Below are 102934 nucleotides of genomic sequence, written 5' to 3' on the forward strand. Positions count from 1 at the left end.
TTTACCAATTCAAATCCAAGTCAGGATCAGAACCGATAGACCTACAAAATGAAGAAAAAATTAAATATTTTTTAAATATTAAAAGTGTTTCGAAATGAAACTTTTCAAAACTTACTATTACCGATCTAAGCTGATGGTAACTTAAAAAATAAAGAATATTTTTAAAAAAGGTTCGAAATGAAAGTTTTCAAAACTTACTGTTATCGATCCAAATCCAAGTTCAAAGATCGGTGCCAATAGTTCCTACAAAACAAAGAAAAAAAATTTAAATATTTTTTTAAATATTAAATAAAAGTAAAAAAGGTTCAAAACGAAAGTTTTCAAAACTTACCATTACCGATCCAAATCTAAGTCCAAAGATCAGAGTCGATGGACCTAAAACAAAGGAAATAAAATTAAATACAATATTTTTTTTCAAAAAAAATATTAAAAATTTCGAAAGCTAAGCTAAACTTTCAAAACTTACCGATCCCATATCGAAGTCTGGGATCGTTCCTAAAAAAAATTTGAAAATGGAACATTAGTAAAGTTCACTAATGTTCCTAATTTAAAAAAATTTCCCCCTCCCCTCTTTATTTACCTTCTGAGACGTTTCGTCAGTTCTGAAGCGTCTTGAGGATCCTACAATAAAAAAAAAATGGAACGTTAGTAAATGACACTAACGTCCATAATTTAAAAAAAATCCCCACTTCCCTTCTTTAATTACCTTCTGAGGCGTTCCGTTAGTTCTGTGTCTGGAAGGTTAATAAAAAAAATCATTTTTTTTTTTATTTTTTTTATAAAAAAAAAGATCATGTCTGATAATCTGTTATTCAGACTTATCAGATCATGTGATCTACAGTCAACTCCCTCTATAGTCACTCCCGTTATAGTCACATTCTACTATATAGTCACACCAGTTGAATGTTCAAAACACTTTATTATTAAAAACTATCCTATATAGTCACAATCTATCTATAGTCACTATCACACCTATCCTCAAAAATCTTATATTAAAAAGAACCGTTTATAATCACAGTTATATAAAGAATATATTAAATAACTTGGCATCTAATAATCGTACAAAGATGTATCATAGCTTGTTAGAATCGTCTCACTGAGATGAATCGAATGGTGGTAGTTTTATCCTTTTGCGATCACTGGCTGACGAGTTATTCAACAAAATGTTAAGCATCGGCATTATTATATTTCTTGATTTACGTTTACTGCGCCATTTAACATTTTGCTAAATTTCTCAGTACCTAGTGATTGTAAAAAGACGATTAATAGCTCGTTGGAATCGCCTCATCAAGACGAATCGAATGGTGGTAAGCTCATCTCTCTGTGATCAATATTGACGGAGTTACTACTTAAAAACCATTTAATATTTTTTAATTTCGGAAAATGATCTAGTGATTGGATTTCGATTTATTTTATACCATTAGATTCGTCGCTTTAAGACGAATCGAATGGTAGTAAGATTGTCTCTCTAGGATCAATATTGGCAGAGTTATTACACAAAAATCATTAATATTTTTTAATTTCGGAAATTAATCTAGTGATTGGATTTCGATGTATTTTATACCATTAGAACCGTCTCATCAAGACGAATCGAATGGCGGTAAGATCGTCTCTCTAGGATCAATATTGGCAGAGTTATTACACAAAAACCATTAATATTTTTTTAATTTCGGAAATTAATCTAGTGATTGGATTTCGATGTATTTTATACCATTAGAACCGTCTCATCAAGACGAATCGAATGGCGGTAAGATCATCTCTCTACGATAATATTGGCGGAGTTACGATACAATAAAGTTTTGAATATAATTTTGGCTAAAATTATATTAATTTTTGGCCGGAATTATGATATACTAATATAAGAAATTTTTTATATAGTCACATCTCTTTATAATCACCAAATATGGACTGTCCCAAATGTGTGACTATAAAGAGAGTTGACTGTATCTGATATGATAACATCAAGTGGAATAGTGTCAGAATGGCAGAATTGATTCTATAAAAAATTTTACTGTTATTTCTGTAAAAATGAATCTTTTACAGATCTATTCATGGAAAATATAAATAATTTGGTAAATTCCATGATATAAGGTAAAATCAAAAAATTGGAACAAACGTTCTGATAAATTTTTGCATAACAGATATGCAATTAAAGTTTTGAAGTCGAAACTTTGGGATTCTAGTATCCAAATCAGAACCGATTTCCCTAAAAAAAAAAGAAAAAAAACGTTATTTAAAGAACGTTTTTTTTTAAAAAAGTTTCAAGTTTTGAAGTTTCATAACGTTGGTAACGAAATTTCGAAACATTGGGATTCCGGTATTCAAATCGGAACCATTTCCCTACAAAAAAAAAAAAATGTTAAAATAACATTTTTTTTTAATAGTTTCGAAAAAATTATTCAAAACTAACCTATGGGATTCGGTATCCAAGTCGGAACCGATTCCCTACAAAAGAAATAAAAAAACATTAAAATAACATTTTTTTTAAAAAAACATTTCGAAGTTTCAAAGAAAGAGAAACTTTGAAACTTTGGGATTTTGGTTTCCAACTTCAGAACTGATTTCTAGTGCTCTGAATGATACGAGTTGACCCGGGTTAATTTGACCCGACTCAACTTTTAAATCAGGTCGATACTAACGATTTTTAATGACCTGTGACCCGCATGACCCGCATGACCCAACCCACCGGGTCGGGTTATAAATTTCCTTGACCCGGGTTTGACCCGAGTTTGATCCGGATCGACCCGGATGTTTTTAATTCTGGCAAAATTATAATTTTGGCTAAAATTAAGCCAAGTATTAGTTTTAACAAATATTAACATAGCTTAATCAGAAAAATAAAAAAATTAGCATTTGGCTTTTGAGAATAATATTTTTCTGATAGCTTTAGAATTCCAATTTATCTTTGATTTGAATATCTGCTAATTATTTTGCCTAACTCTTTGACTTTTATTATATTAAACCAGGTTCAAAATTCGTATTTTTAATTTTATTTTAGATAATTTAGTCTAGGAGAAAAATAAGAGCTAGTATTACATGTTTTGTATAACCATTCATGATACAAATTTCAGGTGGCTACTAGTGGTTAATCACTAAGTTGCCTTTTTTTCAAATAAAAGGAAATTAATTTTGTTATTATTAGAAGAAAATCTCACATAATATAAGTTAGTACCCATTTTACTTAAATGTTCGGGTCTAACCTGGGTTACATGAGTTAAATTATACTCGGTCGAGTCAAGGGTCGGGTTACAAAAATATGAGACCCGAATAAATACGAGTCTTATATTTTTTTATTCAGATCGGGTCGAATATTTCCTCAAAACCCGACCCGACTTGACCTGGTAGGAGCACTACTGATTTTCCTATAATAAAATAAAAAAAGAAAAGTTTCGAATTGAAACTTTCTTTTTGGGATCGGTTTCCAACTTCGGAACCGTTTCCCTACAATAAAATAAAAAAGAAAAACGTTTTTAACGTTTTTTTAATAGTTTCGAAAATTTTTTTTCAAAACTAACCTATGGGATTCGTTATAACTGATTCCCTATAATTAAAAAGGAGTTTCGAAATTTTTTTTTGAAACTTACCTATGGGATTCGCTATAACCGATTCCCTATAAATTGAATAATAAAAAAAATGTTAAAAACGTTTTTTTAATAGTTTCAAAAAATTATTTTTTAAAACTTACCTATGGGATTCGTTATAACCGATTCCCTATAATTGAATAATAAAAAAAAGGAGTTTTGAAATTTTTTTTTCGAAACTCACCTATGGGATTCGTTATAACCGATTCCCTATAATTTTAATAGTTTCGAAAAAATTTCTTCAGAACTGATTCTCTACAATAAAATTTTAAAAAAAAATGTCAAAAATCATTTTTTAATAGCTTCAAATAAATGATTTTTTCAGTTTAATAAAGTTTCGAAAGTAAAATGTTTAAAACTTTTGTGGAATTCCGGTATCCAAATCGGAACTAATTTTTTAAAAAAAAAAATTTTTTTAAAAGTTTCAAAAGTAAATGTTTGAAAAAAAATGTTAAAGATAGTATGAAATAGTTTAATTAAGTTTCAAAAGTAAATGTTCGAAAAAAATGTTAGTGTAAATTTCAATAATATAAAATAGTTTAATTTTAGTTAATGAAAAATAGTTTATCAATAGTCTAATTGAAACAATAGAAATCAATCGGTAAATTTAAACTGAACAATAGTTATCAATCGGGTATTACCCTGATTGATACCCAATTGAAGTGTACACCAATTTCTAACTATTGAATAAATCAGGTGACCGATCAAAAAAAAAGTTACCAATTGGGTAGGTACCCGATTGGTCAGCGTTTTACCTGTGAAAAATAAAAATGTATCATTTATATTTTATTTAATTTTTTATTAACTATTAATCCTAGAGATGCGATTTTACTATCATTAGATTCGTCTTGTTGAGACAATTCCAATGAGCTATATTTCATTCTTTTCTAATCACTGGATTAAAAGTTAGCAAACTGCCTGATTGGTGATGGTATTTAGCGAAAATGCCAATCAGTCACCAATCGGTCACCAATCAGATACCTGATTGGTGACTGATTGATGACTGATTGATGCCTGATTTTTCACTTTTCGACCTATGCAAACCATTTATATTATTAAAATGTTGATTAATATCAGTTTCATTTGCATTATTAATATCTAATGTAGGTTCAATAGATGGTGGATTATTATGAAGACATTGGCCATATGTAATTTCAGCTCTTAATTTACTCATTTGGAGAGCTTTAGATGACTATATATTAAAAAATTAATGTTAGAATATATATGTTTTTAACAAAATATGAATATAAATATACCATTAATCTATTACGCCAATTTGTTTGTAAAAACCCCATGCAGTTCCAAAGCCTTTTTATAGAAGCTGCATTTACGTATATACCAAAAATTCTATAAGCTACAAAACCCAATTCATTTGTAGAAACACTAATATAGTACTAATAATGCCAAATATCATTATTAAATTGTCTATAAGATTCAAGATCAAATGGATATTTAGCTAGCCAGAAATCATCAAACTCACGGAGTATACATTTTGGTTCTTTTCCAGACTATGCACGATAATAATACATTAGCCACTTTCCAAATGCTGAATAATTGACACTAGAAATTGTATTATTAAATTGATTCATTCGGTACTTAGAATGTAATAAATAAGATAGTAAAAGGAGGGGTTATTCCCAATCTTTCCAATGTTTTTCCAATCGTCCAATAATTCGTTTAGCAAGTGTATCATCTGAATAATTCAACTAAAATTGAACCAAATAATTCATACTATGTACTACCTGAAATAAACGCACCTTATCACATTGTAGTAAATTAAGCAATTTGCAATATGAATCAAGAATTTCATTAATAAGCGTAATTTGATCCCAAAATGTAGAAGAGTCAATAATCTCAAATATTTCACATGGTAAAGTTGGTGTTTCTCCTTGCTGACGACGTATTTTAACAATTGGTGGTTTGAAATTGATAGCTAGAATCTAATAAAAAAAATTAGAATTAAGTTTATATTTATTGCTAATTTTTAATAAATGATTAAATTATTTAAATATGCTTACTTGTAATTCTTGTTGAATTTTTAAAAGACTAACACATATATTATAAAGACTATTCTATCATGTCTCTCCTAGAACAGATATTGCAATATGTTTTTTATATGTTTCATATTACTAATTTCATAAATATCCAATAAAGAATTTATAATTTGAATTGTTAGAATAAATAGCAAGCCGGATACCACAATCAACAGTAATCTTAAATTCAGTAGATTCTTTGAAAATTTCGCTCACACAAAGGTTAATCTGATGGGCAAAACATGGTAAAAATATTATTAACCTATTTGAAATTCTCATCCGGTGTCTTATATAATATAATATAAAAGATATGTAAATCTTTAAATATTTAAATAAATTAAATCAAATAATAAAAAAATACAATACCGAGCTGCAGCATATGCAGATGCACTATCAGTAACTATAGCGCAAACAGTAATTTCTTTATTTTTTAACTCAGTAAGTATTGCTTCAGTTTTATTTATTACTGCAGTATTATTTTCGTGTTCAGATGTGATATCAACTATTTTCCAAACATAAGGCTTTCCTTCAGAAGATAATATAACTGTTCCTAACAATTGCTCATTCTTTACATTGGTCTATCCATCAAAAGTTAAAGTCACACCAACAGGATCTTCTTTAAGTGCGATTTCCATAGCTTTATCTGCATCAGCTACAACTTGTTTTAAAATATCACCCCAAAAATATAGCGATCAGGTAGTTTAAGAAAAGGATTTAAAAAATCGAACAACTCCTTAGCTTTAGGATTATTTACCTATGATAATGCCCATCCACAGGAAACTGTAAGTCGAAGTAGTAACATGTTAAACTTTTTTAAATCTTCTTTAGATAAGGATCGCACAATATAATTATCCATAGGCCCATAACATGATGAACGGTTAATCACTGCTACTTTATGAAAAGAACTTGATGCCAGAAAAGCTTGAGAGGATACGATGTAAAGTCTGGAATTAAAATAAATATTATTTAATAATGAATAATATACTATTAAATTTTTTAAAATATTTACATGTTCTCTTTTGAGGAATTATATTCGTAATAACATTATTGTTATTAATTTGTAATAATTCAAATATTTCTTTTCGTTGCTCTTTATTTGTTTGGGCAAAAAATTAGTACATTTCTTAAAATGTTGAATTATTCGATCTTTTTTATTTGAAACCCATATTTTTTGCCCTTCCTTCTCTTCCAACTCTTCTATATAAGGTTTACAAAAAGTTTTGAGATTGCTTTTGTTAACTTTAATATCAGTTCTAATAATATATGAAGCTAACAAAGAAGGAAGCGGTGGCATAATGAAAATTTTTTATGAAAATTTTTATTGTGGCTTAGATACGGACATCCTGAACTGGCCGGACATATAAAATTGTTCTGGACAATTTGGAAATATGCTTGGACACTGTCCATATAACAAGTGATGATTGGAACATTTTCTGGGATATGGATAACGGACACGGGACACAGACATTGTTGTCTTAAGTAAAATGCTGCAGCAGTATTCATATGCAATACTGCTATATAGTAAAATGCGATTATAATAGGAATGACTATAGAGGGGAGTTGACTGTATCTTCAGTCTTACTTGTTCTAGGCAATATGACTCTTCAAATTATTTTATATTCAAAAATCTCACAAAAATTAGAGATATGAAAATAAAGCTAAAAAAGTAAAATATAAAAATTAAATATCCCTGAAGGGTTTTTGTTATCAAGATAAAACTTGAAGTTTATATATATATAAGTGTATTTAATAAAAGAAAAAATAATAAAGAAATAAAAAAAAAAATATTTTCTTTTTGTTAATATAAATAAATGTTAGTGAAAGAATTCCTTCTATATATCTATTATCTAATTATAAATATAAGTAATTTAATTATTCTTATATATAATTACTATAATGCAATTATCTTGACTTCTAGTGATCTAATTTTAACAAACTTTTTTTTTAATTTATAGCTCTCATTTAGTTCTATAAATCTAGCTTTACAAAACAAAAAAAAGTTTGTTCAAATTAAATCACTAAAAGCTAAAATAATTGTATTTATATTATAATAATTATTATAATACAAATAACTTACCAGTCCATTATTTTTTATGTTATATGTAAGGATGCTTGCCAAAACTATTTTTTCAAAATTTTAGTTTAATCAAATTTCAATCTGAAACTATTTTTTATAAATAAACTTAACTGCTGAAACTATTTTTATGCTTTTCTGAAACTAATTATAATTTAGAAAAGTTTTGGATTTACCAATTTTTTCATTAAAAATAAAGTTTTTAAGTTTCAGATTTTTGAATTTTATTATTAAATGAGTTTCAGACAGCAATATTAGTTATATGTGTAAATCTTGTAGTATAGTAGGACTTTTTAAAGTAATAAGAAATGAAAATAATTTAAAATAATCAGATTATTTTCAATTTGTTTTACATATATATAATGCTATAATATAATAGATTTTTTAGCATTTTAAGTATATAAAAAGTGATTAAACACTAAAATGCAATATTTTATATACTAAGTAATAAAAACTGTTGTAATGTCTGAAGCACTTATTTAATGTACGTATCAAATCAAAATGTAATGTTTATATAATATATAACACTAATTCTATAATTTTTAGATAGTTTTTTTTTGCAAAAAATTTAACAATCTTTTTGAGGAAAAAAGCTTAATTTATTACTAAAATTTTAATAAAAAATATTAATTACATGTTAGATGTGTTACCAAAAATTTGATCATATGATAATAATCAATATATGATCATTATGATTGGTTATAAATCATATGTGCAGATAGATATATCTTGCATTACAATGTGTCTAATCAAATATGTCCTTAATTACACTTCAGACAAATCAATATTCATTGAATACAATTGGTCAATAAACAATGCATACATAAAGTATTTTTCAATATAATAAGTGGTTTATTAGTTATAATATTATACTTGTAATTTTTGTTATCTTGTAAACTTTTAATTTAATAAATTGGCATAAAAAAAAAAAGAACAAAAACATGTATTTTTTTAATAATTTTATTAAAGTATAATGTAAATCATGTTTCAATAAAATTCATTGAAGGTAAATATTATATATAAATAGTATTTATAAATTTGTAAATTATTTTATATTAATTTATCTGGTTTATATTTTAATATAATATATTAAAAAATAAATAGAATTTACTTATATTTTATTTTTTTTTTTAATGTATATATCTGCCAGTTAAATAGGTAATGAATCCTATAATAGGTTTTATAGAAATAAAATCTGATTAATAAAAGTTAATACAAATATATTAAATTAAATAAAAATAAATAAATATATTGTATATAATATTATATATGTATTTATTGCTATTGCCAAATTACAGTAATATATTTGTATTTACTAATTATATTTATGAAAACAAATATTAATATATTAATTTACAATAATCACGATATATTATATACAAATGCTTAAATTAAAATGCTTATTATTATAACTTTCAATCTTATCCTAACTACATTTAAATTTTCTTTTTTTTTTACAAATTTACAAAGTGAACTACTGTTTTTAATTAAGATATATATTTTTTTATGGTATAAAATCTATGAAATTATGTGCAAAGATCTAATTATAACTGGCTTTACAATAAAAATGGTACAGATACCAAGGAGTATTAAATGAATTAAGAAACACAAAATATTATTCAATAGCCCAATCTACAAAGAAGCAAAAGAAGAAATTAAAGATATTAAAACGAATAGATTACAAAAAAAGGGTTATAATGGAAAATAGTCAGAATAAAAAGTTCTTTCAAAGTAAAAAGGAAGAGATAGTAAATAACGCTTATATTAAATAATTTTGAAAAAGAATCTTTCAAAAAAAAGTCAAACAAAAAGAAATTATACAACCCAATATAAAAAGGATGAGTGAAAGGATTTAATTCGTAGTGACTACGTTGTCTGAAAGGTTAACAAGGAGTTGCGCTAAACAACGTTTGGTGACCACATCATCTTTCAAGACCTGCGAAAATGTAGCATCTCGTAGTGGTTCTGGCAACCATTGTCGAAGAGCTTCTCGTGCTCTAAAATCAAAAAATATATTATATATATATATAGCCCTAGATATTTGCTTGACTTAACAAAATTCAAACCTTGGATTATCAGAGAGGCGAAGATAGCACCTAACGACATGCTTCAGCAAACGAACCGCTTGTGTCTCAACAAGTTGGCTAACCATATTGCTCAAAACAGTTCCTACAGCATAAAAACGTTCATAAGTGGCACAGATATAGGCCAACCCCATTTCATCCAGCAAAATCTTCTGAACGATAAAAATAGCAACCTAAACAAAGAAATAAAGATTAATTTATTATTAAATACAATTAAAATAAATTTAAATCTTAATAAGAATACCGTCTTGGATAGTTCACTTCCGGTTTCCATTATACGTAAACATAGAGGTATAATTTCAGTTGACAACAAGAATGAGATTACTTCGGGATTATCGTTCTATAATATATAATGAAAGATAAATAAAATTTTTTGAGGCTAAATTATGAAAATCTAAATTTATGAACCTTTACAAGAGCACCTATGACACCTAGACTTGTTAATCTAAGATATTCAAATGGTCTCGTCTTGCTCGTTGTATTGAGAAAAGGGTACAAGAATAAAGGAATGTGAGCTGAAGGAAATTTTATTGTAAATTAGTAAAAAACTTTATAATAAAAGGGATAAAACTATCATAAATTTTAACAAACCATTTAAAAATAATCCTCGGGTTTCACTATGACTTGCTACACATTGTAATAATGCCAAAGCATTACAAACACGGTTGGATATCTGGCCTGTAAGTTGAGGAGGCACAAGAAGTGGATAAACTGATACAATTTCCTGTAACAATGCCGCCATAACACCTATGTTTATATATTAAATGATTTTAGATATAAGATAATTAATAATCCATATTTTGTATTTTGCAATAAATTCATCCATGACAAGATATAAAGAAAATCATACCAAAAGAATGCCATAATATCAACGCCAAATCATCATATTGTTCCCGCTTTTTACTCAACTCTACAAGAGCTTGTTCTCTGTTCGCAGGATTTGTTAGCTCAGTAATTAAAGAATAAATCTTTTCTTCTTCAAAATGCGGCATTTTATGTTGGTGTTGCATCGGCAAAGACAACGGAGTTCCTGCTCCGGCTCCCCAAGGATCGTTACCCATATGTAAACCATGGAGATTTGATACGGAAACGTGTAATTGCGAAGCTAGGTTATTAGCCCCTCCAACATTCAATGGATTCGGAGTTGCTAAAGCCGATGCTGAAGCAAAATAGGGATTAGTGTGATGTGGGGCGAGAGAATGCATTTTTTGGTTAGAGTTTTCTTGTTAAATCTCTTTATAATAACGAAGTGTATTTGAAGGTTTAGACTTTGACTTTTATAACAAATAGAAAAGAAAATTAGGCTGTTGATATTAATTTAGAGAGAGAGTTTTGGGATAATTTTTTTAATCACAAACAGGTTTTGGTCGAGAATTAAAATTATGTCACATGATCTTTGTATTTGTTTGTTACGTCATCATACCTGCACATGACTAAACAATTTATGAGGACTCCGGAGTCCGGACTCCGGATAATTAATTAAAAATCTAAATCTAAGGAAATATACATAGTTTAGTTATTTATATATGCTTAATATATATTACAAATATCCTTTTTTTAGCAAATAGATCCAAAACTTTATTTCATATTAAGTATTTAAATTTATATAGCATTATAAATTGACTTTATAGCAAAAAAAATTATATATTGTAAATATTACAAATAAAGGATTTTTTAGCAGTATTGTTAATTGTTAATTTTAACTAATAGAGAAAAAGTCCTGAAAGGAAAATTAAAGTAATAGAAAAGATACCAGATATTTAAAATATAATAAATATTAGGAAATGGAATTGTAAAAAGAATTCTATTTTTTTTTTATAATTGCAATGCATTTGAAAGTTTATTAAAATTAAGTTCTAACCTAAATATATATAAGTAATAATGTAATAAACTAGATAATAAATTCTAATATTATTAACTACCAAACCATTCATTATACTTAAAGGCTAAAGGCATCTTACATGTGTATTGTATGTTAGGTAGATAAGTTTTACTCAAAAGTAGAATTTATGTAAAATAGCCTATTCTTAATATATAATACCCTTCTTTACAAAGTATTTACAGAACCTACTACACCATAGCATTTTGTAATTATTTCTGTAAATCAAAAAGTTAAAAATCCATCTAGATCATCCTATCATTTTACTTGCTTTCCAATGCAATTAGTATTGTTCAAGCAAATACCTTAATCAGATAATAGGATTTAAGTTTAGCATATATAAAAAATAAGATCTAGACTGATTAGCTGCAAAAGTAGTTGCCTCTACTTTTTTCATTTCATAGATATATGAAAAAAAAGTGATTTTATTTATGATAAAGAAGTTGGATAGTACTAATAAATTCCATTTTATCCATTATCAGATATCCTTCTATATGCATTATTTCTTTTATATATCATATTTTTCTTCAAATTATATATCAGCTAATTGGAAAAATTGGGCCTTAGTTGTTTTCCTAAACTATTAATATTATGTAATCTGATTCTCTAAAAACTCAAAAAAAAATTTTTTTATATGTTTAAGCCCTTTTTTATTTATGTAGAATCATGTCTAACCCTTTTTTTATTATATATATTATTATGTAAATCACATCTAACTCATTGTCCTTCTTTCTAACTTATTGTTCCAAATACTATAATCTGTCAAAATATTTATTATTTATAACAGATGGAATACTTAACTATTGCTTTTTTGGTAAAAAGATAGTTGAAAGTAAAATAAGTTTTTAAAGTATTGATGCAAGTATATATATAATAAATGTAAAGTGATAAATATAAACACTGAAAGTATATTTAACTGGTATAGTTTAATTTATTGGCTGACAATTAATATGACAGTCCTTCTTACTGATCGCAAAAATATTTCTCAAAATTTTAAGAACTTCCTCTATTGGCCAATATGACATATATATTTAACTATATAATAATTACTTTATATTTTATATTATTATTTACTTATCAGAAAAAAAAACTATATATAAAAAATATCCAATTTTCCATAAAATTTTACTAATTCTGAAATTAAAAAAAATTGTTTATAAAAAATTTCACAAGTTCTGAATGGATCAGGTTAAGAGGCCCCAGAAAATGATTATATATGTAAAGTACCAAGATGCTTAATCAACATAGAAAAATTTTATGATGTAAGAATTTTATAATGCTTAATTTTGAGAAAATTTTATACTATATAAGATAATTAAATTGCATATTTTTGGTATTATTTTAAAATACTAAAAGTTTTTACTAATTGTTTATTTTTCATATTTATAGAACTTTTTAAAATATTATATATTGAATTTATAATTAATTTTTATTTTATTTTTACTAACAGTGAGTGTTAATTTTATACTATATTTTACAATTTTATATAAATGTATAAACAAAAATTTTTTTATGAAATTTCAGTTTTTTTTTTCAATGTTTTATTAATTATCTTTCAATAGTATTTTTTTAATTTTTATTAAACTCAGTATATTATTTTTAATATAAAATTACTATATTATATATATTTATTTGTTAAATAAAATTACTGTAAATATATTTTACTTTAAAATATAATTTCACTATTCACCACTTTGGTTATATCAAATTATCTTTTATGTTTAAGTAAGGTTGTTCAGCAAGTTAAATTTACTTGTATTTTAATTTTCATAAGGCTAAGTATAATATTTATATAGAAAAGCATATTTTTTATAACAGTAATAACTTTTAAATTTTTCACTTTTTTATTTACAACTTTAAAGTGTAATTACATCACTTTGGTCAAATGAAATCGACTTTCTAAATTAATTAAAAGTTTTTCAGCAAGGTCGAAACTACTTATACATTAATTTTCATAAATGTGAGTATAATACTTATGGAGAAAAGTGCATTTTTCATAATAGTACTAACTTCTGAATTTTTCATTTCTCTGTTTACAAATTCAGAGTGTAATTACATCCTTTTAGTCAAATGAAATTGACTTTCTAAATTAATTGAAAATTGTTCAGCAAGGTCGAAACTACCTACATATTAATTTTTATAGATGTAAGTATAATACTTATGGAGAAATTTACATTTATTGTAATAGTATTAATTAAAATTTTTTTTTTACTATTTATTAACTTTATTAATTGAATATTGTTAATCTACTTGTATATTATGTTTAGTTTAGCTTCACAATGTATTGATCATATTTAAAATTAGATTTAATAAAATATATTTAATTAATAAATATATTTTATAAATTATATGTGTTATAATAAAAATTTAATTAGGTTAGAAGATTAATAATTTGCTTATTTTTATATAATTTTTAAGGTTAGATTACTTAGATATTAACAATGCTTAGCAATTATAGTAAAAACCTATGCTTATAGCTACTAATAAAAAATATTTTTAGGACCTTACCTATATAAGTATTTTCTGGAATCCTAAAAAAGCGAAATAAAAAGATCTTTCTCTTAGTAGACAATGTACAGTTCATACTATTAGTAATTGGAGTTATTGATAAATATTACAATCCATTATTTGCCTCCCAATATTACAGTGCATCTGCAACCTGCTAATGCTGACATTATTAATTCATTCAAAGTTTGTATATTATTTATTATAAATTAGATTATAAAATTAATAGCACATATTCTAATAATTTATTAATCTTAGGTATAATATCGTAAAAGACTTATAAAAGATAGAATTAAGGCTTATGATAATGAATGGAGTTAAATATACTAGTTCCTAAATTGAAGATAAGTGACTCTATTTTACTTTGTACAAAAGCTTGAAAAGCTGTAACAAGTGAAACTATTTATAATTATTTGTCCAAAACTGGAATTTTGCCAATTTCGCCTTCACCCTCACCTTTACCTTCACTTTTACCTTCATCTTCTGATGAAGAACAAAATGATGATGGCCTAAATGAAATAGAAGAGATCCAAATTGTATCAATATAGTAATTTTATTTCTGGTGGATTAATAAGTGCTAAGAAATTTATCTTAATTGATAATGATAATAATTATGGGGGAGAAGAAATTACAGATGAAGAAATTGTAAATACAGTCAAACTTTGATATAGCGAACTCTTGATATAGTGAATTTTTCAGACAACTATAATAAATTTCCTCTTGCTATAACAAATTAACCAATCAAATCTCTTAAAATTTTCACTATAGCACTATCACAGGTCGAACAGATGTCATTGTCGCAAAATTTGCCTGGAATTTTTCTGGCAAATTGAGAATTATCCCGGTAAATTGAGGTAAATTGTGTTACAATTTTGGGATAATGGAGGTCTTACAATTTGGCAAATTTTGTCAAAATGGCGACAATCCTACACAATTCCTAATTCAAATGTTGAGAAATTTTTCAGAAATTTTAGTCAAATTTTTAGTAATTTTATGCAAACGTAATGAAAATTGTGGTGAATTTAGTTAAATTTTTAGTAATGTTATGTAAACGAAGTGCAAATTGTGGTGAATTTAATCAAATTTTTAGTAATGTTATGTAAATGAAGTGCAAATTGTGGTGAATTTAGTTAAATTTTTAGTAATGTTATGCAAACGTAATGCAAATTGTGGTAAATTATAGTGAATTTTTAGTAATTTTATGCAAAAGTAATGCAAATTGTGGTAAATTGTAGTGTATTTTTAGTAATGTTATATAAATTGTTGAAAATTTAGGTGAATTTTTCAGCAATGTTGTGCAAATGTAATACAAATTGTGGTAAATTTTGCATTTTTTCGGTAAATGTTAGCTAAACTTTTGATAATTTAGTGAAATTTAGGATAATTTCGGACAATTGAGTGAAAATGTTTTACTGATTTTGGACAATTGAGTGTAAACGGTATAAATGCAACATTTTCAGAGACAATTTAGTGAAATTTTGGACAATTGAGTGAAATTTAGTAATAATTTTAAACAATTTAGTGTAAACTCCACGACAATTTAAAACACTGTTTTAATAATTTCACATAATTTATTATAATTTTATTTATTAATAAATGTACAATTATTATTATTTAACGATAATCTATGGATAATCTGCACCTCTAATTCATTCATGTATCAAATGTTCAGTGCCAAAGTAGAAGCCGGTAAGTAAACCAAAAAAAAGAAAAAAATGAAGCGTTAATAAACGTTTCGTTGAAAAAAAATCAAAATAAAGAAACATTTCGAAGTATATACCTTCGAAATGTTAAATTCCATACGTCCAAGGACCGTTGAACCTAAAAAATAAAAAAAATGAAACGTTAATATACGTTTCGTTAAAAAAAATCAAATAAAAAAAATATTTCAAAGTATACCTTCGAAATATTGAATTCGGTTTGTCCAATGAGCCGCCAAACCTAAAAAATATAAAAAAAACGAAACATTAATATACGTTTCGTTGAAAAAAATCAAAATAAAAAACAAACATTTCGAAGTATACCTTCGAAATATTCCTTTCGTTTTCACTGTTCCCTTTCGTTTCCCCCATTCGTTTTCACCTTTCCCGTTCATTTTCACCTTCCCCTTTCGTTTTTCCTTTTCCCTTTTCGTTTTTTCCTTTTATTTTCGTTTCCTCTTCCCCTTGTGTTTACTCTTTCCTTTTCGTTTTACCCTTTTCCCCTTTCGTTTCATCCATTCCTTTACGTTTTACCCTTTCCTTTTCATTTTATCCTTTCCCTTAAAGTAAAATAGAAAAAGAAACAAAAATTTAATAAATTAGATAAACAAAAAAAACGAAAAATTCCCCTAATTCCCTTTCCTTATTACCTTTCACCAAAGTCCGGGTCGTAATTTCATCCGGCATTCCTACAAGAAGGAAGAAAAGAAACGTCAGTTAACGTTTCTTAAAAAAAATAATTAATTATTAAGTTTCGCAACACAATATTGCGAAACTCACCGGTTCGTTTCGAACTCCATCATCAAACGTCCGGCGTTCCTACAAAAAGTAAAAGAAACGTATGTTAGTATCGTTTCTTTAAAAAAAAAAATAATAATTAAAAAAATAAGATTCGCAATATTGCGAAACTCACCGGTTCGTTTCGATTTCCATTATCCAAACGTCCGGAACCTACAAAAAGAAAAAAAGAAACGTTAGTTAACATTTCTTACAATAAAAAAATAAAAAATTAAGTTTCGCAATGTAACATTACGCAAACTTACCGGTCGTTTCCATCATCCTAACGTCCGGAACCTACAAAAAGTAAAATAAAGAAACGTTAGTTAACGTTTCTTATAATAAAAAAATAAAAAAAAAATTAAGTTTCGCAATGTAACATTGCGAAACTTACCGGTCGTTTCCATCATCCTAACGTCTGGAACCTACAAAAAGTAAAATAAAGAAACGTTAGTTAACGTTTCATTTAATAAAAAAAAATAAAAATAAAGTTTCGCAACACAATGTTGCGAAACTCACCGGTTCGTTTCGAACTCATTATCCAAACGTCCGGCGTTCCTACAAAAGAAAAAAAGAAACGTTAGAAACGTTTCCTAAAAAAAAATAAAAAAAAATTTAATTTTTTAAAAAAAGGGTTCGAAGAATTTCGCAACTTACCCTTTAGTTTCCTCATTTCCCAAACTCAAACACCGCAAATCCTACAAAAAAAAGGAAACATCAGTAATGTTTCCTAAAAAAAAAGAATTTAGAAAAAGTTTTGAGGCGAACGCCTCGAAACTTACCATTTCGTTTTTCCAAGTTGAATACGCCGGAAAGACCTATAAAAAAAAATAAAGGATTGTTAAAAATGTTCCTTATAAAAAAAAAAAAATTTTTTTTAGTTTTTTTTTTTAGTTTTCGAAACGAAAAGCTACCTTTCAGTTCTTCGTTTCCCGAAATCAAACACCGGAAGCCTACACAAAAAAAACAAAAAAAGGAAGCGTTGAGAAACGTTTCCTAAAAGGAATTAAAAAAATTAAAAAAAGTTTCGAAGCGAAACGCTTTGAAACTTACCCATTTCCTGGCTTTCTAAAGACGAATACCGAAAGACCTAAAAAAAGAAAGTGTAGAAAGCGTTAGAAACGCTTCTAAAAAAAAAAAAAATTATTAAAAGTTTCGAAGCGAAACGCTTGAAACTTACTATTTCATTGGAAGATTCTGACGCTGATTACATAATTAATATGGTTATTGTTAATAATAGTAGGAAGGGAAAGGGGAAGGGGAGAGAAAGAGAGAAGGGGAAAGGGCGAAGGAGAATGGGAGGGAAGGTGAAGGTGAAGGTGAAAGAAAGAGGGAAGGGGAAGGTGAGAGAGAAAGGAAGGTAAAGGGCGAAAGAAAGGAGAAATAAAGGCATGAGAAAAAAAAATTAAGCTTTTTGCTAAAAAAAGCTTAATTTTTTTTCGTTATACCGCAGTTGAAGCTGCGGTAATTATTAAGTAATATCGCGTGACGCACGTGATATATAATTTTATATAAATAGGGGCATTTTCCCCGAAAAATTTTTTTTTTATTATAATTTTTTTGATAGATGTATATATATACTTATATATATACATATATATATATCTATCTAATAACTTTACGAAAAGCCCCTCCTCTGTAAACAGGTAGAGGCCATAAAGTACCTATAGGGGGAGAGCCGTTGCTGCTCCCTCCGCCTGTTTATAGTGACAAAAGAGGGAGTCTTCAGTAGTAAGGTTTCGTATAAATTAAACAACACATCGTGTTGATACATTGTTAAAATTAACAATGTGAATTTAATGTTAAATAATGCGTTAGAATATAAATATTATAAATTTAATAATGTCCGTAATTTTACAAATAAATAAAAATTATCCTAACAATTTTAATGTAATTAAGTGTAATGCTACATTATCCTGTGTAATTGTAGTATTTTTTTTGTGTTTTTTAGTGCAATTCCGCGTTTTTAGTGCAATTCTGCGTTTTTAGTGCAATTCTGCGTTTTTTAGTGCAATTCCACATTTTTTAGTGCAATTCCGCATTTTTTAGTGCAATTCCGCGTTTTTTAATGCAATTCCGCATTTTCTAGCATAATGTTACATAACACGAAATTTTCTAAAAATATGATAATTGTGGTACTTTTTAGTGTAATGCTACATTGTCTAGTGTAATTGTGGTATTTTTTAGTGCAATGCTGCATAATTTAGTATAGTGCTACATTTTTTAGTATAATTTAATGTAATGTGGAATTTTCCAAAAAATGTGATAATTGTGATGCTTTTTAGTGTAATTTGGTGAAATGCTACATTTTCCAGTGTAATGCCATATTATTGAGCATTTTCAAAAAAAAAATGTAACATTTTAACATTCTGACGAAAGTGAAACATTTGACCAAAAAAACATAAAATTTGCTAAAAATATGCAACATTTGACAAAAAATATAGAATTTTCATAAAAAAATGCACCATTTGCTAGGAAATCGGAATATTTGACAAAATTTGATTTTAATTGACAATGTTATAACAATTTTATGAAATGTTGTTACAATGATATCACATTGGAGATAAAATGTGGCATTTTCATAAAAATGCACCATTTGCAAGAAAATTGGAACATTTGACAAAAAAAAAGCAAAATTTGATTTTAATTAACAATGTTATAACAATTTTATTAAATGTTATTACATTTGAGGTAAAATGTGAAATTTTCATAAAAATGCACCATTTGCAAGAAAATTGGAACATTTGGCAAAAAAAAAGCAAAATTTGATTTTAATGACAATGTTATAACAATGTTACGAAATGTTACAAAAATGTTACATTTGAGATATAATGTAGCATTTTCCCAAAATTTCATAAGATTTGCTAAATCGGACAATGTTGTAACAATGCTATTCCAAAAAATTGCTCAGCGTAATGCAGCATTTTCCACAATTTCCCACAATTTTCCAGGAAAATGGGGAATTTGCATTTTTTGAATTTTGGACAATGGCGCCCCTTCGACCTGTGCTAGGGTTCGTTATAACAAGAATTGACTGTATAGTAAAACCAAATGAAACAGATCTTAAAGAAAAAGAATTAATTCTACAACCCAAAATATCCACTTCAGAAACATTAACATCTATTATTAAACAAAATATTATCTTTTCTTGATAATCCATCTGATACTTTTTTTATGAAGTTCAATAACAGAAATATATTATATAATAATCTTAAAAATAAATTATTTGTTTCAATAAAAATAGTAAAGTTCAATTGGTATTAAAAACATATGATGGATCGTATGTAACTTAATATTATAATAATTGATAATATAATTTTTTTTTTTGAACATTTATTAGTAATATAATATAAACATTTATATTTTATTAGTAATATAATTTTTTGAACATTTTTATATCAATGTATTTTTTTTTTATATAATAAAGTTCAAAAATCTTTATATCATAAATATTATATAAAAAATCATATGATTTTTGATATATTAAACTTTTTATTGTTTACTTATAGATAAAGCTTCTAATAGTTCAGGCTAAACTAAAGAACCAATCTGAAACTGGCTAAAAAAATCTTTCAGATCCAAAATTCAGTTCAGTTCGGTTCAGGTATTAGAACTGAAAAACTGGCAGTTTGATTCAGTTTAATCCCATTTTTTACAAAAATGTGAAAAATCAAATAGCTGTCTATCTAGTGATCATATAAAGTTGAACCATATATCATTGGATTCCTCTTAACGAGATGCGTCAAATGGTGGTAAGATCACATCTTTAGCATTGATAGATCACAAGTTAATCTATGCTAAATGATTTATAAATAATTGAAAATATCAAGCTATCTATTGGCGCTAGAGATAGGATCTTAGCACCATTTGATGCATCTCAGTGAGGCGAATCCAATGAATATTAATTCGTTCATATACGATTACTAGATGGCAAATAATATCAAGTTTCACATTTTTTTAAAATTTTTGAGCGTTGAAAATTAAAAATTCTGATATATGAATTTATTTCATCAGGAAATTTTGGGGGTGTTATTTTACTAATAAATATGTCGGTTAACACTAAACAGTTGTTCAATATATTGTTCAATGCTGTATACTGTAATGATCGACATAAAGTGTTGTTATATGCAATATAATTAATATAATTACACACATTTTTTATGTTATTTAATACGAGCGTAATTCAATATAATATATTGTGTAATTTAATGCTATCGTTCAATACAAACAACACTAAATGTTGTTTTACTAAAATTTAATATAAAAATACACTAGTTTTTATACCCATTTTCTAACAGTTTACGCATTTTTCATTACAAATTTAGGTTTAATGCTATCATTTAACACAAACAATACCAAATGTTGTTTTACCAAAATTTAGTATAGAAATACACTACCATTTTTTAACACTATTTATTATCACTAGATATAGTTTAATATATTACAGTATTGCTATACTAAATTAACATATATAAATACAGTATGTTATTATATATACAGCTAGTATTTTATATAGATACCTAAAATAAAAATACGTTGACAAAGTATTCATTTTGGCATTTTGTACGTTGAATTTTGATTCCACAGGTATAAAATTATATTCATTTATAAGTTTTAATAATGGACAATCGTACTTATACAAATGACGTTGATCATTATAACAAAAATCATACTATCTAACTAGCACAAGATCAAATGATGAATAATTTTTAATTACAATATTAACCAACATAAGTACCTAAAAAGAAATAAATAGTTAATTTATTTGGCTTAGATATTATATAATATATTCAATAATAAAACAAATAATACTTTTCCAAAACATGTTCCTTCATTGGTATTATAATCTTCAGCTTCTTCAACATTCATATTAATTGAAACATTACTAAATTCTGGTTCATTATAGTACTTGCTAACTGCTCGAACACAATCTCCACTAGCAGTCATATTTGTATAACTATACCAAGAAATAATTGTATTATTAATAATCATCTCCTCGGTTAAATTATCATCTAAATCAAAAAACTCATTTAAAACTATGAGAAATTGGCTTAACGCTAACAAAGCATCAGAAGCAAGACTATTTTTTTCCTTATAACTATCAAAAAATTCGTCAAAATTTTCTAATGCAAATTTTCCCAATAACCCCTTTAACGATGTGAATTTTTGAGATTTTTTTTGTTTAGTTTGATGTATCAAGTATTTTAACGTTGTTTTGTGTTGAACCTATAAAATAATTAATTTTTAAATGACATCAAGAATGAATTTAAAAAATACTATACTAACTGTATTAATAATTTGTCCCATTAGTTCTCGTTTGTTACTTGATCTGTATGGATTTTTGACGTAATCTTTGTGCAAAAACTCGTATGTTTCTGTTGTATAACCATTAATTGCACCAAACTCTTCAATTGAATTAATGATGTGATACACCCAATTGTGTAGTTTGGGCAATTTAAGTTCAGATCGGGAATAGTGTTGGAATAGTTTCACAAATGCTGTTATCCAATCTGTTATTAATTTCTATAATAAATAAAAATCAAATAGTTGAAACAAATGTTTAATTAAAATGATACTTTTTTTAAAAAATTACTTTAAATTCTACCAGTTCCGAATTCGTAAAATATTCTTTTCGGCTAAATAAATACATTTTATTCTACCGATAATAAACATTAACCAATGCATTATCTTGTTTTTTAGCGTTCTGTTCTTTGCTGTACTTTATTATTAACCCTTCAATTACGAAAAGAAATACTTTTATCATATTATAGTATTCATTTACCGTAAGGCGCTTAATATTTTCTAATCCATGTTTGAAAATTTTAAGCCCTAGAAATCTAGGAATAGTGGCTAAGCATTTGTCAAGTTCATCAACTGCCACTTGTCCACATAGATTTTTCAACATTTCTTGTGTATAAATTACTTGATATTTATACAATCCTAGATCGAGATGATGCATCCTATCTGGGTATGTTGCTAAATATATATCAAGTTGACTAAAGAATAATATATAAATAATATAAGGTGGCTAATTCAGTTTTTATTATTATTTAATTAATATATTGTATTAATTTTATCTGTTATAATAAAATTGACTTACGGATATTTCCAAAAAATATTATTCATGTCATATATCGAATATTGATAAGCGAGGCGTTGATTTACAATATTTTTCATGGTTGTTGGCGTTCTTAATTCTATTTCATCATTGCTTAATCTTAAATTATTCAAATCTTCTCTAGAAATTAAACATTTATGGTAAGGATATTTACTGTTAATCGAGTATGTTAACGTTTGTGTAGCATTTTCTGGAAGATCTTCCAACAAGGTAGATATATACGGAAAACACCATATGTCTCCATTATTTGTTTGTAAATCAATGCCCCTATCTTTGTATGACAATAGCGGATGCATCATGACATCAAATGCTTTATGAAACAAAGTCTTTTTTGTTAGCAAAAATCTCCTTGATTTTTTTTCCGAAATTGTTTTTGCTTTTAATATTAGAAGATAACAAAGAAGAACTTTAGCGTCAGGTTTATTATGATGCCAGTTTGGTATATTACCTAAAGTCAAATACACTGGATGCTCAGATAATTTTCCTATTTGGTCACAAGTTGTAGCATCAGAATAAAGAATTATTGATAAAATATTTGCCGCGTTAAGAAGCGTATTTTGTGTCTTTTCTCACCATTTTCCATTGAATTGTTCACTATAAATTCTTTGGCCTCAATTGTATAATGGTGTAAATTTAAAGATACAATGTTCAAAAATATCATTATTACTCAGCAATTCTTTTATAGCATCAAAAATCTGTCGATAGTGAAGGTAGTATGTTTCATTATTATATTTCATTATAGGCACCTTTTTGAAAGAGGTATGTGATTTTGCTAATTGATCCAAAAACTTTCGGCCTTGTTTCACTGAAGTAGGTAAAACTACATCATCACGAGCAATACTTTTTGAAAATTTAAGTATTTCATTACTACAAACATCTGATAGATCCCATTTAACAAGTAAGCTCATAAAATTTCCAAACTCCTTGGACAGAAAGTCTATTTTGTCACTCGTAGTAATATCAATATTTTGGCAACTGGCAGATATTCCACATCAATTAACTCAAATTCTACGTCCTCCTGTAGTAAACGGACAAAAAGCTTGTTAAAAGCTTATTTTATTGATTTTAAATTGTGTTAACTTAATACCTGAATTTTTTCATCTTCATTATCTTCCATTTCTCTTTCATCAACATCATCGTCTTCTAGTACTTCATCTTCTTATACGTCATCATCTACATCTTCTTTTATGTTCGTCACTTCCATGTTTATTTCTTTTCCTACATCTACTTCTACATACAGTCAACTCTTGTTATAATGAACCCTAGGTTCTAGACTTCAACTTCGCTATAAGGCTATAGTGAAGATTTTAAGAGATTTGATTGGTTAATTCGTTATAGCAAGAGGAAATTTGTTATAGTTGTCTAAAAAATTCACTATATCAAGGGTTCGCCATATCAAGGTTTGACTGTACTCTCTTTCTATATATGTTTTCACATTTGTTTCTCTGTCTATATCTATTTCATTATTGTACGCCATTTCTTCCTGTTACTCTTGTTGATTAAAACTTTCTTCTGCGTCTTTTAAACGGTACGTTTCACCATCATATTGCTCTTCATCATTATTTTCGTTTAAGATAATTGTATTATTTCTTTTATTTGCAATTTCTTGCAGATAGCTGTCTATTGTACTGCCGTGAATTTTTATATGATTTCTAAATGCCGTATGACAAGAAAAGTTTCTTGAACAATAAGAACACTTGAATATCATTTTTACGGTAATGTTTTCAAACGAATTTGATAATTCTTAAATTTATTAGTATATTTATGAAATTATTAACAAAGGTAAACAATTTATATACAATTAATTATTTAGAAGTAATTTCAACTTGTGATGACAAACTAAAATAATACAATGGTATTTTATTACTTCAAAGAGGAAATGGGTCTGTTATAATCAAGTGATTTTGAATTTATGATGACATAACGAATTAAGTAAGATATCAAGTGCTAATTTTCAAACTGAAGTGATGTTTGCTTATTTTATTTATTTGTACTAGTTACAAATACTTTTGCTAATATGCTAACAGTTTTTAGAACATGCTGACGGGTGTGGATTTGGAATTTTTAGAAAAATAAAAGAATGCCTATTTTTTTGGCTTTCTCTTTTTTATTAAAATCACCATTTCTTTTACCCTATTTTTTATTAATCAAACTATCATTTAGTAACAATCATGGTTAAAAGTCGACGTTCTAATAATTCTAAGAAAACTACAAAAAATGCTGAAGTTTCCTCTATGGATTTTATTCTACATCGTCCTAAACGAAAAGAAATACAGGTTCTTTATTATATTTGTTAACATTATCGTATTAATTTATTTTTTTCAAAATAATACTAATATAATATTTTTCGTTATTTTATTAGACCTTTGATGATGATCAAAGTATTTAATTTAAATTATTGCTATGTTTGTCTATACATTAATTTTATATTAACACATTTTATTTCCATTGAATTAGCTAACGAGGATGATAATGTAACTAAATCTCCTGCAGGCTCACCTTCATCATCATTGGAGTCTTCAAAACAAACAAAAAAGCTTTATCTTGATTTTGATGATGCAATTATGCCAGATTTAGTCCCACGAATTGTAATTGAAGATAATGAAAGGAATTCGTCTGCAGAAAAAACAATTCTTCATGAATCTGCTATTTCTCCAGAAGTAATTTCAAGATCAAGCGTTAGTAAATTGTGGTTTCATTCTAATTTGATTAATTCATTGAAATATTTTAACTATAATATTACGCAGGTTTACAGTCTCGTAAATTTTCAAAATATTTCAACTGTAATATTACGCAGATTTACAGTCTCGTAAATTTTCAAAATATTTCAACTGTAATATTATGCAGGTTTACAGTCTTGTAAATTTTCAAAATATTTTAACTGTAATATTACGCAGGTTTATAGTAGGACCCTGGAAAATGCTTATATATGTAAAAGTACCGAGTCTTGCCTAAACATAGTAAAGTTTTATGATGTAAGAATTTTATAATGCTTAATTTTAAGAAAATTTTATACTATGTAAGATAATTAAATTGCATATTTTTGGTATTATTTTAAAATACTAAAAATTTTTAGTTGCTTATTTTTCATATTTATATAACTTTTTAAAATATTATATATTGAATTTATAATTAATTTTTATTTTATTTTCACTAACGGTGAGTGTTAATTTTGTACTACATTTCACAATTTTATATAAATACATAAACAAAAATTTTTTTTTGATGAAATTTCATTTTTTTTTTTCAATGTTTTATTAATTATCTGTCAATAGTAGAGTTTCGAACCAGATTTATTTTTTAAATCTGAATTAGATACGAATAAATCCGGTTTCCTTTGGTTCAATCTGGATATAATAAATCCAGTTTCCTTCAGTTAATCTGGATATAATAAATCCGGTTTCCTTCAGTTAATCCGAATATAATAAATCTGGTTTAATTTCAGCCAGTATTATTTATTAAATTTTAAATAAAACAAATAATTTACGCAGGGGCATTGCAAAGCACTCCTATTACGTCATTTACATGGTAAGTTTTGATTAGTTATTTGTTTAATAATATTTCTTTTGCAACGTTTCTAACAAACTGAAACTTTTTTTTCTCACCATTAGACACGAATCCAGGCTGCTAAGTGGGGAAGGGAGGATTGGACACAAGCCCTTTAGACGCGAACCATGGGAAGGAGTTAGAGAAGGGAAATTTCTTACAGTCGTTTTTGTCAATAAATTTCATTTTTGACATAATTCAGTTTTTATATAATGTAACAGTTCTGTTCATATTGATTTTTACAATCGTAATGTTAGTAAATTTTACAATTTTTTTTTGTTAATAACATGCATTTTTCTTTATTTAATTAATAAACCTAAAACAAATACATAATAGCAACGTTCTAAGACATATATTTACTAACTAAATCATAGTTAAAACTGAATCCAACTAAGCTACTGATAATTGACTTGATTATTAATTCTATAATTAAAGAAAAACTTATTTCCCCTCTTTGTTTATGCTATAAAACCTTCCAAAAAAAGCTATAAAGAAGAAATAACTAAAACTATATTAAAAAAATTATTACAAGAAATAAATAAAATCAAAAAAAAAAATTAATAAAAATGAGAAGGGAGTAAAAAAAGATGGTAGTGAATGAAAGAAAGTAAAAATAAGCAAAGAAAATGCAAAGAACAAAAAAAAAGTAAAAAGGAGATAAAAAAAGTAATAGGTAATAAAAAAAAAGTAAAAATGGAGCATAAAAATGAAAAAAGTATAATAATAGGAAGACAAAAAGAGTGAATAAAATAATTAAAAACAAATAATAATTGACTGACACCACCCATTAAAATAAAGAGAAAAAGAAAAAAAACTGGTTAATATCTTTTAAATAAAGGAAAGCAATAGAAAACAAGAAAGACAGAGTAGCAGACATACCTTAAATAAAAATCTTACCTTAAATTGTTTTAAAAAATGTCAAGTTACAAAAAGCAAAAAATAAAAAAAGAAGCCTTACCATTTTTACCCAATCAATAAATGGAATAAATATCAAAAAATATCAAATTTGCAGGATAAGTAATTCGGGCAGAAGTTTCATACGCAGCCATACGCTGATACGTAATTGATCATCATAATTCTGGCCAAATTATAAATTTGACCAGAATTATAATTTCCATTTTAGGAAATTGATGTTACACAAATTCGAAAAAGGAAATTTTCATTTTTTAGAAAAATCAAAATTTGTAGAATGGCTATCGCCAAAAAAGGATATGATAGGCATAGCCGTAGTTATAATTCTGGCCAAAATTATAATTTGGCCGGAATTACTGCCGATCAATAATAAAACTGAATAAAACCGAATATAATAAATCTGAATGAAACGAATAAAACCAGATATAATAAATCTGGATGAAACCGAAGCAACCAAATCTCTCCGGGTTTAAATCTGAACCGGGTGAATCTGGATTTAAATCCGAATGTCGAAGGTCAGATCCAAACTCTAGTCAATAGTATCTTTTTAATTTTTATTAAACTCAGTGTATTATTTTTAATATAAAATTACTATATTATACATGTTTATTTTGTTAAATAATCTGAACGATATAAATGATCCTAACACGTGGACACAGTACAAACTCCAGGTCCCCATATATGCGTACATGGATGATACGATATTTCTAGAATTGTCAAAGTATAGGATGCAAAAGATAGTGGATATAGCGAATGAGTTTTACTTGATTAATGACATTAATATCAACGCCAAAAAGTCAGAGCTGATAATTATCACATATGTGCCAATTTTTGGAATTAGTCTAAATTAAGATTTTTATAAAAATTTATATTTTAGTAAGATTAACATTACACAAATCTAAATTAAATATGTGTTACATATTTACGTAACTCAGATTTAATAAAAAATAAAAAAAATTTTTTTAATAAATATTTAAAAATAACGGTAATAACCACTTCTTTTTCCCCATCACTCCCATCACTTTTCCATCATTTTTCTATTCACTTTTATTAAATATGACAAAAAAGTTTATAAGCAAATATAGCAGTTATTTTTAAGTGGTAAGTAAAAGAAAAAACTTAATATTTTATATACATAGATAAGACATATTTTTTTATAATTTTTAGCTTTAATTTATTGTTTTTTCTTTTGTAAAAAATACATGCAAATAAAAAATAATTATGATGTAAAATAGTTGTAAAATGAATAATAAGATATTTTTTTTTTTCAAAATAACTAATTATATATTTGTTTTTTATCTTTTAAAATTATTTTATTAGATTTATTCTACTAAAATCCTTAAATGGCAAATAAAATCTTTTAAATAAAGTAAAAGAATTTGGGATTCTCTTATGAAAGCATTTTTTGGTAAGAAAAAAAATTTTCAGATCGGACTTTATGCAGGTGACAAAATCGTGCATTATTATTCCTGGAGATATGCTAACGTCATCATTTTACATTCATTTGAAAGCTGAGAATTTGCTCTATCGTAAGAATCAAAGATCAGGAAAATTGGATCACTGGATGAGGCGTAATTAATGATCAAAGTCAAATCAAATTTAAAAATTAAAAATAAATATATTAGATGTAATTATTCACAATCCAGTGATTCAATTCATTCGATTTTAGGCTTATTAGATAGACCTCAATTTTCTCTTTCAAATGAATATAATTTCATTTGTGTAGCTTGCATCTACAGGTATTTAATAAATTTTTTTATATCAGATTTTATCAAACTTATAAAATTTTATATTAATAATATAATTGATGATTCCTAAACATCTACCGTATATCGCGGGCCATAGTACAACCCCTATGCATAGTACCCCCCTTGAAAAATTTCATAGAATTGTATAGTACCCGGGGGATATTTACAATTATCTCGTGATCTAGTGATCAGATTTGAGCCATCATTTTTTTGTTTGATAGCACTCATTGAGCTCTTCAAAATAAAAAAAAGATCGTTCAAATTGGACTGGTAGATCGTGAGATATTCGCAAAAAACAGAATTTTTAGGCTTTGTTTAGTACCCGGGGGTACAGGGTCAAACCCCGATTTTTGCAAGATACCCAGGGTACTGTGGCCCGCTATATACGGTACATATATTAAACGAATTATTTTAAATTTATTTTAAAGATAAAAGTTGGCATCACCTTAGGGAGCAAAGATCATTCAAATTGAATCACTACATGTGAAGTAATTAATGATCAAATTTAGATAAAATTCAATAAATATACTGAACGTGATTACTGAACAACTAGTGATTCAATTCACTTGATTTTAGATTCATTAGATAGATCTCGATTTTCTCTTTCAAATGAATGTAAATTTATTTGTATAGCTTATTTTTACGAAGAATTATCAATGATTTTGTCATGAGAGTTATATTTGATCTTTTAAATTTTAATGATATCTTATATTAAAAAAAAATTAAAAATTATATAATTAATTAGTTTTTTTTGCATTATCTAGTATAAATTTATTATTCTTATATAAATGATAATTTATATTTGCTTTAATAAAATTATTTTTATATAAAAAAATTAGATTCCAAGGATCGGCCCATATGAATCCGACAGTGGAAAAGCAAGAACAAAACATAGAACTGGGTAGGGACCGTTCAATAGTTCAAGCTACGAATAATGAAATAAGATATCTCGGTGTTTGGTTTTCTAACAAACCAAGCAGATGACGATGGATGCAACGTCTGTTCACGATAGTCAATGAATTTTGTAATACAGTCCGAAGGAAATTTGTTCTAGCGGGCCAATGTATATATTTAATTAATAGAGTGTTGATATCCAGATTAATATATATAGCTCAAATCATGATATTGACAGAACATGATTGGAACTAAGTATTCGCCCCGATAATGAAGTTAGTAAAAACTGGTTGAAACTACCTAAAAACACACCATCATCGTTATTATTTTATGAAGGGGGATTCGGTATGGACCATCCATGGAAACACTATTGCATTAACAATATAATAGATCTAACGATTAGATTAAATAGTGATTCACACGCGGCAACATCAACACAAATCAGACTTAAAGACACGCAGCTTAAATCACTCATTACTGATCCGATTTTTGACTGTGATCTTAATGTAATGCACTAGATAAAACCACAAACTCAGAAAAACATTTCATTTAACGCTTTGGTAATAACAAAAACTCTTGATATGTCAATGGCAGTAGATCCGATTGACAAATCAAATTGGAGCATTACAGGAGGGAAAGAGCCAATACTGAAATTTTTTAAACAGTTTTAGCTTACGAAATACATATATAGAATCAATCAAAGCGTACATTACCCAATATTTTACATTGATCAATTATTTATTAGGAGAACATATCTTATGACATGGAAATAATACCATAGATTAGCATTACTTCTGGTACAAGGAAGAACAGCTAGATGGTACCGTGATGTGGCTCATTTATGCACATCCAGAATAGATAATCTAATAGTATCAAACGAACTGGAGATTACCAAAGTTAACCATTGGCCCTTTTTACAAGATATCATACCAGATGCACGCCGAAAACAAGCTATTTTTATACAGGAATCATCAGCGGAATCAAATGTATGGACAATAGGTAAAGTTAATAAAATACGCCGCCATAAAAAAGGGATTTTAGTGAACTATCACCCAGGATACAATGATAATGGAATCATTAAATGGCAGAACATGGGAAGATCTATTACGGCTGAATGTTGCAAGGTGGTGATATTAGATAAAGTCCCTAATAAACAGGGATGGAATTTCCCTTATGAATAGATAAATTCGAACCAATTAGACGCATCAATACCCAACAATAACCTACCATCATCAGCACTAGATCCCATAATCATCCTATCATCGGTTCAAGACATATGGATTCATAGGTGGATAGAAGATGACAAACTGAAATCGCGATTAATGGATATTAGAAATATACTGGCAGAGAGATCATTGGTAGATTACTACACAGATGGATCACTCACACCAAGCACTCCCACAACAATGGGTAAATAAAATCCCAACTTAGTGTATACAAATATGGGTGCGACATTTTGTGTCAATAATGAACCACACCTATCAGCCCAAGCAAATTTATCGCTATGGCCTTCATCCACAAGATCGGAATTGGTGGCAATTTTTATGGCACTACTCACAGCCCCAATGAATGCAATAATCAATATCTACACAGATAGTCAAAATGCCATTTGCATGATCAATAATCATCATAATAAATCGGGCAGGAAATTATTGAAGCAGACAAATTCCTTAATCCTACTTAAAATTAACATTCTTTTACAAGAAAAAAAGATGGAACTGATATTAGAGAAAGTTAAGAGATATAGTGGAGATGCTATGAATGAAATGGCAGATGAATTAGCCAAGAGCACAGGCAATAGCAACCATTATTTCAACAACAGATTTAATTATAGTAATAGAACAGTTAGATTTTTCCCAATTTTCAAATAGATACCAATTGAATATAATTTAAGGAAGTTTATTAAGACCCTAATGAATCCGAGAGTGGAGCAGAATGGTCGATACTTAAAACAAATGAATATGAAACACCAATTGACTGGAACATAACTTGGAATTTAATTCATAGATACAAAGGATTCAACTGTATTTCAGTTAAAAAGCATTGGCATCTAATATTTATTACTAAATTATTTGCTAAACTTCTTCCTATAGGTACTATTCTACTCCAAAGAAAGCCAGATATATACAAGGATTTTGTTTGAGCAAGATGTAATGCTAACAAAGAAGAAAGCAGATATCATTTTATTGAATGTGATGCTAATAAGAAACTATGGCCTATAATTAAAAACAAAATGCAAAATGATTTAGTTCCTATAATTCAAAAATTAAATGATTCGCCAGAGAACACATCCAAGATTATAAGTGAAAAATTAAATCAAATACTAGGATCACAACATGATAACAATAAGTTTACTGACTTCTACTTACTGGCTTTAGAAGCTAAGATTAACACTAATTTTTCCAAAATTTCAAAACAGACATTTGGATTATCAGAATCAAAAACATTTTACTTCTGGCCTCCCTCTTAGACTCATTTATTATTCATTTTAAAGAATTAATTTGGCTACCAAAATGTAATGCTACTGTGGCATGGGAAAAGGCAAGAAATATTGGAAGAAAAGATAAACTAAATAGATCTGAAAATATGGATCGCTATTACAAATCCTCACATCAAAATTCTAAACATCTAAGACAGGATAAACAATACCTAAAAGAGAACAATTTAATAGATTCACAGGAAGATCAGATTGTAGTACTGGATGATATTCCAATTGAACAGAAGTCAGTGCAGTCAGAAACTTCATTAAATGAAAATCCCATTTTATCAAAGTTCCATAGGGTGGGGAAAAAAAGCACATGATCAAATGTGCTTGTTAATTAGTAACAATTGGTGGTACAGTTGGGCTTATAAGAAAACAAAAAAAATTATTAACAATGTTGTGATAGACTTAGAAACAATATGACTAAGCCTATTGGGAATTTATTGTGAATTTATTTTGGGATTATTTAATCAATTTTAAAGCATATTCTAAATTGTATTATTTAATTTTTAATATTTAATCTTTTATTCCTATTTTATTTTATTTTATTTTATTTTGTACTTTTAAATTTAGTTTTCTATATTTGTATATAATTTACTTTATATTTATTGTTATTTTACTTTTACTTTTATTTTTATTCTTTATTTTATTTTATTTTATTTTACTTATTTTGATAGCATTTTGATGATCGCATCCTACTGGGTGGATATAGCTCATGATAATTTGTTTGTATGGTATATAAACTTAATATCAATAAAGCATATATAGATCATTAAAAAAAAAAAAAAAATATTTTGTTAAATAGTAAAATTACTATAAATATGTTTTACTTTAAATATAATTTCAATACTCACCACTTTGGTTATATCAAATTATCTTTTATGCTTAAGTAAGTTTGTTCAGCAAGTTAAATCTACTTGTATTTTAATTTTCATAAGGCTAAGTATGATATTTATATAGAAAAGCATATTTTTTTTAACGGTAATAACTTTTAAATTTTTCACTTTTTCGTTTATAACTTCAGAGCGTAATTACACCACTTCAGTCAAATGAAATCGACTTTCTAAATTAATTGAAAGTTGTTCAGCAAGGTCGAAACTACTCATAAATTAATTTTCATGAGTGTGGGTATAATACTTATGGAGAAAAGTGCATTTTTCATAACGGTACTAACTTCCGAATTTTTCATTTCTCCGTTTACAACTTCAGAGCGTAATTACACCTCTTTGGTCAAATGAAATCGACTTTCTAAATTAATTGAGAATTGTTCAGCAAGGTCGAAACTACCTACATATTAATTTTTATGGGTGTAAGTATAATACTTATGGAGAAATTTACATTTTTTGTAATAGTATTAATTTCGAATTTTTCTTTTACTGTTTATTAACTTTATTAATTGAATATTGTTAATCTACTTGTATATTATGTTTAGTTTAGCTTCACAACATATTTAAAATTGGATTTAATAAAATATATTAATTAATAAATATATTTTATAAATTATATGTATTATAATAAAAATTTAATTAGGTTAGAAGATTGATTTGCTTATTTTTATATAATTTTTAAGGTTAGATATCAACAATGCTTAGCGATCATAGTAAAAACCTATGCTTAGAGCTACTAATAAAAAATATTTTCGGGACTTTACCTATATAAGTATTTTCCGGGGTCCTTTTACAGTCTTGTAAATTTTCAAAATATTTTAACCGTAATATTACATAGATTTACAGTCTTGTAAATTTGTAGAATATTTTGACCATAATATTGCGTAAATCTTACGATATTGAAAACTTGTGTAATATTTTAACCATAATATCACATAAATCTTACGAAATTGTAAATTTACGTAATATTTTGAAATTTTTCAAAATATTATGCCATAAACTTTCATAAACTTACAAAATCATAAACTTATGCAATTTTTCATGCTATAAAATTTTCTGATAATTTTTTTATAAAAATAAAAATAAAATATTAGTTTTGTAATGAAAATTTACGTTTTTAGTATTCAAAAAAAATAAATTTAAATGTTTTACCTTTAATATAGAAGTTCAGAATAAAGCTCCAAATGGACTAAATTATAGACGATTTGGATTAGAACTGAAATTCATAAGAACTGAACTGAAAAACTGGCAGTTCAGTTTGATTTAATTCAATTTTTATAAAAATGCGAAAAATCAAATAGCTGTCCATCTAGTAATTGTACAAAGTCAAGCCATATATTATTAGATTCCTCTCAATGAGACGTGTTGAATGATAGTAAGATTATATCTTTAGCATTGATAGATTGCAAAATAACTTACACTAAATGATTTATAAAAAATTGGAATTAGCAAACTATATATCAATATTAAAGAGATATGATCTTAGTATCATCGACGTGTCTCAGTGATATGAATCTAATGAATATTAATTCGTCTGTGTACAATCACTGAATGGCGAATAATATCAAGTTTTACATTTTTTTAAAAATTTTGAGCGTTAAAAATTAAAATTCTGATATATAAATTTATTCATCATCCAGTAGTTATACAAATATGAATTAGGACTCATTAGATTCGTCTTGATAAGATGAGTTGAATAGTAGTGAGATTATGTCTCTAGCGTTGAGCATTAGTAAGCTATCTATCGATGCTAGAGATGTGATCTCACCACCATTCAATTTGTCTCATTGAAACGAATCTAATGAGTCCTAATTTATATTTGTATGACAATTGAATGACAAATAAATTCATGTATCAGAATTTTAATTTTTAAATGCTCAAAAATTTTAAAAAAATGTGAAACTTGACATTATTTGCCATTCAGTGATTGTACATGAATGAATTAATATTCATTGGATTTGTTTTACTAAGACACGTCAAATGGTGCTAAGATTATTATGTCTCTAACATTGATAAATAGCTTACTAATTCCAATTTTTTATAAATCATTTAGTGTAGGTTAACTTGTAAATTGTGATCTATTGATATTAGAGATATGATTTTACCATTATTTGATGCGTCTTATTAAGGGGAATCCAATGATATATAGTTTAATTTTGTATGATTACTAAATGGACGACTATTTGATTTTTCGCATTATTATAAAGATCAGATTAAACTGAATTAGAGCCAGTTTCAGATCAGTTTTCTGATTTATCCTGATTCCTGAACCATTTGAAGCTTTAGTTCAGAACTTGTTTCAACTTTCTTTATCTAAAAAAAAGTAATATAAACATTAGTTAATATTTGTCAATAAAAATTAATAAAGAAAAAATTTTTTAAAGTTTTTACTTTTGAAGTAAAACCCAGAACTGTTTTCAGCAACTGAAACTTAAAAAATTAATAAAATAAACATTAATATTATTCATTAAATAAAAATTAAAATAAAAATTTGAAGGTTTTATCTTTAAAATAAAGTGTTCTGAATCTACAATTAAAAAAAAAATGAATTTTAGTTAACATTTATTAAATAAAAATAAAAAAAAAATTCACTTTTTTTTTAAGTATACTTTTAAAATTCTTTTATCCAAAAGTCAGAGAACTAAAACTCTACAAAAAAATAACTGAAATATTAGTAAATATTTTGTAAATTAAAAGTAACAAAAAATATATAAAGAATTTTAAAGTTTTACCACTGTTTTACTTTCAAAATTTCATATAGGTTTTTATCTAGTAGCTATAAATCTAAAAAAATAAAATAAAATAAAATGTTAGTTAATATTTCATTTAAATAAAAAAAATGAAATAATTTTGAAATTTTACTTTTGAAATTTTATTCTGAAAAGTTTTCAGAAATCATGAATCTATAAAAGAAAAAAATTGAAATGATGTTAATAAGAATATTTTATTAACAATAACAAAAAAAAATACAAGATAGTAAATACCTTTAAAATTTCATTTAGAAACCTATTTAGAAGGCCGTAAGTCTACAAAAAAGAAAAAATGAAAATGTTAGCAAACATTTTGTTTAAAAAGAAATAAAAAAATATTCAAAATTTACTTTTGAATTAGAATTTCAGTTAACTTTCTTTATTCAGAAGATTATTTGCAATCTAAAAAATAAAAGAAAAAATGGTTATTAGTAATAGGAACCCTGACATTATATATACAATTCAGAGAGTAACTTTTTAGCAAATTGGCCTAAATTTCAAAAAAAAATCACGTTTTTTGCGATTATTTTGGCATCTAGTAGTCCAATTTATGCAAACTTTTTTTGTTTTGTAGCCTTATTGAATGTTTGAATCCTTTAGTAACTATTTGTAATAATAAAATAAATAAATAAACTAAGATTTGTACTTATGAATTTTAGTTCCTTAGCTTATTATCCTTCAATTAATGCAAGCATTTATAAATAGGGATGGTAAAGTTCTAGGTCCTAGACCTAAAAACCTAGTCCTAGGATCTGGTCTGCAGATTTTTAAGTTCAAATTTTGGACTAGAAGCAGACCAGGTTCTAAAAAGTCCTAACTAATAAAGTATTATTATATATTAGATAAACATTAAATGTGTAGGTTATAAGAGATTTATATAAAATAATATTATGTTTAAATTATATATGTATAGTTTGCTGTAAATTGTAAATTTGATTTTAAGTAATAATAAATTATAAAAAATGCACTGCAATATTGCAATACAATTTTTATATTATTAAAATCATATTAAAAAATGAGTTGCAATATTGCGATTCACATTTTTATATTAAAATCATATAAAAAAGTGAATCGCGATACTGCAACTCACTTTTTTTATATAAAATCAATATAAAAAGTGAATCGCAATATCACAAATCACTTTTTTTATATTTAGTTATCACTAAATTCATAAAATCTATAAATAACTTAGTCAGGATCAGGTCTTGGGACCAGAACACTTATTATGATTGCTCAATATAAAAAAAATTAACATCCAAAATGATGAGAATGACCAGCCAAAAAAAAATATTTACCAATTCTATTGACGATTTTTCAGTTATACTTACATGTAATGTACAAGTTTTAATTATAAATGATTAGAAAATACAATTAGAGGGTGAATAAAGAAGGTACCAGCTTTGAATTTTAAAATTAAACTGGTAAAAGTTTCTAGAAAGAGTATATTTTATTTTTATTATATAAAAACACTTGTTAATATTTTTATTTGTTTTTTTTTTATAGGTATGGGGTTTATATTGAAATTAATCCAAGTAATAAAAATAAATTTTTTTGAATAATTTTTTTTTAAAAATAGTGCTTTAAAAAGTAGTGTGAGACAACTTAAAATAAAGAATAAATATATAATACATTATACTGTTAATAATAAAACAAAGAATATTAACAAATCATATGAAAAGAATTTTATTGAACAAATGCTTATTTTTAATTTCAGCTAGAGTTACGAACTAGAAAACTAATTCTGGCTACTATAATAAATATTATTTAACTGGTGAGATTTTTGCAAATCCTCTTCCCTTTTAGTAATTACATGATATGTATCACTTCCCTAAAGTTATTATAAAATAAAAAAAAAAAGTTCATTAAAACTGGACTACTGAATGCTAAGAAAATTGTATAACTTTAATTTTTATACTTTTTAAAAAATGGGCCAATTTGCTAAAAATATAACTTATAATTTATTTTAGAGATTTCTAGAATTTTTACTTTATAACAAATGTTATAATAAGATGCAATATATATTGTATTAAGTTTATCTTATTTATTAATCATTATTACATTTAATTTTAGACTAGTATTTTATTATATTATATGTATGAAAAAGTAATGTAATACTATAAGAGATAGTTACATCTGCAACTTTATTGGTTTGTCATATATATAATAGTTATAGTAGTTTAATGTTAGTGATTTTTGTTTATAAAAGTAACAAACAGAAGTCTTTATATAACTACTTAATATCATTCTCAATTAGTTAACATTTTATAAAATCCTATCATTTAATAAAACCTGACTGTCTTGAAAAATTAACAAATCTTGTATCTCTACCTATAAGACATCAAATATAGGATATGTAATCTTACAATTATTTTCAGGTTTTATTATTAATTATGTAAATTACATGCATGATAAAAGATTTTAACTACCAATTCTTTTTACATTGTTAAAAAAACTATTTATCACGTAACAAGTATTGAAAAAGTTGATAATTCGAAGATAATATAATTAAAAATATCAATTTAAAATTAAGAATCCTGAATATAGTAATAGGGGTTTCTAATTCAAGTAGAATTTAACCTTAGCTACTTTTTTCTATATAAAGTACGTTTTACAACTTTAACAATTACATCTGTATTTGGAAAAGATAAATTTTCTAAATTCTCCGCATATGGGGTGGGAATATCTAATAATAAAAGAAATGATTAGGCAAATTATAAATATAATATCAAAATTATTAATGTCAACTATTTCCTTATAATATAATAATTACCAGCACAGGTTATCCTTTCTACTGGAGCATCCAAATAGTCAAATGCTTCCGTTTCCATTGCTATAGCGCATATTTCACTACCAACTCCAAATTGGGGAAATCCTGCTTCAACTGCCACCAAATGATTAGTTTTCTTCACTGAATTTACAATTGCATTAACATCAAGCGGTCTAATTGAACGTAAATTAATAATTTCAGAGGATATCCCTTCTTCACTATGCAATTTTTCAGCCGCTTCTAGGCAATAATTTATTGATCTTGAATGTGATACAATAGTTACATCTTTTCCTTCACGTACTATTTTTGCTTTTCCAATTGGCAGAATAAAATCTTGTGACATTGCTTCTTGAGACATTGGAAAAGAAACTCCATATTGCAGTTCATTTTCTAACACAACTACAGGGTTAGGATCTCTTATTGCGGCCTTTTAAGTTCATAAGGGTGCTTCAATTAGTCAGTCATAAATAATTCGGAAAAAAAAAATTGTATACCTTCAATAAACCCTTAGCATCTTCACTATCCCATGGAGAAACTACCTTTAACCCAGGAATAGCACCATACCATGCTGAGTAATCTTGTGAATGTTGAGCGGCAACACCAGCAGCTGAACCGTTTGGTCCACGGAAAACTATTGGGCATGTTACAGTTCCACCAGACATATATAATATCTTTGCTGCAGAATTAACTACGTGATCAATTGCCTTTATGAATAAGAATGACATAAATTTAGTTGATAACAGAATAAATATAATGTGAAAATATTTATAATACAAACAAGAAAGAATAATTCGTGAATTTAACTAACTTGCATGGAAAAATTAAATGTCATAAATTCACAAATTGGCCTCAACCCCGATAATGCCGCACCAACAGCTAAACCTGCAAAACCTGCTTCTGTAATTGGCGTGTCAATCACTCTTTTTGGGCCAAATTTGTCGAGTAAGCCCTTTGATACCTAATATTAAAAATCAAAAATGTAAATTAAAAGAGTACAATAATTAATTTATTTTTTTAAATTGTCACTTTACCTTATAAGCACCATTATATTGAGCAACTTCTTCACCGATCAAAAAAACACGTTCATCACGAATAAATTCTTCTTCAAGCGCAATATTCAAAGCATCTCTTACGGGCATCTATAAATAATAATAACCATTAAAAAGTATCACTGTTGCACAAATAAATTAAATCAGAAATAAGAATAATGCTCCAGGACCAGGATAATTATAATAAGGGAAGATAATTGATAAGATCAGGTGAAAAAAAGTATGTATATAAAAAATTGGTATTCAGCCAAAATATAAGTGAAATATTGTGAACTCTATATATTTATCCAAGTTGTATGTTACTAGTCGCGTCCATACTAAGTAATTTTTTAAGTGAAAAAACACACGATATTATTAAGTATCCCGTATTTACTAAGTTGTGCTCATTCGTATACCGTAAATAACGACTAAATTTACTCATAATAAGAACTAAGGAAATACAAAAAAAAACAATTGCTTAAATAAAATGCTCTCACCGTAACTTCGTTTGAAGTCGCAAGATTTCGCCTTTGCAAGAGTAAAGAACTAAAGCATGGTATGATTCGTCCTTTTCCTGCCTGCTTAAAAGAGTTAATTACAGAGGTATTGACGAATTTTTGTAATATTGCGCTATTCATAATGAATACTTTACTATATTTTAATATATCAGATATTAGCCGAAGAAATTTATCCGATCGTCAAAAATTTGTCATACATACCATGATGATGAAATTATGTTAATTTATTTATTTATACTAAATTTAATAATTAATTTAATATATTAAAATGTTTATTACTTAAATAGTAAATTAATAATAATGCAAAAATTTAAATATTATTATATTTTTTGATTTGATTTACATTACATAAACATAATCGCGCGAAGAGCTTCCCCTTTAACCTCGGCTTTCGGATAAAACAATTACACGTGTATTATACTTCATAACTATTTAAAAGAAGTAATTGGATTATGGATATTGGCGCTATCTACCGACTCTTCTTCTACGACGAAAACAACAACAAATATGAAGAATTTTGTATCATTTCGGCAGAAACGGCTATTAAATTTAGGGATAAAGTGTTTTCGCCAAAATATTTACTGTATGAAACAATTTTATAGCTCGAAAGGTGTTAATGCATCCAATCCAAGTACGATTTATTTATTATTCTTTTTTTGTATAAAAAAAAAAAATTTTAATCGATTTTTGACTTGATTTGTTTCAATTAGATAGGGCAAAAGTTACGATAAATACAATACAAAAATTGTATAAAAGTAAAGAGCCAATCACTGTGCTTACTGCACATGATTATCCTACAGGATTATTTGTCGAAAAGGCCGGAATTGAAATTTGTCTTGTGGGCGATTCATTGGGAATGGTGGCATTAGGTTATCAAAATACTTCGCCAATAACTATGGAGGTATTAAATTTAATTTTAGTAGGTAAATTTTTTTTTTAATATTAACCATATTTTTACAAAAGGAGATGCTTCATCATTGTCGAGCTGTTACTAGAGGTGCAAAATCTTCTTTCTTGGTTGGAGATATGCCATTTGGGAGTTACGAAACGAGTCCCACAAATGCATTGAAAAACGCAATTCGTTTCGTTAAAGAAGGAAATATGGAGGTATTATGCATATTTGACGGATCGAGTTTATTTATGTTTTTACTTATATATGTGATTATTTTCCATTAGGGTGTCAAATTAGAAGGTGGATCAGAAATGTTAGAAACAATTCAAAAAATCACAAGAATAGGAATTCCTGTAATGGGTCACATAGGATTAACACCACAACGACAATCTTCTTTAGGTGGATACAAACTTCAGGGAAATACTGCCGATAAAGTAAGTGGCTTTAATTTTAATTGTACTGTTTCTTACCTATTACTTAATTCCTTGCCTATATTATAGGCAAAAAAACTTATCGAAGATGCAAAAAGTCTTCAAGAAGCAGGTTGTTTCGCTATAGTGCTTGAAGCAATACCTGAACCTATTGCTACCTGTGTCACGAAAATATTACGTATACCGACTATAGGCATCGGTGCGGGCGCTGGCACAAATGGCCAAGTTTTAGTTCAACAAGATATGTTGGGTATCTTTGATCGTTTTATGCCTCGGTAAGTCATAACGAGATACTTTCATACTTTGTGAATTGGTCACGTATTAAATATCATGCCATTAATTTTAAATTATATTAGCTTTTGCAAACATTATGCAAAACTTGATAAGATTGTTACTGATGCTATTAAAACTTATCGTGAAGAAGTAAAGACTGGAGTATTTCCTGCGAAAGAACATAGTTATCCGATGGAAAAAGAAGAATACGAAAAGTTTATACAATTTATTAACGAAAACGAAACAAGCTCATTAGACAAATAAAAATAGATATATTATTAATTTTTCTAAGATACAAGTTTATTTTTTTTTTTAATATAATATAAAATAATAGGTGCTTTTTTTAATAAATTTAAATGTTCTTACTATTAATTAAAAATTTTTCTCTTTCTCATATTATATAATTAAATAATTATAATTATTATATTTAATCATCTAATTCTTGTACTTTTTCCCATTCACTTTTCAAATTTTCTTGCCACAATGTTACTTTATTATCACCGGACGCCACAGCCAAGATTGTACCTGACAAGGACCAACTTACAGACCAAACCACGTCAAGAAATTTTTCAGGTTTAAGAAATTTTTTTACCCAAGGAGAATTAGGATTATTCTTTTTCCAGATTATGACGGTTTTGTCCTATTTTTAAAAAATCGATTGGTTTAATTTAACTATTTTTATAAAGAAACTGAATTCGACACTCTCGCACCTGAGAACAACTGGCCAAGTAGTTTTGTGGAAGCCCAAAATTTGGAGCCCATGCAACATCACGAACCCAGTCTGTATGACCTTCAAGTGTCCCCTCTTCTTTCCATTCTTTGGTATCTTCACTATAAAAGAAACCGATTTGTTTAATAAATAATATTAAATGAAAGCATACGCAGTGTAGTGCGTGATAATACCTATAAGCCCAAATTTTTACTAAATTATCGCATCCACATGAAGCGAATCTTTTGGAAACATTAACATTTGGTGCACCTCCAGTAACCTGAACAAGAGCACCTGGTATTGTAGCTGGCGCCCAAGACACACTATTTGCGCCAATACTATGTGCTTCAAGAACAACTGCGTCCCATGAACCATCATCTATTACGAAATATTAAGAATTCAGGAAGTATTAAGTGCGACGAAAAAACAATTAGTCTAAATACCTTTAAAAGTAAGGACAGAAACTTTTCCGTCCGAAGAAGCACAAGCTAAAATTGGACCAAGTTCATGAGGTCCCCACGCCACAGAATTTACTATAAGCAACGACAAAGTAAAGAAAGTGAAATATATGATACGAAAAAAATTAAGATAAAGATTGGCTTATTTAACATATACCAGATGCTGTGTGTAAAGTGTGTTCTTTAATTTTTTTCCATGAGCCAGCACCATGATCTTTCCAGATAAAAACTTTGCCATCATAAGAACATGATGCTAATATGACGCCAAATTTTGGATGAGCCCAATCTACTCGCCATACAGGACCTTCATGTCTAAAAAATAAGCAAATTGTGAAAATTGAACTACAAGCATTAACGAAGACAAAGAACTAACCCTTTCAGTGTTTCCACTTCTCGTCGCTCTTCACCATCAAGGTCAAATATCTTGATGGTGCGATCTGAAGAACAGGTAGCTAACTTTAGTCCATAGTAATCGAGTTGAGCATCATGCTAAGTCGTTTAATTAAAAAAATTATTCAATCAATACAAAGCTGTTTGTCAAATCTATTTATAAACACTTACCACCATATCTTCATGGTGTGTTTCAAGGCCTTGATGAACGAAGTTTTTTGATTTTTCGACAGACATTGTTCAAAATTGACAATTTTATTAAGACCAACTCTTTAACTCTTAAGACGCCAAAAAAAACACGTTCAAAAATTTACACGGTGCGAGTCTTGATTGGTTGAAAATTTTAGATTTGGGTCATCCAGATCTTCGAAAAAATTGAATTGTCAGTGTAAAAATACAATCACGTGATTTTTAACCAACCATAATTTGGTCAATTTGGTCGATCAATTATAAATTAGATATTGTCGAAATTAGTTTACAAATGTCGGAAGAAATTGGACCACAAATTCCAGCTCATTTACGTAATGAGGAGAGAGCATCTGTACCAGAAATTGGTCCGCAGTTATGTGACTCAATTGAGCGATCTTCTAAACACGATTCTGAGGTTTCCGAGGATACTCCTATTGATCCAATGTTACCTCAAGGAAGAGCGTTACCTAATTATAAAAAGCGTGTAATTGGCCCTGCAGTAATGCCTCCTCCGGGATATAGTCACCAAGAAGAGAAAGAAGAAGAAGACATAATAGGTCCAATACTTCCGAAGGGTTTTAAAGAAGGGAGCGATGACAGTAATTTACAAAAAACAATTCAAGAATTTGAGGAACGAGCAGAGAAAATGCGCAAAGCTCTTGAAGTCAGTTAAGCATTTCTTTGTCTAATTTATTCTATTTAGTAAATTCAACTACTTTTGATGTTATAGCCAAATGATCAAGGCGATAAACCTTTACAACGTGGAGAATGGATGTTGGTGCCACCGGAAACAAAATTTCTAGGAGGTAGTTCTAGACTTTATTAACAATATTAAATTTTCGCATTTTTGCTATAAACAAATTAAAATAAATAAATATTATTTATAGAAACTCCAACTAATATGCGATCACGTCAATTCAAGAAGAAAACACAAGATCCAAGTAACAGCGATAATTCACTTTGGACGGAGACTCCTGCTGAAAGGGAAGAAAGGCTGAAAAAACAGGTATTATCAAATTTATCTGAATTTTTATTCATTTTACTTATTCGCTGATTCCTTAAATTATTCTAGGCAACTTCTAATCAAAAAAGGAAACATGCCAAAGATGAAGATGATGAACCAATAAAATATACTCGCATTGACTTAGAAACGGCAGAAAAAGTGAAGGAATATAACGTATGTATCTGAATTATTTTTTCGTATAATTTTATTCTTTTATAATTAATTTTGTTCTTAATTCTTTTATCAGGAATTGTATCGGCCAAAATCTCTTTTGGAGACGCATTCTGAAAATTACGTTAAATCACGTAAATGGCAAGATGATGACGCAAGTAAACGATCTTTTGATCGTGAAAAAGATGTATTAGGTACACGTCGTATGGATTCGCGCAAGCGCAAAGAGTTCTTGGACAATGCGAAAGGATTAGGTTCAAAATTTGGGCACGGTAAACATGGATCGTTTTTGTAATCTATTTAGCAAGAAAAAATGCCTAATACTTATATTAGAACGATTGGTCACAAAATAGACTATAATATGTTATTCATTATTTCCAACTTGCCATTATTAGAAAGTAAATTAAAATTATAATTGGGTATTTATGACGCAAGTATATAATTACCGAAAAAGTCAAATAATCTTAAAGCTGAATGAATGTCCAGCCTGTTCTTTAACCCATTTTTTGTAATAATGATAATTCTTTTAAAATTATTATAGCTATTTATTAAAGCTTACTTCGTACTTCTACTATTAATTCGTAAACTATTGTTTTATTTTGTATAAAGCCTAACAATAAAAACATGATGGAATAAAAAAAAATATATTTTTTTCCTAATATAATTCATTGCCTTATGTCATTTTTTATCATATCTGACATGCATCACAAAATTAGTTATAATTTGCGTTTTACATTAACAATATGCCTAAGAAAAATGAGCACAATTATTGGTTAAAATATGCGATTGTTTCTACATCCTGAACGGTTTGCGTTCCCTAGTAAAATAACAGATAATGCAAAACATAGTATAAATACTAAATTAGTAAATTTTTCTGTCAAAATTTCACATATTTTTAATTTATAAATATACCTCACATAAAGTCCTAACAATTTAAGAACTGGAATAAATTATTATATTAATAAAATGTATACATAATATCTTCATAATAAACCCTAACTCTATCCTAATTCTAATAAAAATTTATTAATAATGTTAGATAATTTAATGCAATTTTCATTATAATATTATTTTTCTTTAAAGTACATGTTTTCTTTTTTTACAACTAAAATTATGAAAAAGATATCTAAATAATTCAATACTTTTGATATCTTTACATTAATATTTCAAGTGTTCATGTTAGATTAATTAATTATTTTAAATTGGTAATACTTGACGTGCAATCATACGTGATCCCACTTGTAATGTACCAACTCCTCCTGGTAAATATGAAATAGTGTACCTATACAAACAAATGTATCGTTATTCATTATGGTTTATAACAAAATTAATTATATAATCTTACCATATAAGTGCTATAACTTGTATAATACTAAATAGAAGAGTGAGAAGAGTGCTTTGTAACTTATAAAAAGAAGATTCTAATTAGTAAGAATGGAAATACAAAGGCATAACCACAAATTTACTTGCTTACCCCAATTGCAGAATATAACGTTCCTATCATTGATCCCAAATAGGCAACAGTGAAAGGAATACGTTCACGGGAAAAAATATGTTTAAGATGTGCAATTGGTCCATGCAACAAGGCGAAACTACAAAAATAAATTTACAGTTACTATATCAAAAAAAAGCAGTAAATAATAATAAAAATTCAGAAGACAGTAACCTCATTAGAACCAAAACACTCCCCATTGTATAAGTTACTGCGAATTTTCTTGGTTTTAATGCCAAAAGGGGCAAAGTTAAGAAAGCCTATAAAATTTAAATATAAAATTTTTTTAAAAAATTCAATTAGGCAATTAAATAAATTGTTTACTTACAATTAAAAAGCATAGAACTCCGGCGGCCATACAAACTCCAAAACCTACAAATCTCTAGAATAATATATGATTAATAAAATTCAAAAAGCCTTTATTAGAGCATAACTACTCACCTGCCACCTAGTCAATGTAAACCATTCCTCCTCTTCCTCGACGGTATTATTTGATAGAGGTACATATCCTCGTACTCTATTACCAACATTGCCAAAAAAATTTGAAGTATTCTCAGTTAATTGGGAGAATGTAGAAGTTTTGTTAGAGTTTATATCGTTGTTAGAGTTTGAAGCCCAACGAAAAGATCGTAAAGACTCGCGGAATTGCTGTTCACTGGACGACATTTTTTTAAAAAAAATTGTTCGGAGAATGTTTGAGCCTGATTTTCTTTAAGTGTAACAAACACGTGATCAATAAAATTTAAGTAAAGAACCGTTACACAGCTACATAGCCTCTAAATAAAAAATAAATTACTCTATTAACTTTTTACCAGCTCTATAGAACACGATGAAGGGTTTGTTCAAATGTCTTGCCCTATTGGGGCTTGCTGTTTGTTCCACGTTTGCATATGATGCTACAACGGAAGATGATGGTAGTCAGGCAATTCCGCTTCGAACCCATTCTATTTATATGCCTTATATTGGTAGGTAAACTATTTTATAAATTTTTAAAAATTTAGTTATTTTCAACGCGTCTTTTTTTTTGGTTTTTTTTTTAGATCAAGACTTTCAAAGTCGATGGTTTGATTTTGGTGCTGATACAGTGATCAATACTAACAAGCACGTTAGACTGACCTACGATCGACCATCCCAGACTGGCTGGTTATGGAGTCGTCTGGTAAGAATTTATTCTCATTATTAATTTTAATTGCAATCTTGTAATATGTATAATAAATCCAATTTGATTTAATTCATAAATTAGCCCATAACTTCTACAAATTGGCAAGTAGAATTCGAATTTAACATTGATGGACAACATCCGACTCTTCATGGCGATGGAATGGCTGTATGGTTTACATCGGAACGTGCCAAAGTTGGTCCTGTCTTCGGATTCATTGATAAGTTTGAAGGACTTGGTATCTTTTTTGATACATATGCCAACGCCAGACATCCCGTAAGTAGTTGGTCAAAGATGCGATTTATAAGTTCATTTTTATTTTTACTCGTCTATCTAATTTATATGATTCAATTTAACTAGCATTCATTCCCTTACGTCATGGCCATGGTTGGTGATGGTACAACTGAATATGATCACGATAATGATGGTAAAAAGAATGAAGTTGCGGGATGTGAGGCTGATATAAGAAGTAAACAAGTAGCAACCAAGGCACGAATAACTTATTATAAAAATACTTATCTTGAGGTCAAATTACAATATAAAGCATGGGATCAATGGGAACCATGTTTTACCATTCCTAATGTTACTATTCCCTCAGTTGCTTACCTTGGTTTCACTGCTTTAACAGGTGAAGTTAGTGATAACCATGATATTATTAGTGTTACAACAAATAACATCGTCTCTGTGCCACCAAGATCTTATAAGCCATCTATACGCCAACAAGATCCTTCGTCTTCAAGTTGGTTTGGTCTATTATTCATATTAAAACTTATTGCGACCTTCGCTTTTCTTAGTGTCTTGGTTCTTGTTTACAGAATGTACAAGAATCAATCAAATAAAAGGTTCTAAACTTCTAATTATTTTATTGAATATTTTGGTATATTATGAGTAAAAAAAAAATTAATAATAATTAATTCTAGATTAGATAAAAGTAATAAAAATAAAAATTGCTTTTTTATTAGTTTTTCTGTCGAATTTCTATAATCACTACTTAACTTTTTTAATTAAATAAAAAAATTTTACTTTCGCTTCCTTCAAACTTTTCTTACTAACATATAAATAAACAAAATCATCATTTACGTAAGTTTTAGATATAATGCACGAATGGCATTAGATGCACGTAAATATCGCATATAAATAACATAGATTATATGTCAAAGTTTGACTTGAAAATAATGTATTTAATGAATGTTAAAAAGTTGATAACAATAAAGGTATAAACGACAAAGATTGCCATCATCAATTAAAAATGGTAATAGGTTGGAGCAGGTCAGAATGAGAGAGTAAATGTGTTTATTCCATAATTGTACAAATGTTAATACAGTATTGTTCAGAATTGGGACATAATTTACAATAGTATTCTTACTCATAAAAATTAAATTTAAATGGATGAGATATTTGTCTTTTCCACAATAGTCCCAGTTGACAACAAACAAATTGAAAAAATAATGACGAAAAAAAAGTAATTGGAACATAATGCAGTCATTCTTGTCTAGAAGACAATTTTTTGACTTATGAGCCTTTTCGAGTTTAAAAACATTAAATTAAAAATTGATTCATCAACAATTAACGATTTTAATACTCGAAAAATAGTATCTCTTTCGTATAACAACAAACGTGATTGTGGGTTTTAAGTTGTTTATAATGCGGCGCTTCATATAGCATCAAATTCATATTTCAAAACATCAGCATCTTCAAATAAAAATCCGTCCTAGTTTCCTGTGAGTTCTTTATAGATAATTTTATTTATTTTAAAAAGTTCTTGAACCATGTCTTTAAGAACGGAAATAATCTCCATGTGGAAAGTCTGAAATCTTATTGTTGTGACATATCTTATTGATCAAAGGATCCAACCAAAACGGTAATTCTTGGATTTCATCGCCTAAAATAAATTGATAAAGAAATGTTCAGGTAATAATTGTAGACTTACCGACGCCGGAATACGTAACATCAGCTCCGAACACGATTGTCTGATTTATTTAACTTGGATAATTATCCAACAAATAAATCAACAATTCTGAGGCTGCTCTTCATGTTATTTCCCTGAAATTGATTTTTAGACAAAGCATTCCACAATATTGCTTGATTGTTTTTACCATTGTACACTTTATAATAGAATAATTTCAACTGTGGTTTAAAAATACAACGAAAAACATCGAGTAGGAATTCCACCACCGTATCCTCGATTCTCTTAATTTCGTCATATGACGAAGGATGACACTGAAGAATACATAAAATTGGAGGTATATGTGATTCTCATAAAAATTAAGCCCTATGTTAGTTTTCTAACAAATAAATATACAATTCCTTCTTAATTTGCCGAAAACTAGAGAAAATGACTACATACCGTGAATTCTATGTACCTTATTATACGTTATAAAATGTTATTGGAAGTCTTAAAGGCTCGCTCTTTTGCCTGGACAAAGTTTTCAGGTACCATATCAAGGAACAACTTTTGATTCATTTTCAGAATAATAATTCTAGTGAAAATTCACATCCTTATATTTAAAAAATAGAGTCGACATTACAGGATGGTAAGCCAATTAGGAGCAGGAGCAGGAGATACCTTAAACCCATTGTTTACAGTGCTCGTTTTGAACATAATTTGGTGAATTCATGCCATTTCGAATCTTATTAGAGCGCTATATTCAAAATTAGAAGTATCAAAAAAATACAAATTTTGCAATTACAAATTTGATCATATCGGCAGTTTGTTTGTCCTTGTAATTCTTTGGCCCTTCAAAGTTTACTAACTTTACTTGTGAATATAGCTCTAAATTATCTCTCTTCAAATCATCAACTTCAAGCCTTGATCCATTTTGCGCTACGATACATGATTAGGAAAAGATACCACAATTTGACGATTATATTGTTGAAAAATTGTTGCTCATGAATTAGGCGATCTATTCATTAAGTCAAATAACATGCCTCCAGAAAAGCGTGTTTCTCATACCGAAAATTCTGATAATTTCTTTGCTCTATAGAATTATCACCTCGATGGTTGGAACTTTGAATGACTTTTCAACCTTAAGACGGTCTTTATTTGTAAATCATACTTGCCGTGATAACATCTTGCAAGAACAGTAACAATATTGCCTAAAAGGCGTTTAAAATATTAATGGTCGACAACTTGAATGTCCTAATGAGTAACCCGATTTATAAAAAGCTATTGCGCTTGTAAAAATTGACAAAAATTGCCTAAGATAATAATCAATTAATAAAGCAAAGACATTACTGGTAAAAGAAACTTATTTACCTTGATCCGGTCGCAAAGATTGCCAATAGTATTGCCAAATTTCAGTCTCACCATGTTATTGAAGAAAGCACGGCGACCAACGGCAGTGAAAATTTATTTACTTGATTTGTTAAAACGTGATTGCTACATAAAATATGAAATTTCGGAAACCAAAATTGTACAAATATAGACTATAATTTCAATTACCGTGTTCGGTTTAGTTGACAAAACGAATACTTAAGATTCTTTTTACTTTTTTCAACTTAATAGTAAGTGACGTGAAGGCCTTTTGCTGTACTTTGAAACAGTTTCATAATCGGACAATGTAATCTGACGAGAGTAATTTTTAAATTAGTATTTAAGCAAATAGTTGCGTCACCAAATGAAAATTGCTTTGCAGAATATACGACCTGAAGAAGATTTTATCGATTAGGTAAAATATTAAGAGAAACCTAAGGTAGTCCAATTCCTCCAAATATATTTCCGTGTTCAGAATTTTCAAAATATTCAAATATTTTACGATTTAACGCTGAGATGTTTCAGGGGTATATCAACGACGTATTAATACGCATTCAAACGATAAGCAAAAATATATTGAACAAAGCGAATTTATACAAGGAATGCATTTCAAACTATAAAACTTCAAAAAAGTTTTTTTGGCTCGAATCACAGCTGCGTCAGGGTTTAATTGGCGCAGGATTAGATTTAACCCACGAGAGATTTATGCTATTTCAACTTTCAAAACGATCAAAAAGAAAATCTATTTCCTAATCCACTTTTTTTACCGTAATACAATAAATTATTCCTTTTCTGTAAACAATCGAAAAATTTGACGAACCGAGCTATTAACATAATTTCTGCGCTAGATTGGTGACGCAACTTTTTGTTTTCGTTAGAAAATTTTGCTTAGGGATTACTATTTTAGTTTGCTTATCACTTTTTCTTGTATATACAAAAAACTCTTTATGGACTACTCATCAACAACTTCAGCCTAGGTGTTTACCAGAGCTTAAGACCTTACTGTAATGGACAAGTCGTGAAATGGTTTCAGAAATTGTTTAGAATTGCCAGATTGACTTCGGCTTAGGTGGTTGATCTTGGAGTTAAGACACTATTTATATGATATTCTTCGATTTTGTAAAACGGAGATTATTTTATTTTCAAACTAATAATGATAATTGTAAAGGAAAAATTAATATAACCCTTTATATAATTTTGAAACTTATTAATATAAAATTGATAATTATGTTTAATTTTAACTTTAGTTCTTTTAACGAGAATTAAAACTGAACATATAGAAGATGCAATAAAATTGTTAAATATAATATTGGTCAGATTGTTTATTTATACATAATCTTAATTTAATAAAGATTGATTAATAAAACAAGTTTTAAAATGTAAGAAAAAGACAAAGAATTTATATAAAATATAGAGAAAACTATGCATTTTTTTTGCAAAAATGAAATTAATTACAAATTTAACCCTATCATTATTTTTTTTTTAAAAAAAAAATATCTGATATATAATTAGTAATGTCAACTGACCGATTAATAATTAGTTGAAATTTAAAGTTAAATCAGTGTTAAATCACTAAGATCTCGAAGACTGATTACTGATATCCTGGTAATTGGGAATACTTGGTGACCAATAGGAATTAACAAACATCTCTGATATCTCATTAACTTACAAATAATGTGTAATAAAATATTCTTCATGATAACTCGGTTAATATTGATTCTAGAAATGCGATTTTACTACCATCTCATCGAGATGTTATCTACCAAATCACTAGATAGTAGATATCAAAACAGGGATATGTAGGATAAGAATTTCAACTGTAGTACGTAATTTTGCAAACTACTTAATTTAAATTATTTAAATCTAGTGTTGTACTCATGTTATTTAGGCTGGACCAAGCCAAATAGTATGTTTAACATAATGGTTCTTTGAACAACGTAAATTTTATAATGATTCATTAATTATTATATAACAGATAATATATGCTAATTTCATGTAAAAGAAAATTATTCACACCATTTATTCTTTTTAACTTGTATATACAAGAGATTAGATAAAATTTGAATTTATTTTAAGAAAGTGTAATTTCTCATTATTATTTGAATTTTTCAAAGTTTATGAACTTAATACAACAAATTATTAGATACTGTATGAACATTTTATGGCAGAAATTAAAGGATAATTCTGGCTAAAATTATGTTTGTTCAATTCACTTATTATTGTTTAATATCCTTCTTTAGATTGTTTGAAACATATCATGTTAAACACACTTCTTAATTGGTCTGACCTTAATAATCACAGTGATATTTAATATTTAATATTAGTTATTAGGCTTGTTAAATTTAAAACAATATTTATTTGATTTATCCTCATTAAAGTTAATCTGAAATAGAATATAACACTAATTTATGATTTATTATATAATTTTAAACAAATGTTCTAATATTTCGGTTAAACAGATATGGTTCAATTTTTATTAATGGTACCAAATTCTCACTTTTCAGTATTCTTTTCTAATAACAAATTTTTTTCAACAAGTGATGATCTTTTTCTTTTCAAAAAAAAAAGACCTTTCATCAGAATTAAAAAATTTTAGATCTAGGAACAATGATTTAACACTTGCCTGACAACTAAACACCTATAAACCTACTTGACTAAGCGCTAACATCTAAAACTAGTAGTCATAGAAAAAAGGAGAAATCAATTTTCCTTATTTCCTTAATTAAAAAAGCGAAGAGGATTAACGTCATGTGTAAAGAAAAATAGGTAAGCTTTCTTAATAATATTTCATAGCGTGTGAAAAATAAAATGATTGATGAGATCCGAGGGAAATATCATAATTTACTTTTTTCATTAGTATACGCAGTATACTAGCTAATAATGTACACCTCGGGAATAAAGAGAATAATGAAAAATGCGTTAAAATAAACAAAAAAAAAAGCAAAAAAGAAGTAATCCAAATAGATAGAAATAGATATAAATACACCCTATTTTCTGTCATGCCAAGATAACCTAAATTTCAAAAAAAAAAAATACTCGAATAAGAATATTAATAATACACTCTATCTGAATTTGCTAGTTCGTTGGAATTCATTTGTTCAGCCGTTCTGGCTAAATATATGTAGCATTTTTTAACACTTAAATATAAAATATCGTAATATATTAAACTAAATAGGTGAATAAAATAAAGTTCTAATTTTATAAGAATTTAAAATTAAATTAGTATTGCGAATATAAATAAACTTATATAACTAGTTGTTAATTTAATATACATACCGTAATTAATTAAGATATGACCATTAATATCATATTTACAAAAGAAGCGTTAAACCACTAATTTTTGATCAAAATTTCCATCAATTGGCATTTTCAGTGCAGCAACGATTTCAGTCATTGGATCAACTACAGGATTTAATGTAGAAGATGGTAATTGCCGTTGTTGCTGCACTGGCGAAGAAATTGGTGTTAAAGTTGGTTTTCTCTGCAAAGAAAAGAAATTTTATTTGTCATATTCTCTTTTAGTTAATGCATTCATTAATTGAGGATTAATGAGGATTAATTTACCTTAACTTTAAATAGAGATTCATTTTGAAGAGAAATTGGTCTATTGTTATTATCGTTATTATTATTAATATTATTATTATTATCAGTAACAATTTGTTGTTCTGAGGAAATAGACGTAAGCGTGGGAGTTTCATGATTCTTGATATCATTATTATTGGTATTGGTATCATTAGCTGATGGAATTGTGGATCCTATATTCAAACCTTCTAAACTAAGAGCAGCTGCAACTTCAGCCATTTGATTTTTAATTTTTTCGGGCTAAAATTAACAAAACAAATTAGAAGAAAACAAAATTTTGATGAGGACTTTTAACTTTAATTGTGGATTACAACACTTACGTCAACTTTACCACTACGCAATTCGGTGATACCGATATGACCGGTATGTTGAAAATTAGAAGGAAGGCCGATAAGACCTTTATGAATTTTCTTTTTTTGTTTTTTAACAACTTTAGCTTTTTTAGCATTATTATTAGTAGGAGAACCATTTACATTATCATTTTCGTGAAAACGGTTGTTGACAGGTTTTTTATTTATTGTTTGTGAGTATGTTGCAGAACTAATACCAACATCTAGTTTTGCTTGCTTTTGTGAAGAAGAAGAAATACAACCACCCATAATGAATTTCTGATGAGAGAGAAAAGAAACCTTTTTTTTTTCGTTAAAAAAAGAAAACCGTTACAAAAAATATAAATAAATAAATTGTAAAAAAAATAGGTATAATCTATTTATATGAAAAAAAAAAAAAAAATTTTTTCACTAGAACTTAAAAGGCTTTAGTTCGTAAAAAAATTTTAAAACGATAATAGATAAGTTTCGTTTGTTTTTTTTTAATTTTTTTTTTTAAAAAAAAAAAAACTTGAAAAACACGCTTCCTATATTTATACTTTATTAAAAAAAAGCAAGTTTTCCGTATGGAGTAATTGGATAATCTAACACAAACTGATAAACTTGAATTAAACTTAAATTGGATAGAAATTTACAGGAGAAGTATAAACTATAAATACATTGCGCGCTATATTTTGGGTTATATAATAGTCCGTTGACTTCTAACTACGTCATTTAATGTAGTACCTTGTTTAAAATAATAATAGAAGGTAAAATAGGAACAGCCAATATTTATTTCTTTGTCCCTTATCAGCTCAGAGAATAAAGTAAATAAAATAAATTTCATAGTTCATAGATGTTTTCCCGTTCTCCATCGATTTGTATGTTGTTTAAAAATGTCATAAGATCATCAATGGGGTTTTAAGCTAAAAATATATCAATAAATGTGCGTTGGGATGATTACCAGTAATATTTCCTGTTGATTTTCTCAATAAATAATTTAAGTTATCAATATATAAATTTTGGGGCGTAAAATAAAACCTTAATTTTTTACGCCTTTTATGATGAAAAGGAAAAAAAAAAATTATAATAACTTGTTATAAATATACTGTATGTACATTTGACAGGAAATTTTTTATTGACACCCGTCAGCTTCGCTAAGGAAAGTAGCTAACTATATAATTAAAAAATGCAAGCACAAATAAAAATAAATGAACAATATTTTCAAACAATACCCATTGCAGATATAAACCAAATAGATTAATCTACCGTGAGAAGATCACATTCATCCTTTCAAATAATCGCTTAGTCTTTCCCCAGATATTTTTAACTTTAAAAAAAATTACTTTTACTTCTTTCCTTTTGCTTTATATCCTTAACGTAGATCACTTTTTATTTCGGAAAATTACTAGTTTAGTTTCAAGAATGAACAAAAAATATATGAAACTGATCACAAAACATCCCTTACATGTTGACTGACATTGCATACAATATGATTGGATGTCATCTTTACCTTTTTTTATTTTTGTTAAAAAAAAAAATTAACATATAAAGAGTAATATTTCTATTATAGTGTTTATTTTTTTGACTCGTCGAAAATCCGAAGATCTTTTACAAAAAAAATTTCCATATCATTCAAAATTTGATTGGAAATCCAAAAAAGTATAAATAGTATCGGAATAATGTTTTAAAAAATTTACTACTTTTTTTTTTTCAAAGAAAAAAACAAAAAATCTGGACCTGTATCTTACATTTTTGTTTGTGTTTATGACTCAGTATATGATGAAATTTGGAGTATTTAATTAAAGATTGTTTGTACAACATTCAATTTGTAAGAAGCATGTTTACAACCGGAATTCAGTCCGATACATAAATAACTAAAAAGGTAATAAATGAATAACAATAAATATTTTTCTACTTTTTTAAGTCCCGTTACTAAGGCCCCATTGGAAATCTTTCAATTCGACATTTTTAATAAAGTCATCAATTTTAACATCACCCTCTACATCTTTAATTAATTCATTATAAATTTGCAAACCAGAATTAAATTCATCTTGATTACCCATGGCATGATAAACAATTTTATCAATACCAGCTAAATGAGCAGCCGCAATTTGTAAACAAGACATAATAGTAATATTACCACCATAAGCACCACATCCCCAATTTCCTGTATGAATAATCACTCTCGGTTTTGGTACACTTTCTTCTTCGTTGATGTTTATTTTAGTATGTTCTTGATTCTCTTCATGATTTCTTTCAAGTATTCCTTTTTCTACCAAACTCTCAAATTTGGCAGCAAGAAATCCTGAATAGCCGGTAGCCAATATTCTTTTAATAGTATTAAAAGTATATTTTCCATGTCCATGTTTTGGTGCTTCAATAGCAATGATATTAGAATAATAAGGATTTCCTGTTTTTGGATCAATTCTTTTATCATATATTGTTGTCGCTAATTTAATGGCTTCAGGTGATGCATGTGCAAATTGGTTTCCATATAATCCAAATGGTCGTTTTTCATTTTTATTAACATCAGTTTTTACTTGTACTTTTCTTTCTACTCCTCTAACTAATATTGGTGTTGATATAAACGATGATGAGATTGAATCTTTAGTGAGAATTGGACGTGCTGTTGTAAAACAACTCTCTTGATCTCCTTTTACAAGATAATCTCGAAGTGAACATAATACTGGATGTTCTAAACATTGACTTTCATCTTGCGCGAATAAATTTCCTCCATAATATCCAAATACATGTTTATCCGCAAAATTAATATACCAATTTACCGTGTTATTGTCTTCAGGTGACGAATAATCAAATACATCATTCTTAACTTCAATCTTCATTTCTTTTCCCCCTTGAGGATTATCACTTTCACCTTTAAAAGATTTCGGTAAAGGAAATTCTTCCCATCTTGTATATTCCAATTTACCATGAAATGAATCTGCCCCTTCAGGGGTAGCCATTTCGTATATTAATTTCTTATTTTTACAATACCATTTTGGTGGATTTTGTTTTACCAATTCATTTGCTATAAATGATTCATGATGAGTTAAATGATTTTTTATTACTTTTATTATTTGACGTAATTCCATGATAAAATGAAATAAATGAGGAGAAAATATAGAAAAATGGTATCTTTTATATAAGTCATTGAACGGAACATTCGGTTCGGAATAGTAATTCCCAACTGTAAATAAATTAATTATTTTGGTATCACCTGAGGGGTTGAATAAATAAATAAAGGAATAAATAGGAGGCATGGCCTGATCAATTGTCACATTTAAAACTATCAAAAAAGTAAAGGATCAGCCGATAATCGAAGTATTTCACAAATGGTAAGTAGTGAAAGGGAAAAAACTATTTTAATACTTCTATACATATGAGATTTACATTTGTGTCTTTGTGTCAGGTTGTACTGTAAATGCACATATATGTTCGTCAGCTTTATTGTAGTACATAGACTTAATTTTACAAGTGATAATGCTTGTGGGCTATCTTTACATAAACCGTTTCATATGAATAAAATATTTCGTGCTTAGCCTGAAAAACAAATTATCTAATTAGTTCGTAAACTATGCACTTCGTATCTAAAAGAAACTAGTTCAAGAAGGAATAAGAGAAGTATGTCGGAAAAATATTCATACCGGTGTTTTGTTTGGGATTTTCGTCTCTAACCTTTCTCTGGCATTTCATACTGGAGTACGTCACGATCGTTTATATAAGACGTTGGACTATACTTTGAACGAATTATATATGATAAGTAAATTATCTATACCCACAAGATTATGAGTTAATTTCACTACAATGCCTTCAATCGCTGAGTTATGTTAAGGAACTTGACATTTAAATCATCACTTTCAAGATCATTTACAAACTCTTCATTTCCTATCTACCTGAACAAATTTGCAAAAACTACTGCAAAGCAGCTTTCGTATGTGTTTGTTGTGTTATTTTATAGACTGCCATATTAGATCTACGACACCTATCATTATATCGACGGGCCTTCTATATGCTTGATATATTAATAGATGCGATGAGAATCTTTCTCATCAAGATTGTTGAAAAGGGTATTCAGTCCCAAAGTTGATGTTCAAAATGATGTGTTCGTTTCTCGAAATTGTAAATGACTTTGTCATGTAAAAATAGATCTTCATATTGTTTGGAGAACAAGGGATGAGAAAATTAACATTAACCAGGATCACATCAAGAGAAACCGAGCAGGATTCTCTAATTCTTGGACGAAATTGGAAAGCAATCTACTTGCATTTCAAGATAGCCTTTGAGAGTGATGATCATATAACCTTCGAATATAATGTTTGTTAATGTTAGTCGATTAATTCACAAAATCTTCTGTAGTCTGTCAGAATTACAAGAATTATATCATCGTAGTGAAGTTTAAAAATGAAAAGGAAAATATTTTCTGATTAAGAGATACACTATCAATAAATGGAATTATTTCCTCAAGAAATGTGATCGAAGATGAAGAAGTAAATGAATTATAAAATTAGTTGATGGGCGAAATCTAAGGAATATTATATCGGGAATATGTTTAGATATTCATGAATTTTTTGAAAATAGGATTAAATGATTTAAATACTGTATATAAAATCTATATATACTTAATGTTTATAATATATGCTCATTGTGAACATCTGCTAGCCGGGTGGTGTGGTTCAGTTAGGAATGTTTTATGTTTAGTAGAGTCGTTGATATTATTTTTTAAACAAAGCACTGCTCCCTTAAGGGTAATTTTGTCAGTAAAAAAAAAAATAATTTATAATAAATTTGTCTTAATCGCTAAAAAACAATAATTGTTCAAGTCCATTTTTATTATTTTTCGATAATGATTAAAAATATCAGGGGTAATAGCGAAGCTATAAAGTGGCAATTGGTAAAATGGAAGCATTTCCAAGGAGGGAATTTAGCGGATCCAGGCGAGTTCCTGAAAAATATAATTTTTTTTTAAATTTATACTAATTTTGATCATTTAACGTGCCTCCAAGCACCAATTTTTATTATAAACAACTGTAAACAGCAACGCATTAATTCATGGCCCACCTGGTAATTATTTTACCATAATTCGTATATAAATCATATAATTTATTGTTAAGACACTTCATTTTATGTTTTTTTTTAAAAAAAAAATCATATACATAATACATTTAAACTTTCCATTTAATAATTATTTTATTAAAAATATAAAATTCAAAATAACTACTTTATATAAATCATTATTAATTATTGAATTATTAAAAAATCTATTGTATTTATATAAGATAAATGTAAAAAAAAGTATGATGAATAAATTCAGTATAATAACAACTAAAAATTAAAATATACTAAAATAAGATATTAAAATTGATATGATTTGTTACGTTTTTATTACTTAAAGTTACAGAATTAATGATTTAAAAGATATGAAAAATTAATCAATTCCAAATATTTCCATATTTTTTATATTTTTTCATATTTAACCTTAAAAATATCAACTAGTAGGAAAAAAAGAAAAGTTATAGGCTTTTGTAAATTATAGAAAATTAAAATAGTAACAGTATTAAATTACTTTTATTAAAAATAGACAAATTATTGGAAAATTTTAGAATGATAAAATAGTCAAGATTTTATCAAAAAAATTAATAAAAAGAAAATCTTAGTTTTTATTAATTATAAAAATTTTACATTAATAATAAGAGTACTAATATTAATAGTAAATAAAATATTAAAAAGAACTGTAATATATTATTTAATATAGAATTTCTGAAATATATAATAAAGAAAAATAGATAAATATATATTACAGTTATAATAAAAATTTAAGATTTTTTTAAAATAGCAAAACCTTTAAATAAATTATTAAAAAAAGAAACATTAATAATGGTTCTTTGGTTAATATGTTAAACATCTTTGTCAAATATGTGTAACTTACTTACAGGTATCTTTCCAAATATACTAGGCAAAAAACTCTTTATATTATTCCGATGCATATCACACACCATGCAAAAATTATAAATCCTATGTGGGCGGGTACAATTGAGCTCGCAGGCAACGGCGTTTTGTGGCGCAGAGAATTTCTTTGTTCTCAAAAAGATCATTATTACACAACATTAACGAAACTATTCAGTTTACAGAAAACAAATTTTATTATTTCTTTTTTTTAGCTGGTGACCCTGTAATTGGTGGAGAACAAAACAAAGCAGACATCTTCTTCCGTTTTACTCCGGTGCATAGTATTTTTGTTCTTTCGCTGTTCAGATTGATGAGCATCTTCTTGGTAGCGTCCAACTTTTGCAAAAATCCTAACATGGTGCAATAAGCGATTTTGGTGTTACATATGTCCCATCTTGATGATGGTATAGGTGCTTCGTAAGCAAGTATAAGATGGAACAAACCGCCAGCAGCTGTGAGTGCGTAAATGCGAATTGTGCGGGCTAATCAAACACGATATAATTAGTAAGAAAATAAATATGTCAGGCTGAAACTTATCACTTACCAACAACAGTAAAGCCCCACACGACTAAAGCACTGGCATCAACTCCATTTAACTGATCTTGGGTCAAGACCCACACATCACGCAATTCCCACCCGAGCTTAAGGGTATCCATCCACTCTTTAGCAGAAGTGCACCTCGGAAGTCCACCTGATACCTCTCCACATCCAAGGTCAGGACTCCAATGAAGGCCATTAAATTTGATAAGCACATCTACTCTATATCCCATTCGTGCACGCTCTGTGGGGTCTCCACCCGAGTTACGACGTATTGCCGTGGCGCGAAGTGTACTTTCAAAACTAATGGATTATATATGAAGAATTAGCTTCTTTTATATGTAATAACTTATCAAGAGCCAACTCACTATTGTATAACGTAATCAGGCACATCTCTGATTGATGCGTCAATGAATGGGATCACATTGCGCATGGTATGTTCATATTCTGAGATGACGTCTTTGTTTGGGCAATTTATCGCATCATTGCTAAAAGAAAAAATAATGATGGTAAAATAATAATGGTAAAATAATTAGATGTCATCATCTTTAATAAAACTGATAAAACTTTTTATGTCAACTCACATCCTATAAACCAATTTCTTGACAGTTCGTTGTTCAGGCGTACTCGCGCGAATATCTTGTAGATCCTCTGCCTATATTATTATATCTTAGCAAATGTCTTCACAATTAAAGACCTCAAGGAGATGCAATGTTATAATTACAGCAAATAGTTCATCAAAAAATTTATCCTGGCCATCTGAAAGACTTGGTAAATCAAAGCTCACGTTAGGCAGTGACCGGCGCATCGATGACATATATCGATTAAGCAATTTTGTGGTTGGTCCGTGTTGACCTGAATGGTCAACAATGTGGTAAAAAAGTGGACTAGAAAATGTCAATTTAAGTTTTGATAGTATTGAACAATAAAAATGAACTTACTTGTATAAACACCTCGTCTTCGGTATTTTTAATCGATAACTCTCCACTAACGCATGTACTTCCGCCCATTCATCTGAAGTTAATTCTTTTCCAGTTTCAGCTTTCATCACATGTGGCTCACGTAGGTCGGTAACATCCACGTCACCTTCATATTCTTTATCTTTCCCTCCGTTAGAAAAGTCATCATTGTTATCATTGGAAAGATAATCATTATCGTCATTATTGAAAAGGTTGTCGTCATTGGAAGGGCCGTTATCATTGGAAAGGTCTTTATCATTGGAAAATTCGGAAAGGACGTCATCATTAGAAGAAGATACACGGTGTTGTTGGCTTAAGCCCTCGGTTTCAGAGGTCACTAGGCCACTAATAGCATCGTGCTCCCGATAAACGTTAATTATAAGTGTCTTATTATGTTTTTCCTAGATTACAGAGTGAAGTATTAAATAGTTTTTTCTATCTAATGGACGGTATGAAAACTATTTCGGTTTCGATTACCAGCCTTAGAGAATTTTACTTTTTCTTCTAATTGTCCTAACTCAAGTTTCCGCCAAAAATCCTCGGCAAGCTTGGATTTAAACATATTCTATATGATATAAAGATGCAACATGAGCATAATAGTAGGCAATAAAGACCAATACCTATATTATTAGTGCCTTACGTCTAGATTATTAGCCAGGTACGATTTCGCAATATTTGCTTCTTTGGCTTTACCAGTGTGACTGATAATTTCTAAACATTTTCTAAGATCTTCCTGGGCGGCATTGCGAGAGCTATGCAAGTAACTGTATTTTTTGAAAAAAGTGATTATACTAAACTTTGCTAAGTTTTCTTGCACGAATTTCACCTTTGCCGAGTCGGGCATTTTTCAGATATTCCTGGGACGCGCTTTTATGAATCCCTATGAGGAAATGAGGAAATGAGGAGACGTGTATACATCAGGTGATCATTAGCCAATCATCAAAAGTATCAATAATTTATCAAGATCGTCAATCAAAATTATACGCGAACCATCCGTTCTCTCCATATTGGCATATCTAGAGCCTGTTAGTCCTTTAGTTGATCAATTGCTAAAGGCTTGGATCCTGGAATGGTTGTGCGACGTGTTTCAAAAACATGAAAAATAGTGAGAGGAGTGTTGTTACCACGCCGTGGGACTTCCCCCTTGCTATCGCGTAACGACTTCAGGGCCTATGCTCAAAGTTTCAGTCTTAACTGATGTGTCTAGAACCTATTAGCCCTTTAGTCGATTACTTGCTAAAGGCTTGGATTCCGGAATAGTTATGCGACGTGTTTCAAAAACATGAAAAAATAGTGAGAGGAGTATTGTTACCACGCCTTGGGACTTCCCTTTTGCTATCGCATAATGACTTTGAAATAAGCTCTGCAGTTTCAATTGGAGATGATAAGTGACAGCGTCTTACGAATCTGGGGACTTTCTTATAGTAAAAGTTGTTCCAATTTTACAACTCTGGTCTTGAACTCAGCATTTTCTTCCATAGCTACCACTTTTTTCTAAGTTCCAAGAATCTAAGCATTTCTTTTATACAAGATCGGGTAATCTCAATTAAGAGCAGTTCTCTTAATGAATTAACGATTGCGTTTGACATTGTTATTGAAAGATGTGGATTTATTCAAAACTTCGAATTAGCGCGCGATATGGGCGATTTTTCACAGAAGTGGAAAAATGCTAGAGAAGTAAATGAAATGTGTGATGTTATCGAAGAGGAGAGAGTACGCGACCCTCTACATTTTCCTTTATTTTTCAACTAGAGTAATATTATCTTCGGGTGATTTGGTGTATAGTGCTTGCGTCCTATGTAAAGTTTCTTTGTTTGGTTGATGCCTACACTTGAATCTTAGGCCATTTAATGCGAGTCCCAGCATCATGTTATTCCTTTTATTTCTTTGCTCTTTCACATTTCCGGTAAATTTCTACGTCTTTTTGTCTATTGGTCTCTTAGGAATGAAACTAGAAATGCCTCGGTATATGGAACTTTATTTTCGTATTTTCTTTTTTTTTATGACCGCTTTTTTAAGGAAGTGGAACTAGAAACGTCTTGATAGGTGCTTTTACTACCTTTTCTTTTTTTAGAATTGCTTTTTTTATCAGTCAATGGATTGATTTTTTTCTTTTATTTCTTTTAACCGGTAGTTCTTTCTTCTTTCTTTTTTTTAGGGCCACTCTTTTTTTAGGAAGTAAGAATAGGACTAGAAAGGCTAGAATCTAACGCATTGATTGCAAAAATCATTATTTAAATTTGCAGTAATAGCATTAATGATTTTAAAAGATAATAAATTACAGTATTTTATAATTATTTTTTATTCGCTTTTTTAACATCATATTTGGCATCTGTTATACGTGATCAGCTCACTTTTTTGTTTGGAAAGAAGTTTTTTTCCCATTGTCAAAAAAATTTTTATAGACATCATTATAAGCTAATCTAAAAAAAGCATAACCTAAATTACATAAAAATGTTATGCATCATACTAGCATTTTCAACGAGCTTGATAACAGGTTTAAATAATATCTCTATTATAGGAATGGCTTACATGAGTTATATAATCATGTAATGAAAAAAAGATATATGAATATAAGCAAGTAAAACGGAGATTGTCCACAAATCGGATTTATTTAAAGAATTAGGTTGTCGATAATCCGTATCTAATGGATAACTAATGGAGTTTATTAAGAGCTATTTAACTTTAAAATCTATTTTAATAACTTTGATTGTCGTTAAGAGAGAGAACAGCTTTTAGAGATTAAGATCGAAGATCGTCGTCTCTATTTAGATCATTTTTGTACTTATAAAAAAACCTAAACTTTAACTCGGAAAAATTAATAATATATTGTGACATGTTACATTTGATCGCTTGATAAGTTATGAAGTTACTGTAAAAATGATAGGAAAGAGTGTTCAGAAATGACAGAGTAAAAATAAGATAACCTTGCTTAATTAATTATATTTACGACTTGATTCATTCAAATATATGAATATTTACTACGTACGCTCAACTATAAGTAAATAATAATTATTCTGTAAAAAATAAGCTATTTAGGAATTATTTCATGAGGATTGAAGGATTTTATACCAGATGATCCCGAATGGTATTTCTTTATTTCTTATGTAATGTAATACATTACCAATTGCTTAAATACTTAAGCAATGCACCTAAATACTGCACTAATTACGTTATAAGTTTATCGTAAGGTCCTTTATGTGGAATTTTTTTAAATTTTTTTAACTCTAATTTCATAATATTTAATTATAATTTTTCGTTATCTTTTTTTTTTATAGCAATATTTACAATATTTACTAAAATTGAAATGATGATTGTGTCCAAGACACATAAACCCTTAATTAATCTATACGAATTTCTTGAAGTAAGCTGATATAAAGAAGAAATCAATGTAACTTAATTGGGTCTGGCTCATTTCACCGACAATCATTTCACCGAAATCCTACCCTAACCTAATCACAACCCTAATTTTCTTACCTAACCCTAACTTTAATCCTAAATTCCCTTGTCGGTGAGATGACCCTGTGAAACGTCTGTCGGTGAGATAATCGTCGGTGAAAGTGAAGTGAATGCGACCTCTTTTTGGGGTGAAAAAGTTTTTATGAAGGGAGAAGAAACGGTTATGTATCTTCCTTCATAATAGATAAAAATTCAGATAATCCTAGATATTTTGAAGGTGCAATTCAAGATACAAGACTGGAACAAAACTTTCCATTTGTGCACGTAAATTAAAAGAAGACCAATGGGTAATTATAATTAATAATGGTTGATATATTCAATCATGGATAATAGCTACGCGCACGTTCATTTCAATACTCATAAAAGTGTAAGTGAATTTATGATAGAATGAAGGGAAAGTAACTTGAAGGTCCGAAGGGTATTATTAGGTTCAAAAGAACACATTAAAGAATCAAAATTAATTACCTTAAGGATTAAGGTAAGTTTTTTTTCATTGTATTTTCCGCTTTTGACCTTATGTTATAATTTAACCACTTTTTTACTTTATCAAATGAAGAACAGGATTAACAAAATCAAAATCTCCAACCTATCGAGCTTCCCGAACCAACAGGAGAACAGACGCAACAAAACCAAAATCTCCAGTCAATTGTACCCTCTCCAAATCTACCGAAGAACAGGTGCAAAATCTCCAACCTATTGCAAACCCCAAACCTACCGAAGAATCATCTGAATATGATTTACGAATTCAATTTATCGAACCAAATTCAAAACTTAAAAGATTTTGTCAATAATGAGGTATAAACTATGTATTACTTGATTTCATAGTACTTTTGGTTAAAAAAATCAATCAATATTACAAACCTTGCACTTTGGGTAAGATCTTGATAATTATATTTTTTATTTTAGCCAATTTTTTTTTTTTATAATAGAATGAATTAGTCCAAAATTTATGACGTTACCCTAGAAAATAATATCACAAAAAATTGAATGTGAAAATCCAATTCCTTCAATTGGAAAATAACACTTAAGCGAAAAGTAGAAGAACTTGAAGTAGATCTACATATTCAAAAATCAAAATCAAAGAAGAGGACAACATAAATCACATATATATAATGAAATATTAACGTATTTTGCGGGCCACAATGTACAGTACCCTATATGAATTTATTTTTTGGTTTTTTAAAGTATCCGGATATTTTGCAGGGAGATATTCGATTTTTAACCTTCAAAATTTGTAAAATACCCAGGGTATAATACTAGGAAATAAATTACGCAATATAAATTCCTGTACCCCCTAAGCGCTTCATGTAATATACCCCGGATATAACCTCCTAAAGTATGTACCATACCCCGGCCCGGGTACTATGGCTCGCAAAATACGGTAAACGTTAAATTCGAATTCAATTACACAATTTTTTATTATTCAGTATAAGGAGTATTGAAGGGACAACTATTTTCCATAAAGCAGTACTTTATTTGACGTGTATATATTCGATTATAAAGTCGACTGGAATGATGATCAAATCCCGTGTAACCAGGAAATTGTAGTAAAATTTTATAATTTCCTGAAAGAAATCAAATTTCGAAAAAAAAAACTTTGAAATTGTTATTTTTTCATCAGGTTTCATAAGATTTTTTCTTTCTTTTTTTTTTCATTTATTAAAAGGAATCAACTAAATTAATTTTTAATATTTTTAAAATTCGGAAGTTTCCAATTACCATTTTTATTTTTATTGTCGGTATTGTGAATTTGTGATCTTTGAAGGATTTCTATTTTGGGCTTTATTATAAATTCTACAATACAATTAAAAAAAGTAAACAATTCTTTTTTTTTAAAAGAAAAAAGAAAGAAAAAATAAGGAAAAATATTAGTAAAAAAATCTATTTGAAGGATCTAGGTATTCAATCCCCTAAAAAAAAAATTTATTTTTAGATGAACTGAGCAGCGAAATTGAATATACGGTAAATTTACCTTTAAAGTATTATATTTTAAAGCATTATATTTCTGTTTAAATCCTAATTTTAACAGATAATCGTAAAGGTTCATAATTTTAATTAGTAAATAATGGCTACTGCTGCGGCTGCGGTTTGTGGTACAGTATTTTTTTATCAAAATCTATTTATAATATTTATCATATGTCATAGCATTTCCCGATCCGAATTGTAACAAAGAAAAAATGTCACTTCACGTCAATGCATCACTTTATAAAGATATATATATATCTACCATAATTCAATGCACATAACAATAGTAATTAGATACATTACAGTTATTTGAATACATTGTGTTTACGTAAAATAAATTCTAAAAGGATGATTAAAGAAATATAATAAATTTAGTTTTGGAAACAATCTTATTTAAAAAAATTTTTTTTTCTTGTGTTGTTTTTTTGTTCTTTGTTTCAATACACGTGTAATTAATGATACTATAGCGCGTCAATCAAAGTAATTTACATTTAAGAATGATTAAACGTAGTCTAACAAATTTGACACAATAGAAGTTTTTATAAATTATTGGGCAAATTCCTTTCATTTTCTTCAGCCTCTTCAGCCTCTAGTAAGTAATACATTCACCATTGGCGTACACATTGATTGATACATTCAGTTGTAAAATAAAATGGCAATAATTCAATAATTATAACAATAGGCTTATTGACATTATAAAATCGTAAGCATTGTTCATTATTTTAAATTGCTTAGTTCCTTTTAAGTGATTATTATGTTCAACTAATTATTACAACACTAGGCTCACGTGTTGAAATTTAATCAGTTACGTTAATTACAAAAATGCATAAATACCACAAATATTACACCTAAATTGTCATCTCAAAACATTTTTTTTTTTCGATATGAACATACAACGGTTTAAATATCATGTACTCGCAAATTTTAATAGAATCATTCGACATCGTAATGTACAAACACTCGCGGATCTATCATGGGGTAGAAGATTAACCGGAAAAGATTTAGTAAATCAATGTGTAATCCGGGAAGCTCATAGATTGCAAATTTATGATCGGAATATAATTGATTTAACAACGAATTTTATTTGGAATGATTTATCACCTTCGCGAAGGAATCATTTCAATGGAATTGCAAATAATGCAAATAATATAAACCGGAATCGTATGTTAAGAATTAATTCGATAGATAACACTGACTCTCTTAATCGAATCGCTCAAATCACTTATCAACAAATTACAAGTAATTATCTAGAACAAAATTTTTACAACGGAACGAATTTTAACGATAATAATAGTTTCGAATCCTCAATTTTACCGTCTGGATTTCAATAAGATTGAAAAATATTTTTTTTTTTTCGTTACTCATCGTACCCTACAGCAATATTCTCGTTTCTTTCCTTATTTTAAATTACATAGATTATATATACACTTTTTCATTTTTTTCGTTTTTTGATTATAACATTTTTCTCATTCGTTATTAGCATATATATAACGCGTAGTTAGTTCCGTTATTACACTTAACATACGATACTTTCCATTTTATGTTTGTACATTTTCTCATTCGTTATGATTTCTACACTATACATTTGCACATTATGTTACACATTCATTTATAATTACATCTTTTAAGATCATTCCCCATTTATAGATATTATACATACATACAATAAGTCAATTATGCTATACATATTACATTCTATACGTATCTTTTATTATTGTTTTACAAAATTTTTTAGAATAGTTTAATATTTTATAAGGTCAAACAGTGTTCGACAAACACTAGATATTTTATTTATTACGAACGCATATTCACGTTATTACACATACATACAATAAGTCAATAGGTCAATTATGCACATATTCATTTGTATTATTTTACATAATTTTTTAGAATATTATTTTTTAAGGTCAAACATGCTCGTTCCACTTATTATATCTCGTTTGGAGAACAGGGAGAGGGGAAGTTTTTTTTAATAATCGAATTATGTTATCCTCACTTTCAGTGTTAGTTGAGGACCAAAAGGATTTATTGATAAGATAGAAAATTAATTAAGCACTTCATATGTATAAATAACACAGAAATTGCAATTTTCATCATTAAGAACATTAAGGTATACTTAATAAAGAGAAAAAGAAAAAGATCTTTTATTTTTAATTTTATGAAGTGGAAGTGTATTAAAGCTTTTAAACCAATGATAAAAATTTATTGTAAATTATTTTTAATCGTGTAAATTCGTTGAAATGTGTTCTTTAATGATTGAAAGCTTTGAAATTATTTTTAAAGGAAATCGAAGCGAAGAAAACAAAATTAATTTGTTTACGTAACATTTATTTATTTATTTTATGTTATATAAATTTCGTGATAATATCGTATATCGTATATCATGGGGCCATAGTACGTTAGTACCCCAACTACCCCATGTATAGTAAGTATCCTCTCAAAAAAGATTTTCCTAAATTTTGATATCCGATTGATATGTAAAATATATGTGCTTGTATTCCCCCATGTATAGTATCCACCCATGTAATATAGCCCCGGGTACAAGTTCAAAACCTCCGAAATTTGTAAGATACCCGGGTACTATAGCTCGTGATATACGATAGTTTTAGTAAATTCATTGTTATCGCATTATGCACATCTATGATGGATTTGATCGAGATTTTTTTTTTGTGATTTTTTTTTTATTATTGCGAAGATATCCGAGCCGCACAGTTGTACAGTAGATAAACGCCTATAGGCTTATTGTATCATACTCTCGATAAGCAAGATGGTATGTTAATATTTGAAAATTTTTTCACACCTACGGCTAATAGTATATTAAAAAGACATGTAACAGGCAAAAAATAAAAAAATTTAGATTGTAATTCTATCAGAATACTATTCGTAATATTTCAATATTATTGCAAAAAAGAGTATTCTGAAAGAGGAGTTATGAAACTTTTATATTTTTTACTATTAATTATGAGCCCATGGCGGAATTCTACCTTTTTTTTTTAACGGTCATAAATTCATTTCGTATTTATTTAAAAAAAAAAAGATTTTTTAGAAAAGTTAAAAATTATTCAAACGATATCCATCCTTTGAGTTAATATTTTAAACATCTCTACCTTTTTTTTACGGTCATAAATTCATTTCGTATTAATTAAAAAAAAAAAGATTTTTAAAGAAAGTTAAAAATTGTTCAAGCAATATCCATCCCTTAATAAGTTATAATAGAGATTAGGTAATTAGTATAATATCAATTCATCTAAATAATGTATTTTGAATTTACATATAAGGTATATAACATTATATTGTATTTAATTAATGAAATTTTATTAGTAAACTTTTGTAAATTTTGATTTAAACTTGTGTAATAAAATTATTAAGTAAAGTTCATCCTTATTATGTAGATGATTATATTGGATTGGGGGTCTTCACAAAAAACGTGATTGAGATTGAGATTGAAATTTAGAAAATTCTATATGAAATCTCAATCTCAATCTCAATCACGTTTTTTGTGAAGACCCCCATTATTGGATTACTCATCTCCTCCTGCTATCCTGATCACTTATAAAATCACTATTTTGAGAAGTGAATGAAAGGGAGCTTCTCTTCGATGGGGAAAATAAAATTTATAATGATTCCATTTCATTTTGTTAATAAATAACTCTTGCTAAATAAATAAATCTTTTTAAATAAATAAATATCTTTTGAACCTTTCTTGGTGCTCGATTTTTGATGTAATTTGGTAATTCAAGCATCTATTAAAATTTTTTTTTTTTTAAAAAAAAAGAATTTATTAAAAAACATATACATTAATTATATATATTTAATTCTTTTTTTTTTTAAAGAAAAAAAAAAAAAATCTTTCCTATAAACATGTAATAAAATTCATAATATGAGAATTATAGATAAAATAATCACTAAAATATGTGGACTTCATATAATATACTAAAAATCAATCAAAACGCTCACAAATTCCTTTGCATCCACCTTATTCACACTATCACATTAATAAAATAATATATGAGACGTTATAATAGGACATTGATAATAGGTAAGGTTGGCAAATTAAAAGAATGAAAGAAAGAAATAAAAAAAATTTATGAAGAAAAAAAAATAATTGGATTTTTACAGTAAATATAATTTGTAAAAAATAAAGGAAAAGACCGTTATATTACAACATAAATCAAAAAAATGATGACTATACACGAAAATAAAAAAAAAAGGAATGAAATTTACAAAAAAGAAAAAAAATAGATCATATTTACTGTAAGATCAATTAATATAAACAAAATGGAATGAGTGATCAAAATTTCTTGGTTAAATTAAACCAAGTGAATTAATAATCTATTAATCTATAAAAAAATCCCATCTTAAAAAAGAATTTTTCCATGATTTGTTGTTAAAAGAAAAAAAAAATTGTTCCGAAAAAATGTTTCTATATATAAAAAACCCCGAGATCATGTATAACATTCTGATATTGAAAAAGGAAAAAAAAAACAAAATATTATTAAAACGTACGTTCCGTTCCTTTTTCCTTTTTTTTTTAATAACATATAATAGCATTTCTAAAAACGATTGAAATTACCTGACATCTCAAATAATATTAAGAATCTAGGTAAAGTTGCCTAAATAACAACAAGATGAAAAATTTCTGAAAATCAATATTATCAAGAAAAAAAAAATCAACAATATACGCTTACCTTTTCTTTATTTACAATTAAAATTCCTTTCGGGGCCTTTTTTATAACATCAACCACAAACATAGTCTTTACTGATTTTACTACCACGCCATTACAATAATAAAGTGACGTACACGGATCGTTTGCAAACCACATTCCTAAATTATGAGTATTATATAAAAAAAAATTTTTTTAGCATCACTAATATAAATAATATATATATATAGTATTTAAATATGGTCGTTACTATACAGTGACAAATAATTATTTATCACCGTAGTTGTTTTGCCATTAAATAATAATCCTAACCCTAATCCTAACTCTAACCCTAACCCTAATCTAACCCTAATACTAATCTAAGTATCACCATAAAGATACTTACTATTTTTCTTAAATAAACTTTTAGTTTTTGTGTATTTAGTTTTGTTTCCTTGTTGTACAATTCCACATAAGCCACAATCTTTTTCACAAAATTTTCTTTCAACATGAAACCTTTCTTTTATCTCTTCCTCCTCATTTTCTTGACTATAACTTAATTCTTCAACAAATCTTTCAGGTGTACAATATGAAGTAGTACCATGAAACATCCTGTGAGTAATCTCTTCGATACTTTTTCCGGTCCTTTTACTTAAATTTTTTTTATAAGCTTCATGCCGTTTTTCAAGTTTTGTTGGCATACGTAATTCAAATATCCCAAGAATTTTTGATTGTGAAAGTGGTCGACCTTTAAATGATGATTTTACTGAAATATAATTTGGATCATTCTGATTTAATAATATCATTTCTGTTTTTTGAATCTTTATAGGTTTTTGTGAAGGACTAGATGATTTATTATTTGAAGAAGAATTTTTTGTCGAGTCACGTCGGATTAAATACGTTAAACGGGACGAAAAGGATTTTTTTATGGCGGATGGTGATGAAGGAGAAGACGGGGAAGAAGAATTATTTTGAATGATTGAAGTTTCATTTATTTCACAATTTTGACCCATGATTACAACAAATAATCAAAAAAAAAATCCTTTTTATATATAAAAATGTTAAATTTTTTTTTTTTTAGAAAATCTACGAAAGAAATTGACTCTATATATAAGATCATAAAAAAAAAGATGGGATTAATTTAAAGTTAAAGGGATTTTCGTATCAAAACAGATAGTCAGCTAGTCAGCTAATATTATATAGAAACCCCCTTTGAAGATCTTACTAATTTTATACTTTTGTTGTACAAATAAAAGAAGCTTTATTGTAAGTGTATCAGTATCACGAATCAAAACAAAAAAAAAAAATTTGCATCATTTGAAATGTTCAATATGGAAAGATTCTTTTTTTTTTTCGTGAAGCTAAATAATCAAGACTCCATGTGCACAAAGAAAAGAAAAAAATTCGAGAAAATGATCGGAATGGTCGGAATATTCGGAACATTTGGTCAACGTCGCACGAGTTACTGAATTCCGTAAACAGGGGCGGGCAAATTCGGAAACAACTAAATATAACAACCTTGAATAAGGAAAAAGTCTTTTTGTGGAAAATGAGAATAAATCAAGTCCGGAAATTGGTATCATTATTTAAATATATATAAGATTAATGAGATAAAATTAGAAAAATTTTTTATCAAAAAAAAAATAAAAAAATAAAAAATTTCACTAATCAATGCGCAGTAAAACAATACAATTGTGAAATCACTTTGTGTTCTTAAATACGATTTGTTGAAAAAAAAACTTATCATACATATTTTACGCATGTAATATGAAGTCAAATGGCGTTAAATAAACTATAAATAGTTTTACCTGCTGATACATAGTATTTAAAATCATACGCCATTAATCAAATCATTATGTGACAAATTTGATAGTAAAAAAAAAATTTCTTTCATAGAACAATGGGTAAGAAGAAAACAAAAGAAAGAGGAAATACCATGAGTAACAAAAAAATGTTGTACTTTAACATTAAACTTCTGCTTACGGTTACATAAGAAGCAAATATACTGTATATACATAAATTATAAGTGTCGATATTTTTTAACATACCATAAAACGAACACAACGGCGCAAAAATTAGATCGACGCCTATTTTCTACGGTACAAGCTTTTCACGCAGTTATTAGAGAAAAGACATATGTTTGCCTCGTTCTATGAAGATATCAAGGATACCTTATTGATAAACGATATAATTTTTTTTCGGGTAGTCAGCCATAAAGATGTCAAGGAGATTGATGAGTTGAAAAAGTCTCCTTGAACGATATTATAGATACGAGCCTTGTGTTTGGATATCACCTAGCCAGGTTGGGGCCCAATATTCCAATCAAAATGTGCACAATTAATGTGCGAACGAAACAAAGGATGCCACCTTGCCGGAATTGCGAAACTTGTCGGATTACATTTGTGAACATCTAGATAAAAACAATCACGAAGGAGAGCACGAGGTAGATAATTTATTAATGATTTTTAATGTTATATTTAATATTAAATAATTTAAAAATTTTTTTTTTTTTATCAGGAAAAAGGAAGGAGAAATGGTGGTTAAATGAGAAATTAAAAAAGAAAACATTAAGGGTATGCAGATAACAACAAAAATATAATAATTAAAGGGACTACCGCTTCAACATCAAAATCATTGGCACAAAAACGTAAAATTGAATGTATTGAAGAATTCTCAAAAAAAAGATGAAAGTGATGACGGCTAGAAAACTTGGATATTTCCATGTGCTACATGTAGTTCAAGATCAACTAAACAAAAACATCATTCCCAGAAGATAGGAAGGACATGATGAAAGTGAGAGCTCAATAGTGATTTCTGTTAAGATGAATCAGTTTGGTAGATGCAGAATCGGTTCCGAAATATTTGGATCAAATATGTCATCTCGTCACATTAAAAGCTCATATATTTTGGCCAAATTCATAACACGAGATAATGACGTCGATTGTTATCCCGGCTCATTCAGACCGCGACGCTCAAAACATTTTTAGGCACCTTAAAAGAATGATTTTTCAGATAGAATCTGATAGGATTTAAAGATCTTAAGAAAGATGTCAATACAAAATTTGATAAGAAATTTGAAAATGAAGACATTAAAAGTGGTTTCTTCTCCGAGGACTTTGAAGGAATATAATATAATACGTGATAAATCAATAGTATATTACAAATAGTAGAAATAGCTATATTACTATATTGATCATGTTTTAATTTATGGTAATAATATCGATTATAAATAAATTTATAATAATTAATTATTTAAAGTAACATGTTTTTAATAACAATTTACTGACTTAAATAATTATAGTGTCAAATTTTACCTATTAGGCAAAAAATACAAATGATAAAAAATTTTATGAAATACAGTAACTGAAATCCATAACGATAAAAAAATATACAATCAATCTTTTTTGAAATTATATAAACACATCGGATTTTTTTTAAAAAGAATAGAACATATTTGACAAATGACAAAATTCTACTTTTTATAATAAAATTTAAATATTCAAATTTCTGATTTTTTTTTTTTGAAAAAAACAGTTCATTTGACAAACGATAGTGTTACATAAACATCACTATAAAATATATTCTAATTCTGATTCTAATTTTGTTCCATTTTACTTATAATTCAAAATCAAAATTGGTATTAATAAAGTTTCATCCTGTATAATAATACCATTTACAACTATGTATGGAAAATTAAATAATCTAGCTGTTAGGAGAAATAGGTTTCCCAAGAACAGAAGATAATTTCGGGAAACGGATTCGTATTGATCAATTTTTTAATCTTAGAACATCCGATACATACGTTAAAAGAAATCTTAAAGATTTAAGGAATAGATACATTGCTTTATATAGGCAAACTTGTAACATAGAATTTATTTACGTCAATATCAATATTGGAAATTTTAACTCCGAAGAAAATTTTTTCTTCCAGAGTCTAGAATAATATATTATGTTTTATATGTATCTAGGGTTTTTAAATTGCAATAAGTTGGATCTAAATTTATATTTATACAGGTATACTTAATTTAACAGTTATGTAAATGATATTCGCTACATCTGACGGACTACTACGAATATTTATTGATTTCTTAATAAATTTGCAACTACACTATTTTCGTTTTAAAACCATAAACACGACCTATTGATTTTGATGATTACTAAGTTATAAGTAATATTACAAAGAAAAGTATTTCAATTAAAAATTTATTAGATACAACAGGTGTTTTGGAAAAAGTAAAGCAAAATATATATATGATGCTTAAATGGGTATTGAACCAACTCGTACTATTAATGATTCATATTGCCATTTTAAACTTTTACCATAAATAAATATGATAACGAAATTGATGATTACTCATTTAAAAATAGCAAGTTTGTAATTAAACCTTTATTTTCAGATAAAGTTTTATTATTATTCATCAAATAAACTTTATTCAAAATATGAAAATAAGTCGTGTATTAAATCATTCTAAACTGATTCATTATATATGAAAGTTGAGATATATTATTGGTAATAGGTATAGAAATTATAGATAATGATCGAATTGAAAATGTCCAAAAATATTTTTTCCGTTTATACTGATATTTAATATTGATTTATTACAATCGTAACAATTATACTACGTCATAAATCATAATCTGTCACATATGATTATATATATATCATTAACAAACGGTCGATTTTTTTTTAAAAAAAAATGGCTTTAATTTCTCATTCTGGTCTTTCAAAAGACCTTTCCTTAGTATTAAATAATGCCGATGATTTTGATGATGATTTTGATGTTACTATTCAAGTTGGTGAAAACGAAAATATGAAGGAATTTAAAGCACATTCGGTTATTTTACGCGCTCGTTCTCATTATTTTAAAAGTGCTTTCAAAGCTAAATGGACTACAAAGAAGGATAATATTATTAAGTTTTGTAAACCAAATATAACTCCAACTGTTTTTGATATGATTTTAAAGTAAGCATAATTTACTTATTATTATATACCTAATTATATTATACTATTCAAATAATTTAATTTTATATTATATGTTATTTTTTTTTATATAAATAAGATATATTTACACTGGTGAACTTAATTTAACGGAAAAATCGGGAGAGGATATTTTTGAATTATTAATTGCATCTGATGAATTACTTATTGAAGAATTATTTAATTATGTTCAAGATTATTTAGTAGAAAAACGATCAAACTGGATTCAAAAAAATATCGGTCTTGTTCTTAGTTTCGCTTTCAAAATTGGGCAATCTAATAAATTACAAGATAATTGTCTTGAATTTATCTTTAAAGATTCAGAATCATTCATCAATTCAGAATCCTTTCTTTCATTAGATAAGGATACTCTTCATATCTTACTTCAAAGAGATGAATTACAAATTGATGAAATTAATCTTTGGGATCGTTTAATTAAATGGGGTATTGAACAAACTCCTGGTCTTGGAAGTGAGAATACTGATAAATCTGAATGGAACGATGAAAATTATAAAGCATTAACGAAAACTTTGGATCAATTTTTCCCACTTATTAGATTTATGGAAATTTCTCGTACTGATTTTTTTGATAAAGTTCGTCCTTATAAAACTATTATTCCTATTCATATTTATAATGAAATTGAAGAATTTTATTATAAAGATACTTTACCAAAAAATTTATCATCATCTGTTAGAATTAAATTTTTAGAAAAAATTGATTCAAAAATTATTGATCCAAAACTTGCAAATATAATTTCTAATTGGATTGATAAAAAAAATCCCTCTATTATTAGAACTGAAAATGATTCATTATATAAATTTAAACTTATTTATCGTGGTAGTCATGATGGTATTAATAATGAATCATTTAAAAGAAATTGTAAAGGTCGAGTAGCAAGTTTGGTTTTAATTAAAGTTAAAAATACAGATAAGATTTTTGGTGGTTATAGTTCTATTGGGTTTAATTCATTAGGGAGTAGGAATGATTATCTTCTTAATATTAATGGGGTTCGATTTTATAATTCTTTAGATAATTTTATTTTCTCATTTGAAAATAGTAAAGATATTAAAAATATGAAATCAAGTCATATATTGATTCATAAAAATGCAATAATAACAAATTGTACGAATGTTGCTTTTTGTTTTGGTCAAAATTCATTATATATGAAGGATAATGAATTATATGCAAATAATAAGTCTGGTGATTATGAAAATAATTTAAATACTAATACAATTTATAATATTGAAGAAATTGAAACTTTTGTTGTAATTAAATATCGTAAATTTTGGAGAAAGTTAAACTTACAAAAATTTATTAAATTTTAAGTACCGTAGTATAATTTTACAAAGGTTTATATAATAATAAAGTTACCGTATATCAATTTGTTGATGGATTCTTTGTTAATGATTGTTACTCTCATTTTTTTATTTCTCTCATGAATTATATATAATACATTTTATAAACTTACTTTGCGAGATTTAAAATCAATAATTACTATTAAGATCCATTTTATCCTTTTAATCCATAAATCATAATATTTAATATTTAATTTTCTTTGAAAAATTTGAAAATTTATATTAATAAAGATCCGTTTATGAATAGGTTAATTATTCGAATTTTTAAATATTCTAATATTTAAAATATTTAAGAAACTGAATATCAAAATCCAATTGATTTGTTTTTTTTTTTTGAAAAAAAAAAATTGAGAAAAAACTTAAAAAATTTTATTTAATTCTGTTTTTAAAAGTTTATATCGTAATAAATTTTTATATTGTAATAAATTTAAATATGTGAGTTTATTTATTATAATTTTGTTTCTTTTAGCAAATTAATTTTTAAAGATGATAAATGTTTGTATCGGTAAAGTATTCTATCATTCTATAATTTTATCGTAGAATATTATGAATTGTTAAGAAATTTCGTTATAAAAATTTGCAATTTCATAAAATTTGCTGAACAAAGGTACGTTATACAGTACGACAGTTCCCATAAATTTTGTTGGTTCAATAATTATCCAAATTCAGTTAGTTACATTATAAATTAACGCCATTATACATACATATATATATATTTAACCATTATACATAGATACAAACGTAGAATTCTTTTTTTTCACAAATTTGAAATAATATAAAATATAAAATATAAAAATGAGTTCTAATAATGAAACCCAAGTAGTATCTGATTTTAATGAATTAAATGTCTCTGAAAATTCTATTTCGGTAAAAACTAATCATAAGAATTGTTACGACCCATATAATGATAAATTTTGGTGTAAAGAATGTGTTCCTCGTTGTATAATTGAAGGTTGGACCAGTGGAAATGATGATATTGATAATCTTATCAAGGATTCGATTTATGATACATGTCGTGGGGAATATATTGGTAATGGTAAATATTCCCCATCATTTCTTAAATGGGTTCCATTTGATAGATTTGAAGATATGAAACAAATAGGTGAAGGTGGATTTGCAAAAGTGTATTCTGCAACTTGGATTGATGGTGATGCAAAATACATTAAACAAGATGATGGAAATTGGATAAAAGAAGAACCTAAATCCATGAAAGTTGCCTTGAAAAGGCTTAATGGATCACAAAATATGTCAGCTGATTATTTAAATGAGGTATATTTTCATTTATATTTTATCTTTTTTAATTTTTTTAAAAATATTGTTTATTTATTTGATTTAATCTAATTAATAGCTTAAAACGCATTGGAAATTAAATTGCGCACAATTAGATTCTTTAAAATTTTATGGGATGACCAAAGATCCAAAAACTGAAGAATTTATAATGATTATGCAATTTGCAAGTAGAGGAAATTTGAAAAATATTCTTTCAAGTAATTTTAAAAATATTTTATGGGATGAGAAAGTTATGTATTTAACTGGTGCAGCAGAGGAACTTAAAAATTTACATTCATTAGGATATTTTCATAAAGATTTTCATAGTGGAAATATGTTATCAGATAGTGATATTTCTTTTTTTATTTCAGATTTTGGATTATCTAGGTCATCAAATGAACAGAAATCAGATAATAAAATAGTTGGTGTGTTACCATATATTGCTCCAGAAGTTTTAAATGGAGAACCATATACGTTATCTTCAGATATTTATAGTTTCGGTGTAATTATGGCTGAAGTATCATCTGGAAAACCTCCTTTTTATAAAAGAAAACATGATAATAACTTAGCATTGGAAATATGTAATGGACTCAGACCAAAATTTGGAAAAGGAACTCCCGAAATTTATAAGAAATTAGCTCATAGATGTATGAATGCTGATCCAAATCAAAGACCAACAGCCAATGAATTAAGTGAAATATTATGTTGTTGGTATTATTATGAGGATAATGAAAAATATGGGTATAAAGTAGAAGAAGTTAAGGCTGTATTTGGAAAAGCTGATAAGGAAATACAAAATATTTCAACTTTATGTGAAAAAGATCCTGATGCTATTTATACCAGTAGAGCATTTACATTTAAAAATTTGTCAAAGCCCATTAATTCATCTTTTATTGCTACTACATATCTTGATAATAAAGGTACTGTGTTTTATATTATTTTTGAATTATATAAAATAATTAAAACAAATAATTTTATTTATTTTAATAGATTGTCAAGATTCTCAATTAATTGACTTAGAAGTTCCTAGTACGTCAAAATTAGAGGGTAAATATATTTACTATGTACTGTATTTATAATATTTATTTTTTTGATGTAAATTAATTAACGCTTTATTTTAATTGTTATAATAGATGGTGATAGCGATAACTAAATACTAAAAATTTTGTAACTATATATATGTTAATTTTTTTTATTTATTTACGATAAAATTAAAGAAATAAGAATAGTTTTTTTACTAGAATCACCTTATGAATATATCAAGTTTATTATTTAATTAAATACTAGTTATATTGTATTGAAGATATTTGTAAAAGGGGTAATTTGTCTTGTAATAAACACTACAAAAGAATATTAAAAACTTATCCGGATTTCTACTATAATTTGATTGAAATTAAAAAATAAAAATAAAAAATGCTATTGACCTTTTGACTAATTTTGCTAATTGTAAGTTATGGTGATCAAGATTTTCTTACTTATTTGAATTTTATTATATAATGTCAAGTGATATGATTTGAATTATTTTTTTTTTGTCTAAATTTTTGATTTAAAATAGTACGCTCTAACAAATTTTAAGAAAACTGTTTTTAATCTATGAAATTTAGAAAACATATTGAAGTGCGATAATTTATTGATAGTAACTACCGCGCAGAGTATATTTATCTCAGCGACTTATTTTTTTTTTTTTTTTGAGCGGTCAGATGTAGTGCTTCGATCTGGATTGATCCGTTGATTAGCATCACAACATTTTTCTATTATTTTTGTCAAACTATAATTTTTGTCAGATTTAAAAAAATTATTGGCCAAACTTATAGCTCCAACTCAAATAAACTGTTGCCAAACCGTAGTAAACCGCGGATTGATCCGTTAAAATCCCATCCGGATCGAAGCACTAGTCAGATGCCTATTTGCCACTTTCGTAATGAAAAAACTGCGCTCATAGCATGCTACGAATACTTTTATCCTAAAAGATATTAGATTATGAATAAATATTGAGTAATAATAATAATAATAATAAAGTTTTAATTAAAGATGCAAAAAATAGAATATGTAAAAACGTTTCCTTTGAATTGTACTAAGTAAGAAAATATTGAAAATAAACGGAATTAGACTGAATTACTGAACTTCTACTAGGTAAGTAAGGTGAATTAGCAAAACGATTTTTATTGATATTATTTCACGAAACGCGCGCTTAGCGAAGGACATTTTGTTGTTATGTACAGTACTAGATGATTTTGATCTGTGACCCATGTAATTTTCCCGTCATAACTTTTGAATTAGTATTATTTTTTGTAATACTTGTTTTTTATTTGTAGCATATGATTTATAATTACTGTATTTACATGAGCGGGTGGACCCATTTACCTAGTATATAACTAATTTGAGTGAAGTCTGAAAATTTCATAATTTTGTAATGCTGTTTATCTTTTACGATTTTAATTTCGAGTAATATATATATTTATTTAAAAAAAAATTCAGGAAATTTGATTTACGCTCTAATACTGCTCTAATGTTATCATGGCACAAACATTTTGATGAAGCTATTTAAGCTTTTTTATAGCGAATAATTACTTTATAAAGATTCGCAAAATTATTATAAACCGAAGAATATACTTTAAGCCAATTTGTTTGATGTTTGTTCGTGTTTTTGCTAATGCTAAACGTTGTAACTTTACATATAAGGCTCCACTTATTATACACAAAGTACACTAATTTTACGCTTAAATAGTTAGATATAGAACATTATGAAGAAAATATTACCTAAATTTTTAAGTATTTATTTATTTAATATTATATAGAAATAGATTAATTTAACATCAACTGCAAAATTTTAATATTAAAGAAACTAGTAAATATCAAATTCAGTTGAAACTACAATTTTACTTAATACTATTTATTAAGATTTTGTTTCGTTCAGCTACTAAATTATTTTTTATATATGGAAATGTATATATGGGTAAGTATTCTACTATTCTACAAATTTTATCATAGAATATTAGTATGAATTGTTAAGAAATTTCGTTATAAAAATTTCATAATAAAATTTTTATTCCAAAGTCTCACAAAATTTGCTGATCAAAGGCACGTTGTACATTTTAATACGTAGATTTGTTGGTTAAGTTTGAAAAATAACTATCCAAATTCAGTTAGTTACATTATAATTTAACGCCAATATACATATATATACAAACGTAAAATTCTTTTTCACAAATTTGAAAATAATCTTTCTTCTACATACAAAATATAAAAATGAGTTTTAATAATGAAACTCAAGTAGTATCTGAATTTAATATTTCCGATGAAGATTCTAGTTCCGTAAAAATTAGTCATGATAATTGTTATGACCCAGATAATGGTAAATTTTGGTGTAAAGAATGTGTTCCTCGTTGCATAATTGAAGGGTGGACTAGCAGTGGAAATGATGATATTGATAATCTTATCAAGGATTCGATTTATAACGCAAGAAAAAAGTATTTTTATTATCCAAATTATCCATTATTTCTTGAATGGGTTCCATTTGATAGATTTAAAGATATGAAACAAATAGGTGAAGGTGGATTCGCAAAAGTGTATTCTGCAACTTGGATTGATGGTGATGCAAAATACATTAAACAAGATGATGGAAATTGGATAAAAAGAGAACCTAAATCTATGGAAGTTGCCTTGAAAAGGCTGAATGGATCACAGAATATGTCAGCTGATTATTTAAATGAGGTTTATTTTCATTCATATTTTTTATTTTTTAAATTTTTATAAAAGTATTAAGTTTATTTTATTTTATTTAATTTAATTAATAGCTTAAAGCACATTGGAAATTAAATTACATACAAACAGATTCTTTAAAATTTTATGGGATGACCAAAGATCCAGAAACTGAAGAATTTATAATGATTATGCAATTTTCAAGTAGAGGAAATTTGAGAAATATTCTTTCAAGTGATTTTGAAAATATTTTATGGAGTGAGAAAATTGAGTATTTATATTGTGCAGCAACGGATCTTAAAAATTTACATGAATTAGGATATTTTCATAAAGATTTTCATAGTGGAAATATGTTATCAAGTAATGATGGTTTTTATATTTCAGATTTTGGATTATCTAGACCATCAAATGAACAGAAATCGTCAGATAATAAAATAGTTGGTGTTTTGCCATATATTGCTCCAGAAGTTTTAAATGGAGAACCATATACATTATCTTCAGATATTTATAGTTTCGGTGTAGTTATGGCTGAAGTATCATCTGGAAAACCTCCTTTTTATAAAAGAAATCATGATAATAGCTTAGCATTAAAAATATGTAATGGACTCAGACCAAAATTTGGAAAAGGAACCCCTGAAATTTATAAGAAATTAGCACATAGATGTATGAATGCTAATCCTAATCAAAGACCAACAGTCAATGAATTATATGAAATATTAAATTGTTGGCATTGGTATGATGATAATGAAAAATATGGATATAAAGGAAAAGAAGTTAGAAATGCATTTGAGGAAGCTGATAAAGAAATACCAAATATTTCAACCTTATGTGAAAAAGATCCTGATGCTATTTATACTAGTAGAGCATTTACATTTAAAGATTTATCAAAACCCATTAATTCATCTTTCATTGTCACTAAATATCTTAATGAAGAATATAATAAAGGTATTGTATTTTATATTATTTTTTAAATTGTAGAAAATAATTAAAATGACAAAGAATTCTATTTATTTTAATAGATTGTCAAGATTCTCAATTAATTGACTTAGAAGTTCCTAGCACATCGAAATTAGAGGGTAAATATATTTACTATGTACTGTAGTATTTATAATATTTATTTTTTTGATGTAAAATAACTAACGCTTTATTTTAATTTTTTATAATAGGTGGTTATAGTGTTAACTAAATAAAAATTTTGTAACTATATATATGTTAATTTTTTATTTATTTACGATAAAATTAAATAAATAAGAATAGCTTTTTTACTAGAATCACCTTATGAATATATCAAGTTTATTATTTAATTAAATACTAGTTATATTGTATTGAAGATATTTGTAAAAGGGTAATTCGTCTTGTAATAAATACTACAAAAGAATATTAAAAAATTATTCGGATTTTTATTATAATTTGGTTGAAATTTAAAAAATAAAAATAAAAAATGATATTGACCTTGCATTGAGCGATTGACTAATTTTTGCTAATTGTAAGTTATGGTGATCAAGATTTTCTTTCTTATTTGAATTTTACATAAACAAATTATATAATGTCAAGTGATATGATATTATTTTTTTTTTGTCTAAATTTTTGATTTAAAATACGCTCTAACAAATTTTAAGAAAACTATGAAATTTAGAAAACATATTGAAGTGCGAAAATTTATTGATAATAACTACCGCGCGGAGTATATTTATCTCAGCGACTAATTTTTTTTTTTTTAGCGGCCAGGCGCGCCTATTTGCCACTCTCGTGATTAGTGTTGCGATTCGTTGATCCGTCAATCCGCCAATCCGCGGATTTACCCGATTCGAAATCATCCGGATTGGATCCGGATGAAGATACGAATGATTCACATCTGCTATTTCTGTATTATAAATATGATTAGTACTGTTTTATAGTAACGGATCCATTCGGATGATTATCCGGATCATCCGTTATTTACATCCGGATTTTATATTGAAATTCATTCGGATGGTCATCCGGATCATCCATTTATTTACGGACCGGATTAAACGGATGACGAATTCTAACACTACTCGTGATGAAAAAACTGCGCTCATAGCATGTTCCGAATATTTTTATCCTAAAAGATATTAGATCATGAATAATAATAATAAAATTTTAATAAAGATGCAAAAAATAGAATATGTAAAAACGTTTCCTTTGAATTGTAAGTAAGAAAATATTGAAAATAAACGGAATTAGACTGAATTACTGAACAAAACGATTTTTATTGATATTATTTCACGAAACGTGCGCGTGTAGCGAAGGACATTTTATTGTTATGTACAGTACTAGATGATTTTGATCTGTGACCCATGTAATTTTCCGTCATAACTTTTTGAATTATTATTTTTTTTGTAATACTTGTTTTTTATTTGTAGCATATGATTTATAATTACTGTATTTACATCAGCGGGCGGACCCATTTACCTAGTATATAGCTAATTTGAGTGAAGTCTGGAAATTTCATAATTTTGTAATGCTGTTTATCTTTTACGTTTTTAATTTCGAGTAATATGTATATATATTTATTTTTTAAAAAAATTCAAGATCAATAATAGGAAATTTGATTTACGCTCTAATACTGCTCTAATGTTATGGCACAAACATTTTGATGAAGCTATTTAAGCTTTTTTATAGCGAATTACTTTATAAAGATTCGCAAAATTATTATAAACCGAAGAATATACTTTAAGCCAATTTGTTTGATGTTTGTTCGTGTTGCTAAACGTTGTAACTTACATATAAGGCTCCACTTATTACACATAAAGTACACTAATTTACGCTTAGTTAGTTAGATATAGAACGTTATAAAAGGAAAATAATACCTAAATTTTTAAGTATTTGTTTATTTAATATTATATAGAAATAGATTAATTTAACATCAACTGTAAAATTTTAATATTAAAGAAACTAAATATCAAAATTCACTTAAAACTACAATTTTAATTAATCCTAATATTTATTATTGAAAAGTAATAGACTGAAATAATTTATTAAGATTTTGTTTCGTTTAGCCAAATTATTTTTTATAGATGATAAATGTTTGTATCGGTAAGTAATAAGTATTCTATTATTCTACAATTTTTGATCGTAGAATATTATGAATTGTTAAGAAATTTCGTTATAAAAATTTGCAATTATTAAAGTTTCACAAAATTTGCTGATCAAAGGTACGTTATACAGTACGACAGTTATAAATTTTGTTGGTTCAATAATTATTCCAAATTCAGTTAGTTACATAGTAAATTAACGCCATCATTAGGAGCAGTAATCCCGCACCCGTGGTGTAACCGGACTTTACAATTTTTAGTAACAGAAACCCGTCCAATGTGTGACAATAAGGTGTGACAAATAGAGATCAGACTGCAAAAAAATTTCTAAGTCGCTGAGATAAATATAAACAACGCGTTCCTCACGGTCACGTGACATGTGACAATAAACATCACCTCGGTTACACCACGGGTGCGGGATTATAGATCCGCCAGAGCCATTATACATATACAAACGTAAAATTCTTTTTCACAAATTTGAAATAATATAAAATATAAAATACAAAAATGAGTTCTAAAAGTAGTATCTGATTTTAATGAATTAAATATCTCTGATAAAAACTCTATTTCTGCAAATATTAATCATGATAATTGTTACGACCCAGCTAATAATAAAATTTGGTGTAAAGAATGTGTTCCTCGTTGCATAATTGAAGGGTGGACCAGCAGTGGAAATGATGATATTGATAATCTTATCAAGGATTCGATTTATAATGCAATTAGACATCGTTATCCTGGTTGTCCATCATTTCTTGAATGGGTTCCATTTGATAGATTTAAAGATATGAAACAAATAGGTGAAGGTGGATTTGCAAAAGTGTATTCTGCAACTTGGATTGATGGTGATGCAAAATACATTAAACAAGGTGATGGAAATTGGATAAAAAGAGAACCTGAATCCATACAAGTTGCTTTGAAAAAGCTAAATGGATCACAAAATATGTCAGCTGATTATTTAAATGAGGTATATTTTCATTTATATTTTATATTTTTTAATTTTTTTGAAAATATTAATTTGATTTAATTTAATTAATAGCTTAAAACGCATTGGAAATTAAATAACAAACAATTAGATTCTTTAAGATTTTATGGGATGACCAAAGATCCAGAAACTGAAGAATTTATGATAATTTTGCAATGTGCAAGTAAAGGAAATTTTAGAAATATTCTTTCAAGTAATTTTAAAAATATTTTATGGGGTGAGAAAGTTCGTTATTTATATGGCGCAGCATGGGAACTTAAAGATTTACATGAATTAGGATATTTTCATAAAGACTTTCATAGTGGAAATATATTATCAAATAGTAATACTAGTATTTATATTTCAGATTTTGGATTATCGCGACCAACAAATGAACAGAAATCAGATAATAAAATAGTTGGTGTGGTACCATATATTGCTCCAGAAGTTTTAAATGGAGAACCATATACATTATCTTCAGATATTTATAGTTTCGGTATAGTTATGGCTGAAGTATCATCTGGAAAACCTCCTTTCTATAAAAGAAAACATGATAATAACTTAGCATTGGAAATATGTAATGGACTCAGACCAAAATTTGGAAAAGGAACCCCTGAAATTTATAAGAAATTAGCTCATAGATGTATGAATGCTGATCCAAATCAAAGACCAACAGCCAATGAATTAGGTGAAATATTAGTTTGTTGGAATAATTATGCGAATGGTTACTATGATTATGGTAATGAAAATGAAAAATATGGTTATAAAAGAAAGGAAGTTAAAGCTGTATTTGATAAAGCTGATGAAGAGATACCAAATATTTCAGCCTTGCATGAAAAAGATCCTGATGCTATTTACACTAGTAGAGCATTTACATTTAAAAATTTGTCAAAGCCCATTAATTCATCTTTTATTGCTACTACATATCTTGATAATAAAGGTACTGTGTTTTATATTATTTTTTGAATTATATAAAATAATTAAATGACAAATAATTTTATTTATTTTAATAGATTGTCAAGATTCTCAATTAATTGACTTAGAAGTTCCTAGTACGTCAAAATTAGAGGGTAAATATATTTACTATGTACTGTATTTATAATATTTATTTTTTTGATGTAAAATAATTAACGCTTTATTTTAATTTTTATAATAGATGGTGATAGCGATAACTAAATAAAAATTTCGTAACTATATAGATGTTAATTTTTTTATTTATTTACGATAAAATTAAAGAAATAATCACCTTTATGAATATATCAAGTTTATTATTTAATTAAATACTAGTTATATTGTATTGAAGATATTTGTAAAAGGGGTAATTCGTCTTGTAATAAACACTACAAAAGAATGTTAAAAACTTATCTGGATTTTTACTATAATTTGATTGAAATTAAAAAATAAAATAAAAAAATGATATTGACCTTGCATTGAGCGATTGACTAATTTTTGCTAATTGTAAGTTATGGTGATTTGGTTAAGCAAATTATATAATATGATTTGATTTGATTTTTTTTTTTTTTGACTAAATTTTTGATTAAAATCCGCTCTAACGAATTTTAAGAAACTAGTATTTTTAATCTATGAAATATAGAATACATATTGAAGTGCGAAAATTTATTGTTAATAACTACCGTGCAGAGTATATTTATCTCAGCGACTTATTTTTTTTTTTAGCGGTCAGATGTCTATTTGTTACTTTCGTGATGAAAAAACTGCGATCACAGAACGGGGATGCATGCTCCGAATACTTTTATCCTAAAAGATATTAGATTATGAATAAATATTGAGTATTAACTGAAAAAAATAATAATAATAAAAAGTTTTAATTAATGATACAAAAAATAAAATATGTAAAAACGTTTCCTTTGAATTGTAAGTAAGAAAATATTGAAAATAAACGGAATTAGACTGAATTAAGTAAATTAAGGTGAATTAACAGAGCGATTTTTATTATAATATTATTACCCAAAGCGTAGCGAAGGACTTTTTACTGTTATACACAGTACTAGACGACTTTGATCTGTAACCGTGCAATTTCCCTCTTTCCTTCCTTCTTACGTCATAACTTTTTGAATTATTATTTTTTTGTAATACTTGTTTTTTATTTGTATCATATGATTTTATTTACATCAGCGGGCGGACCCATTTACCTAGTATATCATAGCTAATTTGACGGTAAGTATTCTATCATTCTACAACTTTGATCGTAGTATATCAATTATTAAAGTTTCACAAAATTTGCTGATCAAAGGTACGTTATACAGTACGACAGTTCCCATAAATTTTTGTTGGTTCAATAATTATCCAAATTCAGTTAGTTACATTATAAATTAACGCCATTATACATATCAGATATACAAACTACATATATATATTATACATATACAAACGTAAAATTCTTTTTTCACAAGTTTGAAATAATATAAAATATAAAATATAAAAATGAGTTTAAATAATGAAACCCAAGTAGTATCTGATTTTAATGAACTAAATATCTTTGATAAAAGTTCTACTTCGGCAAAAATTAATCATGAAAATTGTTACAATCCAAAGAAAAAAAAATTTTGGTGTAAAGAATGTGTTCCTCGTTGCATAATTGAAGGTTGGATCAGTGGAAATGATGATATTGATAATTTTATCAAGGATTCGATTTATAACGGGTGTTATCCATCATTTCTTGAATGGGTTCCATTTGATAGATTTGAAGATATGAAACAAATAGGTGAAGGTGGATTTGCAAAAGTGTATTCTGCAACTTGGATTGATGGTGATGCAAATTACATTAAACAAGATGATGGAAATTGGATAAAAAGAGAACCTAAATCCATGGAAGTTGCCTTGAAAAGGCTGAATGGATCACAGAATATGTCAGCTGATCATTTAAATGAAGTATATTTTCATTTATATTTTATATTTTTTAATTTTTTTAAAAATATTAAGTTTATTTATTTGATTTAATTTAATTAATAGCTTAAAACACATTGGAAATTAAATTGCATACAATTAGATTCTTTAAAATTTTATGGGATGACCAAAGATCCAAAAACTGAAGAATTTATGATGATTATGCAATTTGCAAGTAGAGGAGATTTGAGAAATATTCTTTCAAGTAATTTTAAAAATATTTTATGGAATGAGAAAATTGATTATTTATATCTTATGGCAAAGGATCTTAAAAATTTACATGAATTAGGCTATTTTCATAAAGATTTTCATAGTGGAAATATGTTATCATGTGATGATGATAGTTTTTATATTTCAGATTTTGGATTATCTGGACCATCAAATGAACAGAAATTATCAGATAGTAGTAATAAAATAGTTGGTGTGTTACCATATATATATTGCTCCAGAAGTTTTAAATGGAGAACCATATACATTATCTTCAGATATTTATAGTTTCGGTGTAGTTATGGCTGAAGTATCATCTGGAAAACCTTCTTTTTATAAAAGAAAACATGATAATAACTTAGCATTGGAAATATGTAATGGACTCAGACCAAAATTTGGAAAAGGAACCCCTGAAATTTATAAGAAATTAGCTCATAGATGTATGAATGCTAATCCAAATCAAAGACCAACAGTCAATGAATTATATGAAATATTAAATTGTTGGCATTGGTATGATGATAATGAAAAATATGGATATAAAGGAAAAGAAGTTAGAAATGCATTTGAGGAAGCTGATAAAGAAATACCAAATATTTCAACCTTATGTGAAAAAGATCCTGATGCTATTTATACTAGTAGAGCATTTACATTTAAAATTTTGTCAAAGCCCATTAATTCATCTTTTATTGCTACTACATATCTTAATGAAGAAGATAATAAAGGTATTGTATTTTATATTATTTTTTAAATTATATAAAATAATTAAAAATGACAAATAATTTTATTTATTTTAATAGATTGTCAAGATTCTCAATTAATTGACTTAGAGATTCCTAGCACGTCAAAATTAGAAGGTAAATATATTTAAACTATGTACTGTAATTATAATACATATTTATTTTTGTTTTAAATCTTTATTTTAATTTTTATAATAGATGGTGATAGTGATAACTAAATAAATCGTATCAAAAATTTTGTAACTATATACAGTCAGCTCTCAATATAACGAACCCTCCGGTTCACCTCAAATTCGCTACAAGATTATAGTGAAGAATTCAAAGAATTTAATTATTGGCTTTTGGCTGATTCGTTATAACGAGGGATATTTGACGTATTTGATTATTTTTTTAAATATACTTTTTAACCGAACGAAAAAAAAAGTATTAATATTGAATGGTAATAATCATATCGATATGAGGTTAGATGTCACGTGTTGGAAAAATTTCGTTATAAAGCGAGTTCGTTATATCGAGAGTTGACTGTATACTATGTTAATTTTTTTTATTTATTTACGATAAAATTAAAGAATTAAGAATAATTTTTTTACCACAATCACTTTATGAATATATCATGTTTATTATTTAATTAAATAGTTCATAGTTGTATTTAAGATATTTGTAAAAGCGGTAATTCGTCTTGTAATAAATACTATAAAAAGAATAAATGCTATTTTGACTTTGTATTGAGAGATTGATTAATTTTTGTTAATTGTAAGTTTTGTTGATCGAGACCGAGAAATTTTCTTTCTTTATTTCTTATTTGAATTTTACATTAAGCAAATTATAAGGATTTCAAATGATATGATCTAAAATACTTTCTAACAAATTTAACTATTTTTAATCTATGAAATATAGCAAAAGATACGAAGTCATATTGAAAAATTAAGAGTTTAATGAAGCCGATCAGAAAAGATTAGAATTAATTGGATTAAAAAAACTTGGACCTGAATATACCGAAAAACCTCATTTCTGATAAGTCTATATCATTAACCGAATTAACGAAACAAGATACTAGGCAAGCAAGGTATAAATTATAAAATATAAGATTTAAATAATTAATTTAATATTGATTTTTGATTTCAATTTTTTAAGATACATTACAAGAACAAACGAGTTTGACATACAAACTTTATTATTTTTTTTGGCTATTATATATAGTATTGATGAGATATATAATACACACTTTAAGCTTCCGAGCTAATAATTTCAAAAATTTGTTAAATAAAGAAATGGTTCATGCGAGACAACAAATCTAATCAATTTACATCATCATTTTATTTTGCTTAATTAACATTGCGATAATTATATATGTGTAGAATACTTTGAATTTAAATTAAACATTTACTAGTATTAACTAAAGATGGCAACGGTTATGGTCAGTTATCGGTCGGTCATAACCGGTCAAGAACCTTTGACCGACCGACTATTTGACCGTTTTGGTTAAGTCAAACGGTCGGTCACGGTTATGACCGCCATCACTATAAATAAGTATCAGAAGATTTAGCGTATTCCGTCCTCTTAAAACTTCGGGTGCAATATAAGGTAACACACCTTATATACTGTTTTTTGTATTTTCTTACTCGCTCTATATACTTTGCCAAATCCGACTTTTGCGATATATTTAACATCATACTACTGTAAAATCTATCATATTCATTCAAATGCTTTATGATACTTATCTGTTGTTAGCTGGGTTCTTTTTAGCAAATTTTGCGTGAAAAATTAAATCTAACGATAGAGAACGTCTGTATGAGGAAATAAAATCAAAGCAGGGTTACTATATAATCCACATTCTTGAAAGTTTCACTGTACCATTTAGTAATTAATTTATGCTGTTTTATTGCCACAAATAATTCTGCAAGGGGGATCAATTTATTCAGCTAAAAATCAATTTCCGGTATTTTAATGTTAATTTTTAAAATTTATTAGTAATATAATTTGAATTTTAATATAGATAAGAAATAGAGAACAAATTATGTTTGAATCAAAATAAAATAAATTAAATTAACATTATGAACAGTAAGTGATACCGGTGGATAACCAGGCGCTAATATAAAATATAAATATATATTGCACAGTGTACACATTGCTCTTCGACCCCAGCTTTTGATGTACTGTATATGGACAAGCTGTCAAATGTTTCTCTGCAAGTTTATTATAACTTTCGTTGTATTAAAAATTTAAAATATTACTTTTATCATAAGTATTACGATAATTTATCGTTTTTCTCTTCCACACCATATAAGAAAGAATGATTTCCCTGTTTTAATAACGATTTAGTCTTCTCACTATTTTAGAATACGTTTCTTTAAAAGAACGGATTATTATATTACTGTATTAATTTCCAAACATTTATTCAGTAAACCATGAATTTCAACAAGCCCTCAATTTTTGGGCTTATTCATGGTTAATTGTTGCCCGAATAATGAAGTTTAAAGATTTAGATTATTTCTTGATACTGTATGTTTTCTTTTCATTACAAGAATATTGCAAATTTTAATGTTTTAAACTGAAGCAGATGAACTGTTTTTTAGTATGATTTACTATGTAATATTTTATTAATTTGTTAGTTCTTTCAGTGCTAAGACAAATATTTCATTTGAATATTTAATTTAATTTTATTATTTAGTATAAAAATGTCATTTAGAAAATTTTTCGTTAAATCAACAAATAAATAATGAATTAAAAAGAAGGATTTAATTCATCATATAGAAATAAATTTGTGAAACCTCCTTTTTAATGTTCAGAATGAAGAAATCTGGCCTACTAACAAGGTCGAAATTACGATAATGTTATTTAAAAAGTAAATTTTTGCACTGATTTATAATTTACTGCGCCTGCGGTAAATCATAAGAATGTGTTTCTTTCAGAAATTTTTTTTTTATTTTTTTCCAAATTTGTCTCATTGTCGACTATAGTCTTAGCCTCAAAGTATCACAAATTCCAAATTATTTTCATTAAATAATAATAAAAAATCAATCTTAAATTATTTTATATTTTGTTGTTTTAACCAATGATTTATGATTTATCTATTGAATAAAGATTCATCAATCAAAAACTTTTTCTTTTTTGTCCGGAGCGAAGCGAAGGACAATATATGTCTGCGTCTCTACGCACTATGAAAAAAAAACCGATCACGTGAATTTCTCTGTCCGCCACGTGATCGTCACCCAATGAATCGCAAATTTTGGTTTTTCGCTCCGGACTTACAACGGTTCCCGTTTCCTAGTAATAACCTAAAAAAATCAGCGATAAATACCATCTGGGGAAATAAGTCTTAATTTACAAAAATGGACGAATCATTTAAGAAATTACATTCGTTACGTCATTATCCAAACATTTATTTTGTGATTATTTTATTTTTTTTTTACAACATGCGTAAACGCATTTCTTTATTAAGTAAAGTGTGAAAGAGAACAAATTACATATTAAATAATAGAAATACTTTGAAATTGATGGCGTCAAGCATCATCAATCTCTCCATACCAAGCGCTTCGGCCTACCACACGACGCCCTTGAACTACTACACAACTATCTACTACCCTAATAATACAGTGAAACTGTGCCTCCTCTACCTCTTCTATGACTTCCGAATTTACCTCCCCTTTTTTGTTAATACTTACTGTCCACCCTTCTTCGTCACTCTCTTCCTCTTCCGCTTTACTCCTATCCCCTTGCTTTCCTATAACACGCTTTTTACCTTCTTTTATGTCTTCTTCATCAGAAGAAGATTCAACTGCGAATGGGTTAGTTCCTGTCCTTTTATATTTTGGTATTTTTCCCCAGGCGGCAGTCTTTTTGAGCAAGAAGCGTTAACCGTTTCATATTCGTGCAGCTCGATTGGAGTCACTGGGTTTGTACTTTTTGTTGTCTCCGCAGCATCTGCTTCTTTTGCTTTCTTTTCGTCGATTTCTTTCTTCTTAGCTCGTACGTCCTTGACTAAGTCGGAAAATCCTTTTCTAGCTCTATCTATCCATTCCTCATCCTCTTTCTGCTTTATTGAGTCGATATCTGGTTGGCCTTGTCGGTCATCTTTTCTCAAATCAATACTATGTCTACTACCGTTTCAGGCGAAGTATAATCTTTTATTGAAGTTGACACCCTTTGTTGTGGACATTCATCCAACAAGTCGGGTTTACTACAAAATCTCGACAACCATAAAATCGACAGTCTACAATCCCGACACCAAGATCCCGACAACCCAAATCCCGTTGAAATAAAATCCCGATAGTCTTCAAATTTCGACAGTTAAAAATCTTAACAATCAAAATCCCAAAGTTTTTTTTTTTAAATATAATGTTAAAAATGCAATGACGCAGTAATGGCTTGATTTATTGTAAATTTTATTAATACCAATGTAAATTGTTTATTAATATTACTGTAATGCAAATTAACTAACGTTACTATGTTATTAATGAAATTAAAAGAAAAAATTTTATCTTAGTTAAAAGGATTATGTACAGTATATTACAAGATTACTAAACTATTCCTTATCTTCTAAAATTAGAAACAATTGCATTAAAAAAATTAACTAATCTCAAATTCATCTGATCGAATCTCAGCCAGGATTTTGACTGTACAGATTTTAGATCATCGGGATTCTGTGAATGCCAGGATTTGATACAATCGGGATTTGCATTTATCGGGATTTTGGTGTCGTGATTATAGACTGTCGATATTATAGGTGTCAGGATTTTTGGGTGATCCCAACAAAGTCCGCCCTGAACTTGTTTACCGTGTCTACTACTTCGTCTGTACTTACAGTCTCTATAATTGTTGTTGTTACCGTACGTCGTTTGTTTTTGTTGATGAACAGAATTCCCCTCGTTATCATTATTTTGTGATTATTAGCAATATATAGTCAAATTATTGAACGCGATTTATTAAAATAGCATTCGTAATGATTTTTCTTAACGTTTAACGCATGATTCCATCAACATCTTTCTTGTACAAATCACAATAAAATCCAACCGTTTCTTAACAGTTGTTTCATTTTTAATTACGATTTTTTTCTTTGTAAAACACAAAATGGAGATATGAAAGAATCAAAAAAGTTTAGGACGGAATATATAGTAAAGTATTACAGCATGATATAATATAAGACGAATAGTTGTGGGTTCCGGTAGAGGTGTTGAGTGGAGTACAGTGCTAAAAAAAGTGTTGAATACGGTACACTAATAATACAATGTACACAATAGCAATACGTATGTAAACCTTTTAATTATTTAGCTTGTTAAATTAAAATAAAAAAAATTTTTAATTAAAAAAGAGTTGTATGCAATTACAATCCAATTATAATTTTAATTTTTTTTATTATGTTATATTTCCTATACAAAATATTCTATTCATACATCTTCGCAAATTAGTATTCGCCATAGATGTTCAAAAACGCGAAGATTATTATTTTTTTTTTGTTAGTAACACGCATAACTTTATTAGGATTTAAATTTAAATTATACAAATGTACAATTCAAATACTCCTTACATAAGAACTTCCGAATTCTTTAGAATGACTTTCCCCCGAGATTTATTTACCTTTTTGATGTAATATCAAACTTATTGAATGTCAACAAATTTGAACTCGGCGAAAAATCAGATTTTTAATGCCAAAAATAAAAATAAAAATAAAAATAAAATTATTAATCAGATCAAATTTATATACATTTTATATAGAATAAGCTAAAAATAAAAATATATATAATCGAATATATCCCAAAAACTCACTACATTATATTAGATAAATAACAACCTAATTCTAATTTACTAACTGAATAATTTGACATTTGATTTGTTAATTTTATTTATTCTACAAAGTTAAATAGATACAAAATATTGCAATTTTATTATAATTCAAATCTCTATCAGTATTGAAATTTTAACTCCGAATAAAAAAAGATATAAATGACTTTTTTAATTATTTTAATAAAAAACGTTGCGAAAACGTTTTTCATTAAGTAATTTAATAAAAAAACGTTTCACACCGTTTTTTATAATTGTTTTAACAAAAAAAGTTGCGAAAACGTTTTTTATTAATAATTTCGTTAAAAAAAAAAAAAAAAGTTTTTGCACGTTTTTTTAATAAAAACTGAACGTTGCAAAAACGTTGGTAATTAATAATACCGAACCGAATCTAATTATACTGTATAGGCGGATTTAATTAATTAACTCCATTTAGTTCGTTAGTGGGACAATGATTGCCTGATTTGTGAGACAAGAAATACCTTCGGGAATCCAGTATTCCAGTGTTATACAAAAATCATAATCTTGTGTACACTAAAATAATTACTATTGTGTTATTAGATTAGATTTTATAATAGATTTTAATAATGGTTTCCTTAATGACTTTATTGTCTTGTAAATAAATTTCAACTGTGTGGCTTAAAATGTTTTGATCAACATTGCATGATGGCGTCAATATCGGAATTTACGATAGTTAAAAAGGAAATAAATCAACAAAAGATCCGCCACCAATATAACAAACAATATAAAATCATTTGCAAAAGTTTTTACCAAAAAAAGAAAATTTTTTTTTAAGGTTAGATCAAATAAGTAATAGATCCGAAATTGTTTCTTCTATTTTTAAATCGGTTTGTACTCTGGAACATAATACAATTAATGCATGTAAGATTAAGGGGTAATCGCTTTATTTGGAATTTATTATAATCGAAAATACAAATACAACTTGAATTGATTTTATTACTTATATATCAAGCACCTAGAACCAAAAAAATCATTCTACAGGAAATAATAAAAATATCAAAAAGAAATAATAGTAAATTTTTCGTTCGTCAGTAAATTTAAAGTCTACAATATGGATGGTTCTGATCACTTTACTGATTCTAGATTATTTAAGGTTCTTGGTGGTTATATTGGCTTGGCCGGTATAGCGATAGCCATGATTTTCGTGGCCTTTATAATTCTCATATTTATTGTTCGAATCATTCAATATCCTCATCTTCGCCAACAAGTTATTGATCATATGACTGGTAAAAGTACTCGAAGCATTCACACAAGAATACTTAAAACGATCGTTTTCTTCCTCTTTACTGCCGGCTTATTTGGACTCACCTTCTACAGTATCTATAAAATGATATATGATCCCCCCAACGTACTACCAGCAATATTTGAATCAAACACAATTTCACCATCCATACTTTTTTGCCCAAGCATAGATAGTGAACTTATATTTATTGCAGCAGATTATCATGATAGTTTTAATGGATTTAATGATATTGAACTTTTTATGCAACGTAAGAAATCCTATAATTTAAACGATGGATTTAGTATTATTACAGGAAATAATGGACGATGTCATTTTTTTGATGGTAGATTGACTTCAAAGCCAAATGATTCTATTGGAGGATATTATCACATACAATTTCAGAGCATTAATTCTACCAGTATTGTTATTTTCATTGGTGACACCCACGATAAGATGGACTGGACGCTCCTCATTCCTGAAGGAAACGTATTTAATGATGTAGGAGTTGAAATATTAAATGATGGTGGGATTCTCCAATATACAGAGGGCCGTCGACAAGTTTTAGATGGAAGTTACACGTATCGAAGCTTCCTAACTTCCATTATAAAAAATGCTTTTGAAGTTATCAAAGTTGATGAGCAGATAATATCGATTGGAATAATAGCACCGAAAAGGGTCATAAAAGAGGTTGAAACACCATCCTTCAAACTAGCAGACCTTTTCAGTAACATAGGTGGATACCTTTCAATTTGGGTAATTTTTGCCTTTCTCTTTGGTGGTAGAAGAGCAAATCCATTCGGATTTGTAACACGATTTGTATTCATAAAGCAAGATAGGGAAAAACTTTTAAAGGAATTGGAAAAAATGAAAAATGATAGAAAATCGAAGATAAGTACTTTGGAAAGAGAGGTTGATAATGCTACTGAAACGAATAAACCCAGCAATCAAGATGAATTAAGGAACCTGCTTGCAAGATACTATGTTGACATGGATTTCTACGAACATGCTATAAAGTCATTTGACGTGTAATTAAATATATTAAATATTAGGTTAATAGAAATATATAAAGAGTTAAAGACACAGAGAGTAGAGAGTGTATAATTTTTGTCGTTTTTTTGACACTCCTTCCTTGTAATATAAATTTATAAATAGTGTAAAATGTATATCATAAAGTAATTATATCGTTAAAAATATATAATATACGACTATTAATCATTTTTATTTAAAAGACTTTAATTTTTAGATATTATCCTAAAACCCCTGTATAAATAAATTTCTAAATTATTGTTAATAATTGATAAAAAGTTTCTGTAAAGTTTTGTAAATGTGGAATTATTGACAAAATAATAGGAGAGTAAAATAAAATCCATCTTTTTTTATTGAGCGAAGTATTTTTACATACTACGCAATGTTCGTCTGCTGTTAACTACGAGACTTTATTATATGTGATCAGATACATTGCGTATATAATTAGGATTTGTTGTTTAAAACTTTATTAAACTTTGATTATAATATATTTAGTAAATTAATTGTTTTTGAAATGATTTCACACACAATTCAAAATTATATTTCAGTACTTGATTTTATAATGATATTAAATTACACTACTTACCTTATCTCTCCGTTACCTAAGTAAATAATGATAATTTTGCACAATTTATTTATTTAAAGTAATATTTTTTATATTATTATTATTTTCTTCTTTTTTATTACTCTACAAGTTTCATAGTTTATAATTTAAATAATTTATAGCTTACCCAATTATTATTTATTTTTAGTATTAGTAAAATGGTCATTTAAAAAAAATAAAATAAAATAAAATCATTAATTATAATAATTATTATGGAAATGTATATTTATAAATTTCTAGAACAGATTTTTAATGTAGTTACAGCAATTAGTAATAAATTCAAGTTCAGAACCAGAAAATGAATTGTTATTAAACTCTGTGTCCAAATGTTGTTGACATTTTTACTTAACATCTTTATCGATAGAAAAAACTGCACCGCATATTACTGCGCTCTTGTGACATATACCCTTTTTTTTATGAACCATTAATGACCTGATACAGTAAAAGCCAGCACCATTAATATCCTGATGGGTAAATTGAACCATTAATGCGTGAAATGGTAAAATTCTATCATGCAGAACAGTTGATTAAAATATTGAATATTGTTAATGGTAAACCTGCTAGAATTGAAGAATTTCTCAAATATACCCATCTGGTCACTCCAGTTTCAAAGGATCTCACTTACAGTCATGGTGTTACTAACATCACTACTTATTGATATAGTATATGTAAACGTGCTTTGTATTAATAATATAGTAAACTTAGTATGTTTTATTATGTAGAAAAAATACTTGAAATATTATTGATAGCGATACTGGTTTCATTTGTGTCGGGAGTGGAGTTTTTTTTTGGAAAATGATGAGATAGCAACTTATGTTGGGTCTATTATTAATAATAACTGGTTACTTTGTTAGAGTTGTTGAAGGAAATAGTTGCTAAAATTACAAAGACAATAACGTTAGTAGTATATTCTTTATCAGTACCCATTATAATAATATTGTTATGATAAAAAAGCACTTATTAAAAGTTTAGTTATGTTTATAACTACTTTAATTTGTTGTCTAGTTGAAATATTCTGGCATGGAGATGGAAATACTATGAAAAATATTGAATAATAAGTGAAGACCAAATTTTTTAAAGAATTTGTTATTAAAAAATGAAATAATTTAAATACTAGATACTTACCTCATATCGTGAAAAAAGTCGTTAGTAAGCTGCATAACTTTAATATTAATTGGACAATAAAAATTTTATTGAATGGTTAATGTATTTTCGCTAATTTAAACGTCAACATAAAATGGAGCGAGCAGTTATTTTATCACGTGATCAATAGTTGCTAAATTATATGAAGTATTCCAATAAGATCAAGACTAAAAAAATAGATTGTAAATAAGGATGCATGCATGACTTTGAATTAATACACTTTAAAACTTGTTCTCATGTAAGTTTTATTTTATTTTTATTTTTATTTTTTTTATTTTTTTGCCCAATATTGATATTGAACATCTCCATTTCGTAATCAAATAACCATAATTTAATTAACAAAAGGTGCAATAACAAAAACAAGTAATTTTTTTTATTTACGCTAAATTTCTTAATTTAAGCTAATATGATGGCTTGTATCATTAATTGCTCTAAAGTTCTACTTTAAATATTCATTTTATGATTTCTAATTTGTTATCAAATGATGAACCAGAATGTTTTCGTTATGACCTGCTGTACTATATCGAACGATTTTGTGGCGGCCTCCAGAACGTCTTTGAGGATTAGAAAATAATTAATATTTGATCAAATATTAAGTATTCCAAGTCGTATATTTATCATTTCCCAGATATCCCAAAATTTTGGATTATTTTTACCTATTCGGTCTAATAATAATAAAAATACTATTTGCTAAAATCCTTCTTGAGTTTTTACGTTATACATTAATTAAGATCACACCTACAAAAGAGTCATATATGAAAGATTGCCAAACTTTAAAAGAAAATTGAAGTTAAAAAGATGAATAATCATTTATATTGAAACGAACGATTAAACATACTAGGAAAACGGAAGACGTTAAGTCCGTCGCTAATATGTAAAAATCGTTATACACAGTAATATTAAAAATTTTCTTTTCTTTTTTTTTTTAGAAAAATATCTTCGATGAAGAGTTATACTGTAGCAAAGGTAGAATCATGTGTTTAGCGGGATGAGATCATTATCTAAAAAAGGAAAGTTACATGGGCGGAAGGAAGAAAATAATTCAGGGATACACAAATTTATGTACGACCGTACAAAAGAGATAGTTCTACGCCTCACTCTGACTAGAATAATCAGGCTACTTACATTATATTCCTCGCAAAATTACAAAGCAATAATGGAAATTATTAAAACAAGTTCCATTAAAGTTCAATTAATAAATTATAACATACTAAAGAAATCACTAAAGAAAGGGAAATATTTTAATGAGACGGTTTACTTCGACTTCGAAATACCTTCCTTCTTTATTCTAGAAACGAAGCCAGTGTTCCTCGTCTTGAAATATTCTTTAAAAAAAGTTGTATAAAACATTGTTTTTAATTATTCATCATCCACTTTATTTGTCAATTTGAAAAAATTTTTTTGTGAATAATATTAACGTAATAATTGCCTTAGTTGGTCGTTAAAAAAAATTGATGTAGGAAATTACTTATTTGCCAAGCATATGCTAAAACTGCAACCTGATTATTTTGGTTAGTATGACATCTGATCATCTCTAGGCTTAATAATTAAATAATTAATAAGTATACTAACAAGGTTTAGCGCTAATACAATTATTTAAATAATAAAAAAAAAAATTTTGACACATTATCATAAGAAACTTCATGTACAATCTGTAGGAATGTATAATTTGTAGGGTACAAATTTTAACCGGGATTAGACGAAGGCGGGTCTATCGAATGATTTTTATTTCGTCATTGAAAATCACTTGCATCAATAATGGAATTTGGGCTATATCTAAAACTTAAATAATGATTGACACATAAACGCCCAAATCATGAACAAATTAAAAAGCTTCGACATTTCATGTTAATTTAAAAA

General features: G+C 27.2%; 24 protein-coding genes across 24 annotated transcripts; 13 read left to right on the top strand and 11 right to left on the bottom strand.

Moving 5' to 3' along the window:
* Positions 1 to 4554: 4554 nt before the first annotated feature.
* On the bottom strand, positions 4555 to 6908 carry OCT59_012249 (uncharacterized protein; the record flags this gene model as incomplete). The annotated part of the gene is made up of 6 exons (XM_066134335.1): positions 4555 to 4773; positions 5339 to 5521; positions 5600 to 5627; positions 5981 to 6140; positions 6219 to 6272; positions 6734 to 6908. The coding sequence occupies 6 exons, from the start codon at positions 6906 to 6908 to the stop codon at positions 4555 to 4557; spliced, it is 819 nt and encodes a 272-aa protein (XP_065989610.1).
* A 2235-nt stretch (positions 6909 to 9143) lies between these two features.
* On the bottom strand, positions 9144 to 11111 carry OCT59_012250 (Cell differentiation protein rcd1). Its single transcript, XM_025312872.2, has 6 exons — positions 10623 to 11111; positions 10364 to 10519; positions 10181 to 10287; positions 10017 to 10112; positions 9755 to 9945; positions 9144 to 9685 (listed from the first exon to the last, which is right to left on the bottom strand). Exons 1-6 carry the CDS (start codon positions 10975 to 10977, stop codon positions 9541 to 9543), a joined length of 1050 nt encoding a protein of 349 aa, XP_025188520.1. The 5' UTR covers positions 10978 to 11111; the 3' UTR covers positions 9144 to 9540.
* Positions 11112 to 19548: 8437 nt separating this feature from the next.
* Positions 19549 to 19785, top strand: OCT59_012251 (uncharacterized protein; the record flags this gene model as incomplete). The annotated part of the gene is made up of 1 exon (XM_066134337.1): positions 19549 to 19785. The coding sequence occupies one exon, from the start codon at positions 19549 to 19551 to the stop codon at positions 19783 to 19785; it is 237 nt and encodes a 78-aa protein (XP_065989611.1).
* A 1618-nt stretch (positions 19786 to 21403) lies between these two features.
* On the bottom strand, positions 21404 to 23955 carry OCT59_012252 (uncharacterized protein; the record flags this gene model as incomplete). Its single annotated transcript, XM_066134338.1, has 3 exons — positions 21404 to 21859; positions 21920 to 22156; positions 23917 to 23955. The coding sequence occupies 3 exons, from the start codon at positions 23953 to 23955 to the stop codon at positions 21404 to 21406; spliced, it is 732 nt and encodes a 243-aa protein (XP_065989612.1).
* A 967-nt stretch (positions 23956 to 24922) lies between these two features.
* OCT59_012253 (uncharacterized protein) lies at positions 24923 to 25514 on the top strand (the record flags this gene model as incomplete). Its single annotated transcript, XM_066134339.1, has 4 exons — positions 24923 to 25027; positions 25114 to 25132; positions 25209 to 25433; positions 25507 to 25514. The coding sequence occupies 4 exons, from the start codon at positions 24923 to 24925 to the stop codon at positions 25512 to 25514; spliced, it is 357 nt and encodes a 118-aa protein (XP_065989613.1).
* Positions 25515 to 38314: 12800 nt separating this feature from the next.
* OCT59_012254 (pyruvate dehydrogenase E1 beta subunit) lies at positions 38315 to 40423 on the bottom strand. Its single transcript, XM_025312873.2, has 6 exons — positions 40263 to 40423; positions 39769 to 39876; positions 39546 to 39695; positions 39232 to 39441; positions 38741 to 39164; positions 38315 to 38653 (listed from the first exon to the last, which is right to left on the bottom strand). The coding sequence occupies exons 1-6, from the start codon at positions 40401 to 40403 to the stop codon at positions 38553 to 38555; spliced, it is 1134 nt and encodes a 377-aa protein (XP_025188522.2). The 5' UTR covers positions 40404 to 40423; the 3' UTR covers positions 38315 to 38552.
* A 367-nt stretch (positions 40424 to 40790) lies between these two features.
* OCT59_012255 (uncharacterized protein) lies at positions 40791 to 42143 on the top strand (the record flags this gene model as incomplete). The annotated part of the gene is made up of 6 exons (XM_025312874.2): positions 40791 to 40914; positions 40994 to 41184; positions 41247 to 41390; positions 41460 to 41609; positions 41676 to 41881; positions 41963 to 42143. 6 exons carry the CDS (start codon positions 40791 to 40793, stop codon positions 42141 to 42143), a joined length of 996 nt encoding a protein of 331 aa, XP_025188523.1.
* Positions 42128 to 43740, bottom strand: OCT59_012256 (uncharacterized protein). Its single transcript, XM_025312875.2, has 7 exons — positions 43608 to 43740; positions 43420 to 43535; positions 43204 to 43358; positions 43032 to 43121; positions 42783 to 42966; positions 42590 to 42710; positions 42128 to 42519 (listed from the first exon to the last, which is right to left on the bottom strand). Exons 1-7 carry the CDS (start codon positions 43671 to 43673, stop codon positions 42307 to 42309), a joined length of 945 nt encoding a protein of 314 aa, XP_025188524.1. The 5' UTR covers positions 43674 to 43740; the 3' UTR covers positions 42128 to 42306.
* Positions 43741 to 43888: 148 nt separating this feature from the next.
* On the top strand, positions 43889 to 45446 carry OCT59_012257 (uncharacterized protein). The gene is made up of 5 exons (XM_025309867.2): positions 43889 to 44289; positions 44356 to 44431; positions 44513 to 44631; positions 44698 to 44802; positions 44876 to 45446. Exons 1-5 carry the CDS (start codon positions 43918 to 43920, stop codon positions 45092 to 45094), a joined length of 891 nt encoding a protein of 296 aa, XP_025188525.1. The 5' UTR covers positions 43889 to 43917; the 3' UTR covers positions 45095 to 45446.
* A 357-nt stretch (positions 45447 to 45803) lies between these two features.
* On the bottom strand, positions 45804 to 46961 carry OCT59_012258 (uncharacterized protein). The gene is made up of 6 exons (XM_025308973.2): positions 46733 to 46961; positions 46620 to 46673; positions 46466 to 46551; positions 46274 to 46391; positions 46145 to 46203; positions 45804 to 46081 (listed from the first exon to the last, which is right to left on the bottom strand). Exons 1-6 carry the CDS (start codon positions 46955 to 46957, stop codon positions 45997 to 45999), a joined length of 627 nt encoding a protein of 208 aa, XP_025188526.1. The 5' UTR covers positions 46958 to 46961; the 3' UTR covers positions 45804 to 45996.
* Positions 46962 to 47069: 108 nt separating this feature from the next.
* On the top strand, positions 47070 to 48488 carry OCT59_012259 (uncharacterized protein). The gene is made up of 4 exons (XM_025312876.2): positions 47070 to 47256; positions 47332 to 47450; positions 47535 to 47726; positions 47811 to 48488. The coding sequence occupies exons 1-4, from the start codon at positions 47121 to 47123 to the stop codon at positions 48297 to 48299; spliced, it is 936 nt and encodes a 311-aa protein (XP_025188527.1). The 5' UTR covers positions 47070 to 47120; the 3' UTR covers positions 48300 to 48488.
* A 4544-nt stretch (positions 48489 to 53032) lies between these two features.
* On the bottom strand, positions 53033 to 54961 carry OCT59_012260 (uncharacterized protein). Its single transcript, XM_025323974.2, has 4 exons — positions 54606 to 54961; positions 54268 to 54525; positions 53980 to 54184; positions 53033 to 53895 (listed from the first exon to the last, which is right to left on the bottom strand). The coding sequence occupies exons 1-3, from the start codon at positions 54882 to 54884 to the stop codon at positions 54029 to 54031; spliced, it is 693 nt and encodes a 230-aa protein (XP_025188528.1). The 5' UTR covers positions 54885 to 54961; the 3' UTR covers positions 53033 to 53895; positions 53980 to 54028.
* Positions 54962 to 56091: 1130 nt separating this feature from the next.
* Positions 56092 to 57705, bottom strand: OCT59_012261 (uncharacterized protein). The gene has a single exon (XM_025312877.2). The coding sequence runs from the start codon at positions 57686 to 57688 to the stop codon at positions 56516 to 56518; it is 1173 nt and encodes a 390-aa protein (XP_025188529.2). The 5' UTR covers positions 57689 to 57705; the 3' UTR covers positions 56092 to 56515.
* A 3032-nt stretch (positions 57706 to 60737) lies between these two features.
* On the bottom strand, positions 60738 to 62882 carry OCT59_012262 (uncharacterized protein; the record flags this gene model as incomplete). Its single annotated transcript, XM_025312878.2, has 8 exons — positions 60738 to 61024; positions 61087 to 61382; positions 61448 to 61567; positions 61664 to 61734; positions 61804 to 61966; positions 62021 to 62439; positions 62520 to 62603; positions 62679 to 62882. 8 exons carry the CDS (start codon positions 62880 to 62882, stop codon positions 60738 to 60740), a joined length of 1644 nt encoding a protein of 547 aa, XP_025188530.1.
* A 3002-nt stretch (positions 62883 to 65884) lies between these two features.
* Positions 65885 to 66288, top strand: OCT59_012263 (uncharacterized protein; the record flags this gene model as incomplete). The annotated part of the gene is made up of 2 exons (XM_066134341.1): positions 65885 to 65895; positions 66054 to 66288. 2 exons carry the CDS (start codon positions 65885 to 65887, stop codon positions 66286 to 66288), a joined length of 246 nt encoding a protein of 81 aa, XP_065989614.1.
* Positions 66289 to 68346: 2058 nt separating this feature from the next.
* On the top strand, positions 68347 to 68793 carry OCT59_012264 (uncharacterized protein; the record flags this gene model as incomplete). Its single annotated transcript, XM_025323975.1, has 1 exon — positions 68347 to 68793. One exon carries the CDS (start codon positions 68347 to 68349, stop codon positions 68791 to 68793), a length of 447 nt encoding a protein of 148 aa, XP_025188532.1.
* Positions 68794 to 72015: 3222 nt separating this feature from the next.
* Positions 72016 to 73465, bottom strand: OCT59_012265 (uncharacterized protein; the record flags this gene model as incomplete). The annotated part of the gene is made up of 3 exons (XM_025312880.2): positions 72512 to 73465; positions 72151 to 72287; positions 72016 to 72075 (listed from the first exon to the last, which is right to left on the bottom strand). The coding sequence occupies exons 1-3, from the start codon at positions 73116 to 73118 to the stop codon at positions 72016 to 72018; spliced, it is 804 nt and encodes a 267-aa protein (XP_025188533.1). The 5' UTR covers positions 73119 to 73465.
* A 3337-nt stretch (positions 73466 to 76802) lies between these two features.
* Positions 76803 to 79041, top strand: OCT59_012266 (uncharacterized protein; the record flags this gene model as incomplete). The annotated part of the gene is made up of 2 exons (XM_025323976.2): positions 76803 to 77068; positions 77166 to 79041. 2 exons carry the CDS (start codon positions 76803 to 76805, stop codon positions 78406 to 78408), a joined length of 1509 nt encoding a protein of 502 aa, XP_025188534.1. The 3' UTR covers positions 78409 to 79041.
* Positions 79042 to 79181: 140 nt separating this feature from the next.
* OCT59_012267 (uncharacterized protein) lies at positions 79182 to 80860 on the top strand (the record flags this gene model as incomplete). The annotated part of the gene is made up of 4 exons (XM_066134342.1): positions 79182 to 79707; positions 79787 to 80627; positions 80698 to 80754; positions 80841 to 80860. Exons 1-4 carry the CDS (start codon positions 79234 to 79236, stop codon positions 80858 to 80860), a joined length of 1392 nt encoding a protein of 463 aa, XP_065989615.1. The 5' UTR covers positions 79182 to 79233.
* A 2096-nt stretch (positions 80861 to 82956) lies between these two features.
* Positions 82957 to 84595, top strand: OCT59_012268 (uncharacterized protein; the record flags this gene model as incomplete). The annotated part of the gene is made up of 4 exons (XM_025312881.2): positions 82957 to 83421; positions 83505 to 84354; positions 84429 to 84485; positions 84576 to 84595. 4 exons carry the CDS (start codon positions 82957 to 82959, stop codon positions 84593 to 84595), a joined length of 1392 nt encoding a protein of 463 aa, XP_025188536.1.
* Positions 84596 to 86972: 2377 nt separating this feature from the next.
* Positions 86973 to 88789, top strand: OCT59_012269 (uncharacterized protein; the record flags this gene model as incomplete). Its single annotated transcript, XM_066134343.1, has 5 exons — positions 86973 to 86985; positions 87095 to 87429; positions 87502 to 88366; positions 88440 to 88496; positions 88583 to 88789. The coding sequence occupies 5 exons, from the start codon at positions 86973 to 86975 to the stop codon at positions 88600 to 88602; spliced, it is 1290 nt and encodes a 429-aa protein (XP_065989616.1). The 3' UTR covers positions 88603 to 88789.
* A 1082-nt stretch (positions 88790 to 89871) lies between these two features.
* On the top strand, positions 89872 to 91495 carry OCT59_012270 (uncharacterized protein; the record flags this gene model as incomplete). Its single annotated transcript, XM_066134345.1, has 5 exons — positions 89872 to 90318; positions 90400 to 90754; positions 90903 to 91262; positions 91338 to 91394; positions 91476 to 91495. The coding sequence occupies 5 exons, from the start codon at positions 89872 to 89874 to the stop codon at positions 91493 to 91495; spliced, it is 1239 nt and encodes a 412-aa protein (XP_065989617.1).
* A 3285-nt stretch (positions 91496 to 94780) lies between these two features.
* Positions 94781 to 95478, bottom strand: OCT59_012271 (uncharacterized protein; the record flags this gene model as incomplete). Its single annotated transcript, XM_025323977.1, has 3 exons — positions 94781 to 95113; positions 95170 to 95377; positions 95459 to 95478. 3 exons carry the CDS (start codon positions 95476 to 95478, stop codon positions 94781 to 94783), a joined length of 561 nt encoding a protein of 186 aa, XP_025188539.1.
* Positions 95479 to 98130: 2652 nt separating this feature from the next.
* OCT59_012272 (uncharacterized protein) lies at positions 98131 to 99330 on the top strand (the record flags this gene model as incomplete). Its single annotated transcript, XM_066134346.1, has 2 exons — positions 98131 to 98305; positions 98924 to 99330. The coding sequence occupies 2 exons, from the start codon at positions 98131 to 98133 to the stop codon at positions 99328 to 99330; spliced, it is 582 nt and encodes a 193-aa protein (XP_065989618.1).
* Between the last annotated feature and the right edge of the window lie 3604 nt (positions 99331 to 102934).

This window comes from Rhizophagus irregularis, chromosome 2 (genome assembly GCF_026210795.1).
Source record: "Rhizophagus irregularis chromosome 2, complete sequence".
Taxonomy (NCBI): Eukaryota; Fungi; Glomeromycota; class Glomeromycetes; order Glomerales; family Glomeraceae; genus Rhizophagus; species Rhizophagus irregularis.

What these genes read in the sequence shown, in the direction of transcription:
- OCT59_012250 (XM_025312872.2), bottom strand. Translation starts at nt 10,977, where the DNA reads ATGCATTCTCTCGCCCCACATCACACTAATCCCTATTTTGCTTCAGCA. An exon ending in CCGAGGATTATTTTTAAATG is followed by an intron (nt 10,288 to 10,363) that starts GTTTGTTAAAAT and finishes AATTTCCTTCAG; the next exon opens with CTCACATTCCTTTATTCTTG. An exon ending in TCATAGGTGCTCTTGTAAAG is followed by an intron (nt 10,113 to 10,180) that starts GTTCATAAATTT and finishes TATATATTATAG; the next exon opens with AACGATAATCCCGAAGTAAT.
- OCT59_012254 (XM_025312873.2), bottom strand. Translation starts at nt 40,403, where the DNA reads ATGAATAGCGCAATATTACAAAAATTCGTCAATACCTCTGTAATTAAC. An exon ending in CGACTTCAAACGAAGTTACG is followed by an intron (nt 39,877 to 40,262) that starts GTGAGAGCATTT and finishes TATTATTTATAG; the next exon opens with ATGCCCGTAAGAGATGCTTT. An exon ending in AGAAAGGATAACCTGTGCTG is followed by an intron (nt 38,654 to 38,740) that starts GTAATTATTATA and finishes TTTTATTATTAG; the next exon opens with ATATTCCCACCCCATATGCG.
- OCT59_012256 (XM_025312875.2), bottom strand. Translation starts at nt 43,673, where the DNA reads ATGTCTGTCGAAAAATCAAAAAACTTCGTTCATCAAGGCCTTGAAACA. An exon ending in TTCTGTCCTTACTTTTAAAG is followed by an intron (nt 42,967 to 43,031) that starts GTATTTAGACTA and finishes ATTTCGTAATAG; the next exon opens with ATGATGGTTCATGGGACGCA. An exon ending in GTAAAAATTTGGGCTTATAG is followed by an intron (nt 42,711 to 42,782) that starts GTATTATCACGC and finishes TTTCTTTTATAG; the next exon opens with TGAAGATACCAAAGAATGGA.
- OCT59_012257 (XM_025309867.2), top strand. Translation starts at nt 43,918, where the DNA reads ATGTCGGAAGAAATTGGACCACAAATTCCAGCTCATTTACGTAATGAG. An exon ending in AAATGCGCAAAGCTCTTGAA is followed by an intron (nt 44,290 to 44,355) that starts GTCAGTTAAGCA and finishes TTGATGTTATAG; the next exon opens with CCAAATGATCAAGGCGATAA. An exon ending in AAGAAAGGCTGAAAAAACAG is followed by an intron (nt 44,632 to 44,697) that starts GTATTATCAAAT and finishes AAATTATTCTAG; the next exon opens with GCAACTTCTAATCAAAAAAG.
- OCT59_012258 (XM_025308973.2), bottom strand. Translation starts at nt 46,957, where the DNA reads ATGTCGTCCAGTGAACAGCAATTCCGCGAGTCTTTACGATCTTTTCGT. An exon ending in TTACATTGACTAGGTGGCAG is followed by an intron (nt 46,674 to 46,732) that starts GTGAGTAGTTAT and finishes ATATTATTCTAG; the next exon opens with AGATTTGTAGGTTTTGGAGT. An exon ending in GAGTTCTATGCTTTTTAATT is followed by an intron (nt 46,552 to 46,619) that starts GTAAGTAAACAA and finishes TAAATTTTATAG; the next exon opens with GCTTTCTTAACTTTGCCCCT.
- OCT59_012259 (XM_025312876.2), top strand. Translation starts at nt 47,121, where the DNA reads ATGAAGGGTTTGTTCAAATGTCTTGCCCTATTGGGGCTTGCTGTTTGT. An exon ending in TATTTATATGCCTTATATTG is followed by an intron (nt 47,257 to 47,331) that starts GTAGGTAAACTA and finishes TTTTTTTTTTAG; the next exon opens with ATCAAGACTTTCAAAGTCGA. An exon ending in GCTGGTTATGGAGTCGTCTG is followed by an intron (nt 47,451 to 47,534) that starts GTAAGAATTTAT and finishes TTCATAAATTAG; the next exon opens with CCCATAACTTCTACAAATTG.
- OCT59_012260 (XM_025323974.2), bottom strand. Translation starts at nt 54,884, where the DNA reads ATGGGTGGTTGTATTTCTTCTTCTTCACAAAAGCAAGCAAAACTAGAT. An exon ending in TGCGTAGTGGTAAAGTTGAC is followed by an intron (nt 54,526 to 54,605) that starts GTAAGTGTTGTA and finishes TGTTAATTTTAG; the next exon opens with CCCGAAAAAATTAAAAATCA. An exon ending in AATCTCTATTTAAAGTTAAG is followed by an intron (nt 54,185 to 54,267) that starts GTAAATTAATCC and finishes TTTTCTTTGCAG; the next exon opens with AGAAAACCAACTTTAACACC.
- OCT59_012261 (XM_025312877.2), bottom strand. Translation starts at nt 57,688, where the DNA reads ATGGAATTACGTCAAATAATAAAAGTAATAAAAAATCATTTAACTCAT.